The 137791-nt window shown below is 60.9% G+C and overlaps 4 protein-coding genes across 5 annotated transcripts; 3 read left to right on the top strand and 1 right to left on the bottom strand.

Moving 5' to 3' along the window:
- The first annotated feature begins 32858 nt into the window (after positions 1-32858).
- On the top strand, positions 32859-61154 carry GPC1 (glypican 1). Its single transcript, XM_068964744.1, has 9 exons — positions 32859-33024; positions 54288-54446; positions 56204-56595; positions 57142-57307; positions 57996-58126; positions 58207-58326; positions 58413-58546; positions 58879-59054; positions 59506-61154. The coding sequence occupies exons 1-9, from the start codon at positions 32859-32861 to the stop codon at positions 59739-59741; spliced, it is 1680 nt and encodes a 559-aa protein (XP_068820845.1). The 3' UTR covers positions 59742-61154.
- A 926-nt stretch (positions 61155-62080) lies between these two features.
- Positions 62081-110213, bottom strand: ANKMY1 (ankyrin repeat and MYND domain containing 1). The gene is made up of 19 exons (XM_068962021.1): positions 110106-110213; positions 105464-105936; positions 103897-104113; positions 103452-103616; positions 102940-102992; positions 101749-102195; positions 99791-99962; positions 98979-99119; positions 97686-97826; positions 95666-95773; positions 93265-93396; positions 91192-91305; positions 90696-90861; positions 84435-84510; positions 83525-83685; positions 75175-75304; positions 74889-75086; positions 74172-74347; positions 62081-62214 (listed from the first exon to the last, which is right to left on the bottom strand). Exons 1-19 carry the CDS (start codon positions 110196-110198, stop codon positions 62081-62083), a joined length of 3297 nt encoding a protein of 1098 aa, XP_068818122.1. The 5' UTR covers positions 110199-110213.
- An 11402-nt stretch (positions 110214-121615) lies between these two features.
- DUSP28 (dual specificity phosphatase 28) lies at positions 121616-124623 on the top strand. 2 transcript variants are annotated; one of them, XR_011144437.1, is made up of 3 exons: positions 121616-122008; positions 122163-123606; positions 123750-124623. XR_011144437.1 is itself a non-coding variant. In XM_068965871.1 (2 exons), the coding sequence occupies exons 1-2, from the start codon at positions 121616-121618 to the stop codon at positions 122289-122291; spliced, it is 522 nt and encodes a 173-aa protein (XP_068821972.1). In that variant the 3' UTR covers positions 122292-124623. The 2 variants fall into 2 exon arrangements, 1 of the variants encoding a protein (XP_068821972.1); XM_068965871.1 differs by having other exon boundaries at positions 122163-124623.
- A 2415-nt stretch (positions 124624-127038) lies between these two features.
- Positions 127039-135454, top strand: RNPEPL1 (arginyl aminopeptidase like 1). The gene is made up of 11 exons (XM_068964582.1): positions 127039-127581; positions 130003-130143; positions 130580-130731; positions 131159-131275; positions 131397-131632; positions 131799-131912; positions 132290-132402; positions 132680-132788; positions 133809-134039; positions 134112-134254; positions 134612-135454. Exons 1-11 carry the CDS (start codon positions 127039-127041, stop codon positions 134870-134872), a joined length of 2160 nt encoding a protein of 719 aa, XP_068820683.1. The 3' UTR covers positions 134873-135454.
- Positions 135455-137791: the final 2337 nt, after the last annotated feature.

Here is a 137791-nt window from a genome sequence, read left to right on the forward strand (position 1 = left end):
ACGCCTCCCTGTTTGCTATGAGACCAGGCATGTTTCTGTGAAGCTCACAGCCGTTTGGCGTCCTCTCTGTGAACTGCCGGCTGGGGCTCTGCCTGCTTTTCTGGCCTTTTGCCTGCTGTTTTGTGATTGCTTGGCGAGCACTCTTTACATATTCTGGACCCAAAGCCTCCTCTGTTCTATATGCTACAAACACCTTCTTCCATCCTGTGCCTTGTCTTCTTCAGGATCTGGGGACCCTTCCTTCCCTTTTCACTCAGTCAGTGCTGCCCAGACGTTTGGGGTCTGGTGCCAAGTGGGAGGGCGCGGTGCTGCCCCCCAGGACACTGCCAAGCGGAGGTGATGCCGGACAGAGCCGAGCCTGGTGCAGCGGGGAGGGGTCACCTGCAGGGGCGAGCCTTGAGGAGGGAGAGCATCACACAGACAAGGGGGCAGATTTTCACCCACGAGCGGCTGGCAAGCGGTGTGCCCCGGGAGGGCCTTGGAGCTGCAGCTCCCACCTGGCCTGGCTTCTGCGCAGGAGGGAGAAGCCGTGGCTGTCTGTCTGTGTGACTTGTCCACAGGACGCGGCCCGGGCTCAGAAGCGCACATCCTTTTGGGAAGCACCCTCTGGATGCCAGGTCCTTGGCTGCCCCCCGCCCCACCTCCAGGAAGCTGAGCCAGCTTGCAGCCAACTCGGGGGTGACAGCAAAGCCAGGAAGGGTAGGAGACAGCTTCAGGTGCAGAGGGTGACGCTGGGCACCCAAGAGCTCAACCAGCCGCCCACACAGGAGGCGAAGGGAGTCCTCTGCAGCCGGGGCAGGGGTCCTGGACACACACGGTCCAGGCCACTCTGCTCACAGGAGTGCAGACAGCCTCATGCCTCACAATTGCAGTGTCTCAACTACCACGCCAGGCACCAGAGCTGCAGGGCACAAGGCCACCTCCTGGCCACCTCTCCCGGGGTCCTCAGCCCTCCTCAAAGGCCAGAGCACAGGCTGTCTACCATGACAGTCTCGCACCAAGTCCGCTCACCCCAAAATCCCGAACGCTACCCAGTCCCGCCTCCCCGCCGCCAGCCCCTGACAACCACGGCTCTTCCTACTGTCTCCACAGTTGCGCCTTTCCAGAATGTCATCGAGATGGAAAAAGCCCACAGGGAGCCTTTCCAAACTGGCTTCTCCTCTCACTCAGGCACATGCATCCAGGCCGCCTCTGTGTCTTTTCACAGCTTGAAGACTCGTTTCTTTTTAGTGCTGAGTAATATTCCACTGTCTGGATGCGTCATGGTTCATTTACCCAGCACTGAAGGACATCTTGGTTGCTTCCAGTCTTGGCAATTATGAATAAATCTGCTATAAACATCTGTGTGCGGGGACAGCTCATTTTTTAAACGGGCAAAAGACTCGAAAAGGCACTCAGAGAACAGCAAATAAACACGTGGGGAAAAGTGCTCCATATCCTTAGTCATCGTGGAAATGCAAATTTAAACCACGATGATCGCCAGAATGGCTCAGACTAAAAGGTTCTCCTGAATGCTGAGCAAGGGGAGTGCTCATGTGCTTTGCCTGGAGTGTGAATTGGTGCTGTAGTTTAGAAAACCATTAGATGGTATTTTCCAAAGTTGGAAACGCTGCGTCCCGGTGATTCTTTTCCCAGAAATGCTTGCATATGTTCACAAAAGGACACTGGCACAGAGGCACGGCAAGGGCATTGACTGTGGCCCTAAGCTCTCAACATAATCGTCCACTGACAATACTGCAGAGAAATACTTTCAAACTATCATGTAGTCATCCAGCGGGACAGCAGTGAAGAAGGGACAGACTCCTGCCTGTCGTAACCTGGAGGGACTTCACAAATACATTTGGAGCAAAAGAGCCACACACAAAGGGGCTGCCACCGTATGAACTCATTTCCGTAAAATACAAACCCAGACAAAACCCACTGATGGTGACGGAAGTCAGAGAGTGGCAGCCTTCGGCGGGGGGGTCAGGGTAAGGGAGGGGCACCGAAGACTGGTGGGAGTCTGTTCGGTGCCTTCATCGGGGGTGGTTCCGTGGGTGTGCTTGCTTCTCAAAGGGATCAGGCTGCAGGTTGATAATCTGTGACCTTGTCTGCATACATGTTAATCTTCAGGGAAAAGCTTACTAAAAACCCTGCCCATGAAAATGTATGTGCAGCCTTTGAAGCTCAGGGATAATCTGCTCACCGCAGACGCCGCTGCAGTCCACAGCAAAGACGGCAACTGCTGAGCCCAAAAACGCCGAGTAGCCAGCAGAGACGCTGCGCCAGGCCCGCCGGAGCCGCCCGTCGGCCCAGGAGCTGCGGGCCTGCACCTGCGCTTACCGGCGTGTCTTCACCAGTTCCTCAGAGACAAGGGGGAGGAAGGCTTGGGAGACTTTTCACACACCGTTCTTGCTTCACCACTCAGTCCCTTCCCGCCAGGAGGTCAGCCCTGCAACGCAGACCTTGCCATCCAAGGGTGAAGCTGTCTTTCGGCTCCACGCTCTGATGAACCTGAGGGGGGATCACTGCTCAAGATCTGAGCATCCTCCATGCGGCCCGCAGCCGATTCTAGGAGACGCGGTGATGGACGGGCCCAGGGGCCAGCCCCAAGTGGGGTGAGCGGAGGCCCAAGGGCACCTGAGCCGAAGCAGAGCGGCCGGCCGAGGGGGCAGAGGTGCGGGTTGGGGGCGTAGATGGGCACAGCGTGGCCAGGCTTCCCTGGGGGCCACGTCCTTCACAGCCTCTCACCCCCGCCACTGACCAGGCACCCGGGACGCCACCACCAGCCTGCCGATCACTGCGCGGCCCTCCTCACAGCCAGCCCCTGCCTGCATCAGGAAAGAGAGGCCCCCTGGCCACGCCTGGCTTCCTCCCTGTCTCTCAGCTCAGACTCAAGCCCCCGGTGCTGCCCAGCCCCGCCTCCAGAAAGCACGTGCTCACTGCCGGGCCCGGGACGTGGGGCTGCTGGGTCAGTGGCAGGACGCCAGGAACAGGACTCCTCAGAGGGAGTCATCAAGCAGCGCTGAAGGCTGCCAGGAGCGCCCACCGCCCCGGGAAGAGCCTCTGCATCCTGGCCGGGACACTCGGCCCTGGCAGGCCGCCCTGGACGCGCTGTCTTACCGTCGCTTCCCTTCTCTCTCCTGTCCGGGTCTCTCGGCTGGCGGTGGGTCCCTGAGGGTGGGGCCCGTCGGCACCCTGGGCCTGCTGTCAGAGCACGGCACTCACCCGGGTCTCCAGGGGAGTGAGCGAGGAGCTGAAGTGTGGGCCCAGCCCCGGGGGCAGGCCGGCCAGCCATGGGGTCCTTGCAGGCCGCCCCTGTGAGGAGCAGCGTGCAGAGCCCCGCTGGATACAGCCAGCACCTGCATCTGGCGGCCGCCCCCACCCCTGCCGTGCCCCCGCAGGCTGCCTGCCGGGCGGTCCCGGGTGGGCCTTGGGGTCTCCTGGGCCTGGGAGGCCGCTGCTTCCTGTGCTCCGGCCCCAGCATGGGGCCCGGCTCTCGACGGGTGCGGGAGCGGGTCCGGCGGGGTCGCCCTGTCCTCAGGGCTCAGGACACAGCTGCCAGCAGGTCCAGGGTCAGGCCCACCCGGAGGCGCTCCCAGGCCCCACAGGGGAGGGAGCCAGGTGAGGACTGGGGCGGGCATCGTTCTGGGGGGACACCGAGTGCACCCTGACTCTCAGTACGTCAGTTGCAAACACGCCCGTCACAGCCGGGCCTGAGGTAGGAGGAGACGCTGGGTGCTCACTCGAGCACAGGAGATGGGGGGTGCTCACTCGAGCACAGGAGACGGGGGCTCCCACAGGACCCCACAGCCTGCCTCACACCCACCGCCAGCCTCAGCCCCGCCCCTGGGCCCCTCCACACCGGTCCTGGGCCCCCTCAGGGGCAGGCCCTCGGCTGCACAGCCCGGCCCGGCCCCACGTGGGCTCTGCGACGGCCCGGCTCCGACCCCCACAGCGTGTCCTGCCGTAGGAGAGCAGGGCTGGGCCAGCCTGTGAACACTGCCCTGCTGGGAAGGCTCACGGTGCCAGGCCGGCCCAGAGGAAACCTGTCAGCCCTCCCCCAGCCCTCAGGCCGCAGCAGGCCTGGAGAAGCAGGTGGCAACAGGGGTGAAGAAGACTGGGGTTGGGGGCCCTCGGGGAGCCCGCGGGGGTCACCCACCAGCAGGGCGCCGCCACAGGGGTCTGTGGCCCTCCCAGGGGGGAGGCACAGGAGCACGATGACCCCAGGCGGGCCCCCAAGGGCTGCGGGGAACCGCTCCAGCCTGGGGACAAGGGGGCAGGAAGGAGACCCCAGTCCTGAAGGGACGGGCAATGAAGGAGCTCTTGGAAGATCTTTGGAAACTCAGGGGAAGCGGGCAGCCCCGAAGGCCAGGTCAAAACAAAACGTCCAGGACAGCACGCATGCAGAGACGGACAGCGGAGGGGTGGTGGACGGGCAGGGAGGCGTGGCAGGGAGGGGCCGCCCCAGCCGCGGGGGCCCCTTCCGGGGGCAGTGGAGGTGCTCAGGAGCTGGATGGTGGCGAACGTCGCACCACTGGCTGCACACACGTAAAAGCCACTGAACTGCACGCTGCGTGGGGGTGAGTTATGTGGCGCATGAATCATTCCTCAAGGAAGCTGCTGTCCAAACAACAGGGCAAATGCTTTCCCTGCTCCAGACCTGGGCACGCCGCTTCACCAAAGATCCCTGGGGGTTCCCGTCCGCGAGGTGCTATCCAGGCCCACGCGTGGGCGCGTGTGCTCAGGCGTCAGCTGTCTCAGATTCCTGCCTTTTCTGGGCAGTGAGCTGGGAAACACACGTTTTTGAGAAGAAAAAAGGATGACTTCGTCCTGACACAACTCAAGGCTGAGAGTCAGGATTTTAACAAACTTCTCTCCTGTCTCTCGTCTTTTTCACTAAAACCTTGGCTCCTAATCACTGAACCACTCTTCTTTTTCTCTCTTCTACAACAGATATAAACCCTGGAGGAGGAAACGGCAACCCACCCTGGTGTTCTTGCCTGGAGAATCCCACGGACAGAGGAGCTTGGCGGGGCTACAGTCCGTGGGGTCGCAAGAGTTGGACACGACTGAAGTGACTGGACACACACACACAACAGATATAAACACATGCACACACGCGGCAAGCATTCCCATAGGACTTCTAACAAGTAAACCAAGATTTTTTCGCAGCTCTGTTATCCTAGAACCGTCAAATAACTTGAAATCACAGATAAACGTAATCTTGGCATTTCAACCAGAACATTCATGTTTCAATCGTATCTGAACACTGTGAATAAAAAAGGCTTAATATCTACCAACGCATCTCAAGACTGATGAATCACTGAGCTTTAAAACAGTCGAGTCATGCAATCAGACGGCTGGATTATAAACCTGATGGCTCCTGAGTCATCCTCAACTCCCGAGTCACCACGCCCCCACCCGCAGACCGTCAGGGTTGGAAGGGGCCCCAGAAGTTGTCCCCACTGGAGAAAGCCTGTCGGGAGGCCTCTGGCCGAGGCAGCCCCCAAGCTCCCACTGGCCACGGCCCCGGCGGGGGGAGACAGCAGGAGAGGGTGGGAGGGGGCGGCCCAGAGCAGGAGCCCTGAGAAGCAGCTCCTGACACGCCACCACCGGGACCTTCTGCGGCCGCCGGGGCCCGGGCACTGTGCCCACTCTGAACACAAGAGGAGGCTTGCTCAGGCTCGGAGAGAGGGGGCGGGCACAGGCCCTGCCAGGCCAGGAGCACCTGTTCCTCCCATGGAAGGTGGGCCCCACCCAGCAAGGCCTGCAGGCCCACCTCCCCTTCACAGCTTCTCACCCAGCCCACGGGAGGGTCCTCTTGGATGGAAGACACGCCCAAAGGTGGCCAGAGCTGCAGGGCTTCCACAGACCAAACCCGGCACGGCCAGCGCCGTCCACCCCGGATAGCGTCTTGCAAAACAGGATTCCGTCCTCCTGGATGCACGCACAGGGAAATGAGGTGGGCAGAGGGGCCAATGCCCGCAGCTGCCCCACATGGATGTCAGAGCCGTGACTTGCAGCTCAGCCCCAAGCAAGGCGTCCAGAGGACGGCCCTGCCGCCAGGCCCCAACAAGTACCATGGGGGCTCACCAGGCCCGGGCAGCAGGAAGGCAGGACCCTCGGGGCCCTGAGTGGCCTGCAAAGCCTCCAGCTGGGGCAGGGGATGGCCAGGAGATCAGGCGGCCCTGGCCTGGAATACGAAGGGTCAACGCTGGGCTCCATCCCGAGGGTGACCCAGGCCCCGCCAATCCTGGGGAGGACCCGTCAGGCTGCAGCATGCAGAGGGCCTGTGGCAGGGCCATCCAGGGGCTGAGCAGGGAGCAGAGATGACCAGGACTACAGAAGGCAGGAGCTGAGACTGGACACGATGGGGGGCGCTCCTCTGGAGTCCCAGGGAGCCTGGCTCCCCTGAGGGTGTCTGGGGAGAAATCCCAGCAGCCACCACGGAGAGGCATTGACGGCCAGGGTTCCCCAGCATCAGGCTGTCCTAGAGGCCGTGGAGAAAGGGTGGGCCTGGAAGCTGTGGTCGTTCAGTCACTCAGTCGTGTCTGACTCTGCGACCTCATGGATTGCAGCACGCCAGTCTTCCCTGTCCTTCACCATGTCCCAGAGCTTGCTCAAGCTCATGTCCATTGAGTCGGTGATGCCATCCAGCCATCTCACCCTCTGTTGTCCCCTTCTCCTCCTGCCCTCAATCTTTCCCAGCACCAGGGTCTTTTCTAATCAGGGTTGCCCAGTAGAGGGTCCCCAAGTATGTCCCAGAGGTCAGGCCTGGCCACCTGCTGGCTTCAGACAGCAGGGCTACAGCCTCTGTGTGGCCAAGCAGAAGGCTTAGGAACAAGCATCCCACACTTCAGGGACACAGAGCCCCCTGCTTCCTTGGGGGTGCCCATCGGAGCCCCCCCATCCCCCAGTGGCATTCATGCAAAGGCAGGATCGTGGAGAGCAGACAGTCTCATCCTAAGATCAAGGCCCAAAGAGCTGGGTGAGGGAGACCCTCCCGGAGCTGCCCAACTCCATCGGGGTCTGGGAGACCTCCCTCACACTCCAAACTTGGTCTGACCTCTGTGAGCTGCGTGAGGGCTTTGGGTGGGGGCCTGGGGCAGGGCTGTGCTGGCTTGTCTCTGGGGAATGACCTCAGCTGCAGGGGTGCTGGATGGGGTGAGCCAGCCCCCCACCATCCTACCCCACCTGCCCGCCAGGGCTCGGGACACAGGAGGAAGCAGCCACGGCACGGGAACAGCGCCAGCAGCGAGACCCGCCTCTTCAGTGTCGACCTTCAGCACCACCTTGGAGACACGCAGAGTGACCTGGGCAGTTCACTGATGGAATCACATCCCCCACCCCCTAAGGTGACACAGGGTGTGTGCACAGAGCCCAGGGAGCCCAGCACCCCGGGCACCCGGGGGCACACAGCCAGCTGTGTCCCCGAGATGGTGACCCTGCAGCGGGCCGGTGAGGCCTCTGTAGTGGACGCTGCGTGCGCTGCCCAGACACCCCTGCAGGACTGTGGGTGCGCATGAGGGAAAGGAAGCACCCTGCACCTCAACCAGGCCCGGGGCTCCACCTGAAGCTGCTGGGGGCTCAGCGGGTAGCCATTCCCAGCGGGTGGTCTCCTTGGAGGAGGCTCCTCCCCGGCCCGGGCCCCGAGCCACCCACTGTCCACCTCCACCCAACAGGCTTGGCCGCCGTGGCCGGGGCAGGAGAACGCTGGAGAATGGCTGCATCTCACCCAAGGGTGTGAGGTGCGGGTGCTGAGCTGTGTCCGTGGAAAGGACACAAAAGCTCCCGGCCACCTCCAGACCTCAGCCTCATCTCCCCCGCCCCAGAGGCGGACCTCTGACCCTGGTTGCACAAGAGGGCCTTGGAGGGGAATCCTCGACTCAGGTGTCCAGGGGAGGCGAGGTCTGGCTTCCCTCTGACCCCGGTGAGTTAAGGCTCTCCCGGCTGCCTTGGTCCCACCGCAAACCGCCCTGTGGCCACACGCCCTCCAGGGCTGAGTGCGGGCTCACAGCTCACCCGGCAGGCCACGGGCTCACGGCTCACCCGGCAGGCCACGGGCTCACAGTCAGCTCTCCATCCCTGAGCTGCTCTGAGACCTCGTCTTCCAGCAAGATCGCTGGTCCGGCCAAAGTCGGGACCAGACCCACACATGCAGGGGCTCAGACACAGGATGTTGGGACAGGGGCCCAACCAGGCCGGCCCCGCGAGCAAGCGGGGCTCCGTGGAACCAGCTCCCGGATATGTAAGGCTGGGGTTGTTGCTGTTACCCTGCAGAGGGGTCTTGCTTGCAAAGGTGAGGTGGGACAGCCTGAAGCAACACAGGGCGTGCAGGGCTCCCAAACGGGGTCCAACCACCACGTGCAGGGCAGAAACATGATAAGAATCTCCACACTGCCCCCACCCATGGACATCAGCTCTGAACAGGCCAGCCAGGGCCTGGGGTCCTCAAACCTGCCCCCTTAGTCCCGGGGATCGAGGGCGCTTATGCTTGAGCACATCCTGGGGAGCCAGTGAGGCACCCTTCTGCCTGAGAGCAGGGCTCACAGGCCCTCAGGGGAGAGGGGAGTGGTTCCCGGCACCCCAAGTCATGCAGCCCGGCCCAGGCAGGCAGCACCACTCTGCGGCTCTGTCCTCGCTCCTTCTGGAAGCAGGGCTGGCAGAGTGCGGAGGCTCAGGGCCTGGCCCCAGGAGGCGGTGCTGAGGTCTAGGCCCACCGCCCCTGCCCCGGGCCACCCCACTTCCAGAACCAGCCCAGCCCTTGGCAGTCTGTCCACAGGTGCCCCCGCACCAGCCAGCAGTCCCCCCGACTTCCTGCAGGCAGACGGGGGCTGGGACACCGGCCAGACGTTAGGAGATCGACTTTTCCTCTTCTCTCTGCTCCCAGTTCGACTTCTGCCCCTGCCCCTGCTCCAGCCAGAGACCAAGGGGAGAGGCCGCACCGGCCTGAGGACCTCACCCTCCCGAGGAGCTGCGATGTGGCCGTCCCCACCTTCACGGGGAGAGGCATGTAGAGAAAGGGTGAGGGCGGGAGGGGCCAGGGCCACCCCCACCCACCACCCCAGCACCCCCGATAGTGAGGACACGCCCACCCCCCTGGGGCTCCGAGCCCACCCCCCAGGGCTGTCCCTGCCCCCCGCCTGCCCCCCAACCCCTGTAGTGAGACCACGCCTCCCCCGTGGGGCTCGGTGCCCACCCCCCAGGGCTGTCCTCCACCCACCTGCTAGTGAGACCACGCCTCCCCCGTGGGCCTCGGTGCCCACCCCCCAGGGCTGTCCTGCACCCACCTGGCCACAGCACTGTCTCTTTCAATGGCACCTTCCTGCCGAGTGAGCTCACAGGCCAGGTACCCACGGAGAGGGACCCCACCTGAGTGACCGCAACAGCTCAGAGAAGACGGGGTCACACGTGCGATGCTAAGAGCACCCGGCACGAGGCGGGTTTGGGGAACTGGGCAGCATGAGGGCAGCGGCAGGAAGGACTTCCGAGGGCCCCTCTCCTGGCAGCCCCGCCCCGCCCCAGGCAGCTGGGAAAGTGGCCCATCAGGCGCCCCTGGAGGGTTCAGCATGTAACCTGGGGTCAGTGCCCTCCCTGGGGGAGGGGCCAGGGGGAGGGGAGCCTCAGTAACTGACAGGCTCCAGGGGAGACCTGTGCACTGTTGGAAGGTCTGGAAAGCCAACCTCCACCCCCAGAGCCCCAGGAGGGCACCCCGAGGGTGGTCATCACTGCAGCAGGGCCCCAGCCTGCCAGGAGGGAGCGGGTCCTGTTTGGGCCCACAGGCCCCGCAGGCCGGCGTTCCCCCCTGCAGGCCCCCAGCACCCTCCCCAGCCTTGCCCACCCAGGCTCAGTGGCCAGACAGGCCTGGGCCCCTCCACCCACGCCCACGGTCCCATCTTTGTTCCCACATCTTCAAAGCAAGCACAGGAAATGCCGCCCGCGTCCCTCCCTAAGCCTCCTGACATCTTGAACCACTTGGTGGATTCCAGCCCTGCTGTCTACATTCACTGCCTGAAGCCCCAGCTCCCTGGGAGCGGCTAAAACAGGGTGTGACCAGCTGGCCCCTCGTGGGTCCTGGGCCCTGTCCACCGAGGCTGAGGGAGGGAGCTGCGCTGGAAGGACGCCGGGGGGTGGGGGGGCGGAGGAGCGGCAGTGAGCACCCCAAACGGCAGGCCTGCCCCCACCCAGCTGCTGGCTTTCCTCTCTGCCTTCTGTCTGGAGCCGCGTCTCAGTCTCTTTCACGAGAGGCAGAAGCCCAGAAACTCGCGCAGAGCCGCAGCCTTGAAGGGGCACCGCGGGTGGGGGGCTGGCATCGCCTGGGGCCCAGGGCAGGCAGGCTGGGGAGGCTCAGGGCACAGGCCCAGCGCTCTCGTGGGGCGTCGAGGAGCTGGGGCAAGACAATGGCTCCCCGAGGGCCCGGCCAGGCCAGCCCTGTCACGGAGCCCCCAGGGGCTGCTCCACGGGCCCCGTGAGGCCTCAGGCAGGAGGGCCAGGCGGGCAGCCTCTCCACTTGCATCTGGAGGATCTCCTTTCAGGCCACTCAGTTCAGTTCAGTTCAGTTCAGTTGCGTCCAACTCTTTGCGACCCCATGGACTGCAGTACGCCGGGCCTCCCTGTCCATCACCAACTCCCGTAATCAACCCAAACCCACGTCCATTGAGTCAATGATGCCATCCAACCATCTCATCCTCTGTCGTCCCCTTCTCTTCCTGCCCTCAATCTTTCCCAGCATCAGGGTCTTTTCAAATGAGTCAGCCCTTCACATCAGGTGGCCAAAGTACTGGAGCTTCAGCTTCAGCATCAGTCCCTCCAATGAACACTCAGGACTGATCTCCTTTAGGATGGACCAATTGGATCTCCTTGCAGTCCAAGGGACTCTCAAGAGTCTTCTCCAACACCACAGTTCAACAGATCGTTTCTTCGGTGCTCAGCCTTCTTTATAGTCCAACTCTCACATCCACTCAGGCCACTCAGGCCTCCACAGACCCCGAGGAGACCCAGGCGCTGTTCTGCGCCCACCTCCACTCAGCCCCTGGGAGCCTGGAGCTTCGGTACGGTCCTGCTCCCATGGAGGGTCATCCCCCGACCTAGGAGAGGGCACAACAGTGAGTGGGATCCCGAGTGCACCCTCCCCCGATGCCCACCCCCAGGGGCAGGGCAGGGCATGGTCCAGTGCCCCAGCCCTGCCTGGAGCCCAGCTGGGGCCAGCCCTCCCAGGGTCCCCTCCAAGCCCGCGGAGGGCGGGCACAGCCAAGCAGGGAGGCAGCGAGCATGGCCCCCTGGGGGCAGGGTGAGACCCAGAAGCGATGTCAGGCCCACTGGGGTGACACCAGCCCATCGCTTACCGAGCGGGTCACTCAGGCCGGCAGCTGGACCTCTGAGTCTGGTCTGTGGGGTGATGCCCGCTGGCCCGCAGGATCCGGGCAGGACTAAAGGAGCCGCTGTGAGAAAGCTCCGCTTCCCCAGCCCCCACCACCGTGACCACTGGCCCCGCAGACCAGGCATCTGGTCCCCCAGATCAAGCCAGGAGCCGGAGGAGGTCCCTGCCCAGGCAGTCTGCCCCCCACAACCCCCTCCCAACCCCACAAGAGGCTCGCCTTCTCTGAGGACGGAGGGTGGTGGGCGGAGGGACCTGAGATCCCAGGAGAGCAGGGTCTGAACTGGGAGGGGGAGGCCCAGCCTGGTCTCTGCGCTGCTGCACCCACAGCCCGAAGGCGGGGCCAGCATGCCTGCCCAGACAGGGCCCGGCCGGGTGGGACCTGGGACGCAGACATCAAAGGCGCCAGGCTGCGCCTCGCAGAGCAAGGCAGGCTGGAGCACGGAGGGCCTTGACGAGCTGGTCCCCGAGAGCCAGGGCGCCCAACCCCCCAGCCCCACCCCGGGTCAAGGCCACCTGCCAGTGGGGCCTGCCCAGAGACCCTCTCCGTGGGAGGTGCCACCTCGGGGTGCTGAGCTGCTGCGGGGGGTGCCCGCCTGCCAAACGGCCTCTCCAAGGAGCACACGCGGGTCCTCAAGCAGATGTTTCAGAGCACAGCTGGGGACCCGCTGCCTGCCCCAGAGGTGCCCCATGTGCCTGGACGTGGGCACCCCCAGCCCTGACCCCCGACACACACACAGGCACCCACGGGGACAGGCGGCGCGTCAGACCGCAGCACCCGAGGGTCTGGAGCCCCTGCCCGCCGCCCCTCACCTACGGACAGGACGTGAGGGTGCCGGGGCCCTGGTGGGCGAGTCGCCTATCTGATCGCCCAGAGCAGGACTGTCACTTGCGATCCAGACACCCTGCCTCGTGCCCAGCGGGCAGGCCAGAGGCTCCCCCCGGGGGAATGGGCGCCTGGGAGGGAGGGGCCACTAGGAGGGGCAGCAGGAGGTCTGGGTGCCACCTTCCCAGCCACCCAGTCCCCCACGGGCCAGGGCAGGAAGCTGATCCAGCCCTTCTACCCGCCGGGCGACCCTGGCAGACAGCGGCCCACGGGCTCCACAGCGGGGCAAGAACGCACTGGGGGCAGCCCCCAGGGATGGCAGAACCCGGCCGGCAAGACATCCCCATCCTGAGACACAGAAACCACGACCGTGTCCCTCCCGGAGAGAGGACACTGCGGGTGGGACTACGTGGAGGCCCCAGAGGTCCACTGTCCCCACGGGGGGCCTTGTGCAAGGGAACCCAGAAGGCCAGAGAAGGAATCAGGCTCGGGGTGAGGGGGCCTCGGGGCACAGGCGCCTCCAGGAGCTGGAGGAGGCCAGGAAGGGACCCCATGGCCCCCCAGGGGCCCAGAGGACCCCGTCCTGCAGACCCTGACCTCTGACCTGGAGAGAACACCATGGTGCCTCAGTCCCTGCTCTGGGGGATCGGCCCACGGGGGAGGAGCTGGGGGCTGTGCTCTTTGCTCCGCCCCCAGCCCGGGGTAAGTGGGGGCGGGGGCAGGAGCGCCCACCCCCGGGGGCCAGGGCGTGTCACCTGGGAGATGGCGGGTCTGGAAGGGCTCAGCTATGTGGTCTGGGTGTGTCCCGATTGTGAAAACTCAGCCACTGGACACGATGATTTCACATTTCAGGGAAATCAGGGGTGAGATGAAGGCCAGAGGTGGCTGGCGGGGTGGGAGTGGAGTGGACGGGCGGGACGCGGGGGGGGGAGGGGGGGGGGGGCTGGCCTCGCACCTGGAGTCCCGCACACCTCCGCTCTGCGGGGGCACCCGCCATGGACAGGCCCTGGCTCCCACCCTGCGCCCACCGCCAGCCCCCCACGGCCCTTGGACCACGAGCGCCCACCCCGCCCGCGGTCAGCGCCCCTGAGGCTCGCAGCACAGCCGTGGCGGGAAGCCGCTCTGACCCCAGCGGCCGCCCCGGGCCCAGGCGTTCAGTCAGAGCCTGGGGTGGGGGACAAGCCCTTGGACCAGCCCCAGGGGCTCCGCAGGGGCTAGACACTGCCCCCTACGCCCCAGGGACCTTCCGTGGACAGGGCGTCGCTTCTCTTATCCCCAAAGATAAGGCCCCACCCCGGCCCCACACACCCGCGTCTCCTCTCCCGGAACCCCTCACCCAAAGCCTCGGTTTCCAGCCCGGCACCCCCGGAGCCCAGCTTCACCCCTGCTCTCCTCCTCCTCCTCGCTGCCTCCCCGCGGGGCTCTCCCCACGCCTCCACCTCCTCCATCCCCCCACCCGGGTCCTCATGCACCCGCCCTGGAGGGCATGCCCGGCCCTGGAATGGGGGGGCAGCCCAGCCTCCGCCAGCCCTCTCGCCCCAGCTCCCAGGCAACCGGGCAACGCGAGCGCTGACCGCTCACTCCGCTCGGCATGTGCAGCCCTGGAGAGCCGGCAGCGTGGACGGAGCACCAGGAGCGTGAGCGCGCAAGGCCAGGGCCGGGACGCACACGTATCAGATCCCGCCGTGGAGCTGTTTCCAAAACACCGAGTCAAAGTAACCCTGAGTGACTAAAGCGTCTGAGACATGGGAAATAATTCCACGTATCCAAGACTGAAAAAACCGAGGAGCGAGATTTGCAAAAGTTAACACCCAGTGTGATCCTTTGCTATGAAACTGTTCTTTTATATCAGACACCGGTGCTTTACTTCCTGAATACATTAATCGAAATTCAGACTGGCTACCTACAGCTAACCAACTCATTGGAAAAGACCCTGATGCTGGGAGAGCTTGAAGGCGGGAGGAGAAGGGGACGACAGAGGATGAGACGGTTGGATGGCATCACTGACTCAATGGACATGAGTTTGAGTAAACTCAGGGAGATGGTGAAGGACAGGGAAGCCTGGCCTGCTGCAGTCCATGGGGTCACAGAGTTGGACGACTGAAAAGCAGCCCACAGTCAGCATTTGCCCAGAGTGCCCAGCTGTCCTGCATGCCTCCACGTGCTGGGAACCGCGACCAGCTCTTCCTCGAGGACTCCTGGAAACACGTCCAAGGTTAAAACGTGCGGACCTTTGACTGTCTTTCTGAGAATTGTTTTTAAGAAAATAATTGTGCAAAGATGTGCATGGCAGGAGCCTTCGCTATAATGATGGAAAAACTGGCAAGGCCCCCGGAACCCGGCTAGCGGAGGGGATAAACGGTCTCCCACAGGATGGGGTGGGCTCACTGTGTGCGTGTGCCGGGAAAGCTGCCCCTGGGTTCCAGAAGGTACAGCAAGATCTCAGCTGTGTTTGGACAGAGCGGCAACTCTCAGCCAGGGCTGGGCTCCCACACCACCCTCACCCCCCGGGGACACAGCCGCATCTGGAGCTGCTGTGGGTGTCCCGACTCCTGCGTCTGGTGGGTGAACAGCACCCTTCCACGAAGCACGTCCCTCTCAGAGTCAAGGTTGAAAGACCCCAGACCACAGTCTTCAGGAGTCTGAACGTCTGCCGGCCGCACCATTAGCAAAGCCGGAATCCGAGATGCAGGGATGAGAGTGGAGGGCTCTGATGAGACTGACTCTCTACATGTTGTTTGAATTTTCAATAAATTACCGTTTTACGTGAGAGGAGATTTGTCTCCAAAACGCTGCTGTGTGTTCATTTCCCTCAAGGCTCCTACTCGGGCACGACGCACTGCTTCACGTGACCCCCGAGCCCTCCTTCCAAGGCTCGTCTCTGCCTGTTCAGATGAGAAGGCCGTGTGCTGAGGCTGTTTGCTTTCCCCCATTCCACTGGCTTCGCTGGGCTATAATTCACATAACCGTGAAGTCCACTCAACCTAAAGCACACAGTTTGATGGTTTTAACACCTTCACAGAGTCGTGCAGACATCTCCACCATCTCACTTTAGAACATCTTCGTCATCCCCAAAAGAAGCTTCGTTCCACACTATCCCCAGCCCTGGGCAACCACACACCTGCTTTGTCTCTTTAGATTCGTCTCCTCTAGATATTTCGTAAACAGAATCATACAACCTGTGGCCTCGTGGGACTGGCTTCTTTCACTTAGCATAATGCGTCACGTTATAACTCGGATCAGAACTCCAGTCCTTTTTGTGGCCGAATAATATTGCACTGTATGGACAGACGACATGTTGCTTATCCATTCACCCACTGTCCGACATCCGCTGCTGGGCTGTTTTCTCCTTTCAGCTACGGTGGATAACGCTGCTGTAATCGTCCATGTACAAGTCTCTGCAGGAACGTGTGTTTTCATTTCTCTTGAGCACACACTCCAGTGGCATGGTGCTGCCGGGTCACGAGGTAACGCTGTGTTTAACCTTCCAGTGAACCATGGGCCTGTTTTCCAAAGCAGCTGCGCTTGCAATGCACGACACCCCCATTTCTCCGCCTCAGACGCATCCTTCTGCTCTTAAACAGGAACGTTCCAGGAGTGCAGGCACTTCACAGCAGCCGCCCCACAGATGCTGCGAGGAGAAAGTGCTGGCTACCTTGACAAATCTGTGCACATAAATGTGGAAAGACTGGGTAAAATGGGCACTCTCCTAGGAAACATAATTTACCAAACTAACGAGTCGGGGGAGAGATCTAAATAGAATAATTGCCGGAAGAAAGAGAAATTCATTAAGCAGCAATGTTCCAAAAAGTACGAGACCCAGGAAGTCTGCCCAACAGCCACCCCCCTAGAAAAGGACCGTTCCAGCATCATTCAGAGTCTTAGAGCGCACAGAAAAGCTCCGATCTCGCCCAAAGCAAGCACGATACCGATGTCAAAATCCAACCTCTGTTGTGCATAAAGGTGGCTCTCTTCTATGAAGATCCACGCAAAAGTCCCAAATAAGATGCAAGCAAGCGGGTTCTAACCTGTCTGCATACTTGAAACACCACACTCCATAAGAAGCAGGGCTTACTTCAGGGGCAGTTACTGGCATAGCTCATGGATTTGATGAAGACATTTGATGAAATGTAACATTCATTCTCACTTAAAGTTTAAAAACGAAATAGAAAAAAGTTTTAATGAAGTTTTAATGAAACAAATAGGTAGAAACCCCTGTCACATGGTAGAGACACCTATCTCAGCCCCACACCAGCATCATGCTTGATGGGGAAACACGTACCTTTGTCCCCAAGACCTAAGCAAGATAAAGCCCCCATCACCCTATGTTTGGTGAGAGAAGCATGCATGAAGCACGCATGTTGCCGTGTCCCACTCCTTGCGACCCCACCAAGCTCCCCTGTCCATGGGATTCTCCCGGCAAGAGTACCAGAGTGCATCCAGGCCCCCACATTCATCCCGGGGGGTGCATCCAGGGCCTGGGGAGGAGGGATGGCGGTGGTGGCCCCGGGACTTAGGGGCTGCTGCCCCGGGAGGCAGAGCCGGGCCCTCCACAGCCTGCCCTAGGGACAGGCCAACCCAGTGCAGTCTGGGGCCCACGGGGCTTCAAAGCCTCGTCCAGGGAACCCCTGGGAGGGCGGCCCCAGAGAAGGGGTGACCATGGGGAGACACACGACAGGCAGAGACGCCTCAGAGGAAAGAATGCTGGTCCCGACAGGGGTCCCCAGACACCCCCGGGGCCAGCCCGCAGAGCAGAGGCTGTGCGTGCACGCTCGGACGCTCAGTCGTGTCCCACTCTGCGACCCCGTGGACTGTAGCCTGCCAGGCTCCTCTGTCCATGGGATTCTCCAGACAAGAGCACTGGTGGGGGTTGCCATTTCCTCCTCCAGGGGGTCTTCCCGACCCAGGAACCCAACCCGCATCTCCTGCAGTGAAGGGGCATTCTTTCTCATGGGGCCACCAGGGAAGCCCAGCAGAGAACCTGGCCTCTCCCAAAGCAACCTGGCCACTGCCCCCAGCTTCCAGGAGGTGACCTCTGAGCCCTGTAAGGTTCCACCTGGTGGGTGCCTTTGCTCACCTGGAGACCTTGGGCCATGCCAAATAGTGCCAGAGGGGTTTGGGGTACTGCCTTGGGGTCACGTGGTATCAGTTGACCTCACAAGGGCCTGGACCCTGAGGTCAGCCACTTGGACAGTCAATGAATGCTCACATAAGGGCCCCAGGAAAACCTCTGGACTCAGGCTGGGTTGACAATCCTTCCCCACCATGTCCAGGACCCCCAGGACGGTAGGACAAGTCTTCCCCAGCAGCTCTGGGGGGTGGGGTCCAGGGTTTTACCTGGAACAGGTTGGCAGAACCATCCCTGCGAGACCGCTTCTGACATGAGTGGCAGGTTTGTTTTGGAAGCTGGGGGCAGTGGCTCGGTTGTTCTGGGCGAAGTCAGAGTCTCCGCTGGGCTTCCCAGGTGAGTCAGTGGTAAGGAATCCACCCAAAATACAGTAGGTGCAGGCTCAATGCCTGGGTCGGTAAGATCCTCTGGAGGAGGAAATGGCAACCCACTCTTCTTGGCTGGGGGATCCCAGGGACAGAGGGGCGTGGGTGCCGAAAGGCGTGCCATCCCAACTCCAGGAGAGGGCCGTGGAGGCTTCCTGTCCGGCGTTCTCCTGGGCTCTGCCCCTGCGTCTGCCCAGGCTGCCTTTAATCTCTGTCCTTTCCTGGGGGAAGCCCTAACCCCGACTGTAACGGCTCTGCTGAGTGCTGAGTCTTTCTGGTGAATCACAGGACTCCAGGAGGTCCCGGGGACTCGCACTTGGCACTGGTGTCGGAAGCAGCACCACGAGGACGGTTCCCTTCGACTTGCGCCAGGTAAACCCAGGACCCCCCTGGCCTCCCGGGCGGCTCTGTGGGTAAAGAGCCCCGCCGGCAGCGCAGGAGCCCACCTGCAACGCAGGAGACTCAGGCTCGGTCCCTGGGTCGGGAGGATCCCCCGGAGGAGGGAATGGCAGCCCAGCCCAGGACTCTTGCCTGGAGAATCCCACGGACAGAGGAGCCTGGTGGGCTGCAGTCCATGGGACCACAAGAGTCGGACACGACCGGGCAACGGAGCACCACCGCCTCCCAGAGCTGCTGCCCTGGGGGTCCCGAACGTGGCGGGGGAGGCACTGGAGACGGTCCACGCGCTCCCCCAAACACAGGCGCCTGCATGCGGGGGGGTGAGGTGGAGAGGGGTCTGTAAACGCCTGAACGAGCGCTGGCAGTGCCCCTCTGGGACTCAGGGTGCTGAGCTGTAGGATGGCACGGGATGGGGAGGCTAGGGGGGGGTCCACCACCTAGGCCACCCCCAAAACACTGCGGTCACACTGGGGGGCCTGGCCCCAGGCTCCACCTCCACCCAGTGGGCCCATCTCCACAGACCTCAAATTTCAAACAGAATCAAAATCTTCTCAGAGTTTGGGCAAAAACCTTGTGATTTTTTTTTTTTTTCAAATAGTCTGGGCTTGGCAAGTCCTGAACTAGATTCTGCCAAGTGCTCCTTCCTCCTGTAATTTAAAGAAGAAAAAATAAGAAGCAAAACCACTGTGCATTTCAAGGGAAACGTGGTCTGCGGGCCGGTTCTGCCACGTCATCAAAATCACGGTTTGGAGAATCGGCATCGGGTCCAACGGTGTCTCAGAGCCCTTCCCCAACTTTGTTCCTGTTCTATTTTATAGTTTTAATCCACGAGTGAGGCGCTGTCTCTGCAGGGCGTTAGGAGCTGGCCATGCCGCAGGGAGCCAAGACCCCCTCCCCGGGGCGGCCAGGTATGAGGACTGGTCCTCGGGAGCCAGCGGGCCAGACTCCAGCCCTGGGCGGGGTGGGGACAGCCGGTGAGGGGTCCCGGGTTGTGAGCGGCGCCCTCAGTCGGCCTGTCCACTTCAGAGGTCAGGGGCCCAACACGCTTTGCAGAGCCCCTCCACGTACTGGGTCAGACACAGGCTGGCTGCCACCACCCTGGGTCTCAGAGGCTGGGCTCGGGAAGTTCGGGGGGACTCCGCCCGCCTGGGGTGCACAAGGCCGTGGACCTGTAGGCCCTCCGCCAGGCTTCTGCTCAGAGACTCGCTCGGTCAGGAGCCCCCCTGCCAAGCAGGCGCGGGACACAGAGTCCCTCCTGCAGGCCCACACCCATTTCCGGGCAGTCCCTAGGAAGGCCACACCAGGCTTCCCGAGGCAGGACGGCCCACTGTGAGCACAGACGGTGCTGACTAGGGACAGCGTGGGCCACGGGAGCCCAGGGCAGGACGGGGGGTCCAGGGCTCTACAGGGCGCTTTCCAGACTGGGGGACACTCAGGGCAGGAAGCTGGCTGAGGCAAGCCAGGCCCGACAGACAGCATCCCTCACACCTTGGCCAAACAGCAGCCAGAGGGACACGGGGGACAGAGCCACAGGTGCCCACCAGCCCCTCCCACCCCCTAGTCCCGGCAGAGTGGCCACCTACCCTCAGCCCAGCGAGGAGGGAGAAATTCACCCAGACCAGCAGAACGGGGAGCTTCGGGGCACAGCCAGGATGGGGTTGGAAATGCCTGCATTCACATAGGTTTCAGTCCTGGGGTGGAAGGATGCTCAGTACCAGTAAATCTATAAATATAACCCACGGGGCTCAGTGAGGAGAAAAAAAAAAGGTGTTGAAAACATTCCAGATCCTTTCCTACCAAAAACTCTGAAAAGAGCTCTCTTAGCAAAAAAAGAACGCAGCAAACTTGCCCGCCTTGATAAAGATTTCTTCTAGAAACCCTCAGCCAAAGTTGTAATTAACAGAAAAACTTTAAAAGTACCCCCTTACAGTCAGGGGGAGGGGCCGGCTTCCCTGGGGGCTCAGATGGTAAAGGGTCTGCCTGCAATGGAGGAGACCTGGGTTCAATCCCTGGGTCGGGAAGATCCCTGGAGAAGGGAACAGCAACCCACTCCAGTATTCTTGTCCGGAGAATCCCACAGACAGAGGAGCCTGGCAGGCTACAGTCCATAGGGACGCACAGAGTCGGACACGACTGCGTGAGTAACATTTACAGTCAGGAGAACAGAGGAGGATCTTCACCGTTTACAGTATTTTTGATAACATTTATCTTTTACCAGTATTATACTAGACATCATAGTCGAGGCATTAATAAATGTACTTTTCTAAAAGAATTAAAAAGCTAAAACATTCTAAAATAAAAAGCTCAAGCCATGACTGAGAAGTCAGAAGTAGACCAACCGAAAAGTTAGAACTAATTACATAATTTATTCAAGTTGTGAGCTCAAAAAGCAACATTCAATAGTCATTAACTTTCTTGTACGAGTAATGACCAATGAAAATACATCTTCAAAAATACTGCTTACCAGAGTCCCCAAAAATCTAAAAATGAATTTTAAAAAATGTTAAAGGCTTCAGTTCAGTTCAGTCGCTCAGTCATGTCCGACTCTTTGCGACCCCAAGAATCACCAACTCCCGGAGTTTATCCAAACTCACGTCCATCGAGTCGGTTATGCCATCCAGCCATCTCATCCTCGGTCGTCCCCTTCTCCTCCTGCCCCCAATCCTTCCCAACATCAGGGTCTTTTCCAATGAGTCAGCTCTTCGAATGAGGTGGCCAAAGTACTGGAGTTTCAGCTTAAGCATCCGTCCTTCCAATGAACACCCAGGACTGATCTTTAGGATGGACTGGTTGGATCTCCAGTCCAAGGGACTCTCAAGAGTTTTCTCCAACACCACAGTTCAAAAGCATCAATTCTTCAGTGCTCAGCTTGAAAGGCTTAGATAGTAAAAATTATAAAACTTCACTGAAAAGCAATTTTGAAAAAACTGAATAAAGCGAGAAATTTGCAATACATAGGATTCCCAATTTTGATTAAAAAAAAAGTCAGTTCTCCCAAAACTAACCTACAAATTCAGGGCAATTGATGAGACTTAACAGGTTGAGCCCTAAGTTCTTACAGAGGACAACATCTGAAAGAAGAGCCAAGAAATTTTGAATTTTAAGAAATGTGTGTGCAGGATTCCCGCAGTGGTCCAGTGAATAAGACCCCATGCTCCCGAGGCAGGGGGCCCAGATTCAGACCCTGACTGGGGGACTAAGATCTCACAGGTCACAGTGGAGTCTGTATGCCACAACAAACACCCAGCACAGCCAAAATAAATGCTAAAATACAAAAAAACTAGGCTTAAGAAAAAAAAAGTGTGTCCCACGAAACTGTGAGGAGGTCTTGGTCCCGATGGAAATCTGCAGAGATGGGAGGATGGGCATCTGGGAACTCATTCATGTGGGTCAGAAATCGTCCAACCTAATTCACGGTGGGGAGGGTGGTAACTGCCTCCGGGACTCCAAGTGAGAGGCTGCGTTTTGATCCATGGAGAGCTCCTCAAATATCAACACAGGAAAACAGTCTGGCACCTTCTTAAACACACATACTTACAGCTCAGATTCTCCTTCTAGGTGTTCACTAAGGACAAGCAAAAAACATGATCACCAAAAGACTCTCGCGTGTTTATGGCAGCTTAATGGGCAAATAATGTAAATGGCGTCAGTAGATGGATGGATAAACTGTGGTGTGTCCACAGTGGAATACTACTCATCAATAAAAACGAAATACTTGCCAGTACACGTTATTTATTGGCAGACACGGTCGAGGGAGAGAAGCCAGACACCAAAGGATACCCAGTAGGAGATTTCACTTAACATATGCAGAAGCAAAACCAACCTATGGCATCAGAAATTAGATCAGTGCTTTCCTGGGTCAAGTAAGGTTCGGGGAGGAGACCCACTACAAAGAGAGAAGCTTCTGGCATGATGGGAGTTTTCTGTATCACGACCTGGGTGATATTTACATGAGTATATACATTCGTCAGACCTCAACCAGCTGTACACTTAAAATGTATAGCAATGATACCTTAATAAATTTGACTACCAAGAAAAAAAATATCAACACAGACCAACAACGAAGGTGGGAAATGGCAAAGGGCTCAGATATCGGACCCTGGGAAACTCTCAGGGTGTGAGATGAGAGCATCTAACCTCCAGGTCCGTGGGGAACACAGACAGAATCACTTTGGAGGTTCACCTGTCGTCCAGGTTGGCACAGGACAAGGGGCTTCACCTGGCCCAGCTTTCTGGGGGGACAATTTGGCCATGTTCATTTAAAATATTAAAACACACACCATGTAACTCAGCAGATGTTTTTCTGATCATTTGTTCTATAGAAGAATTCCCATGCTTACACAGAGTGCCTGGCGGGTTTTTAATGTTGCTTGGTTTGAAATAACAAAACTCTGGGGCTTAAAATAGAAGGAAGATGTGGCCCTTTTTCGGAATCAGGCAACAAATGGAAAGGAACGGGGATCACCAGGACGTGAAAGTGTGAGCGTGAGTTGCTCCGTCGTGCGTGAGTCGCTCCGTCGTGTCTGAGTCTTTGTGACCCCGTGGAATGCATCCCACCAGGCTCCTCTGTCCATGGGATTCTCCAGGCAAGAGTCCTGGAGTGGGTCACCAGGCCCTCCTCCAGGGGATCTTCCTGACCCAGGGATGGAACCCAGGTCTCCTGCATTACAGGCAGGTTCTTTCCTGCCTGAGCCACCAGGGAAGGACATAGGGCTCAGCTAAAAATGCACCACGACGATGTGCCTAGTAGACCTGAACTACTAGGGTCTCTCGGCTGCCAAGAGACGACTCACAGAAAGTTCTAGAAGGGTACGCCTGCAGCGTTAACCTCAATACTCTGGGTGGAGAGTGTGATTTGAGGTGTGAACAGGGACTATTTTTTCCCACACTTCTGAATTTGGAGTTGCAGCAATCACACATACATTACTACTGCTGCTGCTGCTGCTGAGTCGCTTCAGTCGTGTCCGACTCTGTGCGACCCCATAGACGGCAGCCCACCAGGCTCCGCCGCCCCAGGGATTCTCCAGGCATGAACACTGGAGTGGGTTGCCATTTCCTTCTCCAATGCATGAAAGTGAAATGTGAAAGTGAAGTAGCTTAGTCGTATCCAACTCTTCGCGACCCCATGGATGGCACCTCACCAGGCTCCTCCGTCCATGGGATTTGCCAGGCAAGAGTATTGGAGTGGGGTGCCATTGCCTTCTAGAGACCTTTTTTTTTTTTAAAGTTTTTAGGAAGTTTTAAATTCTGGCTGTTGGTCATGAAACTGGGTCCTGTCTGAGAGCAGTGGCCCTCAGCCTACTGGGGCCTCCGCCCACTCAGGCAGGGGCTGCAGCAAACAATCCCCCTGCCCGAGACCCTCCTGAGGGTGGCGGACCCTCCTGAGGGGGCAGGCCTGTCGCCTGTCCAAACCAGGTGCGCCACCTGGAAGCCCCAGGGTCCCAGCCCACCGGCCTCCCTGCCCATGCCAGCACTCTGCATGTTGACTGGACCCAACCCAGGCGGGGGCGCCCTGGCTACGGCTGCAGGGCTGGGGGCCAGGGCAGCGGTCGAGGGCTCTATTTTTGAATTGCAATTTAGTCAAAATACCCCACATGGGCAGTTTGAAGGTGCAGACGTAGAAATGGCCTTTTGGTGAGACTAGCTCCTTCTGGGAAAATCTGCAGGCAGGGTGGGAAGGAACCTGAGGCTAGCGGTCTCTCTGAGGCAACAAGAGGGTCGGCACGCCTGCAGGCTGGAGACCGCGGCTCTGAGCCCCGTTCTGAACGGCTCTGAGCAGTGTGTCCTCTGCCCACAGGAGAGGCCCCTGAGGGTGCAGAAGCAGGATGTGTGGGGGGCCTGCATGGTCTGGACCAGAGCACAGGGCCCTCGTGCAGGGTGAATGCTCGGGAGACGGCCAGCCTGTGGGCTCAGGGCAGAGGTGGCTGCCCCCCAGGAGCTGCCGAGCTGGGGAGCCAGAGCTGGGGTCAGAGGAGGAGAGGAGGGGCTGCAGCCTCGCTCACCTGCGGCTGGAGGAACAGGGACGCGTCAGCTCCCCCACGAGCTCCAGGCCCCCCGTGGCCTGCGGCCTGACGGGGATGGGCCAGCAGCACCCGGGGCGGGCGGCCTCTGTGGCAACTTGACATTGCAAGGATGTGGCTCTAGACTGTTCCGAAAGTGTCGCTCCATCCCCGGGGGCTGGGAGAGTAAACACTCAGAGTTTGAGAAGCTCTCCTCTTGGAAGGCGCTGTTCCTGCCCACACCGACCCTCTCTCCGTCCAGGGAACCTGCCTTCAGGGGCCGGGGGCGCTTCGAGGCGACAAGCGCAGGTCCCCATCAGGGCTGGAGGCATGGAGGACACACTCCTGGAGCGCTGTCCCCATCCTGGAAGGCACTCGTCACAGGGACACCCCGGGGGACCGCTCACACCAGGCACACCCTCAGGCTTCACACAAGTCAACCAGACGTACAGAGAATGGCAGCCCTGGTTTGGGGAGGGAGGGGTGGGTTAAGAAAGTTCACACAATACAAGTGAACCGATTTAAAGACCCAGCGGCATCTGAGGCATTTGCAACGCGGTGCAACCGCCACCTCTACCTGGTTCTAAAACTCTCTCATCACCCCAACAGGGTCCCCCCAGCTGGCCTCACGAGCAGTCAGCCCACGTCTCCCCGCCCCCGGCCCCTCGCTTCCACCAACCTGTTGGCTGCCACCAGGGATTTCTCTCCTCCAGACGTTTCACATAGGAGGGGGTTCCTGTGACCTGCTTCTTTCGCGTAGCCTCACGATCCTGAGGTTCAACCGGGTTGTCGGCTGAGTCACACTTCCTTTTTATGGCCGAATACAACTCGCCGGGCGGCCAGAGCACACCTGTTTATGCTGTTATTAGAGGGCAGACATCGGGGTTGCTCCCACTTTTATCTCCTGTGAATAACGCTGCTGTAAACGATCCTGTGGACGTTTTTGCTGAATCACTGTCCTCATTCCTTTGGGGTACATGTACTTAGCAGTGCTCGAGCTAGGCCAGACGGTGTTTCTGTTCTTCATTTTAAGGACCCGCCAAACTGCTTTCCCAGTGGCTGCACCATTACACACGCCCATCAGCAACGCATGGCCTTTCCAACTCTCCGCATCCTGGACGTCGGTTACCTTCCATCTTTTTTATTATAGCCACCCTGGTGGGTACGAAAAGGTGCCTTACTGTGGTTTCGATTTGCATTTCCCTAACGGCCCAATGACGCCGAGCCTCTTTTTATGCACTTTTTGGCTATCTACACATGCACATGTCTATCAAGCCTATCTATGTGTTCATTTGTTCGTATTATATACACACTAGATCTTTATCAGTGGAGAAGGCGATGGCACCCACTCCAGTGCTCTTGCCTGGAAAATCCCATGGATGGAGGAGCCTGGTGGGCCGCAGTCCATGGGGTCGCATAGAGTCGGACATGACTGAGCGACTTCCCTTTCACGTTTCACTTTCATGCACTGGAGAAGGCAATGGCACCCCACTCCAGTGTTCTTGCCTGGAGAATCCCAGGGACGGGGGAGCCTGGTGGGCTGCCGTCTATGGGGTCGCACGGAGTCGGCCACGGCTGAAGCTACTCAGCAGCAGCAGCAGATCCTTATCAAGAGAGTGAGCTGCAAACATTCTCTTCCACCCTAGGGGCTGTCCTTTCGCTTGCCGCACAGCAGTTTCTAGCTCTGATGAAGTCCAGCGTATCCATTTTCTCTCCCGTCGCCTGTGCTTTTGGCGTCCTGTCTAAGAAGCTATGGCCGAATCCAAGGGCATTAAGATTGACCCCGTTCTCTTCGGAGCTGTGTGGCTTTAGCCCTTCATCTGGACCTCTGGCCCACGCAGGGCTGGCTTTTGCGTGTGGCGTGGGGCAGGGGCCTCCCTCCATCGGCCTAGCACCACGCGCTGAAGGCACGGGTCTTGCTCTCAGTGAACGGTCTCAGCGCCCGTGGGGAAGCCGCCTGCCCACAGACCCCGCGGCTTCCCCGGCTCCGCGGCCGGTGTTTATGCTAAAGTCAGGCTGTTTCATTCCTAGCTTTGCAGCACGTTTTGAGGTTGAGAACTGTAACCCCCCACACGTACTCTGTTGCTCTTTTCTAGGTTACTTGGCTACTCGGGGAACAACCTTGTATTGTGCCCGTTTTTCCTACGAGAAAGTGGAGGAAGCGAGAGACACATTGCCCCCTGGGGCAGCTCAGCTGGTCACGGCTGGTGTTGGGACCAGCAAGGCTGCAGGGGACGAAGGAGCGGGCCCGGGGGCCAGGCCAGGGTCTGTGGGGCCGGGGGCTCCTTTGGGGACTGCCTCACCCCACTCTGGGCTCCCAGGGCTGAGGCCAAGGGCACAGCAGGCAGGCATCCCTCTCTGCCCTCCCCGGCTCCAGCCCTGGCCTCAGGCCTGGGGAGCACTTGGATCAGGGCCCCTCGGGAAGGGCCAGACTCTCACTGAAGGGCTGGTGTCAGGAGCCATGCACACTGGTTTAAGCGACCACCCACCTCTGGGGAGGGGACACTCGACCTCCAGTGCCCCCTCCTCTCAGCAAGGGTGGACCACGTCCCTGTCCTGCTCACCCAGAACTGACTGGGGCTGGGCACTTGGACTGAGCTCAGCTGTAGGGCTGACCCCACGGCCACTCATGGCACAGGCTGTGACCCCAGGCCACCCCTTCAAGTTCAGCAGGCACCCCTTACACGTGGGGATGGCCCGGCTGTGCCGGGGGACAGAGGGGGTGCAGCCAACCACAAGCAGTGCTGGGGCCGGGGACCCCCAACCCTGGGCTGCACCCACAACAGCCCCCTCCCCTAAGACCTGCAGCATAACCCCATCTCTGGAAGCGCCCCGCGCTATCCACGGGCTTCAGGGCCTCTGCGTCTCGCCAGCAGCCCGTTCTCCTGAGCCGGGGGTCCCGGGCTCAGCATCAGATGTCCCCCCCACCCTGGAGGGCTTTCCTCTTGCACAGTCAGGCCTCAGCAGTCTCAGCGGCAGACCGCGTGGGGCTGGAACCTTCTTGCAGCCTCGCTTGCCAATGCCTCCTCTCAAGGTCCAGAAGAGCCCTTAGTTTGCACCCAGGTCTCAGCTCTCCTGCCAAGGTTGCAAGACCCTGCTCCTGGGACCCTGCAGAGCAACACCCAACTCCACCCCGGAGAAGGTCCTGCTCTGCCCCCCAGCATCACACTTAGCAGGCAGCTCCGGGCCCTGGCACCACACAGGTGGGGTCCTTCTCAGCCTGGTGTGCAGGCCCCCAGCCTGCGGGCTGCTCGCCAAGGCTGCTCGGGAGGCCACAGTCACCTCCCACTCGCCAGTCCATGGCATCTGGCTCCCAACACGGGGACAGCTCCCCCCAGGCCAGCTGACCAGGGCCCCACCCTGGCCCCCTCCCTCACCCTCCCCGGAGAAGACCCTCGGAAACACGGCCCTGCCCCCACGGCCCCTTCGTCAGGAGCAGCAAGGGTGGGGCCAGCCAGCCAGGGTCGGTTCCTGGGCACCTCCCCGTAGCCGCGCGGCCCAGCGGAGTCCCTGCATTCCAAGCACATTGGCATCTCGCCTGCAAGAGCCCAGGGCACACCTGGGTGAGTGGGCAAGGTCCCCTCCGAGGGTCAAGGGGATGGCCTGTTTCAGACGCAGGTTTGTGTCTTCCTAAAAGTGATGGCTGGGATCCCGTCTCATCCGGCCACATGATGGGCCTTCTGGGCCCGCTCCGCCCCAGGGTGAGTCCTCCACTGGCTTCTCAGAGGGCGCCTTGAACTTGGCCAGGCCCTGGAAACTGCTCTTTGTTCGGGGGATCCAGAGGGCTGTGGAGCCCTTTGGGCAATGGTGATGGAGAGACTCCGGGAGACCTCGCATTTAGGAGACCACCTTCACCAAGACCCTCAGGTGCCGCCCCTGCCTGGGCACACACGCCCTGGGCCCCAAACCTCTGGAGCTGGAAGCAACCTCAGACCTGCCTGAGACTAGTGGAAGATTCCAGGGCACGCCACAGACGTGTGGGGAGGAGAGGGTGGCTTGGTTTGGTTCAATGGGCCGGTTGGCCGTGAGGTGAGGAGCGGCTGGGAGCTCTCTGGCATCACTAGGCGTGAAGAAGGACTGGAGACAGTGCAGGACAGACAGAAGCCAGACAGGCAGGGAGGGCTGGCGGGGACCCCGGGAAGCAGCAGTTCCCATGCCGGGCACACCAAGAGGGTTTCGCCCCAACACGTCAGATGGTGCCTGGGTGTCCTGGGTCCCAGCTCAGCCCTTCCTCCAGGGCCAGGCCAGGAACCAGGTGGGGAAGGAGGCTCAGGGGAGGCTGTGCCAGGTGGGCCCAGACCTGAGCACACAGCCACCTTCTCCTGGGGGTGCGTGGACCCCACACTTGGGCACCCGCCCGCAGCTCCTGCCCAGCCCCTCCCACGTGCCCGAGCCTCAGGAGCCTGGGAGGCCTGCCCAGGCTTCTGGCTGATCAAAGGGCCCCGCGGAGCTGAGCGGGCTGCCTGGGTGTCCCCCTTGAGCTCCGAGCCCTGGCAGGAGCTGGAGCAAGGGATGGGGGACGGGCAGGACGGCCCTTGGGGACGACACCCCCATTTCGTCTGACCTGCAAACCCCGTGCTCAGTGTGGGCCTTCTCCACCCTCCCTGCTTCTGAGGGGCATCCCCCACCCCGATTTGGGGGAGTAGTTCAGACTCAGAGCCGAGTCAGCCTTCTGGGGGTTGAGGACGAGACCCTCGCCTGCGGGGCCTCCAGGACGCTGCTGGGCAGAGCCCAGGCCGGTGCCACACCTTGGGGATTCTGCCCTAACATCCTGGGGCGAGATCTTTTATAAGGACAAGAGACGCATTCCCGAAGGGATGCGTGAGCGACGAGAAGCATTCGGGAGCAAACCAGCAGCAGCCACGAGGCCCGGGAGGGCGCCCCCTCACCCTCAGGCTTGGGAAGCCACCAGGGACCCTGAGGACGCCTGCCCACAGAAGCCTCTGCTCCACCAAAGTCCTATTCGTCTCCTCCGGCCATGCCCGGGGCGCCCACTCCCTCTCTCAGCCTGCTGCCCAGCAGCCCCCAGCGCCCTATGGAGGTGGGGGGACCCTGTGCCCTCCGCCAACCCCCAGGGCATCACAGCAGCTCTGGGGCCCCAGCAGGTCAGCGGCAGCCCAGCTGTCCTGGGCCCAGCTCCCCGACCCCGCCCTGTCCTGCCAGCGGGAGAGGGTCTCGCTGGGGGCACGGCGGGCAGAGACAGTCCTGTGGATGGAGGTGAACTTAACTGCTCAGTCCACCTGGGCACTTGCCTTGGGGGTCCCGAAAGATGCCCACCAGACACAAATCCCGTTACCCCCCAGCAGCTGCAGGGGGAGCCCCAGCCTGCGGGGTCCAGGGTGGAGCCTGCCAGGCCCGCAGCCCTAACAGCTGGCTCCCGTGGCTTCTGAGCAACCCTGGCCGCCAGCCCCTCACCGGCCAGAAACAGGAAGTGGGGGGCAGGGCGCTGCCCTCCGGGACTCGGGGTCACTCCTCGAGGAGACGGAAACGTAGGAGAGCACACGCCCCCTTCTGAGACGACTCTAAATGGTCCTTTTCTTCTCAGCCCGCGCTTGGTGTCAGCAGAGGGCAAATCCAGCCTGTCACACACCCACTCGACAGGGATGATGCTGTTTCTCTTTATGAGCAAACCACTCACGCCTTCCTCCCTTCGCACATCTGTGCCCACACGTCTGGCAGACCGGGACCCCAGAGCAGAGGATGGCGGTCTTGGCCGGAGCCACAGCAGCCACCTGTGGGCTCATGAGGCCCTTCCCGGTGCAACCTGGCCCTAGATCCCGGAGACCCGGGCTGTGCGTTCTCCCAGGGGGGCGCTCAGTCTGCACGGCAGGCCCAGGGCCATGAGTGGGGGCCGGGCACAGGCAGCTGTGTCTCGGGAGCAGTGGACTCCCAGCAGCTGGCACTGGGGTGTTATGACCCTGAACCGGGCCCCTTCCCTCGCCCAGTAAGGTGTTGGCATCTGAACTCAGAGAGCATGCCCCTGCGTGGGGCAGCAAGGAGGGAGGCTCTGCAGGCCAGAGGACGGGGAGGGAAGAGAGGAAGGAACATGGGGGTGCAGGTGGCACCTCCTCTCCAGGCCCCAAGGCCTGTGACCTGCGCCTTCAGCAGAGCCACCCGGAGCCACGGCCACCTAGCAGTCAGCTGCCCCTGCGCCTGGCCTCCAGCTCCTGGTCACAAGGCTCCTGGCAGGTGCTGGACCCATCCGGAGCCAGGCGGACAGTCCCCTGCCTCCCCGTGGACACGAGCCGACACCAGGCCCTCCACAGCGTCCCCTGGCCCCGAGGACAGGCCCTGCACTGGGTCTCCACAGCAGCTCCCAGCCTGCGTGGGCCCAGCCAGGCCCCACCCTCAGTCCCTACGAGGAGACATGGAACCCGGGAGAGCGCGGCATCTGCAACCACATGGCCGACGAGGCCGATGAGGGTGGGGCCAGGCCTTGAACTCCGGTCTGCCGCTCTCACTCCGGTACGGAACCAGGGAGGCCGCTGGCGGTGGTGATGAGACAAAGCATGGGCTTTCCCTCCCACCGCTTTCTGTCACCTTCAATCAATGACCTGGTGATGGAGAGCCAGAAAGACGGCACCCGTGGGGTCAGGGGGGGAGGCGGGGTGTGCCCCGGGGGACCCTGGTCCTCAGCCCACACTGCACCCTGGCCGCCCCACCACCTCCCCAGGCAGCCCCCCAGCGTGGGGCGGAGCAGCAAGGGCATAGGCAGAGCCCCGTGGTCCCGGGAGGGGGGCCCAGTGCCCACACCCAGCTGCCCTCGCAGCTATCCTCCAGCGGGGCCGAGGCCCTCGCTTGCCTGGCTCGCCTCCACGTCTTGGCAATGAGACGTTAGAACTGCCTGGGAACAGTTCTTCACAAGTGGAAGGACCCTGGCTCTGAAGGGGAAAGAACAAAGGACCTTAGGGGCGGTGGTGAGGGCTCCTCTAGGCGATGGAGCCAGGACACACCTGGGAGGGGCCGGGCAGGGGCTGTGCCCACCACCACCACCTCGACGCCGGCCACGTGAGAGCGGCCCCCCAAGCTCTGGCGCACTGATCCCGCCCTGAGGAATCGCACTGTCTGGCCGACTTTACAGGTGACAGACCCCAGTAACTACAGCCAGGGTGGGTGACCCCACCAAACCTCAGATCAGGTTTAGCACCCACCCCCCACCCCCACACCCCCGCCTGATCCGGAAGCAAAGACGGAGGGGGGTCCTGGAGTGGCCGCCCGAGGGCTGCACCCGAGTCACCCGCTGGACACAGCAGGTGCACGCGGAGGGCTGGAGGCCCGCCCCCGTCTCCACACAATGGCAAGGGGCTAGGAGACGCTCTAGGGCTGCGGCGCCCACCACTCTGGGAGCCCCAGGGGAGGGATGCGGCCCTCCTTCCTCCAACAGTGGGCGGGCTTGCTCCTGTGAGGTGAACAACAGGGCCCCAGGTCCAAGGCCCAGGCGTCTCCCTGGCTCCCGGCGGCGGTCTCGGGGTCCTCCCAAGGGTGCTGCTTCATGAGCTTTCACCCCATTTCTGCCCATCAGGCATCTGGGCTCGGGGACTGGTGGCCTCTGTGCTCACAGAGCAGGGGGCACGAGCGCGAAGCGGGGGAGGGCAGCCGCTGGGAAGAAACGAAGCAGCCCTCCGGGAGCCAGTGCCCAGCTTCTGATCTCCCTTCCCGCGGCCCCCGTCCCCTCTCCCTCTCCCTGCGGCCGACAGCACTGCGAAACCCCCGCGCGCGGTCCCGGCCACCCCTCGGTCTGCGAGCGCTCTCCGCCCCCCTCCCCCATACACCTGACCTGCTCCTGGCCCGACCCCACCCCTTCTCCAAGAGGTCACCTGCCACTACCCGGCGGCCCCAGCCCTCGGACAAGCCTCTGCCCCGCTCTCGCTTCTCGAGCATCCAGAGCGTCACGTGGAGGGCACAAAAGCCGGCCGACGATCTCTGGCAACTAAGCAGCGGGTTGCCTCTGAGCGTGAAGGCGAGCGGTTGCGGGCTGCTCTCTTGGCTCGTTTCCCGCGTACAGCCCCCCACCCTCCTCCACAAAAAAATCAAGACGGAGCTGGAGCCGCGGGCGAGGAGGTTGAAACGGGCGCGAGGGTAAGGGGCCGGTGAAGGGGTGAGGGCCAGGTGCGGGCGGCGGACACACGGGGCCGAGCAGGCTGCGGGACCCTGCGCGCGACGCACGCTGCCAGCAGGGCGCAGGCCGGCAGGGCCGGCGCGGAGTCGAGGGAAGCTGGGAGGGGCCGGCGGGGGGCGGGGAGGCCCCTGATAGGCGCGCGGGAGGCGTGACGTCACGTCCGGCGGGGGAAGCCCTGCCTCAGCGCCCCCGCCGCCACCCCCGCAGGTGGTGCCGCCGCCCCGGGCGCTGAGTGTGGGGGGCCCGCCCTGGGGACCCCGGACGCGGCCCCGCGCTCTCCGCCACCCCGCTCTCCTCCAGCTGTTGGCAGATCCGCGCGAGTCGGGCAGCTCCCCGCCCCAGGCCCGCGAGCCGGAGGGGCGCCCCGCGCGCCTGGGATCGCGCCCCCGCGCCGCGCCCCGCCCCGCGCGCCCCGCCCCGCCCCTCTCCCCGCCGCCCAGGGGCCGGGCCCGGACTGCGCGCTCGCCTGCCGCGCTCTGGGGCCGCCCGAGCCAGCGGCCGGACCTCGCGCCCCGCGCGCCCCGCGCCCCGCCGGCTTTTGTTGTCTCCGCCTCCCAGGCCGCCGGCGCCTCCGGACCGCCAGCCGAGTGCGCGGGGACCTTGGCTCTGCCCTTCGCGGGCGGGGGCTGCGCGGGCCCGGCCGGGGGCGCCGCCGGCACCGCCATGGAGCTCCGGGCCCGAGGCTGGTGGCTGCTGTACGCGGCCGCCGTGCTGGTCGCCTGCGCCCGCGGGGACCCTGCCAGCAAGAGTCGGAGCTGCGGGGAAGTGCGCCAGATCTACGGGGCCAAGGGCTTCAGCCTGAGCGATGTGCCCCAGGCGGAGATCTCGGGTGAGTGACCCGCGCGCCCGGAGCGCCGCTGCGCCCCCTCCTCTCTCCCGCCTTGCGCCCCCGCGCCCCGCGCCGCCCTCCCTCCGCCCGGGTCCCCTCCACTCCGCCCGGCCTTCCCCGGCCGCCGACGCGCACACACTGGCCCCTTCCCCGCGGAGCTGTCCTCGCCGCGCAGCCAACGGGGCGCTCCCCGACCCGGCGAGTCCTCCAGGGCAGCTTGGGCTGAGCCGCTGAGTCGGCTGTGGGGGCGCAGACGACCGCGGCCGTGGGCTCCGGATTCCCCCGGGGCCGTGCGGTCCTTCCCCGGAGGCTCCTGGGGTCGGCCCGCGGAATCCCGGGGGTCCCCAGCAGAGACATCCTCGGGGCCCCGGCGAGGCAGGGAGCGAGCTGTGCGCTTGGGGAGGGGCGAGGGCCGGGGCGGACGGGCGCGACCTCGGCCAGCGGGAGCGGAACGCCGCCTCGCAGGGACTCCTGCCTGGGGAACTTGTGCTCGCCTGGCGCTCCGGGCCGCCTCCGGCGGGGAGTCCAGCTGCAGGTGGTCGGCGCCTTGGATCCCGCCCAGGGGCCGTGCCGTTTCTTTGTAAGAGCAGCGCCGTCGCAGGCGGCCTGGGCCGTGCAGCTGCCCGCAGTCCTGCACACCCTCCTGCGGGCCTCGGAGGAGCTGTAGGGACCGGAGCGGGGGTGAGGGGGAGCGCGGAGTCTGCGGAGCTCGCAGACACTCCCCCCACCCCCAGGCTCCTTCCTCAAGCTGCAAACGTGTCCAGAGCTGCACCGGGCGTGCACGGCGGTGCAGGGTTCCCGGGACCGGGGTGGAGGGGGGCGGCCGGGAGCAGAGTTCCAGGCTCCTGCCCTGGGGACGCCTCCCAAGCCGGGGCGGGGGTTGGCGGGGTGGGGAGCGGGGAGAGACCACACTAAAGTGGTCACACGGGGGACGGGGAAGGACCGCAGCCACAGGAATTCTCAGTGAGAGGGGAGAGTGAGGGCTGCGTCCATGGCCGGGCCTGGCTGGGGAACGGGAGGTGGGGGCAGCCAGGCCCTTGACCCCTGCCCCCAGGAGGGCAGAACCCACAGAACACTGCCTGGGCTCCTTGACAGCCCCCTGCCCGGGGCTCTGGAGATCCCCCCTCTCAAGTCCCCCAGGCAGCCCTTCCCTTGCTTCTGCTGACAGAGACCTGCCATTGATCGTCAGAGCTGCCTCCTCCCTTGGAGGGGCAATTTTGGTGGGTGCGTCTGGGCACTCGGGACCAGCACAAGACCCCCTGCACAGTCGGTTCAGGCTCTCCCCCGACCCTTCCCCATGCTAGGGCCGGAGGCCTGGAAATGCTTGACCTTTTGGGTGAATCCCCGAGCCCCAGGGTCTCCCAGCCCCAGCCTCCCAGCCCCAGCCTCGGCTGGCACCCCCCAAGACCCCTGGACTCCACAGCCCCCCCTCAGAAGCCCACTCCCACGCGGCCTTTATGTCCTTGGGGGCCGTCCTACTCTCGATCGCACCCACAGGCCTCTGTCCCAGTTAGGCCGAGACACAGGGTGGCAGGGTTTGGGCAGCCGCCAAGGGCTGGGAGCACGGCGGGCAGGCTAGGGAAGGCAAGGCGGGTTGGCGGCCAGGCCTCCGTGGACTGCGGGGTGCAGGCGCTTCAGGGCCCGGGACCGGCAAAGCGCGCTGCTGTGCGTGTGATGGGGGACTTTGGAACTGGGGAGCGTGGTGCCAGCCTCGGCTCCGGGTGCCGCCCTCACGGGGCCTCCCTGCCTGGACTCCCTGTGACTCCTCCGCGCCAGCTCCCGGGGGTCCTGTGGCTGCACCCCGCCCCCCTGAGTGCCCCGCAGGGCCCAGGCACCGAGAGGAGTGCCAGCGCCACGTGGGGTGAAGGAAGCAGGGTGACCTCCCGAGGCAGCGGCCGGCCCTGTACGCTCCTCCTGCTCCGGCAGCTTGGTGCGGCTCCGCGGGCCGGGCGCCCCCTGGTGGCCGCTTGGCGGCACGACGGTCTCCTGGAGCTGGGCCTTCCGTGTTGAGTCTTGGGGGCCGGTGGGTGCCTGGGGATCCCGCGGGGGTGGGCGCCTGAGTTGGCTGGTGGGGTGGAGGCTCCGTGTTTCCCAGGACTGGAGGGGAGGGAGGACGGCCCTGGGCCTATGGGCGACCTTTCCAGCCTCCACCTCCCCAGGGGGTAGAAACTCCGTGGGCTCACGAAAGAGGGGCCGTCAGAGCACGAGGGGCTTCTGTTTGTGACGTGTGTAGTTTTTTGGATGGACAGCCAGGCTCAGCCAGGGTGAGGAGGGCAGCTATCCCATTTTACAGGGGGGCCTCCCCCCAGCCAGAGCCCTGCGTAGAAAGTGAGAGGGAGCCGCTCCTCAGCCTCAGTCCGCCTGCAACATCTGGGAAAAGCCCAGCCCCAGGCTGCATCTCACTCACAGGACCTGCCCACACCCATACATGCATGCACGCACACACGTACACACCCGCACACCCATGCACACATACACGTGCAAACACGCACGCATGTGCACACGCACACACATGTCCACATACGTGTGTACAGGTGCCTGTGGTCTCTCGGCCTTCACCTAGGGGCTTGCTCCCGGGGCACCTGCTGGCTCTCCTGACCCTTTGATGCCACAGTTCATCATGGCCTCTCTGACCCTTCACTAGGGTCCTGGGGGCAGAGGCGCATCTGTCTGTTCTGTTCTCTGCGGCAGCCGCAGAACCTCGCCCAGTTCCTGGCACGGAGTCGGTTCTCAGTCCACACGCACACACGCCCCACTTTATGCCGGCCACGGTGGGGGCCGTGGGAGGCGGAGGGCCAGGCCGAGGAGGAAGGACCTGGCTGTCCGGCTTTGGGGTTGGAGGTTGGAGGGGAGCCCGGCGCTGTCAGCGGCTCCTTGGCTCCGGGACCCCAGCTGGCCAGGGGCCCCCAGCAGGGGCCACCGCTCAGGGCTCCCAGCAGAAACCATTGCTTCACCGTGCCGCCTGCCCAAGGCTGTCGCTCGGCCACAGTCAGCGGGCCTCGCACAGACCGCCTGGTGCCCAGCCCAGCCGCAGACCAGACAGTGCTCATCCCGCCCTGTTGAGAGGGCAGAGGCCCAGGGGCCTGCCCTGGGTCCCCAGGTGGTCTCCAGCCTCCTCTGAGCCGCTGCTCTGGCTCCTCACCCCTGGAGCCGCTGCGGTTTCATCATCCCCAGCCTGAGGACAAGGCTGGAGGGCGGGGGAAGAAGGGTGGGGACCCAGGGGAGCCAGGAGCTGACAGGCCACTGCATGATGCAACGGCCTGGGCCCCCGCTGGAGCCCCGGCACGCCGCCGCGCTTCCCAGAGGGGCAGGGCGTCCTCCCTGGGCCTGGGTGCAAAGGCCAGCCCTGTTGCGGCGCCCGCCCGCTGCCACCTGGGCTCTCCCGGCCCCCGTTTCTCCACATGTGACAACGGACACAGTCAGGACCCCCCCGAAGGCCGCGGAGGGAAAGCGCGCCGGCCCTGTGCGCTCTGGGGGCTGCTTCCAGCCCTGGAGCCCACTCGGGCCCTTCCAGCAGTGCTGTCTAGCAGGTGGAAGTGCCGTCCTGCCCCGGACTCGGGGGTCACTCCCCAGGACCGTCTGCCGGGTGCAGGGGATAGGGGCTCTGGACCTGACTCAGGGGTCACTCCCCAGGACCGTCTGGCGGGTGCAGGGGGTTGGGGGCTCTGGACCTGACTCGGGGGTCACTCCCCAGAACTGTCTGGCGGGTGCAGGGGGTGGGGGGCTCTGGACCTGACTCGGGGGTCACTGCCCAGGACTGTCTGGCAGGTGCAGGGGGTTGGGGGCTCTGGACCTGACTCAGGGGTCACTCCCCAGAACTGTCTGGCGGGTGCAGGGGGTTGGGGGCTCTGGACCTGACTCGGGGGTCACTGCCCAGGACTGTCTGGCAGGTGCAGGGGGTTGGGGGCTCTGGACCTGACTCGAGGGTCACTCCCCAGAACTGTCTGGCGGGTGCAGGGGGTTGGGGGCTCTGGACCTGACTCGAGGGTCACTCCCCAGGACTGTCTGGCAGGTGCAGGGGGTTGGGGGCTCTGGACCTGACTCGAGGGTCACTCCCCAGAACTGTCTGGCGGGTGCAGGGGGTTGGGGGCTCTGGACCTGACTCGAGGGTCACTCCCCAGAACTGTCTGGCGGGTGCAGGGGGTTGGGGGCTCTGGACCTGACTCGGGGGTCACTCCCCAGAACTGTCTGGTGGGTGCAGGGGGTTGGGGGCTCTGGACCTGACTCGAGGGTCACTCCCCAGGACTGTCTGGCGGGTGCAGGGGGTGGGGGGCTCTGGACCTGACTCGGGGGTCACTGCCCAGGACTGTCTGGCAGGTGCAGGGGGTGGGGGGCTCTGGACCTGACTCGAGGGTCACTCCCCAGGACTGTCTGGCGGGTGCAGGGGGTGGGGGGCTCTGGACCTGACTCGGGGGTCACTGCCCAGGACTGTCTGGCGGGTGCAGGGGGTGGGGGGCTGTGGACCTGACTTGGGGGTCACTCCCCAGGACTGTCTGGCGGGTGCAGGGGATGGGGTGCCTGGACCTGACTCGGGGGTCACTCTCTGGGACCGTCCGGCGAGTGCAATGGTGGGGGCCTGGACCTGACTCGGGTGAGTAGCCGAGGCCAAGAAGCCCCGCCACTTCTCCAGCTCCACACTCACCCACTGGGCGCTCAGGTCCAGAGCCCAGTGTGCTGACCCCCAGGCCCGTGGCACTAACGGCTGAGCAGTGCTGGGCTCTGGGCTTCTGGACACCTCACGCCACCCCAGCCTGGAGGGCTGCCAGCTGCCCTCTCCACAGCTCCCCTGGTCCCAGCCCCCCTCTCAGACCAGAAACCTCTGCACTGACCCCTCTCGGGGGCCTCCGTGCCCCTCCCTCACTGGGCTGACGGCGGCCTGGCCTTGCCCACAGGTGCACCCCTGGCCAGTCCCGGCACCCGTCCAGTGAAGGCCCAGCGCCCCTGCCCTGCTCAGGAGAGCTCCTCCAGGGGCGTGACCCTTGGTGTGCCCCACGGGCAGCACGGCTGTGACCCTCGGGGCAGGCCTGGAGTGTCCCCAACACCATAGCAAGCCAGGTTCCCCGGCAGTCACGGGGATGTCCTGTCCAGGGTGGGTGACTCCGGAGGGCTGGCCAGAGGTCTCAGTAAACTGGCCCCGTGTTGGCCCTAGTTAGGAACAGTGTGAGCCTGAGGTGGACAGGCCTCCTGGCAGAGGGGCTGGGGCACGCTGGCCCGGCAGCAGGCGGACCCCGGAGCCGGGGAGGGGAGCACAGAGTGGGTGTGGGAGCACTGGGCCTCTGCTCGGCCCCCTAGAGACACGGGCATGAGTGTCTGCCCGGCCAGGCCAGGCCAGGGGGACAGGCCTCGCCAGGTCAGGTCGGGTCCCGGCCAGGACTCGCCCCCTGGAGAGAGGCCGGCCGGCTCTCCCCGAGGCCTCAGCTTATTTCTGAAACATTTCAGACCAGGGCTCAGGACCAGGCCCGTGCCTGGTGCCTGCCCTGACCACGTCCAGCCACCAGGCTAGTCCTGTGGGGCCAGGCCCCTGCCCACGTTCGGGTGGGGCTCCAATGCAGGGCCACCCACCCTGTGCCGGCTGGCGGCCTTCTCATCGCGTGCGTCTAGGAACAGGCCTGGGCAGGAGCCCCGAGCTGCCTGCAGCCTCTGGGCAGGGCTGATTCGGGCGGGGTGGGGGCCCCGGCTGTCCGCTGTCTCCCCCTGCTGGCCTGTCCTCCCTGCCGTGGCCTCTGCCCTGGGGGTACAGCCGGACCTCCCACTCTCCTGACTTCCTGCTCCAGCCTCGGGTGCGGGGGCGTGGACCTGCTCTGCTGGCAGGAAGCGTGAGAGCCTGGGCAGGTCGGGGAGCCCCCTGCGGGGCCAGGCCAGCCCCAGCCCAGCCCGCATCTGCCTGTGGCCTCGGCGTCGGTTCCCACTGTCCTGGCACGCACACGTCCTCCCGCAGGCTGGCCCCCGGCCCACCTGAACCAGCGTCCCTCAGGGGCGTGGTTCCTGGTGTCCCGAGAGCCCCCACCCCGCTCTGGGGGCTCTCTGCCCCCCAGGGTGCTCCCCAGACCGGACAGCCTCAGCAGTGAGGTCTCTGGGCACTGGCTGCATGGTGCTGGGCTGGGCTGGGCACTGGGACCCAGGCACGAAGCTGCTTCCCCGGGGCTGCCCATGGAGATGCCCCAGGCTAGGCGGCTCCATGGCAGGGGCTGTGGTCTTGCAGTGTGGGAGCTGGAAGTCCGAGATCTCCGTGGTTCCTCCCAAGACCGCACAGGAAGGCTTGCTCGGGTCTCCTCTGCTTTGGGAGGTGGTGGGCGACCCTTGGTCTAGGGGGTCTCCGCTTCGTCTTTACAAGGCCTGTGCCAGCCTGTGTCTGGATTCCACCTTATGGAAATAAGGACACCAGTCCCATCAAGTTAGGAGGAGAGCAGTTACGTCTGCCAGAGAAGGCAGTGGCACCCCACTCCAGTGGGCTGCAGTCCATAGGGTCGTGAAGAGTCAGATACGACTGAGCAACTTCACTTTCACTTTTCACTTTCATGCATTGGAGAAGGAAATGGCACCCACTCCAGTGTTCTTGCCTGGAGAATCCCAGGGACGGGGGAGCCCGGTGGGCTGCAGTCCATCAGGCACACCTGAGCGACTTCACTTTCACTTTTCACTTTCATGCACTGGAGAAGGAAGTGGCACCCACTCCAGTGTTCTTGCCTGGAGAATCCCAGGGACGGGGGAGCCTGGTGGGCTGCAGTCCATCAGGCATGACTGAGCGACTTCACTTTCAATTTTCACTTTCATGCACTGGAGAAGGAAATGGCACCCCACTCCAGTGTTCTTGCCTGGAGAATCCCAGGGACGGGGGAGCCTGGTGGGCTGCCGTCTATGGGGTCGCACAGAGTCGGACACGACTGAAGTGACTGAGCAGCAGCAGCAGCAGCAGTTACGTCTGCAAAGACCCCACACTCAAACGAGGCCCCATCCTCAGGTCCAAGGGTTTGATGTGTGGACTAGGGACAAGGTTCAGTCAAGGTCAGGGGCGCTTCCCATCCAGTGAGCAGGGCTCCTGGGCTCTGGGTGTTCCCTGGGGGATGGGGGACTCCCTGGGCCAGGGCCTCAGTGCAGCTGACAGTGTGAGGGGGTCAGGCCGCCCTTAGCTCGCTCCTCGCCCTCACTGGCCTGCAAGCATCTCAGGAAGTGGCCAGGGCCTTCCCTGCCCCCGTGGGCCTGAACATCTCCACCGGAATCGGGTAGGGGGGAGGGAGCAGGGTCCTCTGCCTCTGACCTTCCCGACCTGCTGAGGCGTCTCCCTGGTGGCAGGGACCACCCAGAACTTAGTGGTCAGTGAGGGCCCGTCGTGAGGACCTCCACAGTAGGCAGGGCCACCAGGCTGGGACCATCGTGACTCAGTGGCGCTGGTTTGCCTGGACAGGCTTGGTTTCCCCGCTGATGCGTGGGAGGCCCTGGGAGGGGATACAGTGTGCGGGGCTGGAGTGAGTGTGTAGGGGGCGGGGCGGGAGTGAGTGGGGGCGGGGCGGGAGTGTGTGGGGGGCGGGGGCTGGCTCCTGGGTTCTGGAGGCTTGGCCGGGTGACAGGACAGCCCCGGGGGCTCCCCCATGCGCTGTCCCCCCAGCCCGCCCCATCTCAGCCTCACAGAGGCCCAGAGCCCCGCCCACCGCCCCCGCCACGGCTGGAAGGAGGGGCCCTGGGCGGCTAGCGGCACGGCCACAGCCTTGGGAGGCTGTGCTGTGCCAGGCCCCCGGCCCCGCAGGTGGACGGGGTGAGCACAGCCAGGCCTGGGCCGAGGGGAGGACGGGGCCGGAGCTGGCCACACAGGAGGCCCTGCGGAAGCACCGGCTCCGGGCCTGCCTTCTGCAGCCTGTCTACCCACCGGGTGCCCACGAGCCAGGCCAGGCCCGGGTTCGTGGCCCTGCCTCCTTCCTCCACTCCCTGGCCTCTGCCCGGCCCTTGCCTGGCAGCCAGTCCTGCCCAGCCTTCCGGAGCTGGCAGGTTAGGGGGCTTGCAGGGCAGGCCGAGTGCCACCTGGTCCAACCGCTTAGTGGGTCGGGGGGTGGGAAACTGGGTCCCAGCGAGAGGTCCCCACTGCTCAGGGCCCTGTCCCTGGAGTGGCTGCTCCCCCATGGCCTCCCTGCCCTGGCCTCGCTGTGCCCCTGGTGCGTGGTGTGGGCACCGACGGGGTGCCCAAGAAGGGAGCAGGTCAGGGGTGGGGCCATCACGGGGCTCTGGGGGGCATCTGTGTGGCTCTGTCCATGGGCGCTGGGCATGTGTTCCAGGTTGCGGGGTGTGGTCGGTCAGAGGATGGAGCTGGGGGTGAGGTCACAGAGCCCCTCACACCCGCCCTGGCAGACTCCAAGGACCAACTTCTCCAAGGCTGGGGGGCAGGTGGCCAGTCCCAGGTGGGGCTGGGGCCAGCAGAGGAGCGGGGCCCATGAGACCCCCGAGTGGACCCGGGCCGCAGGACAGCCTCCTGAAGTCAGAGCTGGTCCTGCTGACGGCGCCTGAGGTTCGAGCCCCACCCACCAGGAAGTTCTGGCAAGAGGCGAGGACTCTCACCCTCCCACCCATCCATCCTTCACTGCTCCGCACACACCCGTAAGCCACGGACCCCCTCCACGGGGTCAGGGTCTAGTGAGCTGGGGTTGCGAGGCCCCCCAACCCCCACAGTCCAGGGCCCGGCCATCAGCGGCTGTACCCCACACCTGAGTGCCTGGCTGTTGGCCTGGGGCTCGTGTGACCACAGTCACACCCTCAGTTAGCCCAGCTGCCTGAGGGGTAGGTCAGCACGTCTCCCTCCCACGTGGGCAGCCAGCCCTGGACAAGTGCCCCTGCGCCTCCCTAGGGGCGACGTTCCTTGGGCTCACTGTCAGCCCAGGAGCCTGTGGCGGCCCACGCACACCTTGGGGCGCCTTCCCCAGCACCGAGGACACTGTCTGACCCTGGCAGTGGCCGGCCAGGCTCATCCCTGTGTCTGAGCACATCCTGGGCACCCAGGGCCGCCCGCAGCGCTCCGGGCCCCTGTGCTGAGCCACGTGCCGCATCTGTGTGGCCTGGAGCGATGGGGCTGCGGGTGCCCATCCAGGCTCTGGGCCGCGGGGAGTGCCTCCCGCCACCTGTGACCGCCCACAGACCCCCCCCGGGACACGGTTACGCCCCCTGCCATAGGGCTGGCTCAGGCGTTCACGCCCACCTCCCGCTGGCTGCAGAGTTTGGGACGCACTGGACCCACAGTCGTATTTTAGAGGCTCTTACGACGTTCACCATCCCCAGCCCCCCCCTTGGCCTGGCAGTGGCTGTCCCCAAGGCACTCAGGTGCCATGGCAACCTCTCTTCAAGTGAGCTAACACCCAGGTGACCTCCCTGTCACTATATTTGGGGGCTGGGGGGACACTGGGGCAGCTGCGGGTCAGACGCACAGCTGACCGCCCTCCCCCAGGGTAAAGCGGTGTCCCCAGCCAGGAGCAGTTCCCTGGGGCCATGTGTGGTCATCACAGTGTGCAGGGCAGGGGACAGGGAGACCAGGGGCCCCGTGGAGTGCAGGTCACTCCTGAACAGGTCAAGGGGCGGCTTCCAGAAACACCGGTCACACCTCATGGGAAGCACTTGAACCACAGCTCTAGACGGGACGCAGTCAGTGGCCAGGGGAGCAGAGCGGAGGGGGCAGCCCTCTGCCTAGGGCCAGGACAGGCTTCCGGGCTGGGGTGGGTTCAGCTCTAGAAAGACCGGCGACTGCGGTGGACAGACTCAGGTGTGATGGCAGGTCATTTGAGGCTGGGGTCCTTAACCAGGGTGCCCGGGGGAAGCCCAGGCTTAGGAGTCCAGGAGTTCACAGACTCGACTGAGAAAGACGGTACAGTCTTTTTTTCTTGCCTGGAGAATCCCATGGACAGAGACAGTCCTTTTTTGCTCACCTTTAGCCAGAATTTTGCGCTTCTTGTCATTATGAACAAGGTGGCGATGGCATTCTGGAGTCTGGGGCTCGCTCACCGTGGTCTGCTGGGTCCCCTGCCCCTTTGCATCTGGAGTCCGGGGCTCGCTCACCGTGGACTGCTGGGTCCCCTGTCCCTTTGCAGCTGGAGTCCGGGGCTCGCTCACCGTGGACTGCTGGGTCCCCTGTCCCTTTGCATCTGGAGTCCGGGGCTCACTCACCGTGGACTGCTGGGTTCCCTGTCCCTTTGCATCTGGAGTCCGGGGCTTGCTCACCGTGGACTGCTGGGTCCCCTGCCCCTTTACTTCTCGAGCAGATGTCTCCAGGTGCCGCTTCCACTCATGCAGCTTCGAATTCCTGGTGGGTGTCAGCCAGCTCGCAGGCACCACCTTGCTTGCCCGTTTATCACATTTCAACAAGTCACGTCACCACACCTGCGGCTTCCTTCACTACCCCCTGCATAATCTTTTCTTTCCTAAGAGAAAGGGTCTGCGGGCTTCAGTGGACAGTCAAGGGCACAGAGGAAGGAGGCCTCTGCGTGGTGGGCTGGACCCTCAGGTGGGTCCTGGCGGGGCCCTGTCTGTTCCAGGAGAGCCTGTGGGCCAGGGTTGGGGGTGTGGGGCACACAGATCAGTCCAGTCCTTTGGAGAGTCCTTGAGCTCCTACTGCGTGCCCAGCACTGTCCTTGGTGCTGAAACGCAGCCACAGTGCTCTCTCTGCAGGCACTGGGTGGCTGTCAGAGGTCTCATGTGAGCTGCAGCTCTGCCGGCCGTGGTGACCACGTGTTACTTTTGTAAGTTACAAGTAGAGAGAATCTGTGCAGGGTTAGATGGATACATGTGGTCTACAAGCCTCACAGCTGGCAAAGAGCCCGCGTGCCAGTGCAGGAGACATGAGACCCAGGTTCGATCCCCGGGTGGGGAAGCTCCCCTGGAGGAGGGCACGGCAACCCACTCCAGTGTTCTTGCCTGGAGAAGCCCATGGACAGAGGAGCCTGGCAGGCTGTGGTCCATGGGGTCGCACAGAGTCGGACATGACTGAGCGACTTAGCATGCACATGTGGGGTACCATCATATACGCCCCCCCCCACCTTGACTGTAAGCAAAGACCCACGCTGCACGACCACTCTCGCTGAGAGCCTGGTCTTCCTGCCCTACCCTCCCTGGGGACTTGAGATGCTCATGCGGCCGCAGCTCCCCTCCCAGCCCGAGGGCCCTGCGCTGCCCGTGCAGGACTCTTGCCCTGGGTGGACCGCCCACCCCCAGGTGTTCCTGGTTCACGGAGCCCAGCCCCCAGCCCCTCTGCTATCTGGAGTTTCCAGCTGGAGGCCAGGGGTCGTGGGTGCACTTGGCGTGCAGGGTCAGAGACGGAGGAGGAAGATCCTGAGGCTGGGCACCCAGAGGGGGACACAGAGGACCACCCTGAGGAGGGTGGGCACTGCCCACAGGGCTCTGAAGCAGGCAGCCTGCCGGGCTAATGGGCAAAGCCCCTCTCCTGGCGCAGTGGCCATTCCCAGTGGCCGATGTCTTAGGAAAGACGTGGGGCCATAGCAGAGGCTAAAACCTGGCTGCCCGGACCCAGCCATCCTGCCAGGGTTCAAGCCCAGCTCCACGCTCAAGCGCTGTGTGACCTTGAGCTATTACTGAACCTTTCTGAGCCTCAGAATGCCTCTCTGTATAACGGGGATGGTAGCAGCGCCTGCCACGTGGAGTGGCTGTGAGACTGGGTTCTCGCGTGGCATGCACAGCACAAGGCAGCCCGGGTGCACGTGTGTCTTGGGGGCGTCACGTCAGGGTCCACCTGTTGGAGGCCCAGCCTGTGTCCAGAGGCAGGAAGACTGACTCCTGGGGGTGAGGCAGGTCGGCCTACCCCGGCCAGGCCCCGGGGCCCTGCTGGGGGTCAGCAGGGCGTGGGCTGGAGGCGAGAGACTGCCTGCCAGGGGTCAGTGGGGTGTGGGCGGGAGGCGGGGGACTGCCTGCCAGGGGTCAGTGGGGTGTGGGCGGGAGGCGGGGGACTGCCTGCCAGGGGTCAGTGGGGTGCGGGCAGGAGGCGGGTCTCCCCGTCGCCGCCACCACGTCCTGGGCGGCGCCATCTCTTGGTGTCTCTGCTCCCACTTGGCTGGTCCAGAGAAGCTAGGAATTTCAAGAAGTGTCAGCTCTGGGACCCCCAGGAGGAGCAGCCCACAGTGTAGAGGATCCCTCCCGCCCCACTGCTCTCCCGCCAAGCCCAGGGCCAGCCAGGAGGGCTCCTGGCGCAACCTTGAGGGCGGCAGCTGGCTTTCAGAAAGGCGTCCAGCAGAGTCTCAGAGAGCGCTGCAGAGACACGGGAGGCAGTGGGGAGAGGTGCCCACATGGACCTTGCTCATGGTCAGCCCACGGCCAGCCTCGGGCCCTGGCGGCCCACGTCAGAGGAGGCCTGTCCTTGCCCAGCTCACTGGAGCCGACCCCTCACTGTCCCTTTGGCCCTTTGGGGGGATGGGGTTGTCTGCCCCAGGAATGCTGGCTGCCCCGGGCGGGGCCATCCTACCTCTGCCTGGTGGACGTGGCTGGACAGAGTGGGGACCGAGACATCGGCTGCCTGGGGGTCCAGATTCCCGGCCGACCTGGAGACCGTCTCTGACAGATGCTTCAGCTTGACCGTCCCTGAGGAGCTGAGCTGGAGAAGTCAGGAAGCAGGCGGGTCCCACCTTCCCACCTGCCCCCAGGACCCAGAGGAGGCCAGGGTCCCACCTCTGGGGAGCTGGGCAAACAGCAAGTGCTGAGCTCAGTTGACTGCCCAGGGCTGGGAGCCCTGTGTGTGTCAGCTTGTGGGGGCCCTTTCCAGTGGCTGTCCTGGCCTCAGTCCCTCCTGGGTGCGGGTGGGGTGGCTGCTGGCCGTGCTTGCTCCTGCCGGTGTCCTGGGTCACTGAAGGAATGGTGCAGCCAGCGAGGGTGGCCAGGCCTGTGTCTGGTGAGGCCCACTCTGCCCTCATCTTCCAGGAGGCTGGTGGGCCCCTGGGTGCCCGGGACATTCATCTCCTCCCCTTCAGTGAAGACAGGGAGGCCTGCGGGCCGGTAGAAGGAGGCGGTGTTAGGCAGCAGGTCTGAGCCATCGAGCGAGTCTCAGACCCCTCCAGCCTCAGTCTTCTCATCTGTAAGATGGGGATAATTGTATCTTCCTGTTGACAGAGACGGTGAGGCCCATCATTCTCCAAGGAGTTTGGGGGCTGTGGGAGGGTAGGCCCCCTCTGACGCCCACCTCCCTGCTTCTGCTGCTAGGCCGGGTGGGGTCTGGGGGCCCCAGAAACGAGTACACACGTGTGCACACCCACAGGTGGTGGGAAGCATGGGTGACGCAGTCAGGCTTCTCCCCACACCCCACAGAGGACTGCCAGATTTAGCAGATAAAACTACTGGAGGCCTGTTTAATAAATTGGTATTTTCAGGTAGTTAATCATTTGAGGGCATGTATCTTGAATATTTAAATTTCAAATAAATAACAGATGTGTTCTTAGGATAAACATCTCCAGATATGTAGTACAAGTATGTCCCAGATATCGGGGAGGGGGCTTTGCGTGCATTTTTGTGGTGAAATATACATAATAAAGTTCCCACCGTGACGATTTTAAGTGTACGTCCGGTGGCACTGTGGGCACCGATGCTTGTGCAGCTGACCCCACCAACCATTTGCAGAGCTTCCATCTTCCCCCGGCTCTACCCACTGAACACTCCCCACCCCCTCAGTCCCTGCTCATCCCCATGCCGCTTCTGTCTCTAGGGGCCCTCACTGAAGCGGAGTCCTGAGTGTTTGTCGTTTTGAGCCTGGCTTGCAGGCTCCGCATCTTGTCTTTGGGGTTGATCCACACTGAGGTGTGCTGGCGCTTGGTGACTCCCTAAGGCTGCGTGGCGTCTGCCCCCTCGTCTGGCTGGGCCCCCATTGTGTCTATCACTTCACCGGACAGTGAAGTGGACGCCTGGGCTCCTTCCCCATTTGGCCTTCCGCCTAAAGCCGCTGTGCCCGGGGGTGGACAAAATTGCATTCAGGCCCTTGCTGTCAATGCTTTGGGGCCAGATACTTTCATTCTGGAAAATAATGCACCGTTGATCTGAAATGCACATGTAGCTGTGTCCTGACCATATCTGTGCCCCACCCCAATTGTGCCTTCAGGGCTGGGCTCGGAAGCGCCCATGCGCGGCAGGGAGGTGGGCGATGCTGTGCCTGGAGGTGCTGCCTGGGTGGCGATGCTGAATCTGCACCGGGGTGGGGAGGCACCCCACCTGCTCCTGCCCGGGGCCCTCCAGGCGGGCGGGCCACGGGTGACCGGCTCGTTGGCAGAGCATGTCGGCTCCTGCCTCGGCCTCCGCCCTCCTACTCAGGAATTCCCCTGGGACTGGAATCAAGGGCGGCCTTGCGCTGGGAGAGGCGGGGAGGCCCGGGTCCTTCCGGGTCCTGTGCAGCAGTCCAGGCTGAGTGCCCTGGGCCCGTGGCTCAAGCTCCCTGAGTGGCTCTGACAGGAAGAACCGGAGGGGACAGTCATGAGTGTGAAAGGACCCTCGGACCATGCAGGCCCCCAGTGCGCGCTGCACCTCGTCGGGGGGTGGCAGAGCCCCTGGAGGAATGAGGGGGTCCTCGTGGGTGGTGGAAGCGCCCCGCCATGCCCCTCGCATCAGCAGGGAGCACCTGCTCTGGGGAGGGGTCAGGTCAGGGGGGTGCTGGCTTTCCAGCGGAGGTGGAGGCCCGAGGCTGCAGGTTTGCAGCTGCGCTGGTGCCCAGCCCCATCTCCCGGAATGCTGGCACGGCCCAGAGAGTCTCTCTTTGGACACAGGTACCTGAGCACCAGGTCCACCTTGGGCATGGGCAGAGCGGCCCCTACCGACAGGCCCAGCAGCTCTCCGGCTGCCAGGCAGGGTGGCCAGACAGGAAGCCCCCACCGAGGCCACTCACGCTCCGAGAGGTCAGAGGCTGGGCAGGCGCTTTGGCCCAGAGGAACCTGGAAGGCTTCCTGGATGAGGGCTAGACGAATGGGTCTTGAAAGAAAAAGTAGGGCAAAGGGGAGGGTATGTGGGACCTGGGGGCTGGGGGAAGCAGCAGGTCAGACGGGGCGCCAGCAGGGGCGCTGTGGCCTTGGACTTGGCTGCCATGTTTCCTGGGGAGCGGCTGGGTTGGGGGGGTTGGTGAGCAGCTGAACCCATTTGTCCGCTCCGCCTTCATCACTGGGCGTGGCCGGGGACAACTTCTGTCCCCGAAGGCCCTGCAGTGTCACCGGGGTCTGCTGTATTCTGGCCAAGCCAGGGGGCTGTGTCCACCACCTTTCCGAGGTCGACAGGCCAGCGTGGGGCCTTTGTGAGGAACCTGCTGAGAGGGCCCTGGGACTGCAGCACCCGCTTCTGCTATTCTAGAATATCCTGGGCAGACGCAGCAGAGGGGGGCCGCACCGGTCCATCTCCTGGGCTGCTCCCAGCCCAGAGGTTGGGTGGTCAGGCGAGGGAGATGGGAGAGCCATACGGAGCTCGTGTTCCCGGGGCCTCCTGTCAGGGACGGGTCTGCAGCGTCTCGAGTGAGCGCCCTCTGCAGCCTGGCCTGGGCCGAAGATGAGTGAGCCGCACAGAGCTTGCCCTGGTGGGCGAGGCTTCCGAGGGACACCTCACTCCCAGGCCCCGAAAGGACCCCCCCACCCTGCAGCAGGGCCTGGGCTCACGGGCAGAGCAGACACCCCTTAATCCTCAGTTTATTCTGAGGCCTCACTGTGAGCTGTGGACCCTGAAGCACTGTGGGAAGGCCAGTGGGAGGGGGCCTGGCCCCTCAGCCAGAGCTGGGTCCAGGCCCACATCCAGGGGAGCCTACCGCCTCACCAGGGCAGCCTCCAAGGCCAGTGCCCACTGGCAAGGTGGCCTGCTCAGGGGTCTCCGAGCAGAAAGCAGGCCGCAGGGAGCAGCCTTGTGAGCTGCCTGGGGGAGCCCCCTTGCTCCGGACCTTGGGTGCTGTGGGCTGCCTTCGAGAGGCTACTCTGCTGAGAGCTGCCTGTCCAGCAGGTCTCTGTGCAGGCCAGCCTAGGGGGGTCCCGGGCGTGCGGCGCTGCGGGGAGCGGGGCCTTGGCGGGCAGGCCCTGCAGTGGGTCTGGCTTGTGCTGTGGCAGCCGGGACCAGGGCTGGGGCTGCAGGGAGTGGCGGGGACGGGGGAGAGCCAGCCATGGTGACCGCCTAGGCGTGTGGGAGGGGGACCCAGGAGGAGGTGGGGACTGGGCCGGAGCAGGGTGTGGCCAGGCGGGGGCCTTACGTTTCGCAGGGGAAGCAGACGCTAGGATGCAGACAGGATCACCGACTCAAGACTAGGGGCGGCTAGAGAGTGCGAGTGGCTGATGGTGGCCTTTGAGCGCCCAGCGTAGGGCTCTGGTCGTTGTCATGGGGAGAGGGGGCTTGCTGGCGGAGGGCTGCCATGCTCCTTGGGGAGCGAGCTGGCGCCCCCGCCCCCGCATCCCCATGCCGGGAGGAGCCCCGTGAGGCAAGAGCCAGGCGGAGGCCCTGGCCGCGGGATGCTCTGGGGCTGAGTGAGGCCGCAGCGATTTCCGGGGGAAGGGGGCGGTGCGGCGCGCGGCGGGGCGGGGGCTGCGGGAGGAGGCGGCGCCGCGCGGGGAGCCGCGGTCCCGGACCGTGCGCGCCCGTGCTGCGCGGGGCTGCGCGGGGCGGCGGCCGCCAGTGCGTCCCACTCTGCCGCGCTTCCGCTCGCCCGCTCGGCCGCCTCTCCCGGGTGGACCCCAGACCTCCACGCACCCGCGCCCGGAGTCGCACGCCGCCTGCCGGGACCGCCGCCGCCGAAAAGGGGGTTCGGGCTAAGCCCGGGGGCTGGCATCCAAGCGCGGGGACCCGCCGGCGCCCTGCACCGTCTCCGTCTCCGTCGCCCGCCTCCCTCCGACTTCCATCCCCGGGCGCGTCACCCCCACCCTTCCTACTGATCCTCCTCGCCGCTCTCTTCGCTGCCTCCATCACCGTCGCCCAGACCCCACCTTCAGTCCGGCCTACCCCACCTTCGCCCCCAGCGCAAGCCCCTCGCCGTCTCCGTGTGCGCCCCATCGGGCCCCGTCCTCACCGCGCCCATCCGTCCCCCAACTTCGCCCCGTTCCCACGGCCCCCTCCGCTGCCTCCTCGCCACCCCTCCCCGCTCCTGCCGCAGCCCCCTCCTGCAGCAAGCCCCCCTTCCTCCTCCATCAAGCCCGTTTCCCTCTCCTTCGCTCTCGGTAGCCCCCGTGCGCGCCCCGCCTGCCGCCCCCAGCCAGGCCCGCCTCGCCCACTGCGGCAAGCCCCTTCCCCGCCAATCGCAGCGCCCCCGGCCCCCCTCCTGCAGCGCGGCCCCCCTCCCCTCGGCGCTGCCGCGCCCACTGCGCCAGCGCCCGCTCCTCGCTGCGCCAGGAGCGCGGCCGCCTCTCCGGACCGCGCCGGCTGCGGCTCCGCGCGTGCGGCCCTCTGTCCCTGGCCGGCGGCCGCTGAAGCCCTTGGCGCTCGGCCTTTGTCCCGCCGCCCGCTCTACCGCCCCGCGGCAGCGGGGTCCCGGACGGGCCGGAGGCACGGACCTCTCCCGCCCGGCGCCGGGGTGTCGCACACCCCTGGGTTTCGGGTTCCCGCCGGTGACGGAGGCGCGGCGGCGGCTGCGGGCCGGCTCGGTGATGCTGGCAGGTGGCCGGAATGGTGGAGGGTCTTGGGGCCGGCGGTGAGGTGCTCCGAGGGGGATAGGGGAGCGGGGCGGGGGCGGTTGCAGGGTCTGTTGCCGCGTTAGGAACCGGGGAGGGTGGCGGTTGAAAAGCCCTGTCCGCGGTGGGTCTGTGGCTGGCTCCCGGGTGGACCCCAGCCCTCAGGGCTGACCCTGCCGCAGACGGAAGCCAGGGACAGACGCCTCTCCAGTGGGAGGTGGGGCGGGGTGAGGAGATGCAAAAAGGCGGCCTGGGGCTGCCATGGTGGGCAGTGCCCAGGGGACCCGGGGTTGCTTGTCCGGTGCCTCCCCACCACGTCCAGGCTGGTGGACGTGCCCCGGGGGGTCCTGCAGCCCATCGGAGCAGGAGTGGGCACGGACAGTCATCCAGAGAAGGGTCTGCAGCTCGGGGAAAGACTCTGCCCACCCCGCCCCTCTGCAGGAGGCCCGCGGGGTCCAGGGCAGAGTGGAAGGGCGGGGTGGCCAGGGCCCCTCCCTGCTCTTCCAGCCCCAGCCTCCCCTCTGGTGTTTGGGAGCCCCAGTGCCCGGAGCTGCCCGCATAACTGTGTTCCGAGGGGTCTGGGGAGGCTGGCTGTCCCACTGAATCAGCCAGCACATCCTGGAGGTGGCTGGGGGAGCTGGTGCCTAGCACCCGATCGTGCCTTCAGACGCTGGTGCCGCAGGCGGTCTGCGTGCTCCTGTGTGAGGCGCAGAAGCTTCTGGAAAGACGGGCTTGGCCTGGCGCCATCTTCCCGCTGCAGTCTCCTTGGGAGGGCTCCCAGGCACTAGTCAGGACTGCTGGGCTGGGCTGGCACAGATACGCACTCTGTCCAGTCTAGGAGGTGAGGACCACCGCTGGCATGGGGTCTTGGGCTCCAGTGCTGGGGTCACAGAGCTGGTGGGGGTGAGGAGGGCTGTGGGCGTGTGCACAGGTGGCAGGAGGCGTGAGCCTCAAAGATGTCTAAGCCGTAGTGATGGGACCTAGCACCAAGGAGTCTGGGGGAACTCCGGGAGGCCTGAATATGGGGGGGCGGCTACGTAGTCTGCTTGCTGTCAGCAAGGGGAGGACCTGCTGTGGGGTCAGGAAGCGAGTGTGGGTGTTTCAACCTGGGGCGGGCAGTGGGGGCACTCGGAAACGTGCGGGTGGGGCACAGAGGTGGGGGAGAAAACCCAGCATGAAACGATCCTCCCCTCTTGCACCCCCCAAAAACCTGGATCACGAAAGGAGGTGTCACAAAGAGGAAAGGGAGAGTTCTAGAAGGATCTAGGTGGCTGTCAGAGCAGCAGCTGCTGAGAAAAACAGGAGGGGCTGTTGCGGATTAGCCTGGGGTGTGGGGTCAGTGCAGGTGGGAGGGGTCAGCGGGCAGAGGGGGCAAGCTGATGCCTTCCACTGGGGATGGGAGGGGGTTGGAAGGGGGAAAGCGGTAATGAGAGGGGTGGACTGGGCAGCTCTAAGGTGGACAGGAAGCCAGCCGTGCCCCCACCTGGCCCAAGGACCCCTCCCCACTCTCCAGCCATTTAGCCGAGGTGGGGTTTGGGGATGAAGATTTGAAATGATGGGAAGAGAATTGCATCCATCTGCCTTGCACACCTCCAGGGACCCGGAGCTCATGCCCTCCTCACACCGGCAGACCCCCCACCCCGACCCACCCCCTCACTATTTGGCCAAGATGGGGGAGCAGGCCTGCTGTGCAGGAAGGCGCCCTGCAGAGTCTGCCCTCTGCCCGGCAGGTGTCCTGACCCACGGGTGACGCCGGGGCACGGGCCCTGACCACCGGCCACCACGTCCACCCCGCAGTGGCTCGGGGAGCCTTGGCCCAGCCCGCCCGGGGCCCCAGGCCGGCGCCCAGGCTCTGGCTCCGTGTCTTCACTCCCGTGTGTGTCCACCGAGGGAGGGAGGGACGGGGGCTGTGCTGGGGCGGCCGGGAGAGCGCAGGCGCCCGGGCGGCTGGACGAGGTAGCAGGGCAGGGGCCAGGGCCGGCAGCTCCCTCCCAGCTGTGGGCAGTGCCCAGGAGCCCCTCCAAGCCCACCCAGAGGGGGCTTCTTGTGTGTCCTGGATCAGGGGTCGGGGGAGGGGGTCGGGTTCACCAGGGGATCAGGAAGGTTGGGGAGGGAGACAGCCTTGCCAGCCTGGGACGCTGCCCCCAAAACACACCCCATGGCGCAAGTGCTTAGGTGCTGGCAGCTTGCAGCCCCCTGCCCACCCACCACTGCCTGGCCCCTGCCACCCGCCCCCAGCTCACCCCCTACGGGGCTGGTGGTCACAGGCAGCAGGGGAGGCGTGCTTCTGGCCCGTCGTTGGCAGGGAGGCTCAGGCCCGTCTGACTGGGTGCACAGCCTCCGGCACCCGGGAGACGGCCAGTCTCTGCCAGCTGGCCTCAAGGAGACCCCAGGCTCGCTGTCCTGCACCGCCCCCCCTCCCCCCCCACCGCTGTGAAGAGCCAGGCCAAGGTCACAGTCAGCAACAGCCAAGAGGAGGAGGAATCCGAGGAATCGGGTGCCTCCTCTGGTTCCAGCCCCCCTGCCAGGTGGTGCCTACTCACCCCGACCCCACTCCTGCCCCAGAAGCTCTGCTGGTCAGACCAGGTGCCCAGGCCCCAGACCCCAGCCCCACATGGCCTCCATCCAGGCCGGACCCCTGAGACCACTCCACTCTGCCCCCCACAGGCTGGCATAGGAGGGATTCTCCTCTTGCACTGCTCAGACAGGAACTGTGGCCTGTGCGGGGTGGACCATGGCGGGCTGGGAGCCGGGGGTGGGCTGAGGCAGCTCAGTGGGTGTGGGGCCTGAAATCGGGCAGCCTGAGCCGCTTGGCCCTTCACTGTGTAACTTCGGATACGAAACCTAACCTCAGCCAGCCTGTTTCCTGGTCTGCAAACTGGGTTCACAGCAGCCACTCAAAACCCGGACCGGCACATTTTGAAAGGTGCGCCCTGCACCACAGGGGCCACCGGGCCAGCCTCAGTGCTGCCCTGGCGCTGCCGTGAGCTGGGCCACCGGGAGCCAGGGCGTGGGCAGCAGCAGGGGGCGGTGGGGGCCCTCAGGGGCCTAGGTGTGTCCTGCTGAGCGGGGCGGGGCTCACAGCAAGGCCCCATTGGACGTGCTTCCCGCTTGTCGTGACGAGAGGCCCCTGCCTCTGGCCAGCCCAGAGCTGTGGGTGGGCAGCCCCCCAGCCTGCAGGGCTGCCCGCCCTCGGTGGGCCGGCGCCCCGAGGTGCTGTGGGGGAGGCTGGGGCTGTCCTGCCCCTCAGGGGTCCTCTCGTCCCCCTGCCCTCAGCCTGGACACAGGGGAGGGCTGCCAGCAGTCCTGGACGCCCCTCGCCTTCCTCCATGAACCTGGAGTCTGGCGCCCCCCCCCGCCCCCCCCACAGGCCCTGCAGCCTCTGTGCTCAGTTCAGGAGTTGAGCTGAGCTGCTCCGGGCGCCTGGGACACCTCTTCACGTGGATGGGGGCAGGGAGGGGGGCTGGGAGCGGCACCCCACACCCCTGCCCTGGCTCTCAGCCTCCCCACCCCCAGGGGCCTGGGGGACGAATTCTGCCGAGGGCAGCGCGGCCCCTGTGGGGCCCAGGCCCTTCCCGGGCCTGCCTCCCCCAGGCGGTCCCCCAACCCCGCTGTGCCCCTTCCCGGGCCAGCCCCCCCACACACACCCCTGCTCTCCCTCACGCCAGCCCCTCCCCACAGGCGAGCATCTGCGCATCTGCCCCCAGGGCTACACCTGCTGCACGAGCGAGATGGAGGGGAACCTGGCCAACCGCAGCCGTGCTGAGCTGGAGACAGCGCTCCTGGAGAGCAGCCGGGCGCTGCAAGCCACGTTGGCCACCCAGCAGCGGGGCTTTGACGGTGAGCAGGCTCGGGGGCCGCAGACACTCTTGGCAGGGGTGGGCCAGAGCGGGCGCGTTAGCAGATCGCCTGCGGGCCTCTTCATCTGCTCGAGGAGCCAGCATGTCTGTCCCGTCAGCCCTCCAGAGGGGATCCTCCGCCTTCAGGTGGCTCCCCGGCACCCAGAGCTCTCCCAGCATCTGCCAGGGACTGGCCTGAGGCGGGCCACCAGGCTCTGGAGCCGGGAGCTCTGCGTGAGGACCACAGGGCGCGGCGAGCGGGGGCCCATGGCGTGGTCCCGGCGTCTCCAGGGCAGCCGTGTGTGGGTCAGCGATTCCCTCCCGGCTTGGCCGTCACGTCTGGGCCCAGAGCGAGGAGTGGTGAGACCACTTGGTGACATTTACAGTGGGCCCCTTGGACGGGGCAGCGGCAGGGGCCCCCGGAAGCAACTGAGCTGCTGTCAGAGCCTGCACGTCACCCACTCAGGACGCTCATCTGTGTTAAAAGCAGTTCTTCACCCGCTTCCAGTCCCACCTGGGCCCCCCCACCCCTCTTCGTGCCACCTCCCACCCCAGCCCCACCCCTGCACCTCCGGCCACCCTAGGTCTCCCCAGCAGCCCTCCCCAGGCCGCCCGGCACAGGGGGCCCTGGTCTGAAGCACTCCAGGCCCTGAGCCCAGCGGGCCCACGCTGGCTGTTCCAGGACACAGCTCTCAGGCCGCAGCCACCGGGGCCGTCATCTCCTGAGGATGGGGGGCGGGGCAGGGGGCCGGGCATGGGCATGGCGGCCCCACAACCACCCCGTGTGCTGCTGGGCCGATCGTGAGCTGCAGACAGCCTGTCTGGAGGCCGGGCTGGGGTGGGGACCAGGCCCCCGGAGGGTACAGGAATATGGACTGGCTGCTTCCTCCCACAGCCCCCACCCAGCCAGGGCTGCGCCAGGGTCTCCTGCCCAAGGCCCTGGGTGGGGCAGGTGTGGGCACTGGTCTGGGGGCCACAAGCCTGACATGTCCACAGCCTCAGAGCAGAGCTGAGCTGGCCTGGATACCCGAGGGTGGGCCTGGGTGGGGAGGGGTGGCCACAGCTTGTGAGAGTGCATCTGCGCGGGTGGGCGGTGTGCCCTGTCCCCTGCAGTCTCCCTGCTGAGAGGAGGATGATGTGGGGGCCCCGGTTCTCAGCACATAGGACAGAAGCATTTCCCCCAAGCCCCCGACACTCACCCCGCACCTCCACAGCCCTGTCTGGACTCTGGACATGTCCTGAGGGCTGCAGGGGGCCCTCTTCAGATCACCCGGCAGGTCGGCTTCCAGAACCAGAGAGAGAGGCGGGAGGGCAGGAAGCCCAGGAGAGCCCCAGAGACCCGCGGGGTGGAGGGTGGACAGACACACAGTGGGGGACTCAAGACTCCCCAGGATGGGGGGCTGGCTGGGTGACGGTGGAGGGGGGAAGGAGAGCTGCTGGGAAGGAGAGCAGGTGAGGGGCGCCCAGGGCCTTCCCCCTGTGGGTCCCACCCCAACTCTGCACCTTCCTGCCCTCGGAAGCAGTCCCTTCTAGGTGCTCGCGTGGGGCTCAGGTCAGAAATAGACGCTGGACACTGCAGTCCCCAGGCCAGGAAGGGGAGTGCTCAGGATGCCATGGGGGCCAGCATCCAGGGCCCCCACAGGTTCTGATGGCTCAGAGCACCGGGGAGCCCGCAGGAGTGCTGGTCAGGGCTGCCGCAGCACGTGGGGTGGGCAGGGGGCCCCGGAAGGCCTCACGCCCACCTCCCCCCGCGCCCAGATCACTTCCAGCGCCTGTTGAACGACTCAGAGCGCGCGCTGCAGGAGGCCTTCCCGGGCGCCTTTGGAGAGCTGTACACGCAGAACGCCAAGGCCTTCCGCGACCTCTACGCCGAGCTGCGCCTCTACTACGGCGGCGCCAACCTGCACCTGCAGGAGACGCTGGCCGAGTTCTGGGCGCGCCTGCTCGAGCGCCTCTTCCGGCAGCTGCACCCGCAGCTGCTGCTGCCTGACGACTACCTGGACTGCCTGGGCAAGCAGGCCGAGCCGCTGCGGCCTTTCGGCGAGGCCCCCCGCGAGCTGCGCCTGCGCGCCACCCGCGCCCTCGTGGCGGCGCGCGCCTTCGTGCAGGGCCTGGGCGTGGCCGCTGACGTGGTGCGCAAGGTGGCCAAGGTGCGCGCCGCGGCCACGCCCCTGCCCGAGGGAGTGTTGTGGGACCCAGGTTGTCGGAGCGGGAAGGGGAGGGGCCTGGGACTGGACGCCCCGGGGGCTCCAGGGGTCCGGTGGACCGGACCTGAGAGGGCTGCTCACTCCTAGGTGGAGCGGCAGAGTGAGGTGTCCGGTGTGGGAGGGCATAAGTGTCAGACCCCTACGGGGCTGGGCAGAACCCACCTCTCCACCCCCACCTCCCCAGCAAGGGCCCTCAGTAAGTCGCCCCGCCTCGGTGCCCTCGTCTGCATGGCGGGCAGTGTTCCCGCTTCCCTGGGGAGGTTTCGTGACCACAGTGTTCCCGGCGGAGTCCCAGCACGGTGACCAGACTGGTTGGACTGAGTGCGCCCCGCCCCCGCCCCTGCCGGGCCGCAGGCCTGCTTGGTCATCTGGGAGGACACAGGGCCCCAGAAAAGGCCCCGCCACGGTGGGGCAGACCTGGGCACCCTGACTCCCGCCGGGGGTGATCACGTGCTGTGGCTTCGAGGTCAGACTGCCTTGGCCCTGCAGGTGCCCCTGAGCCCCGAGTGCTCGCGGGCCGTCATGAAGCTGGTGTACTGCGCCCACTGCCTGGGGGTGCCTGGCGCCCGGCCCTGCCCCGACTACTGCCGCAACGTGCTCAAGGGCTGCCTAGCCAACCAGGCCGACCTGGACGCCGAGTGGAGGAACCTTCTGGGTGAGCCCCCCCTGCCGCGACTGCCCTCAGGGGCCTGGCCTCCAGAGCAGGTGGTCCCCGAGGCTGGTGGGCAGGGTTCCCTCTGAATCTCCCAAAGGAAGGTGCCATGGCCAGCTGCCCGGAGGGCACCCTGGGGGCCAGGTTCCTGTCCTTGCCCACTGAGCGAGCACGCCGAGGTGTACACATGAGACGCACGCAGGGCGACCCACGCCTGAATTACCATGGGCGTTGCTGCCAGGGGGTGAGCCGGCTGGCATGTGCAGACGTGAGGTGGGTTTCCAGACACACGCGCCAACACGCTTGCACTCGCGTGTGCATCTGCTCGTGTGAGGTGAGCCAGCACGCATCCGTATCGAACCCCGTGGTGACACAGGCCAGCACACATACACGCCGAAACACACACTAACATGGACGTGTGATGGCGTGATGCAAACGTCGTGAGACGTGAGGCAACGTGTGCACACAGTGGGCCAGGTGTACGTGTATGTGCTGACGGGTGTAAGCTTAGACACACGTGCTCAGCCTATACATGCATGCCAGCACGTACAGGAGCTCACGTGTAGGTGGGCTGCCCTGCAGTGAGCAGACACACAGAAATACTGCGGGCTGACATGCCTGTGCGTAGCACAGCCGTGGGCCAGCGTGTGGCCATGCAAAGTACCCCGTGTTTCTGTTCACGCTGGCCCAGACTCCATGGTGCTCATCACGGACAAGTTCTGGGGCCCGTCAGGTGCGGAGAGTGTCATCGGCGGTGTGCACTACTGGCTGGCAGAGGCCGTCAACGCCCTCCAGGACAACAGTGACACACTCACGGCCAAGGTGCGGCAGGGGGGGAGCAGGGGGCAGGGGGGCCCCGGATGCGGCCTCGCGCCCGTCAGGACCCCTGCGTGCTCCCCTAGGTCATCCAGGGCTGCGGGAACCCCAAGGTGAACCCCCAGGGCCCTGGCCCCAAGGAGAAGTGGCCCCGGGGCAAGCTGGCACTGCAGGAGAGGCCGCCTGCCGGCACGCTGCAGAAGCTGGTGAGTGGCCTCTGCTGGGCGGGCCCAGGGTGGAGAGGGCGGGGCAGGCTGGCGGGGGCGTCTGGTGGCCTGACCACTGCCCACAGGTCTCCGAAGCCAAGGCACAGCTCCGAGACGCTCAAGACTTCTGGATCAGCCTCCCGGGGACACTGTGCAGCGAGAAGCTGGCCATGAGCTCAGCCAGTGACGAGCGCTGCTGGAATGGGATGGCCAAGGGCCGGTGAGTGTCCCGCCGCTCTGGCCCCTCAGCTTGTCCATGGCCCTGGGTGTGTCATGCCCTGCACCAAGTCTGACGTGGGACACCCCACGGGACTCAGAGCCGGGACGAGGGCCAGGTCCCCACCGCGTACACACGCTCAGTGCTTCCACACTCTGCTGCAGGGGCCTGTGTGGGCTCCTGGCAGCCCTTGAAGGCCTCAGGAGATGGGGAGGGGGGTCTCAGACTTGCCACTACCCTGACTGGAGGAGCGAGGGCTGGATGGGTGTTGCTGGCGCCAGGCCCCTTTGTGGGGAGCAGGACAGTGACCCAGGTCTTGTCTTTCTGGTCTCCAGGTACCTCCCCGAGGTGATGGGTGATGGCCTGGCCAATCAGATCAACAACCCCGAGGTGGAGGTGGACATCACCAAGCCTGACATGACCATCCGCCAGCAGATCATGCAGCTGAAGATCATGACCAACCGCCTGCGCGGTGCCTACAACGGCAACGACCTGGACTTCCAGGACGCCAGTGAGGGCGGGCGGGGGGGTGGGCAACGACCTGGGCCTCCAGGACGCCAGTGAGGGCGGGCGGGGGAGTGGAGCCCCGGGGGGGTGTGGGCAACGACCTGGGCTTCCAGGACGCCAGTGACGGCGGGCAGGGGAGTGGGCAACAACCTGGGCCTCCAGGATGCCAGTGAGGGCACCCGGGGTGGGGGTGCCAGGGAGCCCCAGCTGGGAAAGGGTGCAGGGTGGGGGGAGGCCCTAGGTGGTTGCCCCGGGGCCCAGGTGGCTCTGAAGGCCCGGCTGCTGCCCAACTGTGGTCCCGGTCCCCCACCCTGTTTCCAGCACGGCTGTAAGCCGGCCAGCACGTCCGCCCAGCCTCGGCAGGCTCCAGGAACTGCCGTCCCCAGCGTGGGAGGCCCAGGCAGAGGGTCGCGGCCCTCGGGGTCCCCTAGAACCTCCTCCCCTCTCCTCCCCAGGCGACGACGGCAGCGGCTCAGGCAGCGGCGAGGGCTGCCCAGACGAAGTGTGCGACCGGAAGGTCGGCAGGAAGAGCGCCAGCTCGCGGACGCCGCTGACGCATGCCCTCCCGGGGCTGTCGGAGCGAGAAGGCCAGCAGACCTCAGCCGCGGCCTGCCCCCTGCCCTGCGCCAGCCCCTTGCTGCTCCTGGGGCTCGCCCTGGCCCTTCCGGCAGCCGCTCCCCGGGGGCGGTAACTGCCTCAGCACCCGGGACTGTGGCCAAGGACTGACTTTGCCAAAACCCGCAGCAGACGATATTTAACTCCCTGGGCCGGGAGGCCCCGAAGCAGGACAGGAGGGGTCGCTGAGGGACCCAGCTTGTGACTGTGCTGGGGGCAGGGTGGGGGGCTTCGCCCAGCCCCCCGAGCTTTTACTTCTGTACGGGGCCCTCAGGTCAGCCGGGGACGGTGTGTCCCAAAAGCCATGCGTTTCAGAGACCTCGAGGTGCCGCTGGCCGTCTCTCCCCGCAACCCCTGCGGCACCGGGGCGGGTGAGGAGGCCGCTGACCGGTGTCCGGCTAAGTGCGGGCTGTGCCCTCCTCCCCCGCCCCCGAGCACCTGGGGCTCAGGTGTCTGAAAGCCACGCCCAGTCCTCAGGCCCAAGAACCCCCCAGACGGTGTCAGGGTTCCCACCAGCGGGCGAGCGGGGCCTTTGGGATTATGCATGAGCCCTGACCCCACCCCCAGGACCCCATGGGGGCCCCCTCTCAGCAAGGGCACTGGACTGCGCTCCTGGCCGCCCGCATGGGGATTTCCAGAGACGCCGCCTGCCCCCGCCCTTCCCCACCCCCACCCAGACCAGGGCCACGTCCCAGCTCAGGACGACGCGGACCAGGGCCACAGCCGACCCCTGGCCACGGGGATGCTGGGTGGCTGGGGATATCTGAGCTCAGGGCCAGCGAGACCCGGCGCCCACACCAAGGGCCTTCCCTTCCCTGACCTTGCCGGCCGCAGGCCAGGGCGCTCGACAGTTAAGGGCTTTCCTAGCCGCACCTCCTCAACAGGCTCCTCCCGCCCTTCTCACCCAGAGCTGCCTTCTCGGCTCCTCCCCAGAAGCTTCTGAGGGTCCCAGGTGACCTTCCGCGGCCGGGGTCTCTGCAGGCTCCTCCCCAAGCCGAGGCCCGCCCTCCTAAGCCCCGTTCACTGCAGGGTCTGGGGAGGGGCCGCTCCCTGCCAGAGAGGGCTCGGGCAGGGCAGGGTGGTCTTGAGGGTCGGGGATGCTGAGCCACGTAGCCACGCCAACCTCCTGACCAGCCCCTGGGCCCGGAGAAGGCTGCTTCCTGCCGCTTTGCTTTTTCTCACCGGGTGGAGGGCTTCCGGGCTCTGGGACACGCGGGGTACGGGGCTGCTCACACAAACACGCCAACCCTATCAGAACCTTGTGCCAGGGCGGGGTCAGGCCAGGGCCTTCCTGCCTGCAGGTGTGGGCCAGCTGGACTCTTGGCCCGGGGCAGCATCACCGTGTGCCCAGACGGCCACCCCGGCCCGCACTCGGGCCCGCCCTCCCTTCGTCTCTGGATGGGGCGGCCCTGTGTGGTCAGTGGCCGGGCCGGCTGTGTCTTGGGCCGCACAGCGTCCACAGGTGACGTGTGTTCTTCGAGTCCTCGTATGAATAAAAGGCTGGAGACCGCGTGTCGCTGCAGTGATCTTGCCGTACCCCGCCTGGCAGCAGGTGTGTGCTTGGGCGTGCCTGGCACGCTGGGACCATTGGGGAGGTGAGGGTGGGCTTGCACACGGGTCCCACCTGGTGGGGTGGCCCACGGCTGGAGAGTGCCCATCCTGCCCCCGGCCCAGGTCCTCCTGCCATCCACCCTCCCTCTCCCAGCTCTGGACGCACATGTCTGGGCACGTCCAGGAAACTTCCCATTACCAGTTCCTGCCGAGCAGCCTCAGAGATACCCTGGAGGCCGCAGCGTGGGGGGACTAGCGTCATCCCGTAGCTGGGCCTGGCCTGACATCCTGATGGTTTCATCAGCCCCCAGCGCCACAGAGAGAGCTCTGCCTAGCTGGCATCTCACCAGAGCAGGGACCCCTGCCCAGCTGCCCTGCCTGCCCAAGCGTAGTCCTGCACAACCCGAGAGATGCCACCAGCCCCGCCCTTGCGCCCCCATGTGCCCTGCAGCCCCAGTGGGGCAGCCTCTCCAGCGTCAGCGCCTGCGGGCCCCAGACCCCAGCCAGAGGCAGCAGCAGAGGCGCGAGCCACTGACGGTCACTTTATTCAGGGGTCGCCGCCCACTGGCTTGCTGTGCAAGCATTCAACAAAGCTTCTTGGTTGTCGGGGCCCTGTAGTGCCGAGGGCCCCCAGCCTGGGGAGGGGCCGGGCAGCAGACTGGGAGGAGGCTTCCGTGGACCCAGCCGGGCAGCATGGGGTGCTCACCTGCCCGCCCCTGCTCGAGTCCTGACAGGCCCCCAAGCCCACTGGCCCAGCTCCCCCCGGAGGCCGAGGTTGCTGTGAAGGCCTTCTTCCCTCGGCAGACCAGGATGAAGCCTCGGGGTGCTCTGGGAGCCCCGTGTGTCAGCGGGGCGCCCAGACGCTCACTCGTGACCGTAGGTGGAGTATGACACGTGGCACCTGGCCTTGCGTGGCGGCTTCTGGGCCTCAGGCCCCTGGGGCTCGTTGCCAAGTTGCTTCAGGGGTTTCTTTATGAACGTCATTGGGTACATTTCTCCTGTCAGGGAAAGGAGGACACAGGTAAGGCAGCATCCGGCCCAGGACAGCCCCCAGGTCAGGAGGGGAGGGGGCTGTCCTTGTCCCCAGAGGTCTCTCTGCCTTGTCCCTGAGCACTGGGCCCTCCCTGCTCTGGGTCAGGCCCGGGGCCACCCTTGAACTCCCAAGCCCTGCCCACTCCAGGCCAGGTGCCGGTCAGTGAGAGGCTCCCTCCTTGCCTCCTGTCCCTGTTCATTTCTCGTGGGGATCCGGAAGTCACAGACATCCTGACCCACACTGATGGGCACAGAGCAGCCAGCGCCTCGGAGCCACCTGTGCATGGCCTGGGCATGGGTGCACACTCAAGCACGCGGGTGTACACACACGAGTGTGTGCACACACGCAGGAATGCATTCTCCACTTCCCTCCAGGTGACACTCGGCATCCCTTTACCTGGAGACAACCCCTCTGTCTAGGAGTGATGGTCATCATCACAGTGCTGCTACTCAAATTCTGAACGGAGAACTGACTCTCCAACCCTAAGTCCCTAGCGAACAGTGGAAGGGTTAGAACCAGGGTGTCTGTCCCTACAAGAAGGTGAAAACAGGGCAAGTCACGTGTCAGAGCCATCAGAGATGGGGCATGTGGGTGGGATCCCAGGAGACCCCCAGCAGACGCCCCCTGCACAGCAGGGACACCTTCCAGAGAGGACCCAGCCCTCCAAAGTGAAACCTGTGTGTGCCCGCTTAGTCGCTCAGTCGTGTCTGACTGACCCCATGTGCTGCAGCCCACCAGGCTCCTCTCTCCATGGGGACTCTCCAGGCAAGAATACTGGAGTTGGTTGCCATTTCCTTCTCCAGGGGATCCTCCAACCCAGGGATCAAACCCAGGCCTCCCGTATCGCAGACGGATTCTTTACTGTCTGAGCCACCAGGGAGGCCAAAGTGAAACCTCCATGACCCTATTTCCCTCCTTCCTCTTCATGGCGTAAAAAATAACAAGAACCTCCCCAGTTTCTATTATACTACAAACCTATTTCTATACCCAAACTGGGAAAACGAGAAAAACACCAGCAAGAAACTTACCAAATTCTCAAAATACGCACCAGCACCTACCGGGGGAATCAGACCGACTGGGCTAAGATGAGAGTGTCAAGGAAGAGGGGTAAGTATTCAGAAACGTCTATTTTGAAGTCATAGCAGTATGCTGACTGTTGAAAGACCCCCTTCCTGGCAGATACATCAAAATGTTGGGCAAAATCAGTATTTATTAATATAAAGTCAATAGCCACCTGAGGTCACAGGGGACCTAAGTCCCACACACTTAAAAACACCTGTGTGGACGTAGTGAGTGTGTGTGTGGATATCAGATGCAGAAATATCTCCTGCAGGGCATCACAGGTGTGGAGCTGGCAGCCCTGTGCAGCCTGGACTGGGGAAGGGACGAAAAGTTCTCCCTGTGGGCAGAGGGGCCAGGAAAGCTTTGCTGCCAGGGCTCTGAGCAGAAGCATCTCCCGGCAGCGTGGGCATCCCACAGATCCTCAGCTGACAGTGGAGAGGAGCAGATATGAAAGAACCCCTAGGATTCTCCCAGTGTCAGGCAGAATGTGATTCCCCTGGGCGGCGGGGAATAGAAAATCCCCAGTGATAGGAGCTCAGGTTTTAAAATTCCAACATGCCAAAACATCCCAGCCGAGAGAGCGCCCCAAGAACATTAAGTATGATGTAAACCGGTGCAATGGATAAAGTGTGTGCAACAGCCGCCGGTACAGCCCAGAGGACGCGGCCAGGCTCAGTTCAGACCTAGCTCTGCCGCCTAAGCCGCTGGCACACAGGTCACAAGCCCCCACACGAGGACATGCCTTCAAAGCCAGCACAAATTTGCATAACTTCGTAGAGACAGACAGAGAAAGCCAAACAACTGAGGAGACAGAGGACCATGTTCCAAATAAGAGAGCAAGACGGAACCCCAGGGGGGAAAAGGCCCTGAAGAAACACGATGAGTAGTTCACCAGGTAAGAAGTTCAAGGCGACAGTCCAGAGAAACGCTGACCAAGCTGGAAGAATTTAGGGACACAGTGAGAACTTCAACAAAGAATTAGAAAATACAAAGAAAAGAACCAACCAGAGCAAAAGAAGCCACGGAAATGAAAACCACACTGCAGGGAGTCAACTGCAGACGAGCTGACATGGACGCACAGGTGGTGGAAGACAGTCACGGGGGCCACCCAGTCGGAACAGCGGGGAGAAAGCATCTCCCAAACGAGGACAGCTTAAAGAGCCTCCGAGACAGCAGCACGCATACTCACACTCACACTGTAGGGGCCCCAGGAGGAGAGGAGAGAGAAAAGGGGCAGAAAACATATTTGATAAAATGATGCCTGAAAACATCCCTTTCCTGAAGAAGGAAGCCGATATCCAGGTAGAGGCCACGAAGTGTCCCAAACAAGACGAACAAGAGGGACACACACCAAGACGTGTCGTAAGGAAGATGGCGAAGGGCAAAGGCGAAGAGAGAACGTGAAAGGCAGCAAGAGAAAAGAGCCACAAGCAAGGGAACCCCCACAAGGCTATCAGCGGGTGTTTCACTAGAGACTTTGCAGGCTGGGAGGGGGCGGCATGATGCAGTTAAAGTATTGACAGGGAAAACCTACGACCAGATACTCCACCTAACAAGATCATCATTCAGAACTGAAGAAGAGTTCCTCAGACAAGCAAAAACAGTCTGTCACCAGTGAACTAGCCTTACAAGAAATGCTCAGGGGCCCTCTACTCAAAAAAAGAAAAGGCCATAGGAAGAAATAAGGAAATCCATGAAGGAAAAGTATTTCGCGGGAAAGGCAAATATTTAGCAAAGGCAGTGGAGCAGCCACTTAAAACTTAAGCTGGCACGAAGGTTGAAGGACAAAAAGCATACAACTCACTACATATGACTACAAGGAGGACTTAAGAGAGACACATGAAGATGTAAACTGTGACGTCAGAACATAAAATTGTGGAGTAGAGGGGTGAAGAAATGCAGGTTTTAAACTGTGTTTGAATTAAAATATGGTTATCAGGGTAAAACACATTAGAGAGATAGATAGACACAGACACAGGTACACAGAGACATATATACGAACCTCCCAGGAACAGCAAAGCAAAACCCTACAACGGATACACACACAAAAAGAGAAAGGAACGCAAACAACATTAAAGAAAGTTATCGAACCACAAGGGGAGAGAAAGGCTAAAAAAAGGAGAGATCAGAGAAGAACCACAAGACAACTAGGGAATAAGTAACAGAATGGCGGCGAGTGCACACCCGTCACGAACCACCTCCGTTCAAAAGACATGACGCAGCTGAACGAGCTTGTCTTGGTTGCTTTAAACTATCCATACGCTGCCCATAGGAGATTCTTCTCGGAACTAAAGACACAGAGCCTGAAAATGGAAGAATGGAAACAGATACTCCTTGAAGACAGATACAAAAAGAGAGGTGGGGCAGTAATACACATATTAGACAAAACAGAACTTAAAGTCTACAACAAAAGACAAAGGAGGGCATCGTATAATGATACAGTAACTATTCCAAGAACAGGATATGATGTTCATAAACATATGTATATGCTCCTGACATACGAGCACCTCAAACATATAAAGCAAATGTTAAGACGGAGAAAACCATACAGTGATACCTGCCATACATTAAGGGACTGTTCAGCCAGACGGAAAATCAACAAGGAAGCAAGGGCCTTAAATGACACACTCGGCCAAACAGGCTTGATAGGTGTCTATTGAACATTCCATCCCCAAAACAGCAGAATACACATTCTCTTCAAGTGCATGGGGAGCGTTCTCCAGGATAGATGGCACGCTAGGCCACAAAATAAGTCTCAATGGATTTATGAAGACTGAAATGGTATCAAGCATCTTTTCTGAACACAGCGGCATGAAATTAGTACTCTACCACAAGAAGAAAGTGGGTAAAAACATGGAGACTGACCAACATGCTACTGAAAAAGAAACAGAGTCCGTGAAGAAATCAAAGATAAAAAGCACCTCAACATGAATGAAAGTAGAAACATAACTTTCCAAAATCTGTGGATGAAGCAAAGCAGTTCTAAGAGGGAAATTTATAGCAGCATAGGCCTTTGCTGTTGCTCAGGCATTAAGTCCTGTCCAAATCTGCAGCCCCACGGACTGCCGCACATGAGGCTTCCTGTCCATCGCCGTCTCCTGGAGTTTGCCCAGACTCTTGTTCATTGAGTTGGTGATGCTATCCATTTCATCCTCTGTCTCATCCCCTTCTCCTCCTGCCCTCAATCTTTCCCAGCATCCGAGTCTTTTCCAGTGAGTCGGCTCTTCACATCAGGTAACCGTGTACTGGAGCTTCAGCATCAGTCCTTCCAACAAATATGCAGGGTTAATTTCCTTTAGGACTGACTGGTTGGATCTCCGTGCTGCCCAAGGGACTCTCAGGAGTCCTTCAGCACCACAATTCAAAAACATCAAATCTTCAGGGCTCAGCCCTCTTTATGGTCCAACTCTCACATTTGTACATGACTAGTGGAAAACCCATAGTTTTGACTAGAAGGACCTTTGTTGGCAAAGTGATACCTCTGCTTTTTAACAAACTGTCTAGGTTTATCATAGCTTTCCTTCCTAGGAGCACCCTTTAATTTCATGGCTGCAGTCACTGTCCACAGTGATTTTGGAGCCGAAGAAAATAAAATCTGTCACTGTTTCCACTTCTTCCCCTTCTATTTGCCATGACTGGATGCCTTGATCTTAGTTTTTATAATGTTGCATTTTAAGCCAGCTTTTTCACTCTCCTCTTTCACCGCCATCAAGAGGCTCTTAAGTTCCTCTTCATTTTCTGCCATTAGCGTGATACCATCTGCATATCTGAGGTTGCTGATATTTCTCCTGGCAATCTTGATTCCAGCTTGTGATTCATCCTGGCAGGTATTCTGCATGCTATAATTTGTGTGTAAGTTGAATAAGCAGGGTGGCAACATACAGCCTTGACGCACTCCTCTCCCAGTTTTGACCAGTCCATTGCTGCATGTCTGGTTCTAACTGCTGCTGCTGATCCTGCAAAGAGGCTTCTCATGAGACAGGAAAAGTGGTCTGCTATTCCCCTCTCTAAGAGTCTTCCACAGTTTGGTGTGATCCACACAGTCTAACGGAGCAGATGTAGACGTTTTTCTGGAATTCTTTGCTTTCTGTCTGATCCAAGGAATGTTGGAAATTTGATCTCTAGTTCCTCTGCCTTTTCTATATCCAGCTTGTGCATCTGGAAGTTCTCAGTTCACATACTGTTGAAGCCTAACTTGAAGGATTTTGAGCATGACCTTGCTAGCATGTGAAATGAGTGCAAGTGTGTGGTAGTTTGGACCTTCTTTGGGATTGGAATGAAAACTGACCTTGTCCAGTCCTACAGCCACTGCTGAGTTTTCCAAATTTGCTGCCATACTGAGTGCAGCACTTTCACAGCATCATCTTTTTGGATTTTAAGTAGCTCAGCTGGAATTCCATCACCTCCACGAGCTTCGTTTACAGTAATGCTTCCTGAGGCCCACTTGACTTCACACTCCAGGACGTCTGGCTCTAGGTGAGTGGTTATCCAGGTCATTAAGACCTTTCTTACAGTTCTGTGTATTGTTGCCACCTCTTCTTAATCTCTTCTGCTTCTGTTAGGTCCTGACCTTTCTGTCCTTTCTTGTGCCCATCTTTGCATGCAATGTTCCCTTGATATCTATCTCCAGTTTTCTTAACGAGATCTCTTTCTCATTCTACTGTTTTCTTCTATTTCTTTGCACTGTTCACTTACAGCCTTCTTATCTCTCCTTGCTGTTCTCTGGAACTCGGCATTCAGTTAGGTACATCTTTCCCTCTCCCCCTAGGCTTTCACTTCTCTTCTTTTCTCAGCTATCTGTAAAGCCTCCTCAGACAAACACGTTTTGGTTTTGGTCACTGCCTCCTATATAATGTTGTGAACCTTTGTCCATAGTCCTTCAGGCACTCTGTCTACCACATCTAATCTCTTAAATCTATTTGTCACCTCCAGTGTATAATCATAAGAGATTTGATTTAGGTCATATCTGAATGGCATAGCGGTATTCCCTACTTTATTCAACTTAAGCCTGAATTCTGCAATAGTTCAGTTCAGTTGCTCAGTCATCTCTGATTCTTTGCGACCCCATGGACTGTAGCACGCCAGGCCTCCCTGTCCATCACCAACTCCCAGAGTCTACCCAAACTCATTTCCATTGAGCCGGTGATGCCATCCAGCCATCTCATCCTCTGTCATCCCCTTTTCCTCCTGCCTTCAATCTTTCCCAGCATCAGGGTCTTTTTCAGTGAGTCAGCTCTTCACATCAGGTGGCCAAAGTACTGGAGTTTCAGCTTCAGCATCATTCCCTCCAGTGAACACCCAGGACTGATCTCCTTTAGGATGGACTGGTTGGATCTCCTTGCAGTCCAAGTGACTCTCAAGAGTCTTCTCCAACACCACAGTTCAAAAGCATCAATTCTTCGGTCCTCAGCTTTCTTCACAATCCAACTCTCACATCCATACACGACCACTGGAAAAACCATAGCCTTCACGAGACAGACCTTTGTTGACAAAGTAATGTCTCTGCTTTTGAATATGCTATCTAGGTTGGTCGTAACTTTCCTTCCAAGGAGTAAGCGTCTTTTAATTCCATGGCTGCAGTCACCAACTGCAGTGATTTTGGAGCCCCAAAAAATAAAGTCAGCCACTGTTTCCACTGTTTCCCCATCTATTTGCCATGAAGGGATGGGACCAGATGCCATGATCTTCGTTTTCTGAATGTTGAGCTTTAAGACAACTTTTCACTCTCCTCTTTCACTTTCATCAAGAGGCTTTTTAGTTCCTCTTCACTTTCTGCCATAAGGGTGGTGTCATCTGCATATCTGAGGTTATTGATATTTCTCCCAGCAATCTTGATTCCAGCTTGTGCTTCTTCCAGTCCAGCGTTTCTCATGATGTAGTCTGCAATAAGGAGTTCATAATCTGAGCCAGAGTCAGCTCCAGTCGGCTCTATGCAAAGAAACAAACAAACAGAATAAACTCTCAAATGAACTACCTAACTTTCCACTTAAAAGATTAGAAAAAGAAGACCAAAGTCCAAACTTAGCAGAAGGAAGGGAGTAATACGGATGAGAGCAGAAATGAACAGAGACCAAAAAGTGTCAGAGAAGATCGATAAAAATAAGAGCTGGCTTGTTGAAAAGATAAACTTGATAGGCCTGTAGCCAGAATTATCAAGGGAAAAAAGGGTGGCCCAAATTTTAAAACTTACAAATGAAAGAGAAGTTATAAGCAATATCTGAAAAATACACACCATCATATGGAAATACTATGAACAGTTATATACCAACAAATTGCACAACTTGGAAGAAATGGATAAGTTCCTTGAAACACAATCTTCCAAGACTGAATCAGGAAGAAACAGAAAATCTGACCAGACTGACTGCTAGCAATGAAATAGAATCAGTAATTTTAAAACTCCCAATAAATAAAATTCCAGGGCTAAATGACTTCACAGTTGAATTCTATCGAACATTTTTAAAAGTGGTAACACCTGTCCTTCTCAAACTATTCCAAAAAACTGAAGCGAAGGGAACACTTCCAAACTCATTCTATGAGGCCAGCCTCACTCTGATATCAAAACCAGACAAACTCACTATAAAAAGAGAAAATTACCAACTAATATCCCTGATGAACAAAGATGCAAATAGTCTCAACAAAATATTATCAAATTGAATTCAACAATAAATAAATATGATCATACATCATTATCAAGTAGGATTTATTCCAGGGATGCAAAAATGGTTCAGTATATGCAAATCAGTCAGCATGAAACACCACATTAGCAAAACAAAGGATAAAAACCATGTGATCATCTCAGTAAATAACTAACCAAAAAAGCATCTGACAAAACTCAATACCCATTTGTGATTAAAAGAGAAAAACAAACTCTCAGCAAAATTGCTATAGAGGGAATGTACCTCAACATAATAAAGACCATTTGAGACAAACTCAGACAGCTAACATCATAGTCAATGGTGAAAATCCGAAAGCTTTTCTTTTCACCATTTCTATTTAACACAGTATCGGAAGACACAGCACTCAGACAACAAAAGGCATCCAAACTGGAGGAAAGAAGGAAAACTGTCACCGTTTACAGATGACTTGATGCTATACAGAGAAAACCCTAAAGACTCCACCAACAAACCATTAGAAATATTACAATAAACACAGTAAATTTGCAGCATACAAAATTAATATTCAGAGTTCTGTCGCTTTTCTATACACTAATAATGAATTATCAGAAACAGAAAATAAGAAAAGAATCTCATTTACAATCAAGTCAGATAAAACAAAGTTCCTAGGAATAAATGTAACCAAGAAAGGAAAATACCTGCACTGTGAAAACTGTAAGACACTGAAGAAGGAAGTCGAAGACCATATGTATAAACGGAAAGCTGTCACTTGCATGTGGATTTGTAGAGTTAATATGTTAAAATGACCATACAACCCAAAGCAGTCTACGAAGTCAATGCAATCTCTGTCAAATACCAATGACATTTTTTCTCATTGAAATAGAGAAAATGATTCCTGTACGTGTATGGAATCATAAAAGACTTCAAATAGCCAAAGCAATCTTGAGAAAGAAGAAAGAAGGCATCACACGTCTTGACTTCAAACTATATTACAAAGCTATAATAATGGGGGAAAGACGGACTCTTCAAAAAGTGGTGTTGGGAAAACCAGGCAGCTACAGGTAAAATCATCAAGCTGGACCACTATGTCACACCACACACAAAAAGGAATCAAAACAGACTCAAAAGTTAAGACCTGAAACCACACAACTCCAAGAAGAAAACACAGGCAGTGTTGTCTCTGATATCATCATCCTTAACAATATTTTTACGGATCCATCTCTTCAGGCAAAGGCTTTTAAAAAAGCAAAACTAATCAGATGGGACTACATCAAGCTAAAAAGATTTTGCACAGTGAAAGAAACCATCACCAAGATGAAAAGGCCACCTACTGAACAGGAAAAGATACTTGTAAATGATATGTCTGATAAGGCATTACTACCCGAAACATAAACAACTCATACAAGTCAATATGTTTTTAAAAGCCCAATCTGATTTTAAAATGGGCAGAGGACTGGAATAAGCCTGTTTCCAAAGCAGACAGACAAACGGCCAACATACACACGAAAAGATGCTCAATATCACTAACCAGCAGGGAAATTCAAATCAAAAACTCCGTGAGACACTACTTCACACCTGTCAAAATGGCCATCATCAAAAACACAATAAATATGTGTTGGCAGGGATGTGGAGAAAACGCAACCCTCAGGCACTGTTGGTGGGAATGGAAATTGGGGTGGCCACTATGGAAAATAGCATGGATTAAAAATTAAAAACAGAACTATGATACAACCTATCAATCCCACTTAGGTATTTATAATCCAAAGAAAAGGAAAACGCTAATTTGAAAAGACATATGCACCCCAAAGATGCTGGGAAAGATGGAAGGCAAAAGGAGAAGAGGGTGGCAGAGGATGAGTTGGTGAGATGGCATCACCAACTCGATGGACATGAGTTTGAGCAAGCTCCAGGAGTTGGTGATGGACAGGGAAGCCTGGCGTGCTGCAGTCCACAGGGTTGCAAAGAGTTGGACACAACTTAGCAACTCAACAATGACAAAACACCCCAATATTCACAGAAGCAATATTTACAACAGCCAAGATATGGAAGCAATCTAAGTACCCACTGACAGATGAACGTAAAGAAAGTGTGGCCTGTTTATACAATGGAATACTGTTGTGGCTGTTCGGCTGCCAAGCGGTGTCCAGCTCTTTGCGACTCCATGGACTGCAGCATGCCACACTTACAGCTGCGGGGCTCTGCGGCCTGGAAGGACACCTGAAGCTCCAGGACACACAAACCTGCCTTCTGCATCCTTCCTGAGACTCACCCTGCCACTCCCCACCTCTGCAGAACACAGAATGCTGGGTTCTGGGTAGAATCCCGACACCTATAAATTCCAGGCCCTTTATGTCAACCAGCAACATTCCAGGCCCAGTGCCACTGCCCTTGCCCATCCCAAGCTGCCCCCCGGGATGCGCCCGTTTTGGGTTCCCTGACTCCCCCAGCTCTAGGTCCCCGGCCACCTCCTCCCGAGGTTCCCCTGACCTTATCTGGCCCAGGCCCCAGCCACCATCCCCAGCACCTCCCCTCCCCTCATGCTGAGGACATGGGCTCCCCGTGTATCATCCCCATGGCCCACCCCCCAGCCCCTGACTCCCCTGCTAGAAGAGCGGCCCATCAACCGCTCTCCCCGCCCCCCTCGCTCCACCTCCTGGAGCTCGCCTGCTCTGGGGCACGCCCACCTCGGGCACCGCCGGCCTGCTCACTGTCCCCTCCACCGGCACCCCAGTCTGTCCCCCGTCCTCCCCCACCGTCCTCATGACCGAGTCTGGACTCTGAAGGCCACCGCAGCCCCGCGCTCTGCAGTCGCCCACGATCACCCTGGGACACCGCGTCCTCCACGGTCCTGCCTTCCACCTGCCCCACCCCAGCTGCCCTCGGGGCGGGTCTGGGGCAGGGGCCAGGACTTCTTTTCCCAGCCTGAAGGAGGGCTGGAGTCCAGGTGGGTGGACGAGAGAAGCCTGGAAGGCAGGGAAGTGAGAGTGAGGGTCCTGGAAGGCAGGGTGAGGGGGCATCGGGCACACACTCGAGCTGGAGTGTTGGGGGGACCGGGTTGGGGAGGGGAGGGCGAAGCAGAGGGGGCCTCGGACCACTCACTCCCCGCAGACTGACTCCTCAGCAGCTGTCTGGAAAGGCGGCTCCAGGGAACCCGGCCCTCCAGCCACGTGGCGTGACCCTCTACACACTCACAGGCGCATGTGGACGCACACACTCACACAGGCATCCGCCCCAGTTGAACAGGGCAGGAGAAACCCCAACCCGCCCACCTCGTCTCCCCTTCCTGCATCTGTGGGCCGCGGCCCCCTCCCCTGCCCCTCCCTCCCCTCCCCCTCCCCCGTCCCTCCCTCCCCTCCCCCTCCCCCACCCCTCCCTCCCCTCCCCCTCCCCGCCCCTCCCTCCCCTCCCCCTCCCCCGTCCCTCCCTCCCCTCCCCCTCTCCCGTCCCTCCCTCCCCTCCCCCTCCCCTGTCCCTCCCTCCCCTCCCCCTCCCCCGCCCCTCCCTCCCCTCCCCCTCCCCCATCCCTCCCTCCCCTCCCCCTCCCCCATCCCTCCCTCCCCTCCCCCTCCCCCATCCCTCCCTCCCCTCCCCCTCCCCTGCCCCTCCCCCTCCCCACTTTTCTCTTCAGCCCCGCCTCCCAGATGCTCCCACACACTATTTCTGCACTGAACTCTGACCCCTGCAATCCCCCCCGGCCAAACCTTGACCCCCATCAGTCACTTTGACCCCTGCTTATCACTGCCATGCGGTCCTCACTGCCTCTTGGTGGGCTGGCTCTCCCCTCTCCCTGACGCTCAGCCAAGCACCCAAGGGACGAGACCAGGCCAGTGCTCAGCCCAGCCCCCAGCAGGCAGCCTGAGTAGGGCAGCACCGCTCCCCAGGGACCCGGCGTGTCCCCCATCCAGCCCCTCTCCAGCAGGTGACAGACCATCCCCCATGACTTTGACGGCCCGGGGCCACAAGGGAAGGTCTGCAGGCTCCCCTGGGGCCCAGGCTGTGGGGGACAGGTGGGGCCACCCTGGCCTGCCGCGAGCCCTCCCTCTTGCAGCCTGAGTGACTGTAGCTCCAAGTTCTCAGAGAGCGAAGGGGCCACGTGGCCTGCCCAGCAACCAGAGAAGGGAGGCAGGATATGGGCACCTCCTCTCACTCAGAGGGCAGAAGCCAGAGGAGGGCCTCGGTAACAGCACAGAACTTTCTGGAAAGGAAGCTTGGCTTTGCAGCAGCCCCAGGGATGTGTGACATCCACTTGGCTCCACGCACACTGGCAGCGCCAGGTCCCTACACGGTCTGAGTCTGTCCATGGGAGAGAGGAGCCCAGCCCGAACTGTCCCCGCATCCGAAATGCCAACCAGCTGCCCGAGGCACTCGGGATCTGAGGGGGTGGCCATCCGCTTGACTGCAACCCCGCTCCAGCCGGAGTCTCTGCGGACGGCAACGAGGGAGGGGAGCGTCCGGCAGGGAGGACCCTCAGGCTGGAGCTGGGCACGGATGAGGGCTGACAGAGCACGCGCTCCCATCACCACGGTGACCCCCAGGGGCGAGGTAGGAGGCGCTGAGTTTCCGGGAGAGAGAGGGAAGTGAGCGCAGCCCTGGCCTGGGGCCTGAGGGTGGCGGGGCTGGGGAGACGGCGCCCCGCCCAAGTGAAAACACACAGGGGCACAGCACCTGCTTGGGAGCAAGATAACGGAGCAGGGTGCAGCCCACGGGGAGGGGAGACGTGAGCCAGCACGACTGACTTCAGCGCGGCAACCACAGGAAGGCAGGCCGTGAGCCCTGCTGTTAAACCAGAAGCCAAGAGCGCTCCCGGGAAGTCACAAAGGGCGCAGCATCCACCGCGGCCTCGACCAGCGAGCCCGGGAAGGGACAGACCAGGTGTCACGGGCCGCAGAGCCCACGGCCGACCGCCCAGAGAGCCGGGGACGAGCGGCGGCCACGGCGGCCTGCGCGCCTGCATGCTGGGGACCTGCAGCCGGGCCCCCGGGGACGGCACTGGGGCTCGCCGCAGCAGCTGTGGGTCAGCCGCAGACACCGCTCCTGCCCTGGCCCAGGCCGGCAGCTGTGGCCTTCTCCACACCAGGGCTCTGCCTCCTGGAACGTGGGCCCCGCAGGGCAGGGACTGGTGTCCTTGGCCTCTGCAGAGTCCTGGGAAGCCCGGTGCACACTGCGCGGCACAGAGGCACTCAGGGCACAGGTTCACCACAGGGGAGTGGGCGTCGCCTCAGGGGCGGCAGGGGGGCGAGGGGCCGCACGGCCGAGGCAGCGTCGGGGCGCCTACGATGAAGGCGGAGCTGAGCAGCTGAAGGCTGGGTGCGAGGTGTGAAAGCGGACGACGGTGATTCCCACGACGGAAAGGATCAAACGACGGCAACACACGGTGGACTGGAAAACCACACATGAAAGGTGGCAACTGTCTCCGAAACTAAACACTGAAAATAATTACAGCGCCCGACAAGACACTCTCGGACCTGGCATGCAATCGACTGAGTGAGCACGGACAACAAACAGTGCGTCTGAGAGCAGGAGCTCCGGTGCGGCCATCCCGGGCGGTGGGGCCAGCACCCAGGACGGGCAGCAGACGGAAGGGGACACTCAGTCGCCACTAACCCCGGGAAGTGGGCTCCAGCCAGGCGGCGCTCATGCCCTGCACCAGTCACTAGGCTGACTATACAGTTACAGGTTCAGTTCAGTTCAGTCGCTCAGTCGTGTCCAACTCTTTGCAACCCCATGAACCGCAGCATGCCAGGCCTCCCTGTCCATCACCAACTCCTGGAGCTTACTCAAACTCATGTCCATCGAGTCGGTGATACCATCCAACCATCTCATCATCTGTTGTCCCCTTCTCTTCCCACCTTCAATCTTTCCCAGCATCAGGGTCTTTTCCAGTGAGTCAGTTCTTCACATCAGGTGGCCAAAGTATTGGAGTTTCAGCTTCAACATCAGCCCTTCCAATGAATATTCAGGACTGATTTCCTTTAGGATGGACTGGTTTGATCTCCTTGCTGTCCAAGGGACTCTCAAGAGTCTTCTCCAACACCACAGTTCAAAAGCATCAATTCTTTGGCACTCAGCTTTATCTATGGTCCAACACTCACATGCATATGTGACTACTGGAAAAACCATAGCTTTGACTAGACAGACCTCTGTCAGAAAAGTGATCTCTCTGCTTTTGAATATGCTGTCTAGGTTGGTCATAACTTTTCTTCCAAGGAGCAAGTGTCCTTTAATTCCATGCCTGCAATCACCATCTGCAGTGATTCTGGAGCCCAAAAAAAGTCTCTCACCGTTTGCACTGTTTGCCCATCTATTTGCCATGAACTGATGGGACTGGATGCCATGATCTTCGTTTTCTGAATGTTGAAATTTAAGCCAACTTTTTCACCCTCACTTTCATCAAGAAGAACTTCAGTTCCTCTTCACTTTCTGCTATAAGTGTGGTGTCATCTGCATATCTGAGGTTATTGATATTTCTGGCAATCTTGATTCCAGCTTGTGCTTCATCCAGTCTGGCATTTCCCATGATGTACTCTGCATATAAGTTAAATAAGCAGGGTGACAATATACAGCCTTGACATACTCCTTTTCCTATTTGGAACCACTCTGTTATTCCATGTCCAGTTCTCACTGTTGCTTCCTGACCTGCATACAGGTTTCTCAAGAGGCAGGTCAGGTAGTCTGGTATTCCCATCTCTTTCAGAATTTTCCACAGTTTATTGCAATCCACATAGTCAAAGGCTTTGGCATAGTCAATAAAGCAGAAATAGATGTTTTTCTGGAATTCTCCTGCTTTTTCCATGATCCAGCAGATGTTGGCAATTTGATCTCTGGTTCCTCTGCCTTTTCTAAAACCAGCTTGAACATCTGGAAGTTCACGGTTCACATACTGCTGAAGCCTGGCTTGGAGAATTTGGAGCATTCCTTTACTAGCGTGTGAGATGAGTGCAACTGTGCAGTAGTTTGAGCATTCTTTGGCATTGCCTCTCTTTGGGATTGGAATGAAAACTGATCTGTGGCCACTGCTGAGTTTTCCAAATTTGCTGGCATATTGAGTGCAGCACTTTCACAGCATCATCTTTCAGGATTTGAAATAGCTCAACTGGAATTCCATCACCTCCACTAGCTTTGTTCCTAATGATGCTTCCTAAGGCCCACTTGACTTCACATTCCAAGATGTCTGGCTCTAGATTAGTGATCACATCATCATGATTATCTGGGTCATGAAGATCTTTTTTGTATAGTTCCTCTGTGTATTCTTGCCACGTCTTCTTAATATTTTCTGCTTCTGTTAGGTCCATACCATTTCTGTCCTTTCTTGTGCCCATTTTGCATGAAAATTTCCCTTGTTATCTCTAATTTTCTTGAAGAGATTTCTAGTCTTTCCCATTCTATTGTTTTTCTCTATTTCTTTGTATTGATCACTGAGGAAGCCTTTCTTATCTCTCCTTGCTATTCTTTGGAACTCTGAATTCAAATGGGTATACCTTTCCTTTTCTCCTTTGCCTTTCACTTCTTTTCATAGCTATTTGTAAGGCCTCCTCAGACAATCATTTTGCCTGTTTGCATTTCTTTTTCTTGGGGATAGTCTTTATCCCTGTCTCCTGTACAATGTCACGAACCTCTGTCCATAGTTCATCAGGCACTCTGTCTATCAGATCTAGTCCCTTAAATCTATTTCTCACTTCCACTGTATAATCGTAAGGGATTTAAGTCATACCTGAATGCTCTAGTGGTTTTCCCACTTTCTTCAATTTAAGTCTGAGTCTGGCAATAAGGAGTTCATGATCTGAGCCACAATCAGCTCCCGGTCTAGTTTTTGCTGACTGTATAGAGCGTCTCCATATTTGGCTGCAAAGAATATAATCAAGCTTATTTGGGTGTTGACCATCTGCTGATGTCCATGTGTAGAGTCTTCTCTTGTGATGTTGGAAGAGGGTGTTTCCTATGACCAGTGTGTTCTATTGGCAAAACTCTTAGCCTTTGCCCTGCTTCATTCCGCGTTCCAAGGACAGACTCGCCTGTTACGCCGGGCATCTCTCCACTTCTACTTTTGCACTCCATTACCCTGTAATAAAAATCTTTTGGGGGTGTTAGTTCTAGAAGGTCTTGTAGGTCTTCACAGAACCATTCAACTTCAGCTTCTTCAGCATTACCAGTTGGGGCACAGACTTGGATAATCGTGATATTGAATGGTTTGCCTTGGAGACGAACAGAGATCATTCTGTCGTTTTTGAGATTGCATCCAAGTCCTGCATTTCAGAGTCTTTTGTTGACCATGATGGCTACTCCATTTCTTCTGAGGGATTCCTGCCCGCAGTAGTAGATATAATGGTCATCTGAGTTGAATTCACCCATTCCAGTCTATTTTAGTTTGCTGATTCCTAGAATGTCGACGTTCACTCTTGCCATCTCCTGTTTGACCACTTCCAATTTGCCTTGATTCATGGACCTGACATTCCAGGTTCCTATGCAATATTGCTCTTTACAGCATCGGATCTTGCTTCTATCACCAGTCACATCCACAGCTGGGTGTTGTTTTTGCATTGGCTCCATCTCTTCATTCTTTCTGGAGTTATTTCCCCACTGATCTCACAGGCATTGGAGGGACTGTGAGGAGATACCCCATGTCCAAGGGCAAAGGAGAAGCCATAGAGGTGGTGGGAGGGGCAAAACCGTGTTTGGAATCATCCCCACACCTGGGAGTCATCCCCACACCTGCGAATCGTCCCCACACCTGGGAATCGTCCCCACACCTGGGAATCGTCCCCACACCTGGGAATCGTCCCCACACCTGGGAGTCGTCCCCACACCTTGGAGTCGTCCCCACACCTGGGAATCGTCCTGGGAATCATCCCCACACCTGCCAGAGACACTTGGGGGCTCAAACATACCATGTGCCCACCAGGACCCAGAGACCCCACAGAGACTGAGCCAGAAGTGTCTTTGAGTGTCTCCTGCGGAGGTGCGGGTCAGCATGGCCTGCTGCAGGGGCAGGGGCCCTGGGTGCAGCAGACTGGGTATGACATAAGCCCTCTTGGAGGAGGTTGCTGTTAACCGCACCGTAGAGCTGCCAGAACGTATACAGGACTGAGGACACAGACTCTTAGAGGGCACACACAGAACCTTGTGTGCACCAGGACCCAGGAGGACGGGCAGTGACCCCACAGGGGCCGACTTGCCGTGAGTGTCCAGGAGTCTCCGGCAGAGGCGTGGGCTGGCGGTGGCCTGCTGCAGGGTCGGAGGCACTGAGCGCAGCAGTGCATCATGGGACCTTTGGAGGAGGTCACCATTATCTTCATCACCTCCACCATAGTTTGGCCTCAGGTCAAACAGTGAGGGAACACAGCCCGGCCCAGCCACAGGAAATTGGATTAAAGATTCACTGAGCATGGCCCTGCCCATCAGAACAAGACCCAGTCTCCCCCTCAGTCAGTCTCTCCCATCAGGAAGCTTCCATAAGCCTCTTATCCTTCTCCATCAGAGGGCAGACAGAGTGGAAACCACATCACAGGAAACTAACCAAACTGATCACATGGACCACAGCCGTGACTAACTCAGTGAAGCTGTGAGCCATGCTGTGTTGGCCACCCAAGACAGACAGGTCACAGTGGAGAATTCTGTCAAAACGTGGTCCCCTGGAGAAGGGAACGGCAAGCCACTTCAGTGTTCTTGCCTTGAGCACCCCATGAACAGTATGAAAAGGCAAAAAGTGGGACCCTGAACGATGAACTCCCCAGGTCAGTAGGTGCCCAATATGCTACTGGACAAGAGTGGAGAATAGCTCCAGAAAGAATGAAGAGCTACAGGTAAGCAGGTGAAACCACAGTGTAAGAAAATCGTTTGTAGAATCTGAGTGCAGCCTCGTACAGTCTCATCCAGGGTTGCTTCCTAAGCACACTAGCAAACTGGGCCCTCAAGGACAGTACGGATGGAGTGGACCACAGAGCAGACATTTCCACGTGGCCAAGTTCAACCGAGAGAAGGCCTTTCCCATGGGAGCTGGAGACGGGGTGGGGTGTGCTTCAGGGGGTCCTCACAAGTCAGGGAGAGCAGACCTCCCCAGGAGAAGCAGGCAAGGGGAGAAACAAACGCAGAATCGGCGCGTGGGAGTGAGCTGTGAGCTGAGGGTGCGGCACCCCGGGGGCTGGACGGGCGACACGACCAGAGCCCGGGGCTGGCGGGGCGGGGGAGGGACACGACCAATGACCTCCAGAGGCCGAGCCACGGACACAGAACCAAGGTGTGAAGAGCTAATCCCCATGAATTTAGACAAAGTGGAAAACGGGCCAACAGCGTGTGGGCAGCGGCCTTGCACATGTGGACGGTGAACCTACATGCCCATCAAAGGGGCATCAGGCAGACACGCTGGGGTTCCTGCGTGGAAGTGACAGGACCCCACAGGATGCTAGGAAGGCAGGTTAAGGTTCAAAGTGCACCTTTCTGTTTTGATGATGGATGGAGTGCATGGAAAAGCACACACGTGTGCACGGGGTGCTGGAGGACATATGTGTGTGTGTGCACGTGTGCACAGATTAGAATCTGAACACATTAAGGCGTTATCCTCAAGTAGACTGGGATGCTTTCTGCTGACGTCATCTTGCACAACCAGAATAAAGACTGTTTTCATTTGGGGAAAATGAGGTTGCAGACAAATAGCACAGATGTTCACAGCCTAGATTACAGCGTGACCACGCTCCCCCTGTAGGTGTGCATGTGTGTGTGGTGTGCACACACGCTACATATGATGCCTTCTGTCGTTCAGGCGCTCAGTCGTGTCTGACTCTTTGCAACCCCATGGACTGCAGCACGCCAGGCCTCCCTGTCCATCACCAACTCCCGGAGCTTGCTCAAACTCATGTCCATTGAGTCAGTGATGCCATCCAACCATCTCATCCTCTGTCGTCCCCTTCTCCTCCTGCCCTCAATCTTTCCCAGCATCAGGACCTTTTCCAATGAGTCAGCTCTTCGCATCAGGTGGCCAAAGTGTTGGAGTTTCAGCTCCAGCATCAGTCTTTCCAATGAACACCCAGGACTGATCTCCTTTAGGATGGGCTGGTTTGGGGACTCTCAAGAGTCCTTTCCAACACCGCAGCTCAAAAGCATCAATTCCTCAGCACTCAGCCTTCTTCACAGTCCAACTCTCACATCCATACGTGACTACTGGGAAAACCATAGCTTTGACTTAAAGACCTTTGTCATCAAAGTGATGTGTCTGCTTTTTAATATGTTGTCTAGATTTGTCAGAGCTTTTCTTCCAAGCGTCTTTTAACTTCATGGCTGCAGTCACCATCCACTGTGACTTTGGAGCCCAAGACAATAACGTCTGTCACTGTTCCCACTGGTGTCTATATAGACTCTCGGATGGAACTGGAAGCGCACGCACCACAGTGCCAGCCGCGTGATTCCCAGGTGCTGGGATAACTGTCATCGCCCATTTCTTACTTTTGTGTACACACGTTCTACAACTCATAAGACGTCATCGTTAGGAAAGTTTTCCTTCTGGCAGATGTAGTGAGAGGCACCCACGTCCCCCTCCTCCAGGAAGACACTCCACAGCCACGTCACGTGTCCCAGGGTGGCTTGCAGCCAGAACGGGCTGAGGTAGGTGCAGAGGCCCACCCCCAGCCTCCACGGGGAGCCCCTCGGCACAGCTAGCCCAGCTCCAGGGCGACGGCCAGGCCCTCTCCTCTGCCCAGCTGCCTTCCTCAGCCCTGCCGGGAGCAGCAGGCGGGACGGCCCCAGCGAACGTCCCTCGGGGAAGGAGGGAGGTTCACAAGGGAGCCCGGTCCTTGACAAGACACTCTGGAAATCAGGCCAAACCAGCACGGCTGCAGACACCACGCTAACCAGCGAAAAGCCTGCTGGGTTGGGGTCCTCTCCGGCTGGGCTCCAACCACCCCACCTCCTCTGCCACCTGCCCACCCGGGCAACATTCTGTTCTCAGCAGCACCTTCCACCTTCCTGCTGGAAGATGGAGTCCCCTGCCCTCACGCCTCACCACCCCTCCTTCCGCCCCTCCATGGGGGCAGACGTGCCACCTGGGGACCCTCCTTCCTGGCTCACGGTCACCCTCTAGTTTCCCCTCCATCCACCAGCCCCCCTAGAACAGCCCTGGCAAAGCAGACGTTCAGTAAATGCGCATGGAAGAAACGGATGCCCTGGCCACTAGTGGACAGCCTGGAGCCCGTGGGCAGGAACAGGAGGTGCCGCCCCACCCCCTGTGAGCCGTGATGAGCCCAGACACCCCCACCACCTGGCGGCACCTTCAGAGCACGCTCCAGTCTTGACGCGCACCCACCGCCCTCCTCTCCCGACAGACAGCCGAGGCCAGGGGGCCAGCGAGCCCACTGGCCAGACGCAGAGCCCCTGGCCTGGGTAGGGGTGCATGCGCACGTGCTGTCGATTTAGTCGTGGCCAAGTCCTTGGGACCCCATGGACTGTCGCCCACCAGGTTCCTCTGTCCATGGGGTTCTCCAGGCAAGAACACTGGAGTGGGTTGCCATGCCCTCTCCCAGGGGATCTTCTGCACCCAGGGATCAAACCTGGGTCTCTTATGTGTCCTGCACTGGCAGGCGGGTTCTTTTACCACCAGCGCCACCTGGGAAGCCGGGTCAGAGTGGAGAGGGTTAAAACCCCTCCAGGGGGGCCGCTTTATTTCAGGGTCAGCGAGCAGACCCCCACCTTAGAGTCCTCAGGGCCAGCAGCCCAGAGGCGGCCCCATGGGCGGGTGCCAGCAGGGGGGCCGGCGGCCCAGCCCTCCTGGCCACGGAGCCCAGCGCCGCTTCTTCACTGAGGTCCATCCACCCTCCAGGACTCCTCCTCCTGCTGCTCCCCTGGACAAGAAACTGGCAGGGAGCAGGGGGCCTGGGGGTGAGGGGCCGGGCCGTCCCCGAGGGGCCCACGTGCCCACGCAGGCCAGTGGCTGCTGCTGGAAGCGCCGCCCAGAGCAGCCTCTGCTCTCAGCTCCCCCGCGTCCCACCGCAGCAGGGGCGCCCAGAGCCCAGGGCCCGACATAGGGTGAGCGCTGCACAGGCACGCTCTGCTCAAAGCTCACACACGTGCAGGATACACGGCGAGAACCAGCTGTCAGGGCAACTGCTCCTCAGAGATGACCCAGGCCTCTGTCCTGCAGCCCCCGAGGTGAGGGTACTGTGGCCAGATCCAGGGTGCCCCCCACAGCAGTCTGTTACTAAAAGACCCATTTCACAGAGTGGGAAATGGAGGTGATGCTGTGCATCAGAGCTCCAGGGGCACGGGCCCAAGGGCAGGGGTCCATCCAGCCTCTCCACTGGAGCCGAGGACAGAGTCTAAGAAAGAGCAGGACACCCCTGCTTTCCCCCCGACCCCAATAGGGCCCAAGCCGCCTGGCCGTGTCCCAGGGGACAGCTCTGCACACCACCCTGCCCAACAGCAGCCTCGCCGGAGCAGCAGGGCCAGGGAGAGTCACCGCCCTCAGCCCCCGCCTCTCCTCCCTGCGTGCCTCCCTGTCCCCACACAGGCCCCCTCCCCGGGAATTGCACGAAGTGGCTGGAACTGGGGAGATTCCAGGGCATGACCGGGGCCACCCTCCCGGCCCCGCGGCAGCCCAGCCACCCCTGGCCTCACCAATGGCCATGAGCGCGCTGCAGTCCTTCTTGTGGAAGTCGGACCAGGCCTTGGTCTTGCAGTACTTGCTGCAGGCCAGGATCCCGTAGCAGCGGGTGCAGGGTGCCAGGCGCACCCCGACGGAGCGGCCGCACTGGTAGCAGAACTTGAAGAACGGAATCCTGCAAGGGGGCGGGCGGGCAGGGGCGCCCGGCGCGTGTGCCTGAGGCCCTGGGCGCCAGGACCCGCCACGTCCTGCGCTCAGAGCGGACAGCTCACGAGCCCTGGTCTAAGTGTATCCAGCCCGGCGCTACCCAGAACAGGAAACAAGCCCTCACCCTGTGCTGGCCAACACCCCCCGGGCAGGAAATGACAGCCCCTACGCGGGGACCCTCCCGTCATCACCATGGTGAGGGGTGGCAGGAGTCTGCAGTGTCTGGTTCTGGGCAGATATGCTTCGGGGCCAGGGGACAGTGAGCTGGGTGCGTGCCCTTCCCCCTCCCGCCCACCCACCCCCACCCTGCCCACCAGGGTGTCCTGGGCAGAAACTATCTGGGATGCCCATGGGGATAACACAGCACTGGGCATGCAGGACTGCCCCTAACTGCAGGGACGGGGCAGAGCTGGGGCCCGAGGGGGCCAGCAGTGGAGGGGCGAGGAGGGCCTCGGCCTGACGGGGGTGGGGGGCATCTCCGAGCAGCAGAGCTGGGCTCACCCCCGCTTAGCCACTCCCCCCTCCCCGGGGGCCATGGAACCCACCCAGAGCCACCCAGGCCAGTCCACAAGTGAGCCTGCAACCCCCGGTGCCCCCATCCTGGCTTGAGCCACGGCCCGCAGCAGAGCTGGGCCTCTCGGGAGCGACGCTGCCTCAGGCAGGGAGGTTGCGGCAGGCTCAGCAGCACCACTCAGCAGGCACCACCCAGCCACTTACTGCTCCTGCTCCGGCAAGTCCTGGGCCTTGGGCATGCCACCCCTCCGCTTCAGCCGGAGGCAGGGGGCCAGCTCCGCTGCATCGAGAGAGACCTGCATTAGCCTCCACGGCCCCCGGTCACACGTGATGCCCACCTGTGGAGGGCGGCACTGTGCTGCCCGCCTCCACCACCCGATAAGCCCCCTCCCCGGTCCTGCAAGGCCGGCGGGGCGGGCAGCACCGCCCTTGAGCGGCCCCCAGCAGGTCCGAGGGCACAGAGCGGGCTGTGTGCCCCTGCTCCTGCACCCATGCCCCGAGCTCCGCAAGCCTCCTGGCCGTCGGCCCCAGCTCCGGGTTCCTGACTCCGCTTTTAATGGCCACAGGCCAGCAACAGCTCCCCTCTGGCCTTGGCCAGCTCACGCGCCCCTCTGGCCTGGAGACCCTTGGCTCTGCTCTCTGGCCACTGGCAGCAGTTCGCCCAGAGGGCTGGGGGACAGGAGAGCAGCGAGCCCCCCCACAGTAATCACCTGATGCTCAAGCACACCCCTCTGCTTTCTTGTGCTTAGACATTGCGCCAGTCCTCTCAAGGAAGGCCACCCATCCTCCACTCCCCCGGCACCCCTTAACATGCAGGAACCCCACAAAGAAACACCCATTGGCCAGGACAGTAGAGAATGTGGGAGACCCCTCTCCCCGCTCCTCATGCCCCCCAGCCCCCAGGACCACTCCCCGTGCTGTTGAGGGGTCCAAGCAGTTCTGTGAGTGACAGAGCGGGCAGGGCCACAGCGCCCTCCCGAGCCACCGGGCAGAGCGAGGCTTCCAGGGGGAGCTGGCCGTAAAGCAAGAGGCGACTCTAACTCTCCTGCCCGAATTAGATCCCTTTCCTTTGTTTTTCTTGTCTAATTGCATAGTTTACAACTCTAGTACAATCTTACACAGAAGTGGGGAGAGAAGACGTTTCTGTCTTCTTCCTGACCTTGGGGGCACTGACTTGATGTCAGCTGGGGGGGTTTCTCACAGGCGCCCTCCATCAGGTTAAAGAAATACCCTTCTGCTCTTTGTTGTGTGTCTCATCATGAAAGGATGTTGGATTTTCTGCATCAGTTTTTTTTTTTTTTTTACATCAATGGAATTTTCTCTTCCATTTTAATAGTGTAGTATATTACATTGACAATTATGTTGTTGTTAAACCATCCTTGCATTTCTGGAGTGGATCCCACTCAGTCATGGTAGACAGTTCTTTGGCACGATGCTGAGTTTGGTTTGCTACTGTATGTATATTTTTGGCCACACTACGCAGCACGTGGGATCTTAGTTGCCCAGCCAGGGATGGGACTCATGCCCCTGCACTGTAAGCACAGAGACTGTCAGGGAAGTCCCAGTTCATTAGTATTTTGTTGTAGGTTTTTGCATTTATATTCATAAAGGATATTGGTCTTTAGTTTTCTTATAATGCTATTGTCTGGCTTTGGAATCAGTAATGAGGCTTCATAAAATAAGTTAGGAAATGTTCCTTTCTCTTTAATTTTTGAAAGAATTAGAAAAGGATTTGTGCTAATTCCATGTTAAATGTTTGGTACAGTTCACCAATGGAGCCATCCATACCTGGGTTTTCCTTTGTTTGGAGGTTTTTTGTTACTTACTCAATATTTTTGATTGTTATAAATCTGGGCAGATTTTTTATTTCCTCTTCAGTCAGTTGTGGTAGATGCTATGATTTCAGCAACTTGTCCGTTTCATCTTGCTGCTCCAACTCGTCATAAAGTTGTTCAGAATATTCTCTCATGATTCTTTTCGCTCCTAAATGTTTGGTAGTCATGCCTACTCTTTTCATTCTGATTTCAGTAATTTGAGTCTGCATTTTTTCCTGGTAAATCTAGCCAAATGTGTCAGTTTTCCTGATTTTCTCAGTGAACCATTTCCAAGGTTTACTGACTTTCTCTATTATTTTTCTATCCTGCATTTCACTAATATTCTCTCTAAAAGACACACATACATTTCTCTAGCTGGCCAACTAGCTTACTTTAGGTGTAGCAAGCTCTTCTTTGCCAGTGTCTTAAGGAGCAAGGCTAGGGTATTGACTGAGGTTGTCTTTCTTTTCAGTATGGGCATCCACAGCTACACATTTCCCTGTGATCACTGCTTTGTTGCGCTCCGTGAGTTTTGGTATGCTGTCTTCTTCCACATTCAGATCAAAGTACTTTCTTTTTTTTTTTTTCCAAAGTACTTTCTAATTGCTTTTTTTATTTCTTCTTTGACCCCTGGTTATTTAGAAGTGTATTGTTTTATGTGATATCTCCAAATGTCTTCCTGTTATACTCATTTCTAATTCCATTCCGCTGTGGCCAGAGTACCTAATCTGCATTCTTTCTATGCCTATAAATGTATTAGGAGCTTTGTGTGGGGAGGGGTTTCTGATGACCGAGCACATGGTCTGCCCTGGACAACGTCCCGCGTGCACTTGAGGAGAGTATGCATCTGCTGTCTGGTGGGCAGAGTGCTCCGTAAATGCACGAGGTCTCTGGTCTAGCGTGTGTGTGTTCAGCCACTCAGCCGTGCCCGACTCTTTGTGGCCCCGTGGACTGTAGCGTGCCAGGACTCCCTGTCCCCTAGTCTAACAGTATTGCTCGATCTTTTCTCTATGATTTTGAGCCTAGATTTTCTACAAATTATTGAACATCAGGAACTGACATCTCCAACTATTTTATTATTGAATTATTTATTTTGCATTTCACGTGTGTCTTTTCTGCTTTGGTTATTTGGGTGTCTGCTGTTAGGTGCATATAGGTTTATAATTACTTCATCTCCCTGATTAATTGACTCTTTCATCATTTAAAAATGTCCCTCTTTATCGTCAGTAATGTTTTTGCTTTAAAGTCCATTTTTAGGTAATATGGGTATAGCTATTCCAGCTTTCTTGCGGTTGTTATTGTCACGATGCAAGATTCTTTTATCATTATACTTCCAATCTATTTGTATCACTGAGTCTAAAATATGTCTCCTGTGGGAAGCATGTAAATGGATTTTTCTTATTTTTAGTCAATCTAATGGTTTCTGCCTCTTGACTGTATTATTTAGCCCACTCAGACTTAATGTCATTACTGACACAGCTGGGCTTACCTTTGCGGTTTTACATTTTGTTTTCTATGTGTCTCGTATTTTTGTCTTTCTACTCCGCCTTTATTTACTTTTTTGCATTAAGTGAATACTTTTAAATGTAATGTTTAATTTCTTCAATTATTTTAAACTATACTGTTGTTATTTCCTTGAAAGTGAAAGTGAAAGTCACTCAGTCATGTCCGACTCTTTTCAACTCCATGGACCATACAGTCCATGGAATTCTCCAGGCCAGAATACTGGAGTGGGCAGCCGTTCCCTTCCCAACCCAGGGATCAAACCCAGGTCTCCTGCATTGCAGGTGGATTCTTTAGCAGCCGAGCCACCAGGATTACAATAAATAAAATCCATATATATATATATGCTTATAGTAATTTTTTTTATAGAATGCTTATATAGAAATCATGCGAATTTCTTTTTAAATCTGTTAGGAAAACATGCATTTATTTTTTAGTTTTACACAGTGCTCTTTATTCACACGGATGACTTGATTTCCATCCGGAGCCACGTGCTTTAGTGCTTCCTGTAAAGCAGGGCGACGAGGGACGAGTCCTCAAGGGTTCTGTCTTCGGGAACGCCTTTCTGTCGCCTCCATCCAGCTTTGCTGGGTCTAGCGTTCTCGGCTGAAGCTTCCCGCCTTGAGCGCTTGACTGGGCCGTGCCACTGCCTCCTGGCATCCGTGGCTTCTGAAGAGGGGCCAGCTGCTGGCTTCACTGGGGTCCCGTGTGGTGAATCGTTCGGTTCTCAGTATTTTAACTATCGTGTGTCTGTTTGTGGGTGTCTGTGTCGATCCTGTTGGGAGTTCATTAAGCTCTCTGGATACACAGGCTGACGATGCTCAGCAGACTTTGGATGTGTTCGTCATGGTGTCTTCCGCCGCGCTTCCTGCTCGCCTCTCTCCGCTGCGCCCACGCGGATGTGCCCAGTGGTGCCCACTTCTCACTGGGGGCCTGTTCGTTTCCCATCATCACTGCTTCCCTCTGGGGCTGGCTCGTTATTTGTGCGTTGGGCGGTGTGTAGGTGAGAGGGTAGGGGAGGCTCGTGTTTGAGTCGGGGCCGGGGAGGGGTGTTATAGACACACCTGTATCCTTCCAAGATTAATTTGCTGAAAGCCTAACCCCAGTGCCACGGGACTTGGATGGGGGCTTTGGGGTGATGGGGGCAGAGCCCTCTGGTGGAATTAGTACCCTGTAAAAATAGGAAGTGCACGCTCTCCCTCCCATGTGAGAACAGGACAGGCAGATGGCGTCGAGGAGCCAGGAAGCGGCCCTCCTCAGAACTGGCCACACCGGCTCTTGGCTCCTGGAGTTCAGTCTCCAGCCTCCTGAACTGAGCAAACACCTGCTTGTTGACTAAGCATCTCCCGCCCTGCTGAACTCAGGCCACAGTACCTTTACAGCCCCTGACCCGACGGGACAGTGAGGTCGTGTGTGGGCACGCAGCTATGAGGGGTCGGCGGCCACAAGCTGGTGTGAGGGTGAATGGACGTGCGTGGCTGTGGGTGGGCTGGTGAGCGTTGGGGTGGGGGGGGGTTATGATGGATGGTGGGGGTGTATGTGTGACAGTGTGCCAGGAGGTTCTGTAGGGAAGGATGGGATGAGTGTGCATGTGGGGAATAATGGTGTGGGTGCGTGGGGGGCGGTGAGGAGGTTGGTCCCTGGGGGCTTGTGTCGGGGCTGGGCTGGGGTAGCGGGTGTGTGAGGAGTGGTGGAGGTGAGCAGTTGGCAGGGATGTGTGTGAGCGGGTGGTGGGCATCTGGTTAGTGACTATTTGTGGGCTGGGGGACAGGGGTCTTATTTTGTGTGTGCAGGAAGTTTGGATGTTGGGGGGTGTGTGCGAGAGAGGCGGGTGAGGGTCTGAGGGTGCGCTGGTCTGTGGAGGGGTTTGGCAGGTTTGTGTTAGTGTGTGAGTGTGTGTGCAGCAGTGAGGAGCGCTGTGTATGGAAGGTGGGCATCTCGGGGCTGCAGGGTGCAGACAGTCAGGCGGTGTGTGGAAAGGTGGGTGGGTGTGGGCTTGGGGGTTGTGTGTGTATGTACGTGTGTGGATGGGGGCCTGGCAGGTGGGGGAGGTGGAGAGGCTGGTCCATGTGTGTGTGAGCACACGCGTGGGTGGTGGGCAGGGTGGGGGTGCTGCTGGGGGGCTTAGGGTGCGGGGTACATGTAAGGGAGTTGGGCAGGGCGGAGGGGCATCGGGGTCCCCCCTCCCAGCTGCTCTCTGAGCGCCCCCGGCACCACCTCTGTCTCCCCATCACCCGCTGTGCAGGTTCTGGGCAGCGGACGGGAGCAGAGGTGTGGCTGAGGAGAGGCCACCGGTCCCCGGCCCCCTACACAGGCAGCCGTGCCTCAGGCTCGCCGCACGCCCTGCCCCACCCCCATCTCCTGGAAGGCACAGCCCCTCCCCTGGGCCCGTGGGCTTCCCCGGGAGTCCACTCTCTTTCACCAGCTGAGCCAGGAGACAAGCTCCCTGTCTGTGCACCATGGGGTTATGGATCCTTCGCCCATGCCCGAGGACCCGCCCGGCTCTCACCCAAGACCGCAGCTCAGGCTGGCTCTGCCATGGGGCTAGACCACGCAGGGCCCTCAGGAGAGGGTGACCCAGGGCTTCACCCCTAGACCAGGCTGTCTACTAGCTCCACCCCCACGGCGCAGCTCACCAAGCAGACCGCAGGGCACGGTCCCTCGCCCCCACCCCCGGTGCAGGCACGTCGCCCCTCCTCAGGTGTCGTGTCCCCCACCGTGGCAGCAGGGGAGGCAGGGGGTGGGGCCGGCTGGGACACTGGGCAAAGGTGATGCTCCCAGACCTGTGATGGGACCTCCCAATTTCTCTTCCCAGGCTCACCTCCCCAGCCCAAGAAGCCCCTTCTCAATTCCCCTTGCAGACATCCTTGGCAGAACATCTGTGGGCCAGGTGGACACTGGCCCAGCAGGCATGTCCTCTCCTGGCCCACCCCACACAGCCTCCTGGAGCCAGACCTTCGGGGGAAGCAGCCCCTAGCACAAGGCACCCATGCTCTTCCACGATGCATAAAGCCTGTCGCACACACTCAGGCCAAGGAGGGCTCCGGGTCAGCTCTGCGCTGCCTGAGGAGCCCACTGCAGCTGCCCACCCCGCTGGCTGCCCACCACACCCACGTGACCACCCTGCCCGAGCGCCCACCACACCCACCTCTCTTGCTTAGATGCAGCACCTTCAGGTCCCACTGGGACTCCTTGGCAAAGACGGCCTGGCGCAGCTGGAGGCCCATGTATTCCAGGAGCTTCTTCCGGGCCAGAAATGTCTCCCGCTCTGCGGGCATCAGCATGTGGAAGGGGCAGTGGGCTATCTTCCGGTCCTGCAACCCAGCGCCGGTCACCACCTCTGAGCACGGGGCACCCGGCCCCCAGTCCCCCAGGGGGAGCAGGCCCAGCAGCCCTGGCCCAGGCCCAACGCTGTTTGGGGTACACTGTGGCCGTGGCGAGGACTGTGAGGACAGACCAGGATAACGCTCAGAGGGCTGGCACAGAGGCAGCTATGCTGAGCACATGCTTGGGGGCCTGGGTTCCCCTTCTAGGAAGCCGGGGGAGGACTTTGGTCAGAGGCATGAGGGACATCTGGCCCACCTTACCCAAGAGTTGCTAAAAGCCCCAGTCCACCCCCACCACCAATGAGAGACTCAGCCCACCTGGAAGAATCTGAAATACCCATAGTCGACCGCTGTGCCCACAGCCGTTTTGTCCCCCTGTGAAAGTGTCACAGGGTTCAGGATGTCAGCCCCGTAATTAATGAGCCGGTCAATCTGTGGAGAACAGAGCCCACGTCATAGGCTCGCATTTGCCCCAGCCACCAGGGGGTCCTCACCCCCAGCAGGAGAGCAGGGCCGGGCTCCTGCCCCCTGCGTGACCCAGCTGGGCCAGACTCCCAGGTGTGCGGAGTGTCAGCAAGACAAACCAGACAGACGGACGAGACATCAGAGTGGTGTATCCTCAGAGCAACCCTCAGAGCAAGGTCGAGTCTGAGGGCTGGCCGGCTCCTCGGGCGGCCCTCCCTGACCCAAGCGCGCCCCCAGGGCACCCTGCTGAGGTCTGGCCCCACTCCACTAGCGGTAGGTGGTGGGAGGGCAAACCCCAAGCGGTCTGTTGGAGACAACAGCCGGGTGCACGTGCAGTTGAGGCAGATCATGGACAACAAGATACAGAAAGGCCAGAAGCCCAGCTGCCACTTCTGAAGGCCAGGAAGCAGAAGCAGGGCACGCGCACACATCCTGCGCTCAGCACCACCGAAGGGCGGGCAGACCGCCTGAGCCTCCAGACTGACCCCGGACACAGCCCCCCATCCACCCCATAGAGGAACAAGCGCACCCGCCTAGGGAGTGAGCAAGGCAACCTGTGACTTGTTCTCAAGTTCTGCAGGCTGAAGAGGCCAAAAGCCCTAGTCCGTACATGTTCACCATCCATCCAGCCACCCAGGGCACTCAGTAAGACCGCAGGCGCTGTGTGCCTGGTTGCAGAGACCAGCTACGTGTGTGTGAGTGTGTGTGTGCTTGCACACGTATTCAGAGGCGTGTGGATGTGTGTGCATGCGTGTGTGTGGCTGCAGAGAGCAGCTGTGTGAGTGTGCAGGGGCTTGCACACGTATTCAGAGGCGCGTGGATGTGTGTGCATGCGTGTGTGTGGCTGCAGAGAGCAGCTGTGTGAGTGTGCGGGGGCTTGCACACGTGTGCACCAGTGTGTGGCCATGTGTGTCCATGCATGTGTGTGGCTGCAGAGAGCAGCTGTGTGAGTGTGCGGGGGCTTGCGCACGTGTGCACAGGCATGTGATGTGTCTGTACATGCACATGTGTGTGCATCTGGACCCTGGCACACCCCGAGGCAAGGTCCTCCACTTCTGACGCAGCACCAACTGCATTCATAGCAAACAGCATCCGTCAGAGGCGCCCACCCAGACCACGACAAGGAAGGATGCTGTGCTGCGCAGAGGTTCTTTGGTTTCACAGTCTCATCGAGAAATGCTGACAGAACCACAAACCACAAGGCTCAACGTGACAGACAAGAATCCAGCTGTCATCTACAGGAGTTCAGAAGTCACATTTGCTGAGCAGGTGTCAGCAGGGTCGCTATTTGGGGAGACACAAGGCGGCCTCAGTGACTCACCAGCCTCTCATCACTCAACCTTCCTTCCTCACAAACAAAAACTCTGGGTTCTGGGGGCGCTGCCAGTGAAGCTTTGCTTCCAGCAGAGAAAGCACCCCTACCCAGGACACAGCTCCCCATCCCCCACTCAGGACACAGCTCCCCCATCCCCCGCAGGAAACAGCTCCCCTATCCCCCATCCCCCAACCCAGGACACAGCTCCCCATCCCCCACTCAGGGCACAGCTCCCCATCCCCCCACTCCCCCCATACAGCTTCTGGATCCCTGCTCATCCGTTTCTGTCACTGAAAACTCTAGAGTCCTGCAGCCAGACCAAAGCCAAGCCCAATGCCTCTCAAGACAAACTAGGGACTCTTGTCCGGCCTTTTGAGTGGGTTTGCCACTAACATATTTTAGGTCTATAAACTATAAAAGGCAAGAATTGTTTGTACTTTCTCAAGTGTTTGGAACATCAAGTCTTGAACACAGAGCAAGAGCCCATGAAGTGCCGCGAAGCGCCTTGCCACAGGCAGGGCCAGAGGGTCCAGCGCAGACCCCAGCCCCTGCCCGCCAGGGCCGCCCCGTCTACCCTCCCGCCCTAGGGCCGCCCCCCACCCCTGGCTCACCAGGGCCAGCCTGCTCTCCAGGCTCCTCTGGCTCTCATAGATGATGTCACAGGCCACACACAGGGCACTGCCCAAGCCTTTGGTCAGTAGCATGTTGGGGTCAGCTCCGCAGGACAGCAGCTCCTTCACAATCTGGACACAGACAGCCCTGTCAGCACCCGCCACGCCCCCTCCCAACAAGCAAAGGAAGCGCCCGGAGCGGGGCCACACAGGGCAGCTTCCCTGCTTCTCACCCCAAGGGGCCCGGCTCAGATGGCGAAGCTGGGCCGGGCACACAGCGGCTCCCTAGCGAGGACTCCCACTCCCCAGGGCAGCCCAGGTCCAGCGCTTCCTCAGAACAACATCCAGTTGCTCAGAAGTGGTCCCAGCGCCTCTCTGCTTTCCACCCGGGGATGCAGCCAGATCCTGCCGGGCCTCTCACCCCACAGGGTCAGGCGCACGTCCTGCTGGTCCATGTCCCTGGGACCGGCCTGCTTCTACCCGGGGTAGCTGGTCACCGTGATCACCTGAGCACGTGCAGAGGACGGGGCTCCCTTGCTCCCTGCTGTTTCCCCAGTCACTAGCCCAGGGGCCCCTGGGGAGCCTGGAGTCAGAGCAGCAGCTCCAGACACCGAGACACCGAGACACCGAGCTTGGCCCTCCGGGAGCTTCTGCGCCTGGGGTGAGGCTCTCCTCCAGGCTGCCCGCCCCCCACTCCAGGGCTGGTCACAGAGCAGGTGCCCGCATGACCCACTGAGTGAATGACTCGGAGCACGAGGCAAGGCAGGAGGCGGAGGGGCCGGGCAGAAGGCACGTGGGAGCCCCAGCCCCTCACCAACAATGGCTGCCTCAGGCCTCCCCGACATGCCATTTCACCAGAGAGGCCCTCCCATCACCCAGCTGCAGGAGCCCCCGTCATTCTCCTCCCCTCACCCATCACCACTTTCCTCATAAACTTACTGCCTGACAGTCACACACCAGACTGTGGTCCATCTGCCCCAACTAGAACGTAGGATCCTTGACACTTCTGTTTTATTCAGCACCTAATGCCTGGAATGGTGCCTGCCTGGTACATAGACTACTGTGCAGACAGTACCACCCTAATGGCAGAAAGCAAAGAGGGACTAAAGAGCCTCTTGATGAGGGTGAAAGACGAGAGTGGAAAAGCTGGCTTAAAACCCCACATTCAAAAAATGAAGATCATGGCATTTGGTCCCATCACTTTGTGGCAAATAGATGGGAGGGAAAAAATGGAAACAGTGGCAGATTTTGTTTTCTTGGGCTCCAAAATCTCTGTGGATGGTGACTGCAGCCATGAAATTAAAAGACACTTGCTCCTGGGAAGAAAAGCTACGACAAACCTATACTGTGTATTAAAAAGCAGAGACATGACTTTGCCAACAAAGGTCCATACAAAGTAACGGTTTTCCTAGTAATAGTCACCTACGGATGTGAGAGCTGGACTATAAAGAAAATTGAGCACCAAAGAATTGATGCTTTTGAACTGTGGTGTTGGAGAAGACTCTTGAGAGTCCCTTGGACAGCAAGGAGATCCAACCAGTCCATCCTAAAGGAGATCAGTCCTGGGTATTCATTGGAAGGGCTGATGCTGAAGCTGAAACTCCAATACTTTGGCCATCTGATGCAAAGAGCTGACTCATTTGAAAAGACCCTGATGCTGGGAAAGACTGAGGGAAGGAGGAGAAGGGGATGACAGAGGATGAGATGGTTGGAGGGCATCAGCGAGTCAATGGACATGAGTCTGAGTAAGCTTTGTAAGTCGGTGATGGACAGGGAGGCTTGGCGTGCTGCAGTCCATGGGGTCGCAGAGTCAGACACGACTGAGCAACTGAACAACAAGACAGAAGGAGGGATGGATGATGAAGACTGGAGGGTTGAGGGTGGGTGGGCAGGTGGACGTGCAGGTGGACAAAGGCATGGAAGGAAGGAAAAGTGCAGGACTGGGAGGGAGGATGGATGGATGGATGCCTGGGAGTGTGGATGAGTGGATGACGGGGAGGATGGATGGATGGATGCCTGGGAGGATGGATGAGTGGATGCCTGGGAGTGTGGATGAGTGGGTGAGTGGACGACTGGGTGACTAGTCAGCGGGGTGGGTGGGGGGTGGGGGGAAGAACAAACCTGGTCCTTGGCAGCGGGGAAGGTGGGAATCACCCAGGGTGCCCTCCCGGAGCTCTGAGGCTGAGTCAGCACCTCCCGGGTGAGCCCTCACCCTCATGCTCACTTCCTCCCTCCACCCTTCTCTCTGAGGGGCACTCCGTCCTCGCAGGAGGGGACCCTCTGGCCATCACACCATGCTGTCCCTGGGGCACCTCAAAGACAGCACATCCCAGAGCCTGCGTTGGAGCAGCGGCTCAAGACAGACACGTGCAGGTACACCGGTGGGGTAGGACTTGCTCACCAGGTCGTTGCCACTGGCAATGGACAGGGAGAGCGGGGAGTGGCCGCTCCACAGCAAGTTGGGGTTGGCTCTGTGGGCCAGCAGGAGCCGGACGACATCCCTGGAGCACTGGGCGGAAGCGGTGGGAGGACGGCGGGTTACAGGGGCGCCTCCCCTCCAGGGGAATCTCACACGGTGTGCCGTCAGCCCGGCCACTGACTGCTCCTCCCTTGCACTAGGGCCCTGGCTGGCACACACAAGTGCCCTGAATGCTGGGTAGTGAACGGGGTTGGTGGATCCGCAAGCTGAGAAGAGGCTTTCCAAACGTCGATCATTTCAGATGGAAAACAGGGACGTTGGTGACGAGGAAGTTGATTGGAAGAAAAGAGGAGAGTCGGGGCCGCTCGACTGCAGCTGTTGCAGACCCTAACAGAGCTGCTGCCGCTGTATCGAGACTACTGCAGCTGGGCCAGGCACAGGGCAGGCGGGGCAGAGGATGAGCCCTGCAGCTGGGCCAGGCACAGGGCAGGCGGGGCAGAGGATGAGCCCTGCACCAGGACACAGCAGGTGTGAGGAACGCAGCGGCACTTTCAGCCCTTCGCCCCCAACGAAGCTATCGGCCTCCCCCTCCTCCTCTCTGGGATGTGCCCGCGGGAGCTGACCCAGACTCTCCTCGCCACGGAGCGCTCTGCTGAACCCCTGCTGCTCTGCAGACAGGCAGACCCCAGGGGCCAGCTGGGCCACCCTGCAGGACCACCCTCTTCTCCAGCCTAACTGGCCAGGCCAAGGGGAGCCCACAGAAGTGTGCCGAGGGGTTCCTGGGAAGCTTCCCCTCTTCTCACTCTCCCTGCTGGAATGCAGGCGTGATGGCTGGATGGCTGCAGCCCTCACGTCTTAGCACTAGACTTTACACTGGTGATCTGTCCTTGATCTGCTGAAGACATGGCCTATGGTGTCTCCTGACTTTGTTTCCTCTTAACTTTTCCAAATCCAAAATCAGTACAAAGGACAAAGGCGTGTGAGCTAGAAAGAGCTGTGTGCTCCAAGCCCAGGCCTCCAATTTACTGACCAGGGGCCTTGGGCAGCCTGCCTTCCTGGAACCTTGCTGTCCCCAGCCTCAGCCTGGGCTCCCCGCCCCTCTCTGGGAGGGCACAGTGACACAGCCCGAGGATGCATTGGTGAGATAGGGATGTTCCGGAGCAGGTGGTCCCTTGCCAGCATTGTGCGGGCGCCCACCCCCACGCAGGCCCTCACAGCCCTCATTGGGGTGGCACGTGTGATCCCCACCCTGGGCAGTGACAAAGACCTGCTGCAGGCCCGTGGCGCTGCTGCTGTCTCGTTGTACAGGCAGGTAAACGGAGGTTCCGAGCGTTGTGCACTCAGGGGCTCTCTGGCCCGGCTCCCCAGCTCCCCTGAGGCCCCTCACACCCTCCTCCAAAGGGTTCCTGCACCTGCCGCGTGCGAGCTGAGCCCCAAAGTGGACAGGAGGCAGGGGCGCCAGATGGGGTCACTGTCCGGGGGCCGATGGGCCGGCAGCACAGACGTGTGTGACCGCCGCCTGCAGTACGACAGTGACTTCACGAGGCGACCCAGGCCCCCACCCCCAGGTACACAGGCCTGCGTGTGGTCACGTGTCCCCAACACGTGCTCTGAAATAACATGTCCATGAGCACGAGTCCCATAGCGCTTCCTATCCTATCTCAGCGTGCGTGTCCCGGCTCCCTGCCGACCTGACCTAGTCCCCCGAGCCCGGGGCCCACTCAGACAGCACGGCCTGTAGCTGGGGGACCCTGGTCTGGACCACGGCAGCCAGAGGCAGACACGCCCCGGTCTGCTTGCGCGGCCACGGGGAGGCCTGGCCCAGCCCACGAGGGCGGAGGGCTCACCGCCCCACATGTGCACGTGTGCACACACGCACATGGACACACACACCGACCTGCAAGCTCACACACACGCCTGCACATAGACACACGCACACTCACGGACGTGCACTCACGGGGACGCTTCAAGGCGCCCGCGCACACCCGGAAGGCCGCCTCACCCTGCAGCCGTCCTCCCGCTCACAGGCCACGTGCAGGGCCGTCCTGCCCCCCTCGTCAGGGACTGATGTGCGCTTGCTGTAGTAGGTCCTGGGCGGGCCCGCTTCGTTGTTGAGCTTCAGGCTGGAAGGCAGCAGGTCCAGCTGTGGGCAGACAGAGGGGTTGAAGGTGGCCCCCGAGCCCGTCCTCCCAGAGTGCAGAGACCCACCATGTGCCACCCGGGCCCTGTGCCCCCTGCAGGCAGCAGCTCACACCCAGAGCTTCCCCAGGGCTGCGCCGCCTCCCCAGCCCACAGCGGTGCCCTGTGAGCCACCCTGACTCCTCGAACCCGCCCTCCCCTCCCGGCCCCACGCCCTCGGGCGCTGGGGGCTGAATGAGGCTCGAGTAGATGCGAGGATGAGACGGCAGAGCAGCTGTGCTCCAGGGGCTCAGCCTGGAGGAGGAAGGCTGGGAGGGCTGCATGGAGGGGGCCTCGGCATGGCCTTGCTGAGGCGGGGGGGTTGCTGCATGTGCCAGGATGTAAGCTCTGCCTCACCAGCCCTGCACCCCAGAACCCGCACCCAGCGGCTCCAAGCCCCACCGCTGGCCCCTAGGCCCTTCTGCAGCGTCACCCCCTGACCCGGAAGCCTGCCCTGTCCCCTAAGGGTCCATTCGCCTCCCCGTCACCTGTTGGAGCAGGTTGGCAGAGGGCACCAGGCCCTGAGCCCTGGTCTGGGGACATGAGGCTTCCTGAGGTTGGGGCGGACCCAGAGGCTGCCTGAGGAGGCCCACAGCCCGACTCCCCCAGGCACATCAGGAGCTCAAAGCCCTCATGGTTCAGGGCTGGCCTTCTCAGATGGCAGCAGCCTAGAGGTGGCCCAGGGGTCGGAGGGGCAGCTAGGAGGAGGCGGGGCGGGAGAACCCGGCCAGGGAGCGCGGCCCCTCTGCCTGGAGACAGGCACCCCCGAGTGGAGTGAGACAGAGCTTCCTACAGAATGCCCTCCTGGGGGCCCAGCTACCCCGGTGAGGACCCCTGGGCTTTGTGAGCTGCCTGAAGAAGCAGGTTCTCACTCACGTTCATCAAGCGTGCATGCCTCTCCCACACTACAGGCCTGTGTGTGGAGTGTTCACACTCGGTGCCCAAGCCACAATGCCTCCCTCTGCCCCAGACAGGCCCCGGCTCGCACAGACGACTGTGGGTGTGTCCAGGCACATGCCGTCCGGATCCAGGCCGGCCTGCGGCTCACAGAGCGTCGGGCACCCCCCTTTAGGGATCTCTGCAGAGGGACCCCACCCTCCACAGGGCGGACGCCCACCTTGCCCTGTTTGTACACGTCGTCCTGGTCGGCGGCCCTGGCGTCCACATCGGTGATGGCGTGGAGCAGCAGCTCTGTTATCTTGACGCCCTCCTCCCCAGGGAGGGCGGCTGCAATGTGGAGAGGGGTCAGGGCCCCCAGCTGCAGAGGAAATACAGGCGGGTGAGGGTGCAGCCCCAGCTCCCCGAGGAGCGACAGCCGTCAGCCCGAGGGTGGGGTTCTGTGTGAACAAGGCCCGTGGGGCCCCCAACCAGAGCGAGAGCGTGGCCGTCTGCCCCCCGCCTGCCTCATGTCCCCAAGGCACCACGTTCCCGTCATCCCGGGACATTCAGGACAAGAGGCCCGCCCACAGGGGACCACAAACACACGGCCCAGCCCCACCCGTCTGCTTTGATTCATGACGCTTTCATCCGCCAGCGTGACAGGCGGGAACGCAGGCCCTGGTGGCCCAGCGTCCTATTAGACCGACTGTCCCCGCCCTCCTCCGGGAGGTTTCAAAGATGGAATCCAATCGGTGAACCCAAAAAATTCCTGTGAAATCCTCCTGGGTCTGACACCTGAAATCCCACCTCCCTGCACCCCTGCACTTACCCCCAAGAAAAAAGAGGAAATAAACGACCCGGCTCAGGGGCCCGGAAGGTGAACAAGCAGCCAGAGCGAGACTGGGAGCCTTTTCAAAAGTCAACACCTCTGAATATCAGAGGCCTAAGTGGCTGACGAGTGACACAGCCAGGCAGGAAGCGCAGACGCTACGGGTGACCCTCAGGGTCGGCCCGCAGCCCCCGCCGCCCCAGCCCGCGCCGCCGGCCCACCTCCGGTGCGAACTGGATGTCCGTCCTGGCCCGGTTCTCCAGCAGCAGCCTCACCCCGTCCACGTCCCCGGCCTTGACGGCGAAGAAGAGGGCCTGCATGGGCGTGCGGCACAGGTTGGGGTCGGCACCTCGTTGCAGCAGAAGGGTGATGGTCGCCCACCTGCGCCTGTGTCTGGAAGGAGCAGGGAGACCGTCACAGGCTGGCAGAGGGGCAATCATGGCCCACAGCCCGGACATGCCCCGGGCTGGAAGGAGCCCCCGCCGCGGGCGCTGGCGAGGCCTGACGCGGAGCACGCCGTCCCCAGGGTCCTGCCTCACCAAGACTACAGCCCTTCTCTGCTCCAGGGCAGCCCACCCTGAGTGGGCCGGCCTGGCCAAGCTCAGGTCCAGCTGCGGCCCTGCCCGACTTCAGCCCCGGTCCTCACTTAGCGTCTCTGAGGTCACCTGTGATACGGGGTGGGGGTGGGGGCCAGTCTTCCTCCTGGGGCTGCCGTGAGGAGATGATGTACATTGCCTGGCACCCATAGGGTCCAAGCTTGTACACACACAGCAGATGTGCCCATACATACGTAAACGCACACACCTACACACACAGATACAACATAGCATGAAAAATCCCACGGACGGAGGAGCCTGCTGGGCTGCAGTCCATGGGGCTGCTAAGAGTCGTACTCAACTGAGCGACTTCACTTTCATGCATTGGAGGAGGAAATGGCAACCCACTCCAGTGCTCTTGCCTGGAGAATCCCAGGGACGGGAGCCTGGTTGCACATGACTGAAGCGACTCAGCAGCACCAGCAGCAGCAGCACACACATGCAGAGCACACCGCATGTACACAGAGAGCACACACACAGGCACAACACGGCACGCACATGCAACCACACGTGTGACACAATGCACACACACACCTGCAACACACACTCACCCTGGCACACACATCTCTCACAAGCAGCACACAGCCTCTTGTGCAGACACGTGAGGGCTGCGCCTGCAGGGGCTGGGCGGGTGGGGGCAGCAGGGAGAAGGTCCGGGTGGAGAGCGGGGTGTGTGGAGAGGCCCATCGCGGGGCAGGTGGGGGCCCGCCCTTCCCACTGACCGCCGGCAGAGCAGAGGGAGAGAGGAGGCTGGGTCAGTGTAGGGCGGCAGCGCTCAGACGACTTGCCCTCCGACCCCTCTGCACCTGTACAATCCTTCCAGGCCCCAGAGGGCTTCGTTTACCTGGGTTCTAGCCATCCCTGTCTGCTGTCTTACAAATTAAGACTGAGAAATGTGTTCAAATATTTAGTAATACATTCAAAAAGTAACACTGCTGCTGCTGCTAAGTCACTTCAGTCATCTCTGACTCTGTGCGACCCCATAGACAGCAGCCCACCAGGCTCCCCCATCCCTGGGATTCTCCAGGCAAGAACACTGGAGTGGGTTGCCATTTCCTTCTCCAATGCATGAAAGTGAAAAGTGAAAGTGAAGTCGCGCAGTCGTATCTGACTCTTAGCGTCCCCATGGACTGCAGCCTACTAGGCTCCTCTGTCCATAGGATTTTCCAGGCAAGAGTACTGGAGTGGGGTGCCATTGCCTTCTCACTAACCATTGCATATTCACAGAGATAACCAGTTTTTATGAAAAAACTTGGCCACCTCAGAGCCCTCACCATGAGGGGCCGCTGGCCCTGAAGACATTCTGTGTGTTCAGGACTTGGTGGAAAGGCAGCCCTGCTTCAGTGAGAGGCTCCCCGGGCGTGGTGCGCGCACGCATCCATGGTGAGTGGCCGTGTGCGGGCGGGTGTGCACGAGAGCACGAGTGTGTCCCTGGGTGACTGAGGGTGAGCGCCCGCCTGTGCGTCTCCGGTGGGAGGGCAGAGAGGCCAGCCGCTGGGAGCCGCCCTCTGTGTGCAGAACCGCCCTCCCGCAGGAGCGAGGCTCGTGGCTCCCCCTGAGGCGCCCCTGGGCCCTCCACCTACTGGACCATGCCCAGCGCCATCCTCCTCATGACGCCCCGGTCAGCGGGTGCAGGGCCCGGGGTCTGCAGCAGGCTGTGCCCCCGCGCGCTGCACTCCAGCAGCTCCTGCGGCAGGTCGATGTGGAAATGGCGCACGGCCCGGCTGGACTCGAAGTCCGAGTCGTGGCTGCAGGCCGAGCTCTGGCCAGGCGTCCCCGACACCGCGCCCTGAGAGCGCCCCGAGTCGCTGGTGCTGCTCCTCCCCGACGTGGAGCCCCACTCCCGAGCCCCGCGGCGGCTCTCCTCGATGTTCGGCCGAGTGGAGGACTGCTTCCGCTCCGGGCCGCCCGGCGCCGGGACCGGCTCCTCCAGAACCACCAGCTCGGCGGGCGATTCCGGAATCGACAAGGAACGCTGGGTCGTGGTGACGGGCTTCGAAGCTTCCTTTGGAAAGGACCGAGAAAACGTCCTTAGGACAAAGCGGAGAGTGCTGACCCAGCAAGCCGCCTCCATCTGCAGAGCCGGCCTGCGGCCCCAGGCACCTGGACCTGCCGCGCTAAGCAGGCCCCCGCGTGGGGACGGGGCTGGCGCCACGCAGGCTCCAGGCGCAGACCCCCACATCGTAGGCGAGGCAACTGGAAAATCAATGCCAAATGTCTCCCCACGGGCCGCTATACTGATTACACACCAGAACGGGGAGTTCTGGATACACGGGTTAACAAATGACATTATTGCAATGAATTCCACCTGTCCTGCCTCTCCCTAACGTGAGCCCTGGAAACGCCCGAATCCGGCGGGGGGCGGCGTCACGCTCTGCCCTCCACCTGCCGTCACAGCCCCTGTTCTCAGCAGTGGCCCAGGGACAGGAGGCGGCAGAGCCAGAAGTGCAGGTTCTCAGGTCCCACCGCGGGCCATCCCCAGGCAGGAAGGCTGGCGCCGGGCCCAGCCCTCTGTGACTAACTGCTTCTGTGAGGGTCCACCCTGAGTACCCGCCCAGAACCACCGGAGCAGGCATCCTGCAAGGCTCAGGGGCGTCCAGCAGTGCCAGTCACCAGAGGCCACGGTGGGCCCTGTGCGGGGTCCACGGCGGCCTCTGTCCTGAGGCCCCAGCGGCTGTGCATGGCCTCCTAAAGGACATGGCCTCTGTGTCATAGCAACAAGCTCAGGGCACCCAGTGACCAGGACGATTTCCTCCCATTTGCTGCCTGCCCACCTTAGTGTCAATTCATCCCATTTGACCCTGGTCTGCACAAGAAGGCTGGGGAGCTGGGGGACAGGAGCAGGGAAATGGCGGACTGGGGGACAGGTAGACAGGTGAGGGGCGAGTGGACCGGCAGACAGTTGGACGAGGGAAAGTTGGATGGGTGAATGGGGGAGGGGGGCTAAGGAGGGGGGAGGGGTGGCTGGCAGGGGCTAGGGAGGGGGACGGGTGGATGAGTCTGGGGTGCTGGGGGACAGGTGGTGGGGGTGGGGGGAGGGGAATGGAAGGTAGGGGATAGGGGAGCAGGGACCACTAGATAGGGAGTAGGGGGCTGAGGACAGGGGGTGGGGGGCCTGAGGATGGGGGGGTGGATGGAGGTGGGGGAATGACGACACAGAGATGGCAGGGGATGGAGGGGGACAGCTGTGTGCGTGGACAGCTGGACAGGAGACTGGTACCCAGGGACAGGGGTGGGCTGGGGTGGTGCAGACCCTGAGCCAGGGCGCAGGGCCCCCCGGGCTGACCTGGGGCTCGGGCACCGTCCTCTCGGCGATGTTGGGCTTGAAGGACGTGGTCGGGTAGTGGAGGAGGAAGCACGTGCTCAGCGGGGTGAGGCCCTCATCCGTGCACTTGTTCACGTCGGCCCCATTGTCCAGCAGGAGGTTGACGATGTCAATGTGACCGTGAACCTGCAGGGAGGGGGCCAGCCTGGCGAGGACAGCGGGCGCTCTCAGCAGAGGCCAGGACCCCAGCGAGGCCCCATGCCCCAGCCAGCTCAGAGGTGGCCCCCTGCTTGCAGCTGCGCCATGCACAGGTGCCCGCCCCCCTCCCCATCCGACCCTGCACGCCCATCCCACAGGCGGGCTTACAGGGGGAAGGGGGAGGGCAGTCCGCGCCTACGAGGGGCCATCACCCAGGGCCCTCCAGGTGTGTGGTCCTGTGCATGACCCTGCGGGGTGGGGTGCTCACAGCAGCAGCAGCGAGCACCGTGTAGCCCTTGGCATCGGCCACATCGGGGCTGGCGAGGTTGTCCCTCAGGATCCCATAAATCCAGTCGTAATTCCCTTCCTGGGCCTTCAGGATCATCTCCTTGGAGAGCCGCTCCTTGGGCCCACAACGCGCAAAGCCACTCCGCCGCCCCTCCAGGATGGCATCCATGCTCCAGCTGCTGTAAGCCCTCTTGTTCCTGGCAGTCAGGGAGCCTTGGTGGGGGGAGCCCGACTCTGGACGCCAAGCCCTGCCACCAAAGGGGCCCACCCAAGGGGCCCTCCCTCCCGTCCACACTTCCTCTTTCATGCCTCTGCCCCAGACCCCGCCTTCCCCCCAATCACAGTCTGCTCCTAGGGCACCCTAAGCCCTAGGCCTGCACAGCTGGCCGGCCGCTGGGGGACATGCTACCCACAGATGAAGATGCTATGGCTAAGTAAGCATTTTTCCTCAGCGGGAAGAGCTGTATCACTTTAAAAATTAAAAAAAATTTATAGGCTCAGCTGATCTTTGCATGATGGATAGATGGACGGGTGATAGATGGGTGGATGGATAGGTGAAAGAATGGGTGAATAGATGGATGGATGGGTAGATAGGTGGATGGATGGATGTGTGGGTGGCTGGGTGGGTACATGAGTAAATGGGTGGATGGATATGATAGGTGGATAGATGGATAAGTAGGTGGATGGATGGATGAATAGGTGGATGGATATGATAAGTGGATGGATGGGTGGATGGGTGGATGAACAGGTGGATGGATGGGTGGGTGGGTGAATGGATATGATAAGTGGATGGATGGATGGGTGAATGGATATAAGTGGGTGGATGGATGGATGGGTGGGTGGGTGAATGGATATGATAAGTGGATGGATGGGTGGATGGGTGGATGAATAGGTGGATGGATGGGTGGGTGGGTGGGTGAATGGATATGATAAGTGGATGGATGGATGGGTGAATGGATATAAGTGGGTGGATGGATGGATGGGTGGGTGGGTGAATGGATATGATAAGTGGATGGATGGGTGGATGGGTGGATGGGTGGATGATGCATGCATAACTTATGCATCTGTGTTCACAAAACATGCATTCCAAAATAGTTAACAGATATTTGAGGACAAAGTGTAGGAAAGGGGTAAAAATATTCTTCTTCAAAACTTTAACTTAAAAAATAAGTCTTCCTCAAGTGGCTGCTGACTTCCCCAGGGCTGCCGGGGCAGGCGGCGGTGATCTTTGGAGACCAGCAGAGCGCGCCATCTTTCCCCTACCACCTGTGGAGAAACCAGAGGCCGAGCCAGCCGCCCAGCCTCCTCCTGCCCTGCTCTCCCCCAGCCCTCAGCACTTGGGCAGCGTGTTCCAGCTCCAGGCACAAGCTCCCCCGCCCCTCATCACTGGGCTGCATTGGTTAGTCAAACAAGACAAGCCTGACAGCCAGCCAGGACAGCTGAGTTGAGGGGCTGGCTGCCAGAAGCCTTCAGGACCCCCGCGCCTGAGTGTGCCCCCATCAGAGGACAAGAGCCCTGGGCTGAGGAGAGAGGACAAGCCGGGTTACCTGAACTTGTAAGCCTGCTTCTGGATTCTGACCATCAAAGGGGTCTCGTTTCTTATAAACCAGGGCTCTCCGTCATCAACGAACGGAGGGATGTCGTTCAGAAAGATGCGGGCGTCCAGGTCTTTGCGGAAGGAGGAGGTCATGGGCAGGTGGCTGTTGTCGGTCGAGTAGATACAGATTTCCGGAGGCAGAGTGAGGTCGTCATTCAGGAGAAACCGCTTGTAGCTGTAGAAGAACGGGTCCTGCCCCTCCTCCAGGCCCCAGTCCATCTTCTCCTTGTCCGCGAGGGTGACTGTGGAGGGCGTGTGGGTCAGGTAGCCCGAGAACTCGGGGTAGCTGTGGATGGAGAGGCTGTCGGGGATCTCCACGCACAGCTTGAGGAGGTGGTCGCGGAACCACAGCCCCACGTCCTGGCTGCCGTCCCGGTAGGTCTCAACGCCTGGCCCGAATCGCTCGTCTGCCTTGTACAGCCCCTGCGGGACGGCACAACGGGGCAGAGCAGGCGGCTGGGCGGGGCCTGCGCTCTGCAGCCAGTGTCTTACATCAGAGGAAGAAAGCATCGTGCTAAGAAACATGTTCATTCAATCGACAGTTTGCTGAGGCTTTGGACACTCCAGGCCCAAAGCACAGGCGTTGGGACAGATGCGTCGTGGGCAGGGGGGCTGCGGGCTCGGGGGCCTTTTGCGGGGAAGCCAGGGATGCTGCGTGCAGACTCATTGCAGGGTGCCCCCAGCTCCTCTAATATGGTAAGCCTGGCCCAGGCACCCACCAGGCTGGGGAGGAGCACGTGGGCAGAGGTGCCGGGCACCGAGTCAGACACCCCAGCAGGCATGAGCCAAGGAGGAGCAGTCAGCCTAGCCTGCCTTGAGCCCAGCAGAGCACAGCCAGCGCCGGGCGGCTCTGACGCTCCTGCTGGCATCGGTGCCTGGTGGTGGGTGTGAGGAGCAGGGAGAGCCAGGAGGGTCTCAGTGAGACGCCAAGAGGCAGTGCCTCCCTCAGCGAGGGACCTGGGACAAAGGTTCTGGCCGGGGACCATGGAGACCCAGCTTCCCGGGGAGGACAGGCTGCATCTTCCTGAGACAGTGTCAAGGGATGATGACTGGAGGTCGCTGGGCTGGCAGAGGAACCGCCCAGCAAAAGCACAGAGGCCTGAAACCCTGCAGGCACATGCGTCAATCCCTGGAGCTGTGCCCCCCGCCCCCTCGTCTGCGAGCCCAACGGCAGCTCCACTCTCGGGAGCGCCCCATTGTCCAACGTGCCCATGGATCACCTCTGGCTGCAAGCCTGGGGCTGGGCACCGTGGATGGAAGGCCCTGCCCACAAGAAGCTGGCAGGCCAGCCCAGACGGCAGCAGACGAAATGAGGGAGGGAAGCGTGTGAGGACCACTGCACAGGCTTGGGCTGCGGCCACGGGGGTTTCCAGGAGAAGCTGTGGATGGGCCAGTGATGGGGGAGAAACGCCATCAGACTCTGAAAGTGGCGGGGTGGGGGCAGAGCTCCCCCAGGAGCTGTGAGCCTGGAAGAAAGACTTGGGCAGGGAGGCAGGCATCCGGTCAGAAAAGCAGCTGCCCCAGGAGTCCGCTTCTAGGAATCTGTCACAGGAAGTAATCCCAGCTCATCAAAGCTGTGATATGTTCACAGCCTTATGCGAACAGGAGACGACGATCCCGGAACCTTGATGGTTCAGTAAAGGGGGGCTGTCCAGAGGCACTGGCTTTGAAAATTCTCTTCTTAATGTGCGTTCACTTTTTGACCAAACGAGCCCACTTCCAGGAATGCATCCCAAAGGTCATGGGTGAAAACATGGGCTCCTCAGTGAGGAGGGCTGCCTGGAGATGCAGGCCTTTTGCAGCTGCTGGCAGGGGGCAGGGCTCTGGGACCAGGTGTAACTGCAGGTGGAGGGCAGGGAGGACAGGGCGCCCTCGGGGGGGAACGTATGTGCCTGTCGCCCGTCATTTGTAAATGCAGAGAGAACTACAAGATGATCACCAAGGACCAGGGAGGCTCGAGAAGGAAGAGAAGGGCCTCCTGTGGGGGGACCATGTCTGATGGATTTGACTTGGGAAAAGCATCAGATTTTTGCATAATCACAAAATGAAATCAAAACAAGACTTTCAAAATAGAATGCCCAAAATAACAAAAGCTAAATAAAGCAAGTGACTGCAGCTTTGTACCTACGTGGCGCAGGGAGTGGGGGAGGGGTGCAGTGACCATACAGAGAGGGATTATTTCACGTGACTGGACCCAGCCTCCCCGGAGGGGCCACCCTGGGGACAGAAGGACAGCAAAGCAACCTGAGGCTGTTTTTAATCATCAGAGTGGCGTTGATGAGGCTCTGCCTTTCTCTGAAACTCTTATACACATGTTCAAAGATAAAGCAAGTAGGAAACCTTGTTAGAAACCAAGATTGTTGAGATGAAGAGATCGGCAAACATCACCACAGCTGTTGAGTGCAAAGCCTGCACCCCTGCACTGCAGCTGGAGATACTAGTATGAACCGATGACGTATTTTCTCACTTAAAAAACTGTACTTTCAGGGACTTCCCTGGTGGTCGTGGTTAAGACGCTGTCTTCCAATGCAGGGGGTTCAGGTTCAGGCCCTGGTTGGGGACCTAACACCCCAGATGCCAAAAAGGTAAAAAAAAAAAGCGTGCTTTCAAACAAAGCAGGAAGCAGAGACGTGGGCACAGACAGCAATCTAGTGGTTGCCAGTGGGGAGAGGGATGGGAAGGGGGAGAGGGGGAGGGCACCACAAAGGGTTACCGTGGGGTTATACGGAATCACGAGGCCACAAGTGTGAGACGGTGGGAGGACACTGTAAAGAGCCCTGGTAAAGCACTGCGGTGCTGGAGAAGACGCCGAAGAGCCCCCGGGACTGCACGGAGGTCAGACCAGTCAGCCCCACAGGAAATCAACCCCGAATGCTGATTGGAAGGACTGATGCTGAAGCTGAAGCTCCAATACTTTGGCCACCTGATGTGAAGAGTCAGCTCATTGGGAAAGCCCCTGATGCTGGGAAAGACTGAAGGTAGGCAAAGAAGGGGGCGACAGGAAATGAGATGGTTGGTAGCATCAGCAAGTCAGTGTGCATGAGTTTGAGCAAATTCCAGGAGATGGTGCAGGACAGAGAAGCCGGCTGTGCTGTAGTCCATCGGGTCGCAGAGCTGGACACAACTTAGTGACTGAACAACAGTGGGATTTTAAAAATTGTTTGATTTTAAAATGCTTTTTTTTTACAAAAAGAAAAAATCTCATATAAATAATCTGAGAAAAAAAAAAGTTTTGAAAGGTGTTTTCAAGATATTCTATTGAAAAGACCTAAAAATAAAAACCAACCAGTGCAGTAGTGATGAGCAGCCAAACTGTGGTTTCTAAATACCGCATCCCACTAAAGCAGCCAGGCTCCACCCAAGCGCAGGGCAGGAAGCATCTGAGTGAGGCTGGAGATCCTTGCAGAACGGGAAGCAAGCCCACGTGAAGCTCTGAAGGGCGGAGCCAGGCTGCTGGCACCTGTGCCCACCTGTCAGTCCTGACATCACGTAACGAAAGAACCAGGCAGCTGCCTCCAGATGTGACTTCTGACAGAGGCAAAGGCTGGGTGGGAGGGAAGTAGATGGCCTTGGAGCACCCAGATGTCCCCGCGTGGCCGAGGAGGGGGCCTTACTTCCCAGGACACACCAACGTTAACGCAAATACAGACGGGCACTTAACAGGAAAAGCCATAAACAGAAGAAAACGCAGATGATGATCTCATGACCTGGCAAAATTATAGGCAAAAACGGTACAGCTGGGCACTGGGGCAGGAGGAGACCTGCTCCAGAGGGACCGTGTGCATGTTCTGGGGCTGACGGGACGATTGTGACCCTTGACCGCGATCGTCATCACACAGCACCGTGCTTGTCAAAACCTTCAGAAGTGAAAGCCACTCAGTCGTGTCCGACTCTTTGCAACCCCAGGGACTATACAGTCCGTGGAATTCTCCAGCCAGAACACTGGAATGGGCAGTCTTCCCCTTCTCCAGGGGATCTCCTCAACCCAGGGATCGAACCCAGGTCTGCCACATTGCAGGTGGATTCTTTACCAGCTGAGCCACCAGGGAAGCCCGAGAATACTGGAGTGGGTAGCCTATCCCTTCTCCAGCGGATCTTCCCGACCCAGAGATCAAACCAGGGTCTCCTGAATTGCAGGCGGATTCTTTACCAACTGAGCTATAAGGGAAGCCCCCAAACTTTCAGCACCACTTGCTCAAGGGGGCGAGTGTTACTGTAATGAGTAAGGCGGGGGTGGGGGAGGAATCTGTATTTGGAAAGGCAGGAATGTTCTCCCAGAAAAAGGGAACTTCCAGAACAGCATGTATGCAAGGAGCCAGTCTGCGTGTAGAAAGGTGAATGTTTTCACTGAGCTTACTGCTTCACCTACAGGACACACAGCAGCCTGCTGGCGACCCCGGGCCCGGCCGGGGAACAGGACAGTGACCAGCTCTCATGTCCTCACTGTGCGTTCATCTTCTTTTCAGGCGCCTTGTGACTGGCACTATCACAATTGCTTAGACCAAGAAAGCCACTTCTCGTCAGGCACACCCAGGACCCAGGAGCGCCTGCAGTGCTGGCCGGCAGCCTGGACGCCCAGGCCGTCCCCTCACCTGGAAGAGCCTCTCCTTCAGGTACATGGTGCCGTAGCCCTCCCGGGCGCTGAGGTAAAACATGCCCGTGAAGCTGCAGCCGTCCGGCCACATGTAGGTGCCCAGGCCGTGCCGGTGGTCCCGGTAGAACTGCCCACGGTAAGACTGTGAACAGAGAGTAGGGTGACCGGTCTGAGGAGCCACCCCTTACCACCCCAGAACCTTCCAGAACGCCCTCCCAGCTGAGCCTCTGGGCCTGGGCCACTTGGAGTGGGACTATGGAGCTGCCCTGGGCTCACGAGGGGCGGTCACCCACCTCACACAGAGCAGGCGCCAGGCACACTGGCCCCCCGATGGCCATGCCACCCCCGTCTTGGCTCGGGTGGGGAGGCTGCAGGTGTCTGCACTGCCTGGGCTGGGATATGGCCTGTCTCCACGCATAAGCCCTGGCCCCGGCTCTGCCTGCAGCCCCCAGGCTGGCCCAGGGAGTGGGGGCCGCCAGCCCGGGGATCACCGCCCTGGCCCTGACTTAAGACCCCTGGCTTCTGAGGCCACGCACATGGGCTGCTCTGTGCTCTGGTCCCGAGCCCCAGGGGAGTCTGATGGAGATGCCCCAGGAGGGAGAAAGGACACAATGTCCATCCCAAGCCCTTCTCAGTCTCCAGGCCTGACTCTCATGCGTCAGACGGCCGCCTTCCAGCCAGAAGCAGGCGGGCCGGGCCCTCATGTGGCCGGCGGCCGTGCTCACAGACCCCTGCCCACCACTCCCCACCAGCAGGCCAGCAACAGCTGCCTGCCCAGTGCCCCATTGTCCTCTGGCGACGGGTAGGTGGTACCCTGGCCCCAGCCTCCTCAGCACGAATGGCCAAGCAGAGGGCTCCCTCCTCCAGCCCAGCCCTGACTTGCATTTGGACACAGGACCCATCCCTGAGTCACACCAGTGTCCACAGGGCCTCTTCTCTCTTGCAGGAGGCTAGGACCCCAACACCATCCCCCTCTGCCAGATGGCAGAAGGTCAACCTTGGCCGCCCCCAGTGACCTGATGGGGTCATGGGAACCCCTGGATCCAGCCAAGCTTGGGGCCCTGGGAGCCGGTGACGGGCTTTCCAGTCATTTCACTCCTAGAGAATGGCTGGGGCAGGGACATGGAGAGCAGAGAGACGCCAGGCAGGAGATGGCCCATCATCTGCCCACATTCATTTCATTGGGATCAGCTGGGTGGCGCACAGAGTTTACCCAGCTGAAAGAAGTCCTGAGGTGCAGAGCATCTGTGTTGAGAACTCTAGGGAGAATCTAACCCCTGCTCTTCGGTTCGCCCATAGAAGACGGGGTTTTTGTCCACCCAGGAGGATCCTCCCGATCCGTGCTCCACACAGACCGGGAGCCTCATCTGACCAGCCCGATGGATGCGCTGGGGCCCGCTCTTCAAAGACACTGCCCTCCACCCCCGCGCCCTCTCGCCTTCCGGCTCCCTCTGGTTCCCAAGCGGCTATGGCGGCAGGAGCGTCTGGTCTGCTCGGAGGACCCAGAGGTCCCCCCAGGCAGTACTGAAGCGGATGCCCCGCCCACCGCCGTCGCCCTGCGCGGGGACGACTGGGGCTGCAGGACCGGTCAGCGGGCCCCCACCCCGCACAACCAGGAGCTCAGGGTGTCTGACCGCTGGACCCGTGTTGGGGCAAAGAGAAGCCGACGGAGGACTAAAGAAGCAGATGCTGAACAAAATCAGTGCTGCGTCATCGACGGCAAGGAGCCTCGCGTGCTTGGCAGAAGCTCGGGTCCCTCCCGGCCTCTGCCCCTGCTCTGGGGGTGCAGTCCAGGTGGGACTGGGCTGGGAGCCCCGAAGCTCCGCCTGCGCCTGCAGCTGCTCCTGCCGCCTCGCTCTGCCCCCACCACTACCCAGGCTCCAGCCCAAGACCCCCGAGCGTCTCCTCCCCTCTCCCCTCTGAACCGGGAAAACCAAGTGCAGGTCAGGGACGGGGAGAGGTACCCAGCCTGCGGCACCAAAACCAAGCAAACGGGGCCCCTCGCAGCCCCTGGGAGGTTGCGCCGCCCAGTGCCCGTCTCCCAGCAGGGCTTCGGTGACAGGGGTCCTGCCCTCTGGGTCCCCAGGGCTCCCCCACATGCTTTTATAACCCCCCAAATGCAGCCCTGCATTGCCTCCGGACGGTTTTTATGACTTGCGAGCAAACACCAGGGCAAGCAGCGCGGACCCCGCCGGCAGTGCAGGTGCGGAGGGCGGGGAGGGGCCCGCAAGCCGTGGGAAGCCTTGAGAACCCAGCTGCCCGCCGGGGGAGGCGCAGTGAGCCCGCAAGGCAAGCACACCCCCAGCTTGGCCTCACACACGGCTGCTTCTCCCCCCAGGGACACTAGGTGGCGCCAAGAGCCCCTGCCACGGGCCCCTCAGCGTCCCCGCAGCCCCAGACTCCGCCCACCGCGGGCGCACAGAAGCGCGCGATCACCGTGTCTTTAAGAAGATCCATTTCTTCTGCTCGAGCTTAAATACAAGGCAGTGTCACCAGTGCAAATATACAACTCACTGCAGCAGTTGACAATTAAAAAGAAACAATTTGCCTAGAATAAGAATTTATCTTCTTAAGTCACAGTTTCCCGAGCTGCAGCCTGGGGACACCAGGTGAACCTCGGACGTGATCTCAGGAGTCTCTCTGGGTGCTGCTCACACAGGGATGTTTGCCTAGCCTCCTTCTGGATCCACAAGCTCACAGCACACGCCTCTCGAGAGAGGCCGGCCGGGGCTGGCCGTTACCTCGCCCGTGGGCCAGGAGAACTCTCCGTATCCCAGCTTCATGTCCAGCCCGAACTCCCCTTGGTAGACGCAGCCGTCCTGCCACTCCTGCGTGCCCCGGACCAGCTGGATGTAAGCCGCCTTCAGGTCCTGCTCCCTGAGCGGGCCCTCGGGCTCCTCTTCCTCCTCTGGGGCCTCCGGGAGGAGCCTAGGGGAAGGAAGGGGGCGGGGAGGGGAGCCCGTTGCCGACCGAAGGTCTTCAGGGCCACCAAGTCCCGAGAACCGCACACCATCGTGCTTCAACCGACAACCCCCAAAGCCAGCCAGGCGGCTGTCCCTGCTCTCCAGGGAGGGGAACGGAGGCACCGGAGGCACGGAGCGTGCTCAGGGTCACGCAGGAAGCGGGAAGGGCAGTAAGTGTGCAGCTGTCTGACAAGGCTGAGGGCTGCTGTGCCCTCTGCCGCCCCCGGCAGCCCCACTGCCTGCAATCTGATGGCTGCCCCACTCCAGCTGTGCCCGGGGGGGAGGGGGCTCCTCTGGGGGCCTCTCTACTTGGCTTGATATTCCATCTGGACGAGGACAGCGAGCTTCAGGCCTCAGAGGATCGAAGAGTAGCTTGAGAAACAGCAAGCCGACCAGCAAGATGGACAGACAGACGGGAGGACGCTGGCAGGGGTGGGCGCACAGCAAGGGGCAGAGCATGCCAGAGCAGGTTGCTTGCTTGTTGCTCTTACTGTCTCAAAGTGCACGTCCTGACTTAAAGCGGGCCCGTGCCTAGCCTATCACACACACACCCCCACCTGTCTCCCAACTCTAAAGGGCTCTCTGGGGTGCTGCAGCAGGGTGTCTCAGGGCTGGCTGGGTGGGGTACACACACACGGGAGCCCTCAGGCTCTGAGCCCCTCCACCAGCTGGCCCTCAAATGCCAGCCGTGAGCCACAGACACTTTAACAAAGCACCTGCCCGACGGTGAAGGGCTGCAGCTGCTGTGAGCATGAAGGAGAGAGACCTTCATGCAACAAGGATAAAGTCTGGGGGCTCAAAACTGGTTTGTTTCCCTTTTTCTTACCTGTAGCTGTGGTTGAATTGCGTTCCTTCCCACGCACCCCACACCCCAAATTCATATGTCAGAGTTCTAACTCCCAGGGCCTGGCTGCGTGACTGTGTTTGGAGTCAGAATCTTCACAGACGCTGTCTCCAAATAATTTATGTAAATAATCTAGTTAGAAGTCATGAGAATGGGCTCTAGCCCAGTGTGACTGAGGTCCTTATATCAATAAAAGGGGAAGTCTGGACGCAGGGAAATGCACGGAGAGAAGATGAAGTGAAGACTCAGAGAAAGGACAGCCGTCCACAAGCCAAGGAGAGGGGCCAGCCCGATTTCACACCCTCTCGGGAGGGCTCCCACACCTTTTGGCGCCGAGCACGGAGCTCTCCAGGATCCCGGCGGCCGCAGGCACGCTGCTGCCCTCCTCCACTTGGTTTTCGGAATTCCCAACCTTTGGGGCCTCGTCATGTGGGACCAAGGGATAACGATATTCCATGTCTCTCCTCTGAACCTGGAAGCAAAGTCGGGGAGCCACATTCTCCCTCGGAGTTCCTGGCGGGCGCCCGGACCGCCGACAGCACCGCGCGCCTCAGAGAAACAGGGACCCCTCCTAAAACGGCGGACGCCCGGATCCTGTTGGAACGCGCCCCCACACAGGGAAACCCCCTCCAACGCCTGAGGGTGTCCCTGAAACCAAGGACGACAGCCTGGGCCACCCTCCCGCGACCTTAAATTAGGGCCACATTTGGGGCCGCAGACAGCGGGCCCCTCCTCCCCCCGAGGGCCTCGGGAGACGGGGCGGCGAGGACGCGGTCCCCACGTAAGCCTGCACATAAAAACAGCCTCTCACGCACGTCGGGCCCCAAACCTCCTCTCCGCCGCTCCCAGGGAGAACGGCGGGCCGGGCCCAGGGGGCGTGGGGCCCACGCGCTGACTCCCCACCGCAGCCTCCGCGGAGCTCGGGGATGCCCCCGCTTATCCCCTTAATAGGGCCGCACCAAAGCTCAGAGAGCTCTCACCGACTGCACAAGGTCCGCGCAGGGCTGTGGCCAAAGCAGCGCAGCCGCGCCGGCCAGCCTGCACTCTGCACGGCTCAGGGTGCAGAGGAGTCAGGTTTCCCTGGAGATCGGGCCACCGCCCACGTGCCCGGGTTCCGCCAATCCCCGCGCCCGGACAGGCCACGCCCCTCCAGGGCCACACCCCCTAGCGTCCCGGCGGGGAAGGGCTCTCTTCTGTGACCTCACAGAGACCCCCGCCCCGGCCGCCCGCTCCCGCTCCCCGCCGAGACCCTCACCCCCGGCTTGCTGAGCCCAGGCCGGCCGTCTCCACTGGGACACCCATCTCGAGGTGAAGCGGAGCACGGTGGGTCGGCCTCTGGGTCAAGCCTCCCTGACTCCAGAGCCGGTTGGTGGCTCTGTTGGTGTTTATGGAAGGCGCCGAGCTCACAGCCTGGTTGGGGGACAAGATCGGGGGCAGCCAGGGTCACGGGGGCGCCTTTACGGGGAGAGGATGCCTAGGTATGGTTTCGGGGGATGAGTAGGAGCTCTCAGAACAGAAGCGAGCACATTTCAGGGAACTGGACTAGCAGCACCCGGGAACAGCGCGAGGGCTTTCCGCGGCTTCTTGGAGAGAGGGGTCTCTAGAGGTGCAGAGCTCCCCTTCTTAGAACAGCGGGAACGGACGACAACAGCTGATGCCCCTTCCGCCCCCGCGAGCTGCAGTGGCCTGAAGGTGGCTTTACCCGGACCCTAGGGTTCCGGGGGCGCTCCCCCAACCCTGCAATCTGTCTTCCAATTCATCTCTTCTACCCTTGGCCCCTCAGCACCACCTCGGCTCCTAGAGCCCTTCTCTACCCCTTAATCCTTTCCCTCACGTTCCCTCTTTGCCCTGCTCCAGCTGTCGCTTGTGAAGCCGAGCAAAGACAAATGGAGCCACCTTTAAAATTTGTTTCTGAAAAGAGAAAGAAGAGTCACCTAAAACTTCCCGTTAAAGCATACCACCTGTTGTGGGTTGAGCAATGGCCCCCCTACCCCGCCCCCCAAATGATAAACTAAAGTCCTAACCCCTGAGAATGAACCTTATTTGGAAATAAGGTCTTTACAGATGTAATTGAGTGAAGACCAAACAACTGATGTCCTTACAAGGACAGGGAGATTCGCAGACAAAATAAAGAAAGATACATTTCTGTTGTTTGAAGCCTACTGGTTGACTGTGATACTTTGTTACGTTCAGCTCAGTTCAGTTCAGGTGCTCAGTCCTGTCCCACTCTTTGCCACCCCATGGACTGCAGCACGCCAGCCTTCCCTGTCCTTCACCAACTCCTGGAGCTTGCTCAAACTCATGTCCATCAAGTTGGTGATGCCATGCAACCATCTCATCTTCTGTAGTTCCCTTCTCCTCCTGTCTTCAATCTTTCCCAGCATCAGGGTCTTTTCCAAGGAGTCAGTTCTTTGCATCAGGTGGCCAAAGTATTGGAGTTTCAGCCTCATCATCAGTCCTTCCAATGAATATTCAGGACTGATTTCCTTTAGGATGGACTTCTTTGGTCTTCTTGCAGTCCAAGGGACTCTCAAGAGTCTTCTCCAACAACACAGCTCAAAAGCATCAGTTCTTTGTTACACTGACTCTAGGAAACTCACATACTGTGCTGTACTCTGTTGGTTCCGACTCTTTGCAACCCCACAATCTGTAGTCTGCCAGGCTCCCTGTCCATGGGATTGCCCCGGGCAAGAATACTGGAGAGGGTTGCTATTTCCTTCTCCAGGGGATCTTCCCTGCTCAGGAACAGAGCCAGCATCTCCTGCGCCTCCTGCATTGCAGGCACATTCTTCACCACTAAGCCACTGGGGAAGCCCCAGGCAACTCACAGGAAAGGCTCTATGAGCAGCAGCTGACAGTGTTTGTTTTAGCACACCTTATAATTTCAGAAGACTGACAAAGCAATTCTAAATCCTAAAGTGGGGCCACAAAAGAAAAGATGTTCTGGAAGCTTCTGTAAACTGGAAAAAACACGCTATAAAATGCTGAAATGTTACTTCTGTTCATCAGAATATATGTACCGGTATTTTTAAAAAACAAAGATTAAAAAGCCTTATTTCCATAAATTGATACAAATCCTACAATGATGCTAAAGAGTTTATCCAAAAAGAAAATTTTCATAGGAACAATATGTTAATATTCATTGACAATATTCAAGAATAATTGTTTTAAAAGTTTTTGGTGAATTGGTAAACTCGATAAAAATTCAGCAAACTGACCTTTAGGACAACTGGTTTTCAGCATGTTAGTTGCTCATGTTACTAGTCATAGTGTTTGCAAACCTGAAAATGCTGGCTGAACCTATCATAGTTATGAAATTTAGTGAAGTACGACTGATGACATGTGGATGGGGAAGCAGAGTGGTATTTCTATTAAAATTCAGGTGAAGGCTTTGAAAAGTCAACAAAAGTCACTTTAAAAAACTGCTATCAAATTAGATGCATGTGAGACTACTGTAAAGGATTTATGGGGAAAAAAGTCTTAAAAAATTCCAAAAGGATTCTTTCGGCAGATGGTTTCTCAAGTGCTTTTAAGCTCACAGGAAAAAAGGAAGGGAAACTGGAAGGCGCAGCCCGGGACGGAGTGCACTACAAGCAAAGCCTCGGCTGACCCCCAGGGGAAAGCTCTAAACGACCTTTTATATTGACCAAATCATGGTTAGATTTTTATCTTGTATCAGAATCACTGGAGCACATGGCAACCCGTAGCTTCCTGAGTCTCACTCCTGGAGCTTCCGTTTCAGCAGGTCCGGACCAGACAAACCCTGAGAATGTGCATTCCTACCATGTTCCTAGATGCTGCTGAAATGTGGACCACACTTTGAGAACCACTGGGCCAAGGCCTCATGCGCAGCTGGTTTCGACTGAAAAAAATGCCCAGCCTGAGAATCTTGTTAAGTTTTCAGTTCAGTTCAGTCGCTCAGTCATGTCCGACTCTTTGCGATCACATGGACTGCAGCACGCCAGGCCTCCCTGTCCATCACCAATTCCCAGAGCTTGCTCAAACTCATGTCCATTGAGTTGGTGATGCCATCCAACCGTCTCATCCTCTGTCGCCTCCTTCTCTTCCTGCCTTCAATCTTTCCCAGCATCAGGGTCTTTTCCAATGAGTCAGTCTTTTGCATGAGGTGGTCAAAGTACTGGAGTTTCAGCTTCAGCATCAGTTAAATTTTACTGGGGGGCAAAATAAGGATGATACCCTGGGAGACAGCACCTCAGACGGCTCTGGGAAACTGCTCTGGAGAGGCACGGGGGAACGTCAGTACAGAGGTGGTTTTGGTGAAGATGGAGTACCTCCAATCCAGCACAAATTTTTTGCAGGTTACTGCTAGTGACAAGGAGCAGACATCACCATGAAGGATTTGAGTGCCTTTTTAGACATGAGAAGATACAAGAATCGGGCTCATAAAATTTCTTCTCCAAAAAACATAACTGTCTGAAGAACTGTTCTGCCAATTTTCCCCAGAGCACAGAGCACCTCCATTCCTGATCTCCACCCTGAACTCCTTTCAGGAGATGTTGCAGGTCAGCAGCTGCAGCGGCTCATTATTTAATCCTTGTAGAGGTGAATGGCAAGGGCCAATTTGTAGGTGACAAGGGGAACAGAGAGAAAGGAGATAGATGGACAGAGCAGGAACAGTCTTGAATGCCAGGTTAAAGACAGAAGCATCAGGACATTTCAAACAGGAGAGCAGTGCAATCAAAATGTATGCTCTAAATGAGAGGTTTCCAGACTTTTTGCCTGGGGCCCACTGCAATTCCCCATTCCATAGCATGACTCAAAAAATCATGAGTGAGGGAAAACTCACTGTGCTGTACACATGCACCCCAACATTTCCATGTAGTCTGTTCCTGTCTAAACCATTTTACTAAAAAATAAAATATGGCTATGACCTAAAATACTAGTATCAGTTCAGTTCAGTCGCTCAATCGTGTCCGACTCTGCGACCCCCTGAACCGCAGCACACCAGGCCTCCCTGTCCATCACCAACTCCCAGAGTTTACTTAAACCCATGTCCATTGAGTCGGTGATGCCATCCAACCATCTCATCCTCTGTCGCCCCCTTCTCCTCCTGCCCTCAATCTTTCCCAGCATCAGGGTCTTTTCCAATGAGTTGGCTCTTTGCATCAGGTGGCCAAAGTACTGGAGCTTCAGCTTCAGCATCAGTCTTTCCAGTGAACACTCAGGACTGATCTCCTTTACAACCCACTAATGGATCCTGCCGACCTGCTGAGTCAGGACCATCATTCAGAAACTCAGTGCTTTAAAAAGTGTATTCTGGCTACAGTGAGAAAGGATAGAAGGCTCCCTGCAGAAGGATGATGCCAAGTCCAGAAGAGAGTGTCCTGTAAACAAACATAGCAATCAAGGGAGAGAATGGACTTGAGATAGTCAGCATGAATTGTTACCCACTAACTAACTCAAGGTGGTGAAAGGAGTGTGAGGTTATTAGTTAAAAGGCCTTGGAACAGAAAACTCACCTCAGACATCCAACAATAAAGGATGGCTGGCTGGCTCAGGAAACCAGAGACCAGAAGCTGCAGGCTCTTCGGGTTTGGTTTGCTTCAGTGCCCAAGTGTCATTGAGGACGGTTTCTCCCACATGGTTTCATCCAAGGCTGCCTTCCCTTTGTGGTAATAAGGAGAGGACAGGTTTCCAAGCCCCTCTCACATCTTTGGCTCATAAAAGAAAGTGAAAGTGAAGTCGCTCAGTCGTGTCCGACTCTTTGTGACCCCATGGATGGTAGCCTACTGGGCTCCTCCATCCATGGTATTTTCAAGGTGAGAGTACTGGAGTGGGTTGCCATTTCCTTCTCCAAGGGATCTTCCCAACCCAGGGATCGAACCTGGGTCTCCGGGTTGTAGGCAGACACTTTTACCATCTGAGCCACCAGGGAGGTCCTCTTTGGTTCATATGACAGCCCAAACCCCGTCCTAAAGCCATCATGGGGATAGACGTCACTGACCAGAGTGTCATCAGAAGCCTGATTCTGGAGCTGGGGGATCGGTACTCCCACCTAGTTGGATGGCTCCTGTGAACTCTGAGGAAATGGGAAATGAGAATCCCATCCAGGAAAAGTCAGAATCCCTCCTTAGGGCACAGCAAAGGACATGGATGCTGGGAGTAGGTGATGTCTGTACCTACAGCCAGTGAAGACCTGGTTACAGACCAACATTTCAATCTTCAGCTCAAGGGAGAGCCCCAGGCAGCAAAAAATATCTGACAGTCACCAAGCTTGGTAGCTTTGGCTGGAATGGAGGTCACCCAGAAAGACCGCAGAGGTTCATTTTACGAGTAGTGTGTGTTCATGTGTGTGTGTGGCAGGGGTGCGGGGGCTAGGGGTGTACTAGAGCAGTGGTCTCCCACCTTTTCGGCACCGGGGACCAGTTTCATGGAAGACAAGTTTTCCATGGGCTGGGGTCCGGGGGTGTTTTGGGATGATTCAAGCACATTACATTTCTTGTGTGCTTTATTTCTAACCTAATGCCGCCACTGATCTGACAGGAGGTCCTGGCCCATGGACCAGAGGTTGGGGATCCCTACACTGGAGAAAAATTTCGGGTCCAACAGATCGAAAATCAGAAATGTTTCAATATTATTAGAACAGAATCGAAACACCAATAACTAGATGTATACACAACTGCAAGATAGTTAATTTTCAGTGAAACTGGCCCCTGAAAGACAATGGACATCAGAAAAATCTATTGAAGAGGTCTTAAGTGGCAACTGTGTAATTCTTTAAAGCTACAGTAATAACCCCCAAAATAAGAAAAACCACAGGAACACTGGTCTATGAAAAATGGAAATGCTAAGGGTAAGTAGCTTTATTTTATATGAGCATGTTTTACAATAAAATTAAATGCAGAAATTGCACAGGACCATTTATTAGGGAGCAGAGAACATAAAGGAATAAACATAAAGCTGTACTAAGGGGAAGGACTGATGCTGAAGCTCAAACTCCAATACCTTGGCCACCTGATGCGAGGAACTGACTCGTCCAAAAAGACCCTGATGATGAAGCCAGGAGAAGGGGACGAGGATGGAGAGAAGGCACGAGAAGAGGATGAGGTGGTTGGATGGTATCACCGACTCGATGGACATGAGTTTGATTAGGCTCCCGGAGTTGGTGATGGACAGGAAGGCCTGGCGTGCTGCAGTCCATGGGGTCGCAAAGACTGAGAGACTGAACTGAAGGGGCATCTCACCTGGCAAATGCGCTTTTAAGTAATGACTGGTCAGTGCCCAGATCAGACTCTGCGACAGGGCCCCTGGCTCAGCGCGTCAGCCACAGCCTGAGAAGCCGGCCGCCCCCTGCCCGGCCCAGCTGGAACCCTCAGGGTTCGCCAGGACCGCTAGGGGGAGGCTCTCAGACCTCGCGCCTCTTAACCGGGTCTGGCCTCCTGCACAGGTGAGGGCCCATTCAACCCAGGAACCTGAACCCGCCCACATTTCTGCGGCCAATCAGACTCTCCCGATGACCATGCTAACGGCCGCACCCCCACCGTCAGCCAATCAGAGGAGGCCTCGCCCGCTCAGACCTGGCCAGTGAGGCGGCGGCCAGGGCCTGGTGGGCGTGGCCGTCTCCGCACACCCGCCCCGGGGCCCTACCCCGGGAGGGGGAGGGGCGGCCTGAGGGAGCCGGGGGCGTCGGCCGCACCCGACGGCCCAAAGACACCCGGGGCGGGCGCCCGGGAGCCGGCCATGGACCCGGAACAGGCCGGACAGCGCGCGGACACCGCGGCGCCCCCGCCGCCTTTCGTGCGCGTCGCCCCCTCGCTCTTCCTCGGGAGCGCGCGCGCCGCGGCCGCGCCGGAGCCGCTGGCGCGCGCGGGCGTCACCCTGTGCGTCAACGTCTCGCGCCAGCAGCCCGGCCCGGGCGCGCCCGGCGTTGCCGAGCTGCGCGTGCCCGTGTTCGACGACCCGGCGGAGGACCTGCTGGCGCACCTGGAACCCACCTGCGCCGCCATGGAGGCCGCGGTGCGCGCCGGCGGCGCCTGCCTCGTCTACTGCAAGAACGGCCGCAGCCGCTCGGCCGCCGTTTGCACCGCCTACCTGATGCGTCACCGCGGCCTCAGCCTGGAGCGGGCCTTCCGGGTAGGACGGGACTTCCGGCGGGGAGGGGCGGGACCTTCCGGGAGCGGCGGGCTCCGCCGCCTGGGGAGAGACTTCCGGGCGGGGCGTCGCGTCGCGTCTGTGGACCTCGGCGCGAGCGCTGCACCGGGGTCTACCCGCAACCTCTTCTTCGCAGACAGTGAAGAGCGCCCGCCTAGTGGCCGAGCCCAACCCGGGCTTCTGGTCCCAGCTCCAGAAGTACGAGGAGGCCCTGCAGTCGCGGTCCCTCCTGCCCAAGGAGCCCTCGGGCCCGAGTGAGCCCTAAGCGGTCAGCCCTGGAGGACGACCAGCCAACCCCAAAGCAGGACGCTGGGGGGTCTCCTGCATCCTCGGGGTGGGAAGGCGTAGCTCATGCACTGACGGGAGGCTGGGTCATCCGCTCCTGCCTCACGTCCCACGGAGTTTTCATTTTCTGCAGCTTCCCAAAGCCCTCTGTCCCCGCTTGATGGTAGTGTAGGGGTGTGTCCGCAGAGAACTGGGGAACCGCTCCTCCCCTGCTCCTCAGGTTTACTAGACAGGGCTTAATCAGGAACATCAAAACCACTCGAGAAAACTTAGCCAGAAAAACATTTACTACAGAGAGGTGGAGGGCGGGGAGCCAAGGTCAGGAGATGGGGAAACCACAGGAGTCACGAGGACCTGCCACCTTGACCCTGGCTTCCTTCCACATTCGGGACTGCCACCAGCTCAGGCCACGGTGGCTTTCCGAAACAGACTCGTAGCTGCTGTGACACACGGGTGCAGGTTCGAGGCTCTGTAACAGACCACTCAGCTTGGGCTCCCTTGGGGCTCTCAGTGCCGACACCCAATTCCTACCTTACTGACCTCCCAGTTTCAGCCAAGGTCAGGCCCAGACCACACTAACCACCCATGTGTCTGAGCGCGTTGATTACTCTGATTCAGAGGCACCTCACCTGGGCATCCTACAGCCTGAAGACTATACTAGAAAAGTAATCACCCTCAACACTCCTTAGATAAAGAGGAGAGAGTAAAGGAAAAAATGGATAATACGTGAATTACAGATAGTGTAGTCCCTGGTTAACACATACAAGTGTGCACGTAACGAAATAATGGATAGAACACCGCATTTGGTGTTTGTCATTTCCCTTGACCCTCAGCCAGTGCCTCAGGCCCTGGTCCTCCTAGTGGGGCGTGCGGAGCCTTCATCCTGAAGGCCGAGCGTCCTGCCCGCACTGTGCTGAGCCCTCTGTGATCTCCTGCACAACCTGGGGGTCCTGAGCGGCATGAGCACAGTACCCCGAGTCCCAGCACAGCAAAGCCCTGCCGCCCCTTCAGAGTCAGGGTCAGGGAGTTTCCGTGAGGTCTGGTAGTTAGGATTTGGTGTTTTCCCTGCTGAGGCCTGGGGTCAGTCTCTGGTCGGGGAACTAGGATCCTACGAGCTGCACAGCACTGCCCCCCCCCCCCAAAAAAAGTGTCAGTCACCAAGCAGAGCAACTCTGATTTGTGCCTTGAGGACTCTCAACTGGCTAAGTAGGGTCTCAGCATCCTGTCCCAGGTGTGTCCCAGATGGAAGGATCCCACCTGCAGATGAAGACCTCTGACCAAGCAGAGCCCAAAGGGTAAAGCTTGGGAGCCTGCACTCCATGAGGGAGGCCCTGGGGTGGTTGTGAAGGGGGCCCCCATCCTCCCCAGCCTTCCTGCTCCTGCTCCTGGTTTGCCAGCACGATGGCCCCTGGCTCAGAGCACACCCCACCCCCTGCAGGTCAGCACCCAGCCCTGCGCAGCACCACGCATCAGCAGCACCCACCTCCAAGAGCCACAGCCCTCGTCATAACCCGACTTCTGCCACCTCTATGGAGGGCTTGCCAGCTGCCGCCTACTCCCGACAGGCCCCTCACAGCTCGTGTTGCTTTCCATCTACCTGTGAACAGCTCCTGCTGTTACCTCCACATTGCGGGTGAGGCAGCAGTGACTGCATCTGTGACCTCAGGCATACTGAGTGGTTTGCCCAGCAGGGAGGTCAGGAGCCAGGACCTGAGCCCAGATCTTTTCCGTGTGCTTGTGGTGCCCTTGCTGGCATGCCCCCTCACCTGCTGGCGTGGCCCCGGTGACACAGGCGCACGGATGTCAGAGCCCGGGCCAGACCTTGGTCCCCTAGCTCCATTCGGAGAACCGGCCAAGTCTGCCTGCCACCAGAGGCCCAGGGGCAGCACAGCCCCCACCTGAGCCCATGGGCCTCCTGGAGGTCCTCCCACTGCCGGGTCCGCCCGCTAGCAGACGAGGCCAGGGGCCGGCTCCCCTCCCGGGGCCTGCACACTCGAACAGGGGCAGCCAGTCTGTGCCCACCAGGAGAAGGCTGGGTGCAGGCGCATCCGCCCACCAAGCCAGTCAGGGCTGGACCATCCGCAGGCTGGTGTGTGGGGCTTCCCTGGTGGCCCAGTAGTTAAGACTCCACCTTGCAATGCAAGGGACACTGGTCCAGGAAGATCCCATATCCCATGGGGCCACAAAGCCCTGCGCCAGGGAACTATGGAGGCCTGTGCTTTACAGCCTCTTCTCCACAAGAGAAGCCACCGCAGCGAGCAGCCCGCACACCGCAAGGAAGAGTAGCCTGCGCCAGCACGAGTTTGCAGCAACAAAGGCCCACCAGTCAAAAAATAAAGTAATTAAAAAAATAAAAAGCTGGTGCATGAAAATTCCTTTGGGAGAAACCCCAGCCTCTGGCAGTCCCAACTTCCAGCTCCTCTCCCCCAGGTGGACTGGGGGAGGAGCGTACTTTGTAGCCACCCTGGACCTCTGTCAGCAAAGCAGCACCCCCGACCCCCGACACTGAAGGCACCGTCCTCCGCAGGACAGGGACGAGGTGGAGAGGAGACGACCGCTGTGCCCTGCACAGTGCGCGGATCCCTCGGTGGACTGCCTCTAGTGCTGCAAGACACATCTGCTTGCTCCTTCAGACGGACTTGTGTTGGTTCCTTGTAAGAATGTGGGGTGGAAGGCACGGCCCTGGGAGGGGTGCTAACAGCTCCTCCGGACCTACACACCTGCACCTACCCACCCATTCTGTGTGCAGGCCAAGCCACTGGGAGGTGCCCAGGGCCCTCCAGGTGAGAAGGGACGAGACTTAACCCCTGCTCCCGAAGTCCAGGGCACCAGGAGGGTAAGAAGCCCCCTGAGGTTAACTTAGCCTGTGCCGGGGGCTGGCAGACCTGCCTGCAGGTGCTTAGGGCAGGCTGGTGTGGGTGCCCACACGCAGTCCCTGATGGTCTTCCAGCCCCAGCCCCACTGGCCAGGAGAGGGGAAAGGATGGCTCCGAAAGGCTGGTCTCGCTGGGAGTGCCATCTGAAACTCTGCCCTCGGCCTCCGGGCAGGCGCTGGGCCCCTGAAGGTAGTGAGGACTGATCAGACCCAGTTCTTCCCCGTCTTGAGTCTCGGCTGCAGGGCTGAACCCCTTCCTTTTAAGTGGCTGGTGAGTTTGTGTCCCCGAGGCTAAAATGACACACGGGGCAAGTTGAAGAGATGCCTCAGTGTGGGTGCTGACTCCATGAACATGGGTTCTCAGCTCGGCAGTCCCACCCTGCCTGCCCCAGGCAGGATCACACGAATGACAGGTGGAGATACTGAGTCCAGAAGGATTAAACACCCCTCAGGGATGCCATCGAGGGCGAGTGCAGCACGAGGCAGGCCCCAGCTGTGCCACACAGGCACGGAGCAGGGAGCGAAGTGGGTGGGGCTCCAGGCCCAAACGGCCTGGCTCCCTGAGGACCTGAACTCTCCCATGACAACAGATCACCTTGGCGGCCCCTCTGGTTCGTGGCTTTGAGACCCACCCATGCTGGTCCTAGGGCATCCTCACTGGTCTCCAGCCACACACCTCGGGCCCAAGTCTATGGGCAGGCCTGGGCGAGAGTGGAATGACAGGCTGGCCAGGTCTCGTGACTGCCCAGCTCTCACCTCCTCAACAGTCATCCTCCAGGGCCCAGACAGCCCTGAAGGGAGCAGAGCTCAGCAGGACTTTCTGTGATGATGAAATACCTGCTCTGTCCAGTATGGTGCTACCAGCCTGATGCATGCACGCTTGCTCAGTCATATCTGACTCTGCAACCCTGCAGACTGTAGTCCACCTGGCTCCTCTGCCCATAGGATTCTCCAGGACTAGAACCCTGGAGTAGGTTGTCATTTCATTCTTCCGGGGATCTTTCCAACCCAGGGATCAAACCTGCATCTCCTATATTGGGGGGCAGATTCTTTACCACTGAGCCACCAAGGAAGCCCCACCTTCCTGACACGACCCCCCAAACACACATGGAGACCTTCAAATAGGGCTAGTGCAACTGAGGACCTGAACTTCTAATTCTATTTAATTTCAATCTAAGAAGCCTCACACATCTAAGGGTACAGTCTCAAGGTTCCAGAGCCACCAGCATGCCCCACATGGCACATAACACAGACCACTGGTCTCACAGGAGAGCGGGCCAGGGTGATGGGAATCACTGCATTTTTCTCCAGGCCTGAGGCTCTGGAGCGGACGAGTAACACTTCCCTAACACAGGTGTCCCAGCAGTGGGTGACCGAGGAACCTCCAGCGCGCCCGGGTCCCCGCGCCTTCCCCTTCCTCCAGCCCAGTGCCTGGGCCACCGGCACGCAGCGGCTGCTCCGGCCCCGTGCATCGCACCTGGTTCACGGTCGCAGCCCAGCGCACAGCGCCCCCGGGCCCACGCACAGCGCCCGGGCTCACGGCCCCCAGCCGCGCTTTCAGCCCCTCGGCTCCTCGGTCTCGCCACTCCCTGAGCCGCGGGCGCCCCGGCCCCCCGCGCACCGCGCGCCCGGCCCCGCGTCCCCCGTGGCCCGGTCTCCCCGCGCACAGCGCCCCCGGCGGCGGCGGCCGAGCGGAGCCGGAGCGGGGCGGCGCACGGCGCGGGGCCGGGCCGGGCGGCTCCCGGCGCGACTTCCTGTTGTGCCCGCGCCCCGCCGCCCGGCGCCCGGCGCCCCTCGCCCGCTCCCGCGGCCCGGGCGGCCGCCGCCCATGGATTTCACCTAGCGCGGCGGCCATGGCGGCGCAGTGCTGCTGCCGCAAGGCACCCGGCGCCGAGGCCGCGCCCGCCCGCCCGCCGCCCGAGCCGCCGCCCGCCCTGGACGTGGCCTCGGCCTCCAGCGCGCAGCTCTTCCGCCTCCGCCACCTGCAGCTGGGCCTGGAGCTGCGGCCCGAGGCGCGCGAGCTGGCCGGCTGCCTGGTGCTCGAGCTGTGCGCGCGGCGGCCCGCGCCCCGCGCGCTCGTGCTCGACGCGCACCCGGCCCTGCGCCTGCACTCGGCCGCCTTCCGCCGCGCCCCCGCCGCCGCCGCCGCCGCCGCTGCCGCCGAGCCGCCCTGCGCCTTCGCCTTCGCCGCCCCCGGGCCGGGACCCGCACCGCCGCCGCCGCTGCCCGCCTTCTGCGAGGCGCCCGGCGCGGAGCCCGCCTGCTGCCCGCTGGCCTTCAGGGTGGACCCGTTCACCGACTATGGCTCCTCGCTCACCGTCACGCTGCCCCCTGAGCTGCAGGAGCACCAGCCCTTCCAGGTCATCCTGCGCTACACCTCGACCGACGCCCCCGCCGTGAGTCCTGCTTCCGGGCGACCTCTCCCCGTGCTGCCGGGCTGGGGAGCGTTCTTGGGGGCGCTGCGCCCGCGACACCTGCAGAGGGGGCCCAGCCCGGCTCTCCGCGAGCCGGCCCCGGAGTCCTGTCCAGGCGCCGGCGGGGCTTCCCAGCTGGTGCCAGGAGAGCCCTTAGGAGCGCTGGACCGAGTGAGCCCCCGGATTCTGGTCCCGGGGAGGGGCCTGTGTGCCACCAGGGAAGCCTCTCCCTTCAGCTGTGCAGGGACGGGTCCCTGCCTGGAGACAGGGGCAGCTTCTGGTGAGCACATGCCAAGCCACGCATCTGCCCGAGCCTGACACTGCGACCAAGGGCTTCCGTGTGACCTGGGCTTCGGAGGACTGTTCCCTGGGGGTGGCAAGAGGGACAGACTTGCCGGAGTGGGAGACCGAGGGGCCTGGATCGAGTGTAATGCTTCAGGGCGCAGGGGACTGGTGGGTGCTCCCACAGGTTGGCCCCGTGTCCTCAGCGCAGACACGCACAGGCTCTGCGGGGCTTTGGACATGGAGCGCCAGCCGCCCAGGGGCTCAACAGAAAGGCTGGGCAGCCCAGACAGCACCCTTCCACCGCAGGGCCACTTTCAGGATGGAGCCTGGGGGTTCCTGGGTCCCTGTATGGGCTGCACGTTTGTGACAGTAACCCCTCAACACACAACATTCAAGTAGCTCTGGGAGGCCCCAGGAGGTTCCATCCGTCACTGCTGTGGCATGTGAATAGACAGGGTGGCGGAAAGGCATCAGGCCAGAAGCCATCAAGGAGAAATCAGGATGAGCCTAGGCCAGACAGACACCTGTGGGCTTCCTGCACGACTCCCAGGAGCCCCCAGCTGCCACCTCACCCCTTTCTGAGCTTCTGCAGATGTGCCAGCCTGGCCCCTGCTGCCTGTTGGCCTGGCCCCTGCCCTGCCTGCCTGGCCCCTGCTGCCTGTCGGCCTGGCCCCTGCCTTGCCCTCCTGGCCTCTGCTGTCTGCCAGCCTGGCCCTTGCCCTGCCAGTCTGGCTTCTGCCCTGCCTGCCTGGCCCTTGCCCTGCCCACCAGGCCCCTGCTGTCTGCCCGCCTGGCCCCTGCCCTGCCCGCCTGGCTCCTGCCCTGCCAGCCTGGCCCCTGCCCTGCCCACCAGGCCCCTGCCCTGCCCATCTGGCCCCTGCTGCCTGCCCGCCTGGCCCCTGCCCTGCCCGCCTGGCCCCTGCCCTGCCTGCCTGGCCCCTGCTGTCTGCCTGCCTGGCCTTTGTTCTGCCCACCAGGCCCCTGCCCTGCCCGCCTGGCCCTTGCTTCCTGCCAGGGGCCTTCTGGGGCTCTGACAGCTGGCGGGCATGGCTCCCACCACAGCCGTGAAAACAGAGGCTATGGTTCTCCCTGACCTTGGAGCCCATGTGTCTGGTCCACCTAAGACCAGCAGAGTGGTTGGAGAGTGGTGGGACCAGGGCCCACAGCCGGCTACCCTGCTGGCCTGACCCTGTCCCCAGCAGCCTGACCACGGGGGCCTGTCCCCAGCATGATCTGGGGATGACTTATCCCAGGACCTGGGAGTGTGGGGGGGGGGGGTGGAGGTGTGTGAAGTGCAGGTTCCTAAGTCCTAGCTCTCTGGTCAGACCCAGGAGTTTGCATTTTTGAACAGTCTCCCCAGACAGGCCTTCCGAACATCTGGGGCAGCCCTAGGGGTCAGCAGAAAAGGAAGATACTGCTGCAGGCTCTGCTTGGGCAGAGAACAGAAACGTAGAAGCCAAAAAGAAGTTTCGTAGAAGTCCATGAAGGCTGACAGTGGCCTGGCTGGTCTGCAGGAACTGGCTAGGCAGCCCTGCAGGCCTGGACATCCGCTAGGATCTGGGGACCCAGGGGTGGGATCTCGGCACATATAGCCTCCAGCGGCAGTCCTGGGTCTGGGGTCCCCCACCCCTGGGGTCTCGGCACGGACAGCCCCCAGTGATGGTCCTAGGTCTGGGGTCCCGAGTGGCAAGCAGCTGTGGCTGCCGTCCTCGGGCCTGTCACTTGCAGGGGCCTGGGGCCCCTCCATCACGGCCCTGAGGGGACCTGTGTGCACTTGGTCACTGAAGACCCGTCCAGTTGGCCTCAGTGACCACATTGTCCCAGCAGAGGGGATATGGGGGAGATTTGGGACCCCACCAAGTGGCTGCAGTTGGGTTGGGGAGGCCCCCGGCCTCCAGCCCCCCTTCCTGGAGACATCAGGATGCTTGGTGTTAAGAAGGGGAGTGCTGAGCTGGCCTGGGCAGGCTGGGGGCAGTGGTAGGCCGGAGTACCTGAGGGACGGCTCCCTGGCGGGGTGGGGCCGTCGGCCTGTGGCTCTGGTCTCCAGGAGGGCTCGGCCCGCTGTGCCAGGGAGGGCACCCCAGCCGGAGCTGACTTCTTACCCACCACCCGCTGCAGATCTGGTGGCTGGACCCAGAGCTGACGTACGGCAGCGCCAAGCCCTTCGTGTTCACCCAGGGCCACTCCGTCTGCAACCGCTCCTTCTTTCCGTGCTTTGACACGCCCGCGGTCAAGTGCACCTACTCGGCTGTGGTCAAGGTCAGCGCCCAGCAGCACGCCCTGCCCCCAGCTGCCGCCCAGACGGCCATCCGAGAAGGCGCGCACCCTGCCCGCGTCGGGGTCCTAGACCTGGCCTGAGCCCCGGGATGCCGACTCAGGGATGGGGCAGGCAGAGCGGCCGGGTCCCAGGGCTTCTGGCAGCCCCCCAGCCCTACCTCCACTTCCGACTGGGACGAGAGGTGTGCGGGCCAGGAGCTGGGGGCTCCCGGAACAGCGTGGGGGGTCCCTGACAGGGACGGGAGGATCCCTAGCAGTGTGGCTGCCTGACCCAGGTGCTGGGCTTTCTCACAGGGACACGAGTCTTGCCCACCGGGCTGTGGGGTCCCCACCGGGGACACGGGGTTGTCCTGATGGGGGCGTGGGGCTCCCCGTGGGAGACACACTGTCCTGATGGGCGGGGCCTCCTGGGACGCAGGCCCCGTCGGGGGTGCAGGTCCTGATGAGCGCCACACAGAGCACCTACGTGGAGGAGGAGGGCGTCTACCGCTTCCACATGGAGCACCCCGTGCCCGCCTACCTCGTGGCCCTCGTGGCCGGGGACCTCCAGCCCGCAGACATCGGGCCCAGGTAGGCCCACCTCTTGCTTGCTGCCCGGGGTCCAGGCTCAGGAGATGCTGCCGGGGCCCGGCGTGCGGCCTGCCTGCATGGCCGCCCTGTATGGCCCCGCGCAGTGGGGCCAGCCCTGCCCCTGCCTAACTGTCACTGCCCAGGGGCCATCCTCCCCCGGCTGCTCGCACCCCGGTGCCCTGTGCCAGTCCTTCTGGACAGGGCCTCTGCAGACACACCCGCTGCGCTCCGAGACGGCGCGTGGATGGGCCCGCCCGCGGAACGTAGGGCCCGCGGTGCAAAGAGCCCGCGGAGTGAAGGGCAGGCGGGATGGGCGGCTGGCTGGCCTGCGCTGGGCAATGCCCAGAACCGGAGGGAAGGCCCGGGGGCAGGCAGGGGGCGCGGGCTGGGGCTGGGCTGGACCCGCCCACCGTCTCCCCCATGACAGGAGCCGCGTGTGGGCCGAGCCGTGTCTCCTGCCCACGGCCACCAGCAAGCTGTCGGGCGCGGTGGAGCAGTGGCTGAGCGCGGCCGAGCGGCTCTACGGGCCCTACCTGTGGGGCAGGTACGTCTGCGAGCCTGGCCGGCCGCGAAAGGGGTCAGCAGGCACGTGCATCCCCCCGAGCCCGCCAAGAAGTGGCAGGAGGCAAGGCTCACCCGCAGCCCCCACTCCCGGCCCCCCGCAGATATGACATCGTCTTCCTGCCCCCGTCCTTCCCCATCGTGGCCATGGAGAACCCCTGCCTCACCTTCATCATCTCCTCCATCCTGGAGAGCGACGAGTTCCTAGTCATCGACGTCATCCACGAGGTGGCCCACAGCTGGTTTGGGAACGCCGTCACCAACGCCACATGGGAGGAGATGTGGCTGAGCGAGGGCCTGGCCACCTACGCCCAGCGGCGCATCACCACCGAGACTCACGGTGCGCCGGGCTTGGCGGGACACATGGTACCCCCGTGGCAGCTGGTACCCTGGGGCTGGTCCCAGGCTGTGGTCCCCGCTCTGTGTGTGTGTTTCCCGCGGGGGCAGCTCGGTGGGGCCCAGGGCAGGGAGCAGCCAGGGCAGCGGCCTCTCTCCCACCTGTCCAGGTGCGGCCTTCACCTGTCTGGAGACAGCCTTCCGCCTGGACGCCCTGCACAGGCAGATGAAGCTTCTCGGAGAAGACAGCCCGGTCAGCAAGCTGCAGGTCAAGCTGGAGCCAGGTACCTGCTGCTGCCCAGCCCTGCACTCGTCACCTGCAGACGTCAGCCCCCCCGCCCAGCCCAGTCGGGGTCTTCGTCCCCACAAGGCTTCTCTGCAGAGGCCGGGCCAGGGGAGCTTCCCTCCACAGCCTGTGCCACCTCTCACGGGCGCTGAGCACCCATCTCCCCAGTGTGTGGGCCCGAAGTCACCGAGGGCCCCCCAGCAGGGCGGGCCCCCCAGCAGGGCAGGACCCCACCCACACACTCTCAGGGCGTCTGGCCGTGAGCGGCGGGGCCCTCGGTGCCCCCTGCCGTGCAGAGCCCCACCGCCATCCCGCCCCCAGCCCCGGGGCCCTGGGCAGCTCGGGGCGCCTCCCGGAGCCACGGCTCCCTCGCAGGTGTGAACCCCAGCCACCTGATGAACCTGTCCACCTACGAGAAGGGCTACTGCTTCGCGCACTACCTGTCCCAGCTCTGTGGGGGCGCCCAGCGCTTTGACGACTTCCTCCGAGTGAGCAGCGCGCTCCTGGGGGTCGGGGTGGGGGCGGAGCGGTGGGGCCCATGAGTGGGGCTCTCACCAGGCTCCCGGCTCTCCCACCTCCCAGCCTCGGCTGCCTGGCAGGTCCCTGCAGCAGCCGTGGGTGCCCCTGTGCCCGCCCTGGCCCTGCCCACCCCTGCTCAGACCCCTGGGTGCCAGGCCCTTTCTCGCGGTGTGTGCCCGGCCCCGGGGGGGAGGGGGACAGTGCCGCACCCAGCCCCCGGGCCTGCTGAGTCCGCACCGCCCACAGGCCTACGTGGAGAAGTACAAATTCACCAGCGTGGTGGCCCAGGACCTGCTGGATTCCTTCCTGACCTTCTTTCCAGAGCTGAAGGAGCAGAGTGTGGACTGCCGGGCAGGTGAGGCCCCCCCACCGGCCGTGTGTCCACACCGGCCCACCCTCGGCCTGTTGGGTGCAGGGGTGTAACGGGGCCTGGGGGCTCTGTCTGGCCGGCAGCCACCGTCACTCGTTGGTGTGGAACTCGGGCTGGACCACGTGGAAGGAAGAGAGAGGAGAGTGCGATTCCCAGCCCGGAGGGGCCCGGGGGGCTTCCTAGAGGAGGTGGCAATTAGTCTAGGTGGTTCAGTGGGTAAAGACTGCCTGCAACGTGGAAGACACAGGAGACTCTGGGTCGAGAGGGTCCCCTGGAGGAGGGCCCTGCACCCCACTCCAGTGTTCTTGCCTGGAGAATTCCATGGACAGAGGAGCCTGGCGGGCTAGTCAATGGGGAGCGATTGAGCACCCCATACATGCAGAGCTGAGTAGGCAGTTCCAGAAAGAGCCTTGGAAGCTGCGCAGCGGGCCTGGGGCAGGATCCAGGAGCAGAGGGCAGTTTGCCTCAGAGCAGGCTGAAGGCAGCCAGCTTGTTCGCGAGGGTGCGCCTGGGCCAAGGGCTTAGGCCAAAGCAGAGAAGGGTCTGCCGTCTCAAGGGGGGGTCAGCGTTTGTGGTAGCGCAGTGAACTGTGGGCCGGGGACCCTGTGTTGGGGAAGGTTTGGGAAGCGCGCTAAGGATCTGGGGGGCAGGGATGGCACGACTTGCCCCCACAGATGCCCAGGCTCCAGGGCTCCAGAGCAGGAACAGCCTTCTCCCAGGGCGGTGCTCCCACCCCGCGCCTCCCGCTATGCACACGCAGCGTCTCCCTGTTTCTGCCCAGGAGGCGCGGGCAGGTAGGGGGTCCCTGGCCACTGGCTCCAGCACTCTGTGCCCCCTTCCCGGAAGCCACCGCGGCCTGCAGGGTCTGCAGCCGGCTCCCGCCTCCCCAGGCCACCCCCGCCCTTGGGGCTCCCAGACCCTGGCGAGGTCTCCAGGCACACCCTTGGGGTCTGCAGTCTCCCGAGGAGGCCTGCTCGGGAACCCAGGAGGGCGTCCGTCCTGCAGGGCTGGAGTTCGAGCGCTGGCTGAATGCCACGGGCCCCCCGCTGGCCGAGCCGGACCTGTCTCAGGGATCCAGCCTGACGCGGCCCGTGGAAGCCCTCTTCCAGCTGTGGACCGCCGAGCCGCTGGACCAGGCGGCCGCCTCCGCCAGCGCCATCGACATTTCCAAGTGGAGGACCTTCCAGACGGCGCTCTTCCTGGACCGGCTGCTGGATGGGTCCCCACTGCCCCAGGGTGAGTCCTGCAGCCGCCGGGGTGGGAGGAGGCGGGGTGGTCGCCGGCCCTGACCTGCCGTGGCCCCGACAGAGGTGGTGATGAGCCTGTCCAAGTGTTACTCGTCCCTGCTGGACTCCATGAACGCCGAGATCCGCGTCCGCTGGCTGCAGATCGTGGTCCGCAACGACTACTACCCTGACCTCCACAGGGTCCGGCGCTTCCTGGAGAGCCAGGTGCGGCCACGCGAGCCCGCCTTCAGCACCCCCGGCCACTCAGGCTGGCGACCCCTGCCCTCCGCTGACCCGGCCACTCAGGCTGGGTGGCCCAGAGAATGGGGTGGGGCCCAGACCCCAGCAGACCTCAGGGAGGCTGTGCCCAAGGCCAGTGGTCAAGCCGGGAGCAGAGTCCTGGGGTCTTGCCGCAGGGCGTGCACACCGGGGCCGTCTGAGCTCCTTAAGGCCTGAGGGTCACTGGATCCCCAGGCCTGCGCCCTAGCAGGCCCCCTGCAGCCCAAGCCCCCTGGGGAGGGTAGGGGAAGGCGTGGGGGCCGGGGGAGGGGAGGGCGCCCCATGACTCGCGGCTGCCCACAGATGTCGCGCATGTACACCATCCCACTGTACGAGGACCTGTGCACCGGCGCCCTCAAGTCCTTCGCTCTGGAGGTCTTCTACCAGACGCAGGGCCGGCTGCACCCCAACCTGCGGCGGACCATCCAGCAGATCCTGTCACAGGGCCTGGGCCCCGGTGCAGAGCCAGGTGGGGCCGCGGCGGACTCGGAGCCGGGCCTGCTGCTCGGGGACGAGGCCCCGGGCAGCGCCATCTCTCTCAGGGACGTCAACGTGTCTGCCTAGCGCTCGCCTCCCAGACACCACGATTGTGCCTTCTGGGCCCCAGGCCTGGCTGGAGGGGCTCTGCTGGGGCCCCTCCAGGGCCGACTGAGGCCTGTGGACCTGCCCCCCCCACACCCCAAGCGCTCTTGCACTGTGGGCCCTCCTGTCTCAACACTGACTGCCAGGCACTGCCCTGGGTCGACGGCAACCACCACACTGTGCCTTCTGCCTGCCAGGAGGGCCTGGGCTGCCACGCCCACCCCGCACGCCTGCCTCCATGGGGCCCTGGACCCCCGCCCCCCGCCCCCAGGCCGGCAGCCTCCCTCAGTCCCTGCCCGAGGGACGAGGACGCAGACATGCCCACGCCCTCCCCGTGGGGGATGGGGCGCCGCAGAGACGGTGGATGTCCCTGGGGAGGGGGGCCCCAGAAAGCCTTAGCTCCTCAGGGAACTCAGGGCCCCAGGCCCCGGGGCCAGTGCAGCAATAACGCGCAGGAAGGCGGGCGGCACTGGTGCTCTTTCTAGGCCCACCCTGCTGGAAGAGGCCTGGGGAGCCCCGGGGGTCCTCTGCTCGGGGTCACCACGATTGTCCCATTAAACCTCCACTCTGCAGACTGCCTCCCGGCCTGTCCGTCCTGGCTCTTGTCCTGCACAGCTGCCCAGCAGCCGTGGCGTGGGGTCTGGAGCTGGTCACAGCCCTGTCCTCTGACCCAGGCTTCCAGCCAGAGGCGGGGGCTCTCGCCTGCATCCGGCCCCTCCTGACTGTTCTGCTCTGCACCAGGAGGCCCCACACCCTGCCCTGTGGCCCCCTGGGGTCCGGGCACCAGCCGCCGGCTGCCCCCGACCTCCCCAGCCCCTCTGCCACCCCCAGGACCCCCTGTCGGCATCCCCGCTGTGGGCCCTCCTCCCAAACGGGAGTAAAAGGAGAGGCGAGCGGCGGGCTGAGTGCGGCCTGGGAGGACGGGGCGGAGGGGCCACGGCCCTCGCTGGCCCAGGGGCGGCCCCAGAGCATGGCCAAGCCGTGGTGCCGGGAGCAGTGCCCCGCAGTGACCAGGGCAGCGTCCGGGCCCCTCCCCCCGGCCGCCCCCGGGCTGGGCTCCTGGGGCGGCGCCTCTGCTGTGGGTCCGGTCAGCGCGGCAGGGTCTCCCCCAGGATCACACGCGTGGACCCCAGAGTGACCTGTCAGCTGGCCCACTGGCGGGACCCAGTCACAGAGCCCCCCGTTCCCAAGGGGCCGAGGTGCTGGAGGACGGGGCGGTGGGCCAGCCGCCAGGTTGCGAGTGCCCCAGTGACTGTCCTTCCCGCAACACCCCCCACCCCCGGGAGCTGACCCGACCCCACCCAGGCATGGCCCTAGCTCTCGGGGGCTGTCCTGGCACCGTGGCCGGGCGTGGCTCCTCCGAGCCCAGACACTTGGAGTGGGAGGGCCAGTCCCCCGCCGTGGTGAGCGGGAAGCCCTGTGGGGAAGAAGCGGGGGCCCGGGAGCTCCGCCTGCAGCAGCGCTGGAGCCTGTGGGCCCGGGCCCCCGAGTCCTGGGCTCTCCGCAGCCCTCGGCTGTGCCCTGGGAAGGGCCCACCCTCCTGTCTTCTGGCCAAGCCCTCCGTGGGGCTGACCTGCTTCCTTAGCCTCCTCCCTGCCACTGCTGTTCTCGGGTCTCCAGTCACACTCTGTAGCCCTAGGCTGTTGGTTTCTTTGGCAGTTCAGCCCTCAAAAGCACTGTGGTCCCCCGAGGTCCCGATTCCAGCTCAGCAGGCAGGGGCCACGTTTTGCCCCCCAGGGCCCCACCTGACGATGGGAGGCTCAGAGGCAAGCCCACGGCCTCCCTGGGGTGACCCCAACACCTCGGCAGCATCCTCGCCACAGTCCATCCTGGCTCTGACCTCCCCTCCGGGCCATTCCTGCCTTTCTCTTTTCCTTTTCCTCCCAGCTTTGCAAACCCAGGGATGTTTTTCTCAGCCCATCTTTTTCCACGTGGTATCTTGCCAAACACAGCCTGTGACCGACGCGTGCTGCCAAGGGTTCCCAACCCCTTGCACCGGACCTGCGAGTTATTTTGGACGTCATTTGCCCCATGAGTCATCATGGTTGAGTCTTACCAGATGTTTTGCGGCTGCATACCACGGCCTCCAGTGGTGGGCTCCCGCCAGCGCCCCCCCCACCCCACCACAGGCCCGTGTCCTGTGTCCTGACAGAGCCGCTCGTCTCTTCTGGGGCTGATGGCTGAGCCTCGGCAACACGTGAAAACACTTAAGACACCAGCGTTTTAAACAGCGAAGGTTTATTTCTCACTTGTGGCACGTGTCCAGGCCAGGTGGGGGGGGGTGGGCTTACCATCACCGGTTCCTCAGGGCCCCCGGCTGATGGACAGTAGCATCTTGGCAGAGATAAGGGGGTGTGGGGGGCCCAGGCCGGCAACTGGACATACTGGGGCCACGTGCCACGTCGGCCCACAGCATTCATACTGGCCCCACACGGCCACTCCCACCAGGCGCGTGGAGGTGGGGGTTTCCACCAGCAGCAGTAATGACCGCCACAGGGGCTGGGGGCACGGTGCTGGGAGACAGAATTCTGGGGGCAGAGAAGGGAGCAGTCAGGCGGGAGAGTGGAGCCAGGGGGGTGGCCATGAGCACGGGACCTGCTGGGGTCAGGAAAGTGGGACGGTGTGTGGAGAGCCCACGTGGCCTGGAGCCTGGGTCCAGGGACCACGTCCGCCGCAGGCCTTGTCCTGGGGGGTGCACCCGTGCCCTGGGAGGCCTTCTCTCCCCTCCCCCATCTCACTGGCCAGTCCCCTCAGGCCAGGTGCCTTGAGTGGAAATGTCAGATGTAAAAGACAAGGCCCACCCAATCGGGCACCCGCCCAGGAACGTATAAGCCACGTGCAGCAGGGCCAACACTCACCAAACTGATCCCCAAGGAAACCGAGCTAACAGCAAGCAGAGGA

Source organism: Capricornis sumatraensis, chromosome 2, assembly GCF_032405125.1.
Source record: "Capricornis sumatraensis isolate serow.1 chromosome 2, serow.2, whole genome shotgun sequence".
NCBI lineage: Eukaryota > Metazoa > Chordata > Mammalia > Artiodactyla > Bovidae > Capricornis > Capricornis sumatraensis.

Bases quoted from the DNA above. Each gene is read 5' to 3' on its own strand.
- RNPEPL1 (XM_068964582.1), top strand. From the start codon at position 127,039: ATGGCGGCGCAGTGCTGCTGCCGCAAGGCACCCGGCGCCGAGGCCGCG. The intron at 130,732-131,158 runs GTAGGCCCACCT...CCCCCATGACAG, and splicing joins CCCGCAGACATCGGGCCCAG to GAGCCGCGTGTGGGCCGAGC. The intron at 132,789-133,808 runs GTGAGGCCCCCC...TCCGTCCTGCAG, and splicing joins GAGTGTGGACTGCCGGGCAG to GGCTGGAGTTCGAGCGCTGG.
- DUSP28 (XM_068965871.1), top strand. From the start codon at position 121,616: ATGGACCCGGAACAGGCCGGACAGCGCGCGGACACCGCGGCGCCCCCG. The intron at 122,009-122,162 runs GTAGGACGGGAC...TCTTCTTCGCAG, and splicing joins GCCTGGAGCGGGCCTTCCGG to ACAGTGAAGAGCGCCCGCCT.
- ANKMY1 (XM_068962021.1), bottom strand. From the start codon at position 110,198: ATGTGGCCGGACGGCTGCAGCTTCACGGGCATGTTTTACCTCAGCGCC. The intron at 103,617-103,896 runs GTGAGCACCCCA...CCCTCCCTGCAG, and splicing joins CGGTGCTCGCTGCTGCTGCT to GTTCACGGTCACATTGACAT. The intron at 83,686-84,434 runs GTAAGTGGCTGG...GCCCCCTTGCAG, and splicing joins GACTTGCCGGAGCAGGAGCA to GATTCCGTTCTTCAAGTTCT.
- GPC1 (XM_068964744.1), top strand. From the start codon at position 32,859: ATGGAGCTCCGGGCCCGAGGCTGGTGGCTGCTGTACGCGGCCGCCGTG. The intron at 58,127-58,206 runs GTGCGGCAGGGG...GTGCTCCCCTAG, and splicing joins GTGACACACTCACGGCCAAG to GTCATCCAGGGCTGCGGGAA. The intron at 58,327-58,412 runs GTGAGTGGCCTC...CACTGCCCACAG, and splicing joins CCGGCACGCTGCAGAAGCTG to GTCTCCGAAGCCAAGGCACA.